Genomic DNA, 144,179 nt, shown 5'->3' on the forward strand with positions numbered 1-144,179 from the left:
CTGCAATTTAAAGGAGTTGAAAAAAAAGTTTTTGAAAAAAAAACCAAGGTTAACCCCTTACGTTTTTTCCAAAAATCGACACCTGAAAAAAAATTTCTTTTTTTGCATTTATGGGTCCTTCTGGGACCCCTGATGAGCGTGTGGGAGGTTTCCACTTCATTCCACATCAGAAAACTGCAATTTAAAGGAGTTGAAAAAAATTTTTTTGAAAAAAAAACCAAGGTTAACCCCTTACGTTTTTTCCAAAAAACGACACCTGAAAAAAATGTTCTTTTTTTGCATTTATGGGTCCTTCCGGGACCCCCGATGAGCGTGTGGGAGGTTTCCACTTCATTCCACATCAGAAAACTGCAATTTAAAGGAGTTGAAAAATTTTTTTTTGAAAAAAAAACCAAGGTTAACCCCTTACGTTTTTTACAAAAATCGACACCTGAAAAAAATGTTCTTTTTTTGCATTTATGGATCCTTCCGGGACCCCCGATGAGCGTGTGGGAGGTTTCCACTTCATTCCACATCAGAAAACTGCAATTTAAAGGAGTTGAAAAAAAAATTTTTGAAAAAAAAACCAAGGTTAACCCCTTACGTTTTTTCCAAAAATCGACACCTGAAAAAAATGGTCTTTTTTTGCATTTATGGATCCTTCCGGGACCCCCGATGAGCGTGTGGGAGGTTTCCACTTCATTCCACATCAGAAAACTGCAATTTAAAGGAGTTTCAAAAAAAATCTTTGAAAAAAAAAAACCAAGGTTAACCCCTTACGTTTTTTCCAAAAATCGACACCTGAAAATATTTGTCTTTTTTTGCATTTATGGGTCCTTCCGGGACCCCCGATGAGCGTGTGGAAGGTTTCCACTTCATTCCACATCAGAAAACTGCAATTTAAAGAAGTTTAAAAAAAAATCTTTGAAAAAAAAAAACTAAGGTTAACCCCTTACGTTTTTTCCAAAAATCGACACCTGAAAAAAATGTTCTTTTTTTGCATTTATGGGTCCTTCCGGGACCCCCGACGCGCGTGTGGAAGGTTTCCACTTCATTCCACATCAGAAAACTGCAATTTAAAGGAGTTGAAAAAAATTTTTTTGAAAAAAAAACCAAGGTTAACCCCTTACGTTTTTTCCAAAAATCGACACCTGAAAAAATTTGTCTTTTTTTGCATTTATGGGTCCTTCCGGGACCCCCGATGAGCGTGTGGGAGGTTTCCACTTCATTCCACATCAGAAAACTGCAATTTAAAGGAGTTGAAAAAATTTTTTTTGAAAAAAAAACCAAGGCTAACCCCTTACGTTTTTTCCAAAAATCGACACCTGAAAAAAATGGTCTTTTTTTGCATTTATGGATCCTTCCGGGACCCCCGATGAGCGTGTGGAAGGTTTCCACTTCATTCCACATCAGAAAACTGCAATTTAAAGGAGTTGAAAAAAAAAGTTGGAAAAAAAAACCAAGGTTAACCCCTTACGTTTTTTCCAAAAATCGACACCTGAAAAAAATGTTCTTTTTTTGCATTTATGGATCCTTCCGGGACCCCCGATGAGCGTGTGGGAGGTTTCCACTTCATTCCACATCAGAAAACTGCAATTTAAAGGAGTTGAAAAAAAAATTTTTGAAAAAAAAACCAAGGTTAACCCCTTACGTTTTTTCCAAAAATCGACACCTGAAAATAAAATGGTCTTTTTTTGCATTTATGGGTCCTTCCGGGACCCCCGATGAGCGTGTGGGAGGTTTCCACTTCATTCCACATCAGAAAACTGCAATTTAAAGGAGTTGAAAAAAAAAGTTTTGAAAAAAAAACCAAGGTTAACCCCTTACGTTTTTTCCAAAAATCGACACCTGAAAAAATTTGTCTTTATTTGCATTTATGGGTCCTTCCGGGACCCCCGATGAGCGTGTGGGAGGTTTCCACTTCATTCTACATCAGAAAACTGCAATTTAAAGGAGTTGAAAAAAAAATTTTGAAAAAAAAAAACCAAGGTTAACCCCTTACGTTTTTTCCAAAAATCGACACCTGAAAAAATGTGTCTTTTTTTGCATTTATGGGTCCTTCCGGGACCCCCGATGAGCGTGTGGACGGTTTCCACTTCATTCCACATCAGAAAACTGCAATTTAAAGGAGTTGAAAAAAAAAGTTTTGAAAAAAAAACCAAGGTTAACCCCTTACGTTTTTTCCAAAAATCGACACCTGAAAAAAATGTTATTTTTTTGCATTTATGGGTCCTTCCGGGACCCCCGATGAGCGTGTGGAAGGTTTCCACTTCAGTCCACATCAGAAAACTGCAATTTAAAGGAGTTGAAAAAAATTTTTTTTGAAAAAAAAAACCAAGGTTAACCCCTTACGTTTTTTCCAAAAATCGACACCTGAAAAAAATGGTCTTTTTTTGCATTTATGGGTCCTTCCGGGACCCCCGATGAGCGTGTGGGAGGTTTCCACTTCATTCCACATCAGAAAACTGCAATTTAAAGGAGTTGAAAAAAAAAATTGAAAAAAAAAAACAAGGTTATCCCCTTACGTTTTTTCCAAAAATCGACACCTGAAAAAAATGGTCTTTTTTTGCATTTATGGGTCCTTCCGGGACCCCCGATGAGCGTGTGGGAGGTTTCCACTTCATTCCACATCAGAAAACTGCAATTTAAAGGAGTTGAAAAAAAAAGTTTTGAAAAAAAAACCAAGGTTAACCCCTTACGTTTTTTCCAAAAATCGACACCTGAAAAAAATGTTCTTTTTTTGCATTTATGGGTCCTTCCGGGACCCCCGACTCGCGTGTGGGAGGTTTCCACTTCATTCCACATCAGAAAACTGCAATTTAAAGGAGTTGAAAAAAATTTTTTTGAAAAAAAAACCAAGGTTAACCCCTTACGTTTTTTCCAAAAATCGACACCTGAAAAAATTTGTCTTTTTTTGCATTTATGGGTCCTTCCGGGACCCCCGATGAGCGTGTGGGAGGTTTCCACTTCATTCCACATCAGAAAACTGCAATTTAAAGGAGTTGAAAAAAAATTTTTTGAAAAAAAAAAAACAAGGTTAACCCCTTACGTTTTTTCCAAAAATCGACACCTGAAAAAATGTGTCTTTTTTTGCATTTATGGGTCCTTCCGGGACCCCCGATGAGCGTGTGGACGGTTTCCACTTCATTCCACATCAGAAAACTGCAATTTAAAGGAGTTGAAAAAAAAAGTTTTGAAAAAAAAAACCAAGGTTAACCCCTTACGTTTTTTCCAAAAATCGACACCTGAAAAAAATGTTCTTTTTTTGCATTTATGGGTCCTTCCGGGACCCCCGACGCGCGTGTGGAAGGTTTCCACTTCATTCCACATCAGAAAACTGCAATTTAAAGGAGTTGAAAAAAAAATTTTTGAAAAAAAAAAACCAAGGTTAACCCCTTACGTTTTTTCCAAAAATCGACACCTGAAAAAATGTGTCTTTTTTTGCATTTATGGGTCCTTCCGGGACCCCCGATGAGCGTGTGGACGGTTTCCACTTCATTCCACATCAGAAAACTGCAAATTAAAGGAGTTGAAAAAAAAAGTTTTGAAAAAAAAACCAAGGTTAACCCCTTACGTTTTTTCCAAAAATCGACACCTGAAAAAAATGTTCTTTTTTTGCATTTATGGGTCCTTCCGGGACCCCCGACGCGCGTGTGGAAGGTTTCCACTTCATTCCACATCAGAAAACTGCAATTTAAAGGAGTTGAAAAAAAATTTTTTGAAAAAAAAACCAAGGTTAACCCCTTACGTTTTTTCCAAAAATCGACACCTGAAAAAATTTGTCTTTTTTTGCATTTATGGGTCCTTCTGGGACCCCCGATGAGCGTGTGGGAGGTTTCCACTTCATTCCACATCAGAAAACTGCAATTTAAAGGAGTTGAAAAAAATTTTTTTGAAAAAAAAACCAAGGCTAACCCCTTACGTTTTTTCCGAAAATCGACACCTGAAAAAAATGGTCTTTTTTTGCATTTATGGGTCCTTCCGGGACCCCCGATGAGCGTGTGGGAGGTTTCCACTTCATTCCACATCAGAAAACTGCAATTTAAAGGAGTTGAAAAAAAATTTTTTGAAAAAAAACCCAAGGTTAACCCCTTACGTTTTTTCCAAAAATCGACACCTGAAAAAATTTGTCTTTTTTTGCATTTATGGGTCCTTCCGGGACCCCCGATGAGCGTGTGGGAGGTTTCCACTTCATTCCACATCAGAAAACTGCAATTTAAAGGAGTTGAAAAATTTTTTTTTGAAAAAAAAAAACCAAGGTTAACCCCTTACGTTTTTTTCAAAAATCGACACCGGAAAAAAATGTTCTTTTTTTGCATTTATGGGTCCTTCCGGGACCCCCGATGAGCGTGTGGGAGGTTTCCACTTCATTCCACATCAGAAAACTGCAATTTAAAGGAGTTGAAAAAAATTTTTTTGAAAAAAAAAAAACCAAGGTTAACCCCTTACGTTTTTTTCAAAAATCGACACCTGAAAAAAATGTTCTTTTTTTGCATTTATGGGTCCTTCCGGGACCCCCGATGAGCGTGTGGGAGGTTTCCACTTCATTCCACATCAGAAAACTGCAATTTAAAGGAGTTGAAAAAAATTTTTTTTGAAAAAAAAAACCAAGGTTAACCCCTTACGTTTTTTCCAAAAATCGACACCTGAAAAAATTTGTCTTTTTTTGCATTTATGGGTCCTTCCGGGACCCCCGATGAGCGTGTGGGAGGTTTCCACTTCATTCCACATCAGAAAACTGCAATTTAAAGGAGTTGAAAAAAAATTTTTTGAAAAAAAAAAACCAAGGTTAACCCCTTACGTTTTTTTCAAAAATCGACACCTGAAAAAAATGTTCTTTTTTTGCATTTATGGGTCCTTCCGGGACCCCCGATGAGCGTGTGGGAGGTTTCCACTTCATTCCACATCAGAAAACTGCAATTTAAAGGAGTTGAAAAAAATTTTTTTGAAAAAAAAAACCAAGGTTAACCCCTTACGTTTTTTTCAAAAATCGACACCTGAAAAAAATGTTCTTTTTTTGCATTTATGGGTCCTTCCGGGACCCCCGATGAGCGTGTGGGAGGTTTCCACTTCATTCCACATCAGAAAACTGCAATTTAAAGGAGTTGAAAAAAAAAAGTTGGAAAAAAAAAACCAAGGCTAACCCCTTACGTTTTTTCCAAAAATCGACACCTGAAAAAATTTGTGTTTTTTTGCATTTATGGGTCCTTCCGGGACCCCCGATGAGCGTGTGGGAGGTTTCCACTTCATTCCACATCAGAAAACTGCAATTTAAAGGAGTTGAAAAAAATTTTTTTGAAAAAAAAACCAAGGTTAACCCCTTACGTTTTTTCCAAAAATCGACACCTGAAATAAATTGTCGTTTTTTGCATTTGTGGGTCCTTCCGGGACCCCCGATGAGCGTGTGGGAGGTTTCCACTTCATTCCACATCAGAAAACTGCAATTTAAAGGAGTTGAAAAAAAAAAGTTGGAAAAAAAAAACCAAGGTTAACCCCTTACGTTTTTTTCAAAAATCGACACCTGAAAAAAATGTTCTTTTTTTGCATTTATGGGTCCTTCCGGGTCCCCTGATGAGCGTGTGGAAGGTTTCCACTTCATTCCACATCAGAAAACTGCAATTTAAGGGAGTTGAAAAAAATTTTTTTGAAAAAAAAACCAAGGTTAACCCCTTACGTTTTTTCCAAAAATCGACACCTGAAAAAATTTGTCTTTTTTTGCATTTATGGGTCCTTCCGGGACCCCCGATGAGCGTGTGGGAGGTTTCCACTTCATTCCGCATCAGAAAGCTGCAATTTAAAGGAGTTGAAAAAAAAAAGTTGGAAAAAAAAAACCAAGGTTAACCCCTTACGTTTTTTTCAAAAATCGACACCTGAAAAAAATGTTCTTTTTTTGCATTTATGGGTCCTTCCGGGTCCCCTGATGAGCGTGTGGAAGGTTTCCACTTCATTCCACATCAGAAAACTGCAATTTAAGGGAGTTGAAAAAAATTTTTTTGAAAAAAAAACCAAGGTTAACCCCTTACGTTTTTTCCAAAAATCGACACCTGAAAAAATTTGTCTTTTTTTGCATTTATGGGTCCTTCCGGGACCCCCGATGAGCGTGTGGGAGGTTTCCACTTCATTCCACATCAGAAAACTGCAATTTAAAGGAGTTGAAAAAAATTTTTTTGAAAAAAAAAAACCAAGGTTAACCCCTTACGTTTTTTTCAAAAATCGACACCTGAAAAAAATGTTCTTTTTTTGCATTTATGGGTCCTTCCGGGACCCCCGATGAGCGTGTGGGAGGTTTCCACTTCATTCCACATCAGAAAACTGCAATTTAAAGGAGTTGAAAAAAAAATTTTTGAAAAAAAAAACCAAGGTTAACCCCTTACGTTTTTTCCAAAAATCGACACCTGAAAAAATTTGTCTTTTTTTGCATTTATGGGTCCTTCCGGGACCCCCGATGAGCGTGTGGGAGGTTTCCACTTCATTCCACATCAGAAAACTGCAATTTAAAGGAGTTGAAAAAATTTTTTTTTGAAAAAAAAAACCAAGGTTAACCCCTTACGTTTTTTCCAAAAATCGACACCTGAAAAAAATGTTCTTTTTTTGCATTTATGGGTCCTTCCGGGACCCCCGATGAGCGTGTGGGAGGTTTCCACTTCATTCCACATCAGAAAACTGCAATTTAAAGGAGTTGGAAAAAAAAAGTTGGGAAAAAAAAACCAAGGCTAACCCCTTACGTTTTTTCCAAAAATCGACACCTGAAAAAATTTGTGTTTTTTTGCATTTATGGGTCCTTCCGGGACCCCCGATGAGCGTGTGGGAGGTTTCCACTTCATTCCACATCAGAAAACTGCAATTTAAAGGAGTTGAAAAAAATTTTTTTGAAAAAAAAACCAAGGTTAACCCCTTACGTTTTTTCCAAAAATCGACACCTGAAATAAATTGTCGTTTTTTGCATTTGTGGGTCCTTCCGGGACCCCCGATGAGCGTGTGGGAGGTTTTCACTTCATTCCACATCAGAAAACTGCAATTTCAAGGAGTTGAAAAAATTTATTTTGAAAAAAAAAAACAAGGTTAACCCCTTACGTTTTTTTCAAAAATCGACACCTGAAAAAAATGTTCTTTTTTTGCATTTATGGGTCCTTCCGGGACCCCCAATGAGCGTGTGGGAGGTTTCCACTTCATTCCGCATCAGAAAACTGCAATTTAAAGGAGTTGAAAAAAAAAAGTTGGAAAAAAAAAACCAAGGTTAACCCCTTACGTTTTTTTCAAAAATCGACACCTGAAAAAAATGTTTTTTTTGCATTTATGGGTCCTTCCGGGTCCCCTGATGAGCGTGTGGAAGGTTTCCACTTCATTCCACATCAGAAAACTGCAATTTAAAGGAGTTGAAAAAAAATTTTTTGAAAAAAAAAACCAAGGTTAACCCCTTACGTTTTTTCCAAAAATCAACACCTGAAAAAATTTGTCTTTTTTTGCATTTATGGGTCCTTCCGGGACCCCCGATGAGCGTGTGGGAGGTTTCCACTTCATTCCGCATCAGAAAACTGCAATTTAAAGGAGTTGAAAAAAAAAAGTTGGAAAAAAAAAACCAAGGTTAACCCCTTACGTTTTTTTCAAAAATCGACACCTGAAAAAAATGTTCTTTTTTTGCATTTATGGGTCCTTCCGGGTCCCCTGATGAGCGTGTGGAAGGTTTCCACTTCATTCCACATCAGAAAACTGCAATTTAAGGGAGTTGAAAAAAAAATTTTTGAAAAAAAAACCAAGGTTAACCCCTTACGTTTTTTCCAAAAATCGACACCTGAAAAAAATTGTCTTTTTTTGCATTTATGGGTCCTTCCGGGACCCCCGATGAGCGTGTGGGAGGTTTCCACTTCATTCCACATCAGAAAACTGCAATTTAAAGGAGTTGAAAAAAATTTTTTTGAAAAAAAAAAACCAAGGTTAACCCCTTACGTTTTTTCCAAAAATCGACACCTGAAAAAATTTGTCTTTTTTTGCATTTATGGGTCCTTCCGGGACCCCCGATGAGCGTGTGGGAGGTTTCCACTTCATTCCACATCAGAAAACTGCAATTTAAAGGAGTTGAAAAATTTTTTTTTGAAAAAAAAAACCAAGGTTAACCCCTTACGTTTTTTCCAAAAATCGACACCTGAAAAAAATGTTCTTTTTTTGCATTTATGGGTCCTTCCGGGACCCCCGATGAGCGTGTGGGAGGTTTCCACTTCATTCCACATCAGAAAACTGCAATTTCAAGGAGTTGAAAAAAATTTTTTTGAAAAAAAAAACCAAGGTTAACCCCTTACGTTTTTTTCAAAAATCGACACCTGAAAAAAATGTTCTTTTTTTGCATTTATGGGTCCTTCCGGGACCCCCGATCAGCGTGTGGGAGGTTTCCACTTCATTCCGCATCAGAAAACTGCAATTTAAAGGAGTTGGAAAAAAAAAAGTTGGAAAAAAAAAACCAAGGTTAACCCCTTACGTTTTTTCCAAAAATCGACACCTGAAAAAATGTGTCTTTTTTTGCATTTATGGGTCCTTTTGGGACCCCCGATGAGCGTGTGGAAGGTTTCCACTTCATTCCACATCAGAAAACTGCAATTTAAAGGAGTTGAAAAAATTTTTTTTTGAAAAAAAAAACCAAGGTTAACCCCTTACGTTTTTTCCAAAAATCGACACCTGAAATAAATTGTCGTTTTTTGCATTTGTGGGTCCTTCCGGGACCCCCGATGAGCGTGTGGGAGGTTTCCACTTCATTCCACATCAGAAAACTGCAATTTCAAGGAGTTGAAAAAAATTTTTTTGAAAAAAAAAAACAAGGTTAACCCCTTACGTTTTTTTCCAAAATCGACACCTGAAAAAAATGTTCTTTTTTTGCATTTATGGGTCCTTCCGGGACCCCCGATGAGCGTGTGGGAGGTTTCCACTTCATTCCGCATCAGAAAACTGCAATTTAAAGGAGTTGAAAAAAAAAAGTTGGAAAAAAAAACCCAAGGTTAACCCCTTACGTTTTTTCCAAAAATCGACACCTGAAAAATTTTGTCTTTTTTTGCATTTATGGGTCCTTTTGGGACCCCCGATGAGCGTGTGGAAGGTTTCCACTTCATTCCACATCAGAAAACTGCAATTTAAAGGAGTTGAAAAAAATTTTTTTGAAAAAAAAAACCAAGGTTAACCCCTTAGGTTTTTTCCAAAAATCGACACCTGAAAAAAATGTTCTTTTTTTGCATTTATGGGTCCTTCCGGGACCCCCGATGAGCGTGTGGGAGGTTTCCACTTCATTCCACATCAGAAAACTGCAATTTAAAGGAGTTGAAAAAAAAATTTTTGAAAAAAAAACCAAGGTTAACCCCTTACGTTTTTTCCAAAAATCGACACCTGAAAAAATTTGTCTTTTTTTGCATTTATGGGTCCTTCCGGGACCCCCGATGAGCGTGTGGGAGGTTTCCACTTCATTCCACATCAGAAAACTGCAATTTAAAGGAGTTGAAAAAATTTTTTTTGAAAAAAAAAAACCAAGGTTAACCCCTTACGTTTTTTTCAAAAATCGACACCTGAAAAAAATGTTCTTTTTCTGCATTTATGGGTCCTTCCGGGACCCCCGATGAGCGTGTGGGAGGTTTCCACTTCATTCCACATCAGAAAACTGCAATTTAAAGGAGTTGAAAAAAAAATTTTTGAAAAAAAAACCAAGGTTAACCCCTTACGTTTTTTCCAAAAATCGACACCTGAAAAAATTTGTCTTTTTTTGCATTTATGGGTCCTTCCGGGACCCCCGATGAGCGTGTGGGAGGTTTCCACTTCATTCCGCATCAGAAAACTGCAATTTAAAGGAGTTGAAAAAAAAAAGTTGGAAAAAAAAACCAAGGTTAACCCCTTACGTTTTTTTCAAAAATCGACACCTGAAAAAAATGTTCTTTTTTTGCATTTATGGGTCCTTCCGGGACCCCCGATCAGCGTGTGGGAGGTTTCCACTTCATTCCGCATCAGAAAACTGCAATTTAAAGGAGTTGGAAAAAAAAAAGTTGGAAAAAAAAAACCAAGGTTAACCCCTTACGTTTTTTCCAAAAATCGACACCTGAAAAAATGTGTCTTTTTTTGCATTTATGGGTCCTTTTGGGACCCCCGATGAGCGTGTGGAAGGTTTCCACTTCATTCCACATCAGAAAACTGCAATTTAAAGGAGTTGAAAAAATTTTTTTTTGAAAAAAAAAACCAAGGTTAACCCCTTACGTTTTTTCCAAAAATCGACACCTGTAATAAATTGTCGTTTTTTGCATTTGTGGGTCCTTCCGGGACCCCCGATGAGCGTGTGGGAGGTTTCCACTTCATTCCACATCAGAAAACTGCAATTTCAAGGAGTTGAAAAAAATTTTTTTGAAAAAAAAAAACAAGGTTAACCCCTTACGTTTTTTTCCAAAATCGACACCTGAAAAAAATGTTCTTTTTTTGCATTTATGGGTCCTTCCGGGACCCCCGATGAGCGTGTGGGAGGTTTCCACTTCATTCCGCATCAGAAAACTGCAATTTAAAGGAGTTGAAAAAAAAAAGTTGGAAAAAAAAAACCAAGGTTAACCCCTTAGGTTTTTTCCAAAAATCGACACCTGAAAAAAATGTTCTTTTTTTGCATTTATGGGTCCTTCCGGGACCCCCGATGAGCGTGTGGGAGGTTTCCACTTCATTCCACATCAGAAAACTGCAATTTAAAGGAGTTGAAAAAAAAAATTTTGAAAAAAAAACCAAGGTTAACCCCTTACGTTTTTTCCAAAAATCGACACCTGAAAAAATTTGTCTTTTTTTGCATTTATGGGTCCTTCCGGGACCCCCGATGAGCGTGTGGGAGGTTTCCACTTCATTCCACATCAGAAAACTGCAATTTAAAGGAGTTGAAAAAATTTTTTTTGAAAAAAAAAAACCAAGGTTAACCCCTTACGTTTTTTCCAAAAATCGACACCTGAAAAAAATGTTCTTTTTCTGCATTTATGGGTCCTTCCGGGACCCCCGATGAGCGTGTGGGAGGTTTCCACTTCATTCCACATCAGAAAACTGCAATTTAAAGGAGTTGAAAAAAAAATTTTTGAAAAAAAAACCAAGGTTAACCCCTTACGTTTTTTCCAAAAATCGACACCTGAAAAAATTTGTCTTTTTTTGCATTTATGGGTCCTTCCGGGACCCCCGATGAGCGTGTGGGAGGTTTCCACTTCATTCCGCATCAGAAAACTGCAATTTAAAGGAGTTGAAAAAAAAAAGTTGGAAAAAAAAACCAAGGTTAACCCCTTACGTTTTTTCCAAAAATCGAAACCTGAAATAAATTGTCGTTTTTTGCATTTATGGGTCCTTCCGGGACCCCTGATGAGCGTGTGGGTGGTTTCCACTTCATTCCTCATCAGAAAACTGCAATTTAAAGGAGTTGAAAAATTTTTTTTTGAAAAAAAAAAACAAGGTTAACCCCTTACGTTTTTTCCAAAAATCGACACCTGAAAAAATTTGTCTTTTTTTGCATTTATGGGTCCTTCCGGGACCCCCGATGAGCGTGTGGGAGGTTTCCACTTCATTCCACATCAGAAAACTGCAATTTAAAGGAGTTGAAAAAAAAAAGTTGGAAAAAAAAACCAAGGTTAACCCCTTACGTTTTTTCCAAAAATCGACACCTGAAAAAATTTGTGTTTTTTTGCATTTATGGGTCCTTCCGGGACCCCCGATGAGCGTGTGGGAGGTTTCCACTTCATTCCACATCAGAAAACTGCAATTTAAAGGAGTTGAAAAAATTTTTTTTGAAAAAAAAAACCAAGGTTAACCCCTTACGTTTTTTTCAAAAATCGACACCTGAAAAAAATGTTCTTTTTTTGCATTTATGGGTCCTTCCGGGACCCCCGATGAGCGTGTGGAAGGTTTCCACTTCATTCCACATCAGAAAACTGCAATTTAAAGGAGTTGAAAAAAATTTTTTTGAAAAAAAAAACCAAGGTTAACCCCTTACGTTTTTTCCAAAAATCGACACCTGAAAAAATTTGTCTTTTTTTGCATTTATGGGTCCTTCCGGGACCCCCGATGAGCGTGTGGAAGGTTTCCACTTCATTCCACATCAGAAAACTGCAATTTAAAGGAGTTGAAAAAAAATTTTTTGAAAAAAAAACCAAGGTTAACCCCTTACGTTTTTTCCAAAAATCGAAACCTGAAATAAATTGTCGTTTTTTGCATTTATGGGTCCTTCCGGGACCCCTGATGAGCGTGTGGGTGGTTTCCACTTCATTCCTCATCAGAAAACTGCAATTTAAAGGAGTTGAAAAATTTTTTTTTGAAAAAAAAAAACAAGGTTAACCCCTTACGTTTTTTCCAAAAATCGACACCTGAAAAAATTTGTCTTTTTTTGCATTTATGGGTCCTTCCGGGACCCCCGATGAGCGTGTGGGAGGTTTCCACTTCATTCCACATCAGAAAACTGCAATTTAAAGGAGTTGAAAAAAAAATTTTTGAAAAAAAAACCAAGGTTAACCCCTTACGTTTTTTCAAAAAATTGACACCTGAAAAAATTTGTCTTTTTTTGCATTTATGGGTCCTTCCGGGACCCCCGATGAGCGTGTGGGAGGTTTCCACTTCATTCCACATCAGAAAACTGCAATTTAAAGGAGTTGAAAAAATTTGTTTTGAAAAAAAACAACCAAGGTTAACCCCTTACGTTTTTTTCAAAAATCGACACCTGAAAAAAATGTTCTTTTTTTGCATTTATGGGTCCTTCCGGGACCCCCGATGAGCGTGTGGAAGGTTTCCACTTCATTCCACATCAGAAAACTGCAATTTAAAGGAGTTGAAAAAAAATTTTTTGAAAAAAAAAACCAAGGTTAACCCCTTACGTTTTTTCCAAAAATCGACACCTGAAAAAATGTGTCTTTTTTTGCATTTATGGGTCCTTCCGGGACCCCCGATGAGCGTGTGGGAGGTTTCCACTTCATTCCACATCAGAAAACTGCAATTTAAAGGAGTTGAAAAAAATTTTTTTGAAAAAAAAACCAAGGTTAACCCCTTACGTTTTTTCCAAAAATCGACACCTGAAATAAATTGTCGTTTTTTGCATTTGTGGGTCCTTCCGGGACCCCCGATGAGCGTGTGGGAGGTTTCCACTTCATTCCACATCAGAAAACTGCAATTTCAAGGAGTTGAAAAAAATTTTTTTGAAAAAAAAAAACAAGGTTAACCCCTTACGTTTTTTTCCAAAATCGACACCTGAAAAAAATGTTCTTTTTTTGCATTTATGGGTCCTTCCGGGACCCCCGATGAGCGTGTGGGAGGTTTCCACTTCATTCCGCATCAGAAAACTGCAATTTAAAGGAGTTGAAAAAAAAAAGTTGGAAAAAAAAAACCAAGGTTAACCCCTTAGGTTTTTTCCAAAAATCGACACCTGAAAAAAATGTTCTTTTTTTGCATTTATGGGTCCTTCCGGGACCCCCGATGAGCGTGTGGGAGGTTTCCACTTCATTCCACATCAGAAAACTGCAATTTAAAGGAGTTGAAAAAAAAAATTTTGAAAAAAAAACCAAGGTTAACCCCTTACGTTTTTTCCAAAAATCGACACCTGAAAAAATTTGTCTTTTTTTGCATTTATGGGTCCTTCCGGGACCCCCGATGAGCGTGTGGGAGGTTTCCACTTCATTCCACATCAGAAAACTGCAATTTAAAGGAGTTGAAAAAAAAATTTTTGAAAAAAAAAACAAGGTTAACCCCTTACGTTTTTTCCAAAAATCGACACCTGAAAAAATTTGTCTTTTTTTGCATTTATGGGTCCTTCCGGGACCCCCGATGAGCGTGTGGGAGGTTTCCACTTCATTCCGCATCAGAAAACTGCAATTTAAAGGAGTTGAAAAAAAAAAGTTGGAAAAAAAAACCAAGGTTAACCCCTTACGTTTTTTCCAAAAATCGACACCTGAAAAAATTTGTGTTTTTTTGCATTTATGGGTCCTTCCGGGACCCCCGATGAGCGTGTGGGAGGTTTCCACTTCATTCCACATCAGAAAACTGCAATTTAAAGGAGTTGAAAAAATTTTTTTTGAAAAAAAAAACCAAGGTTAACCCCTTACGTTTTTTTCAAAAATCGACACCTGAAAAAAATGTTCTTTTTTTGCATTTATGGGTCCTTCCGGGACCCCCGATGAGCGTGTGGAAGGTTTCCACTTCATTCCACATCAGAAAACTGCAATTTAAAGGAGTTGAAAAAAATTTTTTTGAAAAAAAAAACCAAGGTTAACCCCTTACGTTTTTTCCAAAAATCAACACCTGAAAAAATTTGTCTTTTTTTGCATTTATGGGTCCTTCCGGGACCCCCGATGAGCGTGTGGAAGGTTTCCACTTCATTCCACATCAGAAAACTGCAATTTAAAGGAGTTGAAAAAAAATTTTTTGAAAAAAAAACCAAGGTTAACCCCTTACGTTTTTTCCAAAAATCGAAACCTGAAATAAATTGTCGTTTTTTGCATTTATGGGTCCTTCCGGGACCCCTGATGAGCGTGTGGGTGGTTTCCACTTCATTCCTCATCAGAAAACTGCAATTTAAAGGAGTTGAAAAATTTTTTTTTGAAAAAAAAAAACAAGGTTAACCCCTTACGTTTTTTCCAAAAATCGACACCTGAAAAAATTTGTCTTTTTTTGCATTTATGGGTCCTTCCGGGACCCCCGATGAGCGTGTGGGAGGTTTCCACTTCATTCCACATCAGAAAACTGCAATTTAAAGGAGTTGAAAAAAAAATTTTTGAAAAAAAAACCAAGGTTAACCCCTTACGTTTTTTCCAAAAATCGACACCTGAAAAAATTTGTCTTTTTTTGCATTTATGGGTCCTTCCGGGACCCCCGATGAGCGTGTGGGAGGTTTCCACTTCATTCCGCATCAGAAAACTGCAATTTAAAGGAGTTGAAAAAAAAAAGTTGGAAAAAAAAACCAAGGTTAACCCCTTACGTTTTTTCCAAAAATCGACACCTGAAAAAATTTGTGTTTTTTTGCATTTATGGGTCCTTCCGGGACCCCCGATGAGCGTGTGGGAGGTTTCCACTTCATTCCACATCAGAAAACTGCAATTTAAAGGAGTTGAAAAAATTTTTTTTGAAAAAAAAAACCAAGGTTAACCCCTTACGTTTTTTTCAAAAATCGACACCTGAAAAAAATGTTCTTTTTTTGCATTTATGGGTCCTTCCGGGACCCCCGATGAGCGTGTGGAAGGTTTCCACTTCATTCCACATCAGAAAACTGCAATTTAAAGGAGTTGAAAAAAACTTTTTTTGAAAAAAAAAACCAAGGTTAACCCCTTACGTTTTTTCCAAAAATCGACACCTGAAAAAATTTGTCTTTTTTTGCATTTATGGGTCCTTCCGGGACCCCCGATGAGCGTGTGGAAGGTTTCCACTTCATTCCACATCAGAAAACTGCAATTTAAAGGAGTTGAAAAAAAATTTTTTGAAAAAAAAACCAAGGTTAACCCCTTACGTTTTTTCCAAAAATCGAAACCTGAAATAAATTGTCGTTTTTTGCATTTATGGGTCCTTCCGGGACCCCTGATGAGCGTGTGGGTGGTTTCCACTTCATTCCTCATCAGAAAACTGCAATTTAAAGGAGTTGAAAAATTTTTTTTTGAAAAAAAAAACCAAGGTTAACCCCTTACGTTTTTTCCAAAAATCGACACCTGAAAAAATTTGTCTTTTTTTGCATTTATGGGTCCTTCCGGGACCCCCGATGAGCGTGTGGGAGGTTTCCACTTCATTCCACATCAGAAAACTGCAATTTAAAGGAGTTGAAAAAAAAATTTTTGAAAAAAAAACCAAGGTTAACCCCTTACGTTTTTTCAAAAAATTGACACCTGAAAAAATTTGTCTTTTTTTGCATTTATGGGTCCTTCCGGGACCCCCGATGAGCGTGTGGGAGGTTTCCACTTCATTCCACATCAGAAAACTGCAATTTAAAGGAGTTGAAAAAATTTGTTTTGAAAAAAAAAAACCAAGGTTAACCCCTTACGTTTTTTTCAAAAATCGACACCTGAAAAAAATGTTCTTTTTTTGCATTTATGGGTCCTTCCGGGACCCCCGATGAGCGTGTGGAAGGTTTCCACTTCATTCCACATCAGAAAACTGCAATTTAAAGGAGTTGAAAAAAAATTTTTTGAAAAAAAAAACCAAGGTTAACCCCTTACGTTTTTTCCAAAAATCGACACCTGAAAAAATGTGTCTTTTTTTGCATTTATGGGTCCTTCCGGGACCCCCGATGAGCGTGTGGGAGGTTTCCACTTCATTCCACATCAGAAAACTGCAATTTAAAGGAGTTGAAAAAAAATTTTTTGAAAAAAAAACCAAGGTTAACCCCTTACGTTTTTTCCAAAAATCGACACCTGAAATAAATTGTCGTTTTTTGCATTTATGGGTCCTTCCGGGACCCCTGATGAGCGTGTGGGTGGTTTCCACTTCATTCCTCATCAGAAAACTGCAATTTAAAGGAGTTGAAAAAATTTTTTTTGAAAAAAAAAAACAAGGTTAACCCCTTACGTTTTTTCCAAAAATCGACACCTGAAAAAATTTGTCTTTTTTTGCATTTATGGGTCCTTCCGGGACCCCCGATGAGCGTGTGGGAGGTTTCCACTTCATTCCACATCAGAAAACTGCAATTTAAAGGAGTTGAAAAAAAAATTTTTGAAAAAAAAAACAAGGTTAACCCCTTACGTTTTTTCCAAAAATCGACACCTGAAAAAATTTGTCTTTTTTTGCAATTATGGGTCCTTCCGGGACCCCCGATGAGCGTGTGGGAGGTTTCCACTTCATTCCACATCAGAAAACTGCAATTTAAAGGAGTTGAAAAAAAAAAGTTGGAAAAAAAAAACCAAGGTTAACCCCTTACGTTTTTTCCAAAAATCGACACCTGAAAAAATTTGTGTTTTTTTGCATTTATGGGTCCTTCCGGGACCCCCGATGAGTGTGTGGGAGGTTTCCACTTCATTCCACATCAGAAAACTGCAATTTAAAGGAGTTGAAAAAAATTTTTTTGAAAAAAAAAACCAAGGTTAACCCCTTAGGTTTTTTCCAAAAATCGACACCAGAAAAATATGTTCTTTTTTTGCATTTATGGGTCCTTCCGGGACCCCCGATGAGCGTGTGGGAGGTTTCCACTTCATTCCACATCAGAAAACTGCAATTTAAAGGAGTTGAAAAAAAAAATTTTGAAAAAAAAAACCAAGGTTAACCCCTTACGTTTTTTCCAAAAATCGACACCTGAAAAAATTTGTCTTTTTTTGCATTTATGGGTCCTTCCGGGACCCCCGATGAGCGTGTGGGAGGTTTCCACTTCATTCCACATCAGAAAACTGCAATTTAAAGGAGTTGAAAAAATTTTTTTTGAAAAAAAAACCCAAGGTTAACCCCTTACGTTTTTTCCAAAAATCGACACCTGAAAAAATGTGTGTTTTTTTGCATTTATGGGTCCTTCCGGGACCCCCGATGAGCGTGTGGGAGGTTTCCACTTCATTCCACATCAGAAAACTGCAATTTAAAGGAGTTGAAAAAAAATTTTTTGAAAAAAAAACCAAGGTTAACCCCTTACGTTTTTTCCAAAAATCGACACCTGAAATAAATTGTCGTTTTTTGCATTTATGGGTCCTTCCGGGACCCCTGATGAGCGTGTGGGTGGTTTCCACTTCATTCCTCATCAGAAAACTGCAATTTAAAGGAGTTGAAAAAATTTTTTTTGAAAAAAAAAAACAAGGTTAACCCCTTACGTTTTTTCCAAAAATCGACACCTGAAAAAATTTGTCTTTTTTTGCATTTATGGGTCCTTCCGGGACCCCCGATGAGCGTGTGGGAGGTTTCCACTTCATTCCACATCAGAAAACTGCAATTTAAAGGAGTTGAAAAAAAAAATTTTGAAAAAAAAAACAAGGTTAACCCCTTACGTTTTTTCCAAAAATCGACACCTGAAAAAATTTGTCTTTTTTTGCATTTATGGGTCCTTCCGGGACCCCCGATGAGCGTGTGGGAGGTTTCCACTTCATTCCGCATCAGAAAACTTCAATTTAAAGGAGTTGAAAAAAAAAAGTTGGAAAAAAAAAACCAAGGTTAACCCCTTACGTATTTTCCAAAAATCGACACCTGAAAAAAATGTTCTTTTTTTGCATTTATGGGTCCTTCCGGGACCCCCGATGAGCGTGTGGGAGGTTTCCACTTCATTCCACATCAGAAAACTGCAATTTAAAGGAGTTGAAAAAAAAATTTTTGAAAAAAAAAACCAAGGTTAACCCCTTACGTTTTTTCCAAAAATCGACACCTGAAAAAATTTGTCTTTTTTTGCATTTATGGGTCCTTCCGGGACCCCCGATGAGCGTGTGGGAGGTTTCCACTTCATTCCACATCAGAAAACTGCAATTTAAAGGAGTTGAAAAAAATTTTTTTGAAAAAAAAACCAAGGTTAACCCCTTACGTTTTTTCCAAAAATCGACACCTGAAATAAATTGTCGTTTTTTGCATTTATGGGTCCTTCCGGGACCCCTGATGAGCGTGTGGGTGGTTTCCACTTCATTCCTCATCAGAAAACTGCAATTTAAAGGAGTTGAAAATTTTTTTTTTGAAAAAAAAAAACAAGGTTAACCCCTTACGTTTTTTCCAAAAATCGACACCTGAAAAAATTTGTCTTTTTTTGCATTTATGGGTCCTTCCGGGACCCCCGATGAGCGTGTGGAAGGTTTCCACTTCATTCCACATCTGAAAACTGCAATTTAAAGGAGTTGAAAAAAATTTTTTTGAAAAAAAAACCAAGGTTAACCCCTTACGTTTTTTCCAAAAATCGACACCTAAAAAAAATGTTCTTTTTTTGCATTTATGGGTCCTTCCGGGACCCCAGATGAGCGTGTGGGAGGTTTCCACTTCATTCCACATCAGAAAACTGCAATTTAAAGGATTTGAAAAAAAAGTTTGAAAAAAAACAAAGGCTAACCCCTTTCGTTTTTTTTTTGTTTTTTTTTTTTCAAAAAATCAACACCTGAAAAAAATGGTCTTTTTTCTGCATTTCTGTTTATTTTGTTCCGTCTGGGACAGCTTATGAAGGTGTGGGAAGTTTTCATCATATTTTGGAGCAGAAATTTTATTTTTTTTCTTACTCCAATTAACACCAAAACACAGTAAATGTAGTGCAGTATTTCATGTATTACATAATGTATTTTTCTTTTGCAGGAAAGGGAGGATTCAGTTGCATTTCTAAATCTGACCACTAGATGACGCCAAACATACAGTTGGAAACATAGGCATTAACATTGGAATACACTTGTCACCCTTTTAAGCTTCCATAAAATGTTAGGTAAGAAGACTGCATCACAAAAGGTTATACTTCCTTATGATTTATTCATAACAACATGCTGCTGCTGCATAGCTTTTACTGTATGCTTGGAAAAGTACAGTGTACGCTTTCATATTGGAGTTGATTGGTTAGGACACACAAGTATGCATGGTGGTAGCAGCAAACAAGCAAAGAAAAGGTGTTAAAACTCCATGTACAGCAACAATAACAAATGAGCTCCACGCGTTTTTGGTCCACGTTTGTCTCCTCTTCGTTTGCGGCACGCAGCTTGAAGACCAACACTTCCAAAGCTGGACTACTACTGCTGTATCGTGCGAGGTCTCAAAAGGAGCGTTCTCATAGTCCGAGCAGGAACCGTGTACACGGTTATTCATATCTGGCTGAGGGGGAGGAACTTCTGGTAGTAGCTCTTCGTCACGTCAATCATCAGGTCCTGCGTGCATTCTGGGAGCTCCCCGGAAAAGAGCCCTGAAGAAGCCAAGTGAGCTTTTAAGGAACGTGCGTGAGGAAAGAAGCGGAGTGAACGTTGAGGTGGACTAAACGTGTTGAGACCTGGGCATCCTGAGAAGACCGTAAAAGGAGGCACCACCGTCTCAGGAGGAAGAACGGTGTTGTCTAAGATCTTGCAGCAGTCCTTCAGCACACAGCGACGACCCTGTGTCAACAAAGAACACATGATTATTACAGTATGAAATATTTTATATATATATTTTTTTTAAATGACAGAAAATTCCATTTCAATCCAACAAGCCATCAAATGATTGTTAAATCACTCAATCCCAGACTTTTTTCAAAAGACAACCTCTTCAGGAACAAACTATGTAAGTTTCAGGAAAATATCAGTTCCCAACTATAAAGAGGAGAAATCCAGCTTTTCTCCAAAGACGAAATGCTGCGTTCTCAGAGCACTTAATAGTAATAATAATAATAAATAATCATCATAATAATAAATAATCATAATAATGTTAATATAATAATGTTATTATTATTATTTTATTATAATAAATATTATAATATACAATAATAATAAAAATAACATTATGATTATATTTATATAATATTATATTTAATTTTATTATATTTAATTTTATTAATAATTATTATGTTATGTTATTATCATAATAATATTATTATTATCCTATATACATAGACAAAATGCTGCATTATCAGAACACTTAATAATGTTAATAATATTGTTAGAATATAATAACAATAATAATATATTATTATTATATATATATTATAATATACTATAATGACAATAACTTTATTATTATTATATTTATATATTTATTTTATATTATATCTAATATTTATTAATAATTATCATTCTTATTCTTATTCTTGTTATTATTAAGATTCAGGATTGAAATAAAAGCAGGGAGATCAAGGAAGCCCAAACTTTTAATCTAATTAATTCTCATACTTTTCATAACTGCATTCAAGACTGGTATGATGACCAGAGAGCTACGTTCCAATCATAAAAACTGTATAAGGTTCCTAAAATATTGTGACAGTAATAACACTAAAAAGGTTATTACTTAGGACTATAAATATTTTACAATAAAAAATAATTGTAATTTTAGATGAATGTAGTAGAACAGCATCTTCTGTGCTTCTTTGTGTCGTTCTGCATTAAACTGGAAACTAGAAGCTCTGGTCTGGACGTGACTACCATGTGACTCACCACAATGTGTGTATATGTGTGTGTGTGTGTGTGTGTGTGTGTGTGTGTGTATGTGTACTCACTATAACACAGTTCTTGCCAATGTGGACGTAGGAGCCGATCTGGGCTGCGTTCACCACGCAGTCCTCCTCGATGAAGACGTGGTCGCCGATGTGCAACGGGAAGAACGCCACTCTGGAGGGGAGGAAGAGGGGTTTACATTTGGTGTGTTTTTCATTCAAAAGCCCATTTTGTAAGGCGGCACGGTGGACGAGTGGTTAGCATGCAGACCTCACAGCTAGGAGACCAGGGTTCAATTCCACCCTCGGCCATGTGTTTGGTTTTCTCCAGCTATTCCGGTTTCCTCCCACATTCCAAAAACATGCTAGGTTAATTAGCGACTCCAAATTGTCCATAGGTATGAATGTGAGTGTGAATGGTTGTTTGTCTATATGTGCCCTGTGATTGGCTGGCCACCAGTCCAGGGTGTACCCTGCCTCTCGCCCCAAGACAGCTGGGATAGGCTCCAGCACCCTGCGACCCTCGTGAGGAAAAAGCGGTAGAAAATGAATGAATGAAGACCATTTTGTAAACAGCGATGCCCTGGGGGGCGCATAGTGCTTATCTACCATCATTTCTCCATTGCAGGGGTGTCCAAAGTGTTTCCACTTATTTTAAACCAATACATAAAGATACATATACAGTATATATAAACATTATACATCAAGGTAAAAACTGAATTTCAGTTTTCTGAATTTTGTATGAAAAAAATGCAGATTTTTACGTTTTTTTGTTGATGTTTTTTTGTTAAATTATATTGTTGTTGTGCCACAGGCAAATAAAACAAACTGCCACAAACCCCCAGTCCACATTTTGGACACCCCTGGTCTATTGGATGAATAAATGGACAAAAAAAAGTGTTACCCTTTGCTGAATTTTTTAAAAGGTGGTCGAATGACACTCCTGCTTTTCACCACGCAATGTCTGCCCACCCTGACATTAGCCAGATCCCCCCGGATGATGCAGTCATTCATGACAATAGTCTGCAGGAGAAACCACATAAACACAAAAACAATAGTCACAACCCGGTGTTGCTTTTACACATAATAACACATTTAACTTACTTTGCCATTAAGTACGATATTCTGACTCCCACATAGCACCGACTGCCGACTAACTTTGTTGCCGGAAGCCTAAAATGAAGCAAATATCGAGTTAGAATGTTGATTTGAAAAACATATAGCCTAGCTTAAATTGCCACAGTGATTCCATTCAACGCCCCGTTTTGCTAGTTAGCCACATTAGCAAGCTACAAGCTAACAAACTAACAAGCGAACAATAAGCTAACAGCGGCAAGAAACGACAAACTTTACCGTCTCTATATACTCCGCTTTGTTGTACAGTATCTCTGACAACTCCATTGCTGCGAATTCGATAAACTTGTTACGATAACGACGAGAAAAACACAATAAGAAGCATCTGTTTGCCGCAGCTGGTCTTCGACTGACAGATTAATGCACGGCAGACAGTACGAGCTGAGTTCAGTTTTATCGATTGGTTTAATCGGAAACTCTGGATGACGTTTCCGTTGGAATTTGTTCAAGTATATTTGTTATTGTTAAATTAATTTCGCTTTTGTTTGTTTTGAGCGGGTAATTATAAAACAGCGTGCATAAGTCTGTGATGTAATTTAAGGATCGATTGCTTTTGTCTGAATTTTACCGGACCTCACAATTTCCGGATTTTTTTCCTTGATCACAAATGTTCTTTCATATTATCATTATTGTATCATTATTATATCGCATTTTTTGGTGAGAAAATTAATACATATTGTGAAATAACATATAAGAAATCAAATAAATGCGACTATTGGGTTACGCATGCGCACTGCTAAGCCCTTGACCCCGCTTCTTCCTCTCGCGGTGCATGCTGGGTCACAGCAGCTGCAAGTTCTCCCCCGTCATGGCGTCCCGTGTCCTGCACCAGTGCGTCCGCTCTCTCGCCCGGCCCTCGCTGAGGCTTCTCACCGCTAACCCGACGGTGAGAGCCGCCCCGGCCCCTTTAGCGGCAGCCGTCCGACCTCTCTCCTTCGCCGCAGGCAGCCGGAGGACGCGGTGGCTCGGGCAGAGCCGGGTGAGTGGCCGCTATCATTGAGCTGTTATGGCCTAGCTTGCCAATGACCTACCGACGCCTTTCAAAAAGTGTTACGGTAACGCAGCCTGTTAAAAGTGTGTGGTAACACGGCAGGTTGTTTATTCTTTTTCACAATTAAATACATTTTTTTTTAGAAAAAAATGAGAATTTATTATGTATAATTACAAAGCTTATTGGCTAGCTTGCTAGCAATGTTGTGCATCATCTCGAGGCTGTTATTGACTATTTCCTGTGCGGCTTAAAATGTAAATAAATACATTAGTTGTCATTGGCGGCCATATATTTAAATGTATTTTGTCAAGTATTTTGATATAATTCACAATGACCTTTAAAAGTGAACTTAATTTGAACGTTTGAATGCATACTTTTGTTTTGCACAACTGACTGACTGTCCTCTTAACTGTGATTGGCACCCCCCCCCCTCCCCTCCAGATCTCATCAGGTGTGTTGTGCCGACAATATGGAGACCTGCCCCCCTTAACTCTAGAGACCATCAAAGATCGTGTCATGTACGTGCTCAAGCTCTACGACAAGATCAACCCCGAGAGTGTGAGTGGATTTTACTGAAGATGACCTTCATTTATTCAGCATCGCTTTATTATATTATTATTATTATTATTATTATTATTTCTTACACAGCTGCAAGCATCCTCCCACTTTATGAAAGATCTGGGTCTGGACAGCTTGGACCAGGTGGAGATCATTATGGCCATGGAGGATGAGTTTGGTGAGAGTCTGAATGTCCCTTCCGGGTTTCCTTGTTTGCTGGCTTGTTGACGTTTGTTTTCCATGCCAGGCTTTGAGATTCCCGACGGGGAAGCGGAGAAGTTGATGACGCCGGCGGAGATCGTACAGTACATCGCAGACAAGAAGGACGTTTATGAATAATCTGTTGGATAAGAGGTAAGTCTCTCATATGTTTGGACCCCCCCGCCTATATTTTGACAATTGTGTTGTTTTTCACACAGCGTGACCAACGGGACACCAAATTTCTTGACTTCAATGTTCTTCAATGTTCTATCTATATGTCACCCCCCCCTCCCTGCAATGTATCATTTCTTCAGAGTTGATCAATAAAAGACATAACATACATTTGTCATGTTGCCTTTTATTAGGGCCAGTTTTTTTCCACAAATGCTTAACATAAATATTAGTGTAACATGCATAGTAAAAACATTTTAATTCTAGTTTAAAGAAAATACAGTAGAACCTTGGTTAGCGTGTTTTTGGGTCAACATAAACTGGCACCAAAATTTTACAATATTGGCGTACAATATTTAATGAGTGTCATTGTTAGCGGTTTGCCAATACAATGGAAAAAACAGAAGTCATTAGTGGTTGACGCTTGTTCTTCCTCCACAGTAAGGACACAAGTCTCAAATGTCAACAAAACACATTTGTAATAGTTAGTCATGTAAAAACAAACATTTAAGGTTACTTTTACCTTCACTGAAGATGTTGCCAAAGGCGATTTGGCAGTAAGATCAACATAGACACCGCCTTCCTGTTTTGCCATGAGTTATTTCCTAAACTAGCGACCTAAACGGTAGCCTTCAAGTTATTTCCTTTAAACTTAAATAGCAAAAAACTTACCACTTCCACACGGATAGGGAGGATAACTATTAACAGTTATTTAACCTTTAACATGAACATTAATCAAACTTAATATTTTTTTCTGGGTACATGATACCATACAGCATCCATATCAAACCCAAAAACTTACCACTTCCACACGGATAGGGAGGATAACTATTAAAAGTTATTTAACCTTGAACATGAACATTAATCAAACGCAATTATTTTTTTCTGGGTACATGATACCATACAGCATCCATATCAAACCCAAAAACTTACCACTTCCACACGGATAGGGAGGATAACTATTAACAGTTATTTAACCTTTAACATGAATATTAATCAAACTTAATATTTTTTTTCTGGGTACATGATACCATACAGCATCCATATCAAACCCAAAAACTACCACTTCCACACGGATAGGGAGGATAACTATTAACAGTTATTTAACCTTTAACATGAACAGTAATCAAACAATTTTTTTTCTGGGTACATGATACCATACAGCATCCATATCAAACTTGCACTAACATTAAACTTTCATATCAAGGCGGGGGCCTCAAACTAGTGTCCTGTGGGCCATATTTGGCCCGCGGGCCGCGTGTTTGAGACCCCTGCCTTAATACAAGGAGTAAAAAAAAAAAAATAGTCAGTAAGGTGATTGTTAGTCTTTTATTGAGGGTTGTACCCAAGTTATACAGCTTTGTATGCTGGCTGAAAAGGGCCAGAGGTTACAAACAGTAATCAGTATTACGAGTACAGCCAACAGAAGACCTACTACCTACAAACTCTACACCTTTAGTACAGATTCTCTTAAGAGCACTAAAAATTCAGAAAAATAAGGAGGAAAAAAAAAAATACTGAACAAACCCAAGCAACAAAAAAAAAAAAAGTAAAAATCTTAAATGAAACCAAAACAAGACAGCATCAGAGGAGACATTCATATTAGAGCACACTGGAGTTGGTTTTTACACCTTGTAATAAATCAGGCGACTTCGTTTATTTTGTTTGTTTTTTTTTTAATTTTTTTATACATACCCAAATAAAGATTGTCCTTCAAAAAGTGCAGTTCCCACCCCGCCCCATAAACCCCCACCCAAAAAAAAAAATTCAGATAAAATCCTTTGATGACCCGAGGAAGACGTTTGAAAATAAAGTTACTTCCTGTTGTATCGAGGAGAGGAAGACACCCCCCCCCCCGGTTTGATTATAGACGCTGTCAGTATAGATTCTTATATATATATTTTTTTCTATAATAGATTCAACAGTCTCCCAACGCAATGTGCATAATAGGTGATCCAACTAGACACGGTGGATTGATAGAATCTCTATAAAAAAGTCGTGTAAAATTTGCACTTTCAGCAGTCTTGTCGCGGGACTGAAAAACAAAGACCCCCCGCCCCCCCATACACGTTCTGCTACAACTGGCCCGGCTGTTGCTAGGTTTTTTTTTTTTTTTTTAATTACTAGTAGCAGTACGATTCAATGATGGCACAAGTTTGAGGAATATTATTAGGAATCCCATTCATTTTTTTTTGTTTTTTCTTGATTTTTTGGGGATTTAAAAATTAAAAAAAATAAAATAAAATAAAAAACCCAAGTTGGACATGGAAGCTTGGGTTCGACACTCCACTGCATAGTCTCTCTGAGCGACACACCCACCCTCATCTTTGTGCTGGTTAGACTAAAGCTTTTTCAGGGTTTTTGCGCATATTCATACTAAAAAAAGACAGCAGAATCATCACAGTTTTTATGTTTGCTTTTTTTTTCTTGTGTTTTTGTGTGTAAGATTTAAAAAAAAAAAAAAAAAAAGCAACTAGCATTTTTTTTGATCAAGATAGATGCCACTGGGTGTTACAATATTTGCTCACAGAAGAGTTCAGTCAAGAGGAAACCAAAAAAAAAGACTCACATTATTTTTTTTTTAAATAGTAAAAAGTAGTATCACCTGCCAGCCCCCCCCCACGTTTTCATCTTCCAGCCCCGCCCCTCCCCGCCTGCATGGGAAGCTGCTTGGCAGCCCTGGAGATTGTACAGTGCTCAAAGGTGGTTCTCGCTCACTTGAAAAGATTTTTTTTTCCTTACATCGTCCCTTTTTTTTTGTGTTTTGTTTTTTTTGTTGCAAAAAAAAAAAAAATAAAATACTCGCTCATCTTCAAGCATTCGCCACATTATCCGGATTCTTAAATACGCACACCGCCGTAATCCCTTTCCTCGCCCCCCAAATTTGGCATAATGGTGTTCCCAAACACACTACATACGTTAAAATGGAGATAAAGTGAGTAACATGCAAGTCTGCTAGCTAGCCTGCGAGGGGGGTTGGGGGTGTCCAACCTGCGGCACGGGGGACAACAACAAACTCATAGTGGCCCACATTAAAATGTTAAACAAGGATTAGGAAAGTAAAACAGTACCCCGCCCCGAATATAAGAAGCCCGTTTGTTCCCTTCCGACTAGAGCTGCAGCAATTAATCGATGATACATTAATCAACGATTATTTTGGTATTCAAGTAATGCTTTTCATTTAAAAAAAAAAAAATGTAAACGTGCTCATTTTCGGCCTTCCTTTCCTTTGTGTTTTTACGGAAAAAAAAATTTCACACACACAGCCTAACCGATGCCTTGATTAATTGAAGCTTCAGATTAATTAATCACTTATACTTTGCGGAAATAAGATTTTAATTACTGTTATTTCCCCGACTATAAACTGCGACACGCTTTGAAGCCTGTGGTTTAAACGATGATTACGGCTTATTGACGGTGTAAAGAACTACAGTTCCCATGATGCTTAGAGTGCCGGAACGGAAAAGTAGCGCACTTGAGCAATAGAAGCTAATATCACATGTTTTGATCTGACAAATCTTAAGTTTATTACTGCAGCGGCGCTTGAACTTCAATGTAAAAAAAAAAAAAAAAAAAAAGCATCGGCGGCAACGAGTGAAACAGGAAGTGTTGAGTATATCTTGGTCTAAAAATTTAATAATAAAAATTAAAATAACGCCCCCATTCTTCCAAGTTTGGACACCCCCGATCTTAAGTGTCGACACAGACAGAGACATCGAGGAGGACAAAATCCGACATACATACGTAGACGCGGCCTTTGAGCCATGAATCCTTCTGTGGCCGCCATATTGGATGTGGCAGTACACCTTCCACAGGTTAAGACAACAACGTGCTTTTGATTGCATTTGGCCGGGAAACGTGTCACAATCACAACTGAACACCGACGTCCTGCAGCGAAACCCAAACCACAATGTTTTGCTAGCTTAGGCTAGCTAACTAGCATAGTTACATTTCATAATCTGGGCGTCAACTTATTTTCACTTCTAATCCGACATACTTTGGACTTATTTCCTAGCGTGGAATGTTAAGAACAGTGGTATTACTTCAAACGGGGAATAATTAGCAACAGTGGGTATCTTGGGGTACATAAATAAACAGTAGCAAGGCTGACGGTGTTTACAGAAGCGTTTGAACGCATCTTTACTCACCAGCGGACGGGCTGGTCGGTCATCTTGGTTATCGTAGAATACACGTCCCGCGGGGGGTTTTCCTGCGTGACACAGTTTTAAAACTTCCCAGGATCGGTCGCGCCACGGGGAAGTTACCACTTCCACACAAAATAGGAGAACTCATTCATTCATTCATTCATTTTTTACCGCTTATCCTCATGAGGGTCGCGGGGGGTGCTGGAGCCTATCCCAGCTGTCTTTGGGGCGAGAGGCGGGGTACACCCTGGACTGGTCGCCAGCCAATCACAGGGCACATATAGACAAACAACCATTCACACTCACATTCATACCTATGGACAATTTGGAGTCGCTAATTAACCTAGCATGTTTTTGGAATGTGGGAGGAAACCGGAGTACCCGGAGAAAACCCACGCATGCACGGGGAGAACATGCAAACTCCATACTGAAATGATCGAGGGTGGGGAAAGACAAAATAAGAAGCCAAAAAGTTACCACTTCCACACAAAATAGGAGAACTCATTCATTCATTTTTTACCGCTTATCCTCATGAGGGTCGCGGGGGGTGCTGGAGCCTATCCCAGCTGTCTTTGGGGCGAGAGGCGGGGTACACCCTGGACTGGTTCGCCAGCCAATCACAGGGCACAATATAGACAAACAACCATTCACACTCACATTCATACCTATGGACAATTTGGAGTCGCTAATTAACCTAGCATGTTTTTGGAATGTGGGAGGAAACCGGAGTAAACCCACGCATGCACGGGGAGAACGTGCAAACTCTACACAGAGATGCCCAAGGGTGGAATTGAACCCTGGGTTAATAATACTTCTATACAAAAAAGTGTTTTTTAATGCTGAAATATATTAAAGAGCATGAATAAAAAGGTATTGGGTCAATTTCCTTGCTTTTAGTTTATAGGACAGATTTGCCACATCCAACATGGCCACTCAGTAGGGGCGTCTACGTATGTATGTACGTCTTATTTGTCAAACCGATGCGGGATCAGTGCTAAAAAAACAAGCCAACAGACAAGCGAGCTGATCCAGGATCAGGCACAGGAGGCAAGCTGCTTATCAATGACGAGCCAATCAACCAATCAAAAGCCGATTCTCTTTTTCACCGTGTGGTGTGGAAAACATGCATCTCCTTTTTTTTTTTTTTTTTTTTACTTTTCTCCACATCATACAAATATTTTGGCGTTTTTTTCTGATGTATTATGAGAGAAAAAAAATAAACATAAAAAAAGAGATGCATATTTTTTAGTGACCAAAAAGAAGCGGTTGACTCAAACTTGATACACTGAAGCGTCATCACACTAACACTTCTCCACTTTACACACACACACAAACAAACGCACGCCGCCTCCTCAACCGATGGTTCAATCCAATCGGCTTTTTGCTCTGCGCTCTTTAAAAATCCACCCAAGTGCAAAAATCCAAGGCTCCTCAGTTCAACACGTCAGTTAAGTTCACAAAAAAAAATAATAATAATAATAATAAAGGTTCAGATGTTCCTCTTGTTAAAATAAGCAAAAAAAAAAAAAAAAAGAAGAAGTGGAATTAAGTAAACTAATTGAATTATTTGGTAGAGCGCAGGTGAAATACTGGCACACTCACACACACACACACACACACACACACACGTGTCAAGTCTGGCTAATACTCAAGGTTCTGTGTCACTACGTACGCTTTGTTAAATAGTCACTGCTCAGCTTAAAAAGTACGAGAGTCGTACTTGTGAAATTAAAAATCTACAGCGGCTGAGATGGGGAAGAAAGGAAGGGGGCGTGGGGGGGTAAATAATACACACGTAATGAATCGTTTAAGGTCCATGGCTTCGCTAATGCTCACGTGCACTGAAGCTTTTTTTTTTGTCGTTTTTTAAAGTTAAATTGTGCATGAAAGGAGCCAAGCCATCACAGCTAAAGATCTATTGACTTACATTCACACATTATTGAGGGGTAAGATGGGGGGGCCCCCCCATCACCCACAAAAAAAAAAAAAAAAAAAAAAAAAAGGAGGTGGGGGGGCGCAACACGGCACAACAATACAATCATATTCCTTTTGTAAACAGGTAGAAGCCACTTGACTTGTTGCATCTGCGGACACAATTGGGATCAAGGCAATGAAATGTGGACGACTTTTGCACGGTTTAAAACATCAAAAAAAATTCAACAAAAAAAAAAAAAATTTTTTTTTAAATTAAAAAAAAAAATGACATGTCGCTTTCTTCTCCCCCCCCCAAAAAAAACACTGTGGCAATGAGAGCGAAATATATTTTAAAAAGCAAGTATTTCGCATGTCGCGGTACTGACTGAAACATTTAAAATATTTTCTAGGACGCGGACCAAAATATATATTTATATATATATATATATATATATATATAATAATAATAATAAAGAAAACAAAAATGCCTCTCAGTAGGCTATGAGAAGCTACAGTATGCATAGATTCGCCTTTCTCTTGGTTTGTAGAACATGAGCACTCACACAGCACACTCCCTCCCCACAATACTGTTGATTCGAACATCATGGAGGAGACACACACACACAAACACACACACACACACACACTTGGACCCCCCCAACCCTCAAAAGACAGCATACTGAAAGCAGTGTGTTGAGCTTCTCCAGCTTAAAGCAGTTATTTGGCAGAGAAAAGAAACTTACAGACCTATACATAGTTTTCAGTGCTAGAAGTTGGATTTTCCTTTCCTACAAGGAGTAGTAGTTTTTTTTTTTTTTGTATGTGTTTTTTTTTTTTTTTCCGTCAACTATAAGGTGGGGAAAACTGGCTTGATTTCCTGAGAACCATTGCTGGTTATTTTAGCAGACAAAAAAAAAAAAAAGAGGAATAATTCAAATAACCAACACCATGGCCAAAAAAAAAAACACTGATCCGAATTCCCAGAGTTACAAAGCATCGTCTTCATACATGATAATTTTTTTTTTTTTTTTTTAAATTTTTATGACTTTTTTTCAAAGTTTTTTTTTCACTTTTTTAAATCTTTTTTCTTTGCATTTTTCTGTTTTACTCCGTCTTCTCGTTAAAATGAAGAATGAACACACGTTCCGCCTCCTAAGTCTTGTAAACAAGAGGTTGCAGTGTGGCACCTCCAAAACATTGAAAGCCTATTCTGAAAGTGCTGTTCCCACCCCCCCCCCCCTTTTGCCCTTTGCTAGAGGGCGTGAAGGGAGGGCTTGCTAGATAGGCCCCGCCCTCCTACATTATTAGGGAAGGCGGGGCTTGCTAGTCCCAGCTGCGGCTACAGTCCTTTGCACTGCAGAGCTCGACGTTCTTTAGTTTTTAAACAAAAAAATTGGTGCAATACTTATTTTTTTTTTTAAATGTCACTTACTATCACCAGATAATTCTCCTAAGTCAGCTCTTTTTTTTTTTTTTCTTCAACTTATCTGTTGATCTTGAACTCCACGTAAGGTAGGCGTGCCAAGGCAAGAGAGGAGCGCACACAGTCGCACACACACACACACACACACACACATTCGGTACATCCATGCATACACGGTAAGGACCTCAATGAGTAAACAGCTACACTGGAAAAACTGGCTGCTCCCTCTATATTGCAGATTATATATACTGTATATACTGAAGAAAAAAAAAAACACATTCAGTGCAAAGTTAAAAAAAGCTCATACTCCAACATTGTCAGCAAATAAATGCAAAAAAAAAAAAATTGGAATTCAAATAAACATGACGAATGAAACAAAAAAATATATAATAATAATAATAATAATGAGCTCGATTGAAGCTTTTTTTTCGGTCTGAAAGAGCACTACCTGGAAGCAAGTATCCATCCGTTCACATTATAGAATTGGCCTGCAGGATTCAAGTATTTCGACTGATATGTTTTTGGGCTAAAACAAAGTGGACATATGTGCAGATAGAGATAGATAGAGAGAGAAACGTAACTTGTTTTCCACAGGGGGTGACCCCGTTTTTTTTGTTTGTTGAATATTACGAGTAGCGCCGTAAGCGTTTACAACGACTACTTTTGCTTTTCATTCTTGCTGATTATTGAGAACGCTCCACTGACCCCCTTTTTGCCGTTGATGGGGAGCCCCCCCGGGGTCACATGGAGTCGCCGCTGCCCGTCAGGTGATCCACCGGAAGGAAGGAAGTGATTGGAGAAGGGCTGCCGATTCTCGCCGCCTCGGTGCCGCCGGGGTTCCCCCACAGGCTACTGGAATAGTTGGGACCGCCCCACAGGGAGGAGGCGTGGAGGTCGCTGCTGTTCCACTGGCTGGGTTCGGCAGCGCGGCTGGGGAAAGGGTGGGACTGATCCATCCTGCTCTGGGAGGAGCCAATGGCCTGCCAGGCCGAGGAGGGAGTGGCCAGTGACTGCCCTTGTGCAAAGAAACGGTTTATTTCCTCCTCGCTGGCAAACTTGGCCAGGATAGTAGTGTTCCCCAAAACACACCTGCACACAGGAACAGGAAATAACATGCATTAAACCAGGGGTGCTCATTAAGTCGATCGCGGAGGTGGTACTGGTCGATCGCTGGTCGATCGCTGCGTGACATTAAAAAAATATCCCAGTATCAATGCCGTCACTTGATTGATATACAGGGCATCCATTCAGATGACAACTGAATGTTGCCCTTCGGGCGACCAATCAAATCAAACGACGTCTCTAAGTGCAGCAGAACTTACGATGTCAGCCTATCATCCATCCCCGTTACTTGATTGACATACAGGACAACCAATCAGATGACAACTGAATTTTGACCTTTAGGTCACCGCTCATGCGTAAACAACGATGCAAAGTGCTAAGCTAGTCGGCGAATTGCGTCAGATTTTAAAGCCCTCGCTAAAGTTTATGGTCACTAAAATGAGTGAAGGAGCTGGACCAAGTAAAAAGGCAAAAACTGGACCAAGTAAAAAGGCAAAAAACATATCACTTCCATACGGATATGGAATATTATACGGATATTATGATACGGATATTATCCATGACTGATAAACATTTGGAAGTGTGCTTGAGGCTGGCTATCAGCAGCTACTGTCCGGACTATGCATCCCTGGCTGGTTCAATTCAGTGCAAGTCATCAAAGTAAACTCAGGTAATTACAAAAAATGTTAATAGTTAATTATGTGTGTTTTGCAATATTGGCTCATTTGGTTATGTAAGGTACATCAACATACATTGTACGTACAAATAATCCTCAATACATTTGAAAATAAATAGATGTTTTGCATTTTTGTAGTGGGTAGATCATTTTGACTCGGTCATTTTAAAAGTAGCTCGCATGCTGAAAAAGTGTGAGCACCCCTGCATTAAACAGAATCAGAATTAACTCCAGTCAACTGCACATATTCAATTAGAAACTACCTATAATTGTCATAATTATGTAATCATATACAATGTAATGCTCCTTACATGTGCAGGCTCTTTTGGGCCTTGGCAGCCTCATCCTTGGAGTTGTAGCACACCACAGCGCTACCATGCGGGGTGAGGTGGAATGTGGTCAGAGGGCCGTGCTGCATACACAGAGTCCTCAGAGTAGAGCCGTCGATCTAAGGGGATGGAACCATCGGGTCAGTTAAGTCACACATGAAGAAGAAATGACGCAGCAATTCATTAAAAGGGGGGGGGAGGGGTGCATATACCTGAGGTGTGAGGTTTTTCAGAACTAGCCATTGCGTTCTCCCTGAGCTGCTGCTGCTGCCGCCACTGCTGCTGCTGTCGCCCCAACTGGAACCTGGGAATGGATGGAGATTTTAACACCCAAAAAAACATTTCACGACATCATCTTCTCAAAGGACAATTTGCAGTGGATGTTACATCTATACTGCGCTACAAAAGCTGTACACTGACTTCTTTAAAAAAAAGTATATCCAAATTTCATTTTTGCAATTTGTGCGGTTTCACTCTAAAAAAAAAAAAAAAAATCAAAACATCATGCTGTTTTGTTGTACAGTAAACCTCGGATATATCGGATTCAATTGTTCCCACTGGTTTTGTCCGATATAAGCGAAATCCGTTATATGCGTATACCGGAAAATGTCCGTTTTACGCATATATCGGATTTATATCCGGTATATGCGTAAATCGGATTTTATCTGTTATAAAAAGGCACTTCCTTGACTATGTTTCCAATGTACCTGGACGCGCAGGCAACGCTGCAAACGCTGCAAATGACGTCGTATAGCGGCCTGTCACGATTCGGCGAATCGGAGCGCCACGATGCGGCCATGCGATATATGCGAGGGAAATTTAATGGAAATGCATTGGAACGGGACTGGAGATTTTTGTCCGAAATAGGCGAAATCCATTATAAAAAATCCGATATATGCAATGATTTTTTATTGGAAATGCATTACAGAAAAATTGGTTCTTTTTTATCTGTCCGTTGTGAGCGAATTTCCGATATATCCGAGTCCGATATATCCGAGGTTTACTGTATCAGTAAAAAAAGGAAATTTTTATTTAAAAGGAAATTTTAAGTATTTAAGAAAACATGGCTAATAAACTAAACTACAAATAAAGCATTCATAAGTAATATTCTGGGCGTTAGTAATGTTACTTTAATATTCAGCGAGACACAAGACACACCAGACCTGATTGCCCTTACTGTCCCTTTAAAAAAAGAACAAAACTGATATCTAAAAATGCATTTTGTGATCAATTGTAAACACTGAAATATTTTTGATTTGCCAGCAGGGCTGCACGGTGGTCTAGTGGTTAGCGCGCAGACCTCACAGCTAGGAGACCAGAGTTCAATTCCACCCTCGGCCATCTCTGTGTGGGTTTTCTCCGGGTACTCCGGTTTCCTCCCACATTCCAAAAACATGCTAGGTTAATTAGCGACTCCAAATTGTACATAGGTATGAATGTGAGTGTGAATGGTTGTTTGTCTATATGTGCCCTGTGATTGGCTGGCCACCAGTCCAGGGTGTACCCCGCCTCTCGCCTGAAGACAGCTGGGATAGGTTCCAGCACCCCCCGCGACCCTCGTGAAGATAAGCGGTAGAAAATGAATGAATGAATGAGTTCCCCTCCTATTTTGTGTGGAAGTGGTAACTTTTTGGCTTTTTATTTTGTCTTTCCCCACACTCGGTCATCTTCTGTGTGGAGTTTACATGTTCTCCCCGTGCATGCGTTTGGTTTTCTCCGGGTACTCCGGTTTCCTCCCACATTCCAAAAACATGCTAGGTTAATTAGCGACTCCAAATTGTCCATAGGTATGAATGTGAGTGTGAATGGTTGTTTGTCTATATGTGCCCTGTGATTGGCTGGCCACCAGTCCAGGGTGTACCCCGCCTCTCGCCTGAAGACAGCTGGGATAGGTTCCAGCACCCCCCGCGACCCTCGTGAGGATAAGCGGTAGAAAATGAATGAATGATGTTGGGAGTGTGTTTTGCGACATCTCACCAGGTGTGTAGGTGGAGTCACTGGAACCCCACCCACCCAGCCTCAGGGCGGAGCCATCCCAGCCGGAGGAGGCGGCGCTGGGCTTTTGACTGGTGAGGCCAGGCGGAGGTCTGGAGGGGGCCGCCACAGACAGCGGCTTGGGAGGCAGGGGGACCTTCCACAGCTCGTGGGCCAGAGAGGAGTTAGACACAGAACCACCGCCGGGAGACCACTTTGACTCACTGGGTCTGGCTGCAGGGGGGGGGAGGGGGGGGGGGGGGACACGGACAAGGAAACGCAAACAATTTTTACCTGGTGGGGGGAAAAGGAACGCTGGAGAAATGCGGAATATGCATTTTTGAATTCCACACCTGAAGTGCTTTGTGCTGTACTGGTGAGGGAACCGCTGTGGCTGGAGGCACGAATGGATGACCAGGCACTGTTAGAAGGCATCGTGGTGTTTAGTGATGAGGATGGCCCTGGGACACAGAGAGGGGGGGCGTTAGGCACAAAATTTAATAAAATTATTATTAAAATAATATTTTGGCTTACTGACTCACCATTGTTCCTGTCCCTGAGGTGGTCTGTGTCACGGACGGTGTTGATGGAGAGGTTATTGATGACACTACCAGGAGTCACATAAGGGTCGGTCTCGGGGTCAATGTCGGGGTAACCTTTCCAAGGTTCACCGGGTCGGAACTCTGCACACGCGTAGACACAGCCGTGAGCTCATGTTTTGTGTGTGTGTGTTCGAATATTGACGGGCGTGTACCTGGGGGCCAGGTGACGGTGTTTCCATGGGGCGGGGGGGAGTTGGCACGAGACGGCCAGCCATCACCCACTGAGCCCATTGATTGGCCGGCGGGACTCAAGGGAGATGGGCCAGGGGACAGGAAGTCATAAAAGGAGTCCTCCAGACGCATCCCTGACGAAATAGCACCTGTAGGAGAAACAAATGAAGCTCAAAATGCTTGATGTTGGTTGGAAGTGACAAATTTAGGGCCCTATAATTTCCGCGTTCGCGGAATCGCGGACGGAATCACGGAATTAGACAATAAAAACGGAAATTATTTTGAATGCGGAATATCGCGGAAATGCTGTTTTCATGAGAAAGAGGAACATAAACCTGGGGAATCGTTCCCGGAGGTCGGTAATCAATGTGACACAATACCTGCCTACCGCCCTTTTTCAAACATGGCACTCCCCCCGTCTGCGAAGAAGTTGCGCAATACCACGCTAACGCCGAAATACAGAGCCGAGCAGTACCCAGGTGACATGTTATTTTGTACTTTCTGTCAACACTCAGTTGACTGGAAGCGAAAAAACACATGTGATGACCACTTGTTATCCAAAAGTCATCTAAAAAAAAAAAAAAAAAGAAACGCATAGCACTAACGCTAGCAGGCAGCCCCGACAGACATGCGTTACTGCCTCGTTCAAGTCAGCGGACTTAAGAAAAGACTTTGTCGAGGATTTTGTGCGCATGTGTGCTGAGGCCGACATCCCCTTGGAGAAGTTGGGAAAAATACGTCCTTTTCTCGTGAAGCACTGCCTGAAAATGCCAGCAGCCTCCGACAACTTCACCTCCCCCGAGTGTACCGAGTGCAATGTTGTGTTACATGATGCAGTAGTAAAGTATTGAGGAAAAGTGCAATATTGTGTCGCCTCAATGAATGTAAGTTCATTTCTAATTAATTAGTGTGCACTTTATTCATAAACATTATTAAAACGCACTCTTTTGTGGTAAAATGAGTAAAAGGTAAAACAAAAATGGAATTCCAAAAAATTAAAACGGAAAAAACAAAATTTGGGAAAAAATTAAAACGGAATTTATAGGGCCCTACAAATTGTACTCATAGGATGGATCAATTTATCACAATCTCCCAAAGTATATTATCAATTGCATACCAGATTTGCTGTTCTGCTCCAGAGGATCAGCAACCCACAGTTTCTTCAGTCTAGACTGGGGTGGCTCTTTGTAGCCTAAAGCTCCGCCAGCATTAGTACCAACACCCATGTCCAAGGATACATTCAGGTTAGAGTTCAAGCCTGATAAGAAGAACAGAGGGATCGTTTATTGAAATGAACGATACATATTAATAGTCGATATGTTATAGAAGAACCTACTTAAAGGGAAGTTGCTGAAGGATCCAAGGGTAGAGGCGTCCTTCTGCATGTCAGGGCTGTTGTGGGGCAAGTAGTTATCCAGGTATGGTTTCAGGGCTGGGGACTGTTTCAGCAAAGAAGGGTCGAGATGACGCGGTGGCTGCATCATTGATGGAGATGAACCGATGGGACGCGTCTGAAAGGTAGGGGGCAAACTGTTTAAAAAAAAAATAAAAAAATAGCGACAGAATATGCAGCAATGAACCAATGGGACTCGTCTGAAAGGTAGGGGGGCAAAATTCATTCATTCATTTTCTACCGCTTTTTCCTCACGAGGGTCACGGGGGGTGCTGGAGCCTATCCCAGCTGTCTTGGGGCGAGAGGCGGGGTACACATTGGACTGGTGGCCAGCCAATCACAGGGCACATATAGACAAACAACCATTCACACTCACATTCATACCTATGGACAATTTGGAGTCGCTAATTAACCTAGCATGTTTTTTTTGGAATGTGGGAGGAAACCGGAGTACCCGGAGAAAACCCACGCATGCACAGGGAGAACATGCAAACTCCACACAGAGATGGCCGAGGGTGGAATTGAACCCTGGTCTCCTAGCTGTGAGGTCTGCACGCTAACCACTCGACTGCTGTGACTGCTGGGTACTCCGGTTTCCTCCCACATTCCAAAAACATGCTAGGTTAATTGGCGACTCCAAATTGTCCATAGGTATGAATGTGAGTGTGAATGGTTGTTTGTCTATATGTGCCCTGTGATTGGCTGGCGACCAGTCCAGGGTGTACCCTGCCTCTCGCCCGAAGACAGCTGGGATAGGCTCCAGCACCCCCGGCGACCCTCGTGAGGATAAGCGGTAGAAAATGAATGAATGAGTTCTCCTATTTTGTGTGGAAGTGGTAACTTTTTGGCTTCTTATTTTGTCTTTCCCCACCCTCGGCCATCTCTAAGTGGAGTTTGCATGTTCTCCCTGTGCATGAGTGGGTTTTTTCCGGGTACTCCGGTTTCCTCCCACATTCCAAAAACATGCTAGGTTAATTAGCGACTCCAAATTGTCCATAGGTATGAATGTGAGTGTGAATGGTTGTTTGTCTATATGTGCCCTGTGATTGGCACAGCCAGTCCAGGGTGTACCCCGCCTCTCGCCCCAAGAAAACAGCTGGGATAGGCTCCAGCACCCCCCGCGACCCTCGTGAGGATAAGCGGTAGAAAATGAATGAATGAGTTCTCCTATTTTGTGTGGAAGTGGTAACTTTTTGGCTTCTTATTTTGTCTTTCCCCACCCTCGGCCATCTCTGTGTGGAGTTTGCATGTTCTCCCCGTGCATGCGTGGGTTTTCTCCGGGTACTTTGGTTTCCTCCCACATTCCAAAAAACATGCTAGGTTAATTGGCGACTCCAAACTGTCCATAGGTATGAATGTGAGTGTGAATGGTTGTTTGTCTATATGTGCCCTGTGATTGGCTGGCGACCAGTCTAGGGTGTACCCCGCCTCTCGCCCGAAGACAGCTGGGATAGGCTCCAGCACCCCCCGCGACCCTCGTGAGGAAAAAGCGGTAGAAAATGAATGAATGAATGAATGAATCTCCTCTTGACTCGTTTCACGTGGACCCAGTCTCGTCGTCTGACACCCCTTCATGTTAAATAATGCTATACCTGCTCGGGTTGTCGTCCCACAGGCATGACTCTCTGGCTCTGAGCCTTCTGTTGTTGTTGTTGCTGCTGGAGGAGAAGACGCTGTAAAGAGAAAACGTAAATGCAAAACACGAAAAAGACAAAACATCTAAGGTGTTTTTTTTTTTTCTTTCATGAATTCAGCACTCTACCTGCAGCTGATTGAGCTGAGACAGCTGGTTGAGCTGTGACAACTGGTTGAGTTGAGAGAGCTGGTTGAGCACAGCGACCTGCTGAGGGCCCAGCAGAGGGTTGAGGGCTCCATTGCCTCCTGGGTATTTCAACAGGGATGGAGGAACCTGGAAACAGACACAAGAGAGTCTAAGTCTGTAATTTCATCATTGGATGTCTATTCATCATCCAGGAACAGTCAAAGAGGTTATATATGGGGGGGGGTACCTGAGGGGGTAGGATGGGAGGAGGCACTTGGTTACGGTAGTTAGGATGAGGGAGCTGAGAGTGCAGTCCACCACGGCCTTGTGCCAACATTGGGTTTACATTCTAGACGCACAAAACAAGGAGAGGAGGAGGGGGGGGGGACATTGTCATAACAGCCAAACAAATTCGGTACAACTCCAGTGAACTAATACATCACATCATCATCGATATACAATATAATAAAATGAGTTCATGCACATTAGAGAACAACAAGCATGTACAGTAAACCTCGGATATATCGGACTCTGATATATCGGAAATTCGCTCACAACGGACAGATAAAAAAGAACCAATTTTTCTGTAATGCATTTCCAATAAAAATTCATTGCATATATCGGATTTTTTATAACGGATTTCGCCTATTTCGGACAAAATCTCCAGTCCCGTTCCAATGCATTTCCATTCAATTTCCCTCACATATATCGGATGGCCGCATCGTGGCGCTCCGATTCGCCGAATCGTGACAGGCCGCTATACGACGTCATTTGCAGCGTTTGCAGCGTTGCCTGCGCGTCCAGGTACATTGGAAACATAGTCAAGGAAGTGCCTATTTATAACGGATAAAATCCGATTTACGCATATACCGGATATAAATCCGATATATGCGTAAAACGGACATTTTCCGGTATACGCATATAACGGATTTCGCTTATATCGGACAAAACCAGTGGGAACAATTGAATCCGATATATCCGAGGTTTACTGTTTAGTTTGTGGCGGAATAATGTGAATTGCATTTCTAAAAATGGTGTTATTGCGACGGGGAAGAAGGCTCACCTGCCGAGAAACACCAGGACTAGAGTGGGCAAGAGAGGGCCCGGAGTCGGGACATGGGATAGGCGGAGCGGAATTGGAAGGGGAAATGGTCATGCTTTGACTGGAGCAGTGCTCATCAGAAGCGGAGAGGGTGACAGACAGCTGCGGAAGCAAAGGCCAGGCGCACGGCAAGCACAGCGCGGGGGGGACACAGAGGCAGCGGACAGAAAGCGGGAGAGGGGGCGAGAGGAGAGGGAGAGAGCCGTTAATTTTGGCGAGGAATGAGTCGGAGGAGAGGGGTGGAGCCATTCGAACAAATATCTTGTTGGGCGGGGTGCAAAGCGTAAAGGAAGCAGCAATAAGTGGAAGAGCAGCAAAGCAAAGACGCCATGATAGCAAATACCAGAAGCTTGAAGAGAAAACATGCCAATAAAGTTTTTTTTTGTTTGTTTTTTTTACAGCCTTGTCAATTCCTGTGTAGTCATCTCTCGTTTGTGTTTAATTACCTCCAGACCCAACCATGATATGTGAATTTCCATAAAGTAAGGATTAAAGTAAGGGGGGGGGGGGGGGGGGGGGGGGGCAGACTTTATATTGTACACGTAACAGTCCACCTGGTATTATTGTATCTGTAAAATTGTCATGCAATCTGCTATTATTATTTATTATTTTATATTTATATTTAAATATTTTAAAAATAATAAAATTTTATAATTAAAATAAAATTAAAATAATCATTATTATATTATAATTATGTAAAATATGCAACTATAACAATATTATTATATATAATTAATATAATAATTAGAATTAATATAATAAATATAATAATCATAATAGTTATAATAATAATATAATAATTATTATTTTATTTTTTATTATTATTATTATGTGCTTGTGTCTCTTTTTTCAGGAGCACTTTGTAAACAACAGACCATGTCAAACAACGAAATTGATACAACCATCAAAAGGTTGGCTCAGGCCATGATGCCAGGCTGTATGTTGAGTTTAAATTAAATACTTTGGAAAGATTGGGCGGGCCGTATTCAAACACTTGGCGGGCCGGATGTGGCCCCCGGGCCGTAGTTTGCCCACCCCTGATATAGACCAAAACTCATATCTCGATATATTTATATTAGATTAGATTAAACGTTATTGTTATTTGCAAAATGCGGTTAGCATCCAACCAGAAGCGCAATTTTATAAGTGCCTTAGTAGTAAGTAAATGTAGAAAAAAAATGGACAGATCTATGTAAAAAAAAAACTATAACAGGCTATGACTATAATAGTGAGGATATGTACAGGGATATAAATGACTATAATATAGAATATCAATGATATTCTGATATTTTTTAACAAACTGAAGTTACAAAAAACATGTTATAGTAAGAGATACATACATCATTTTCCAACATAGTGCTGCACAACTGCAGTGTGTTAGATTAGCCACTGTGGGGCGCAGTAGGACAGACAGCGCATGTCTTACCTGATGCAAATAGCTGCAACCAGTCAACATGTCCAACAACACTCCTTTCATATTTAATGGATACTCGCTTGGTGTCGGTGATGTAACCCCCGCTTGTTACATGCCCCCCCCCCCCCCCATCCCGTGACCCACAATTCCTCACAAGTGCGTTACCTTGTCATAATAAGAGCTGCGATCCATGGTGGACTCTTTGGGGAGCTGGTGTTGAGACCCAGGGTTCTTCCCCATTACTCCGTTAAAATCTCCCATGCTGTCCATGCGCTTGTCCTGCACCATTCCCACACCAGTTTTCATGCAATCGTCAGGAGAATCTCGCTGCAAATGGAAGAAAAAAAAAAAGGAATTGCATTGCTTAATTGTTGAAAACAAAACAAGCCAAGAATGGTTGGATTACATATAAAAAGATGAAAATGTTCATAGCCAATTATGTGAGTTAAAGCCGCCACTCCCGTGCAGCACGTTCCCATGGCATTTCTGACTGACCCGGAAAAACCAGGTGAGGATCGACTCGGTTTGAATAGATTTACAAATGTCGGCATCGAATTCACTAACAGCTTACAATGCAAAACAGCAACGTTTGGAAAAAGAGGAAGGTCTTTAAATACGACATCGTTTGCTGGTGACATGACAAAAAAAATAACTTACAGAAAAGTTCATGTTGTTGAACTGATTCATGAAGTGTTTCATCCACGGCTCGTCTGGTTTGTTGATTGGTTTATTCATCTGAAGCACAAGAAGGGGGAAAAAAAGCACAATAAGATGGAATTGATCACAGCATAAAAAGTGTCAGCATCACAGTGCTGGGGTTAATCCGTAATCAGGAAAAAAAAAGTCGAAAAACACAAACAAAATTTGGTCCATACCCGATCACAGTATGTGAATTTTCCACATATATATTTTGTATTAGAGCGCTGCAGACTTTAAATAGCACCCCTATAGTCACCTTTACACACATAATACTCAATATAGGAGACATAAGAGCAAAATAAGCCATTTAAGATTTAAAATGTGTTCTGGTGCAATTCAAACCTGTAATAAAAGCCTAAAAATAAAAAGCCTGAAAATATTTAATTTCGGCAAAAATACATACTGTAAAATTTGCTTACATATAGTTTTTTTTTTTTAACTAGTAGGCTGTATTATATGGAGGACCAAAACTGCCAAAATAATAAATAAATAAATAAATAAAAGTGAAAATAAAAACAAAAATGAAAAAAAAATCAAATATATACATAAATAAATAAATAAGCAAAAATAAAAAACAAGATTCAAAAATTTAATATTTATTTTTATATATATATTTTTTTATATTTATTTTTGTATTTATTTCTACATTTATTTTTGTATTTATTTTTAATTTTTGAATCTTGTTTTGTATTTTTGTATTTATTTTTGCTTTTATTTATTTATGTATATATTTTTTGATTTTTGTTTTTATTTCCATTTATATTTATTTTTGTGTATTTAATTTTTTTTTTCATTTTTGTTTTTATTTTCACTTATTTATTTATTTATTTATTATTTTGGCAGTTTTGGTCCTCCATAGTATTAAACCACAAAACAGTATTAATAAATATAAACAAACCTTGTTGGATCCTCTATGCTTGTAGTTCCAGGTGTTGTGGTCATGTGACCTGTTGTCCTGCGGGTTGTTGGTCCACATGCCAATCTCGACTTCCTCTTCCTGGTCCCAACTGTTACTCATGGACACATCCTCGCCGCACCAGGTCTCCATCGGCTTGGAACCGAGACCTGCTGAGGAGTGAAAGCAAAAAGCTAAAATATAAAAAGATTCAACTCGGCAAGTTCAAGTTCATCATCCTGTGCAGACCTACCGGACTTATGGCGCCCTCCCCATCCAGATGCTGGTTCTCGGTTATCCCGGGTGGGTTCCTCCCAGCCGGAGTTAGTGTCCACCGGCTTCCCCCAGGCAGATGTTCCGTTGTCGACTGTAACAGGCGCCGCAGAAGAGGGTTCGCCCCATGTTGAGGACTCCTTCTGCGGGGGGTAAGGATCACCCCAACCTGAAGGATACACACAAACATATTTTTATTTTTCATATTTCACACAACATTCAGACAGTTCAGCAATTCACATTAACACCCTTAAAAACACAGGGGTCTCAAACTCAATTTACTTGGGGGCCACTGGAGCTAGGGTCTGGGTGAGACTGGGCCGCATCAGTTTTTCCAAAGAAAAACACATTTATTAAAAACAGAAAAATGAATAAACTTTGCTTTGGTTTCGATTTTCTACAAGAAAAGCTCTGATAAAACATTCCACTGTTCTCAAATATGTTATTTTTTATTTTTCTACACAAAATAAGATGAAAAATAAATAAACAAATCAAGAAAAGTAGCCTCCAAGTTATTTCCTTTAAACTTAAAAAGCCAAAAACTTACCACTTCCACACGGATAGGGAGGATAACTATTAACAGTTATTTAACCTTTAACATGAACATTAATCAAACGTAATAATATTTTTTTCTGGGTACATGATACCATACAGCATCCATATCAAACCCAAAAACGTACCACTTCCACACGGATAGGGAGGATAACTATTAACAGTTATTTAACCTTTAACATGAACAATAATCAAACGTAATAATTTTTTTCTGGGTACATGATACCATACAGCATCCATATCAAACCCAAAAACATACCACTTCCACACGGATAGGGAGGATAACTATTAACAGTTATTTAACCTTTAACATGAACATTAATCAAACGTAATAATTTTTTCTGGGTACATGATACCATACAGCATCCATATCAAAACCAAAAACTTACCACTTCCACACGGATAGGGAGGATAACTATTAACAGTTATTTAACCTTTAACATGAACATTAATCAAATGCAATATTTTTTTCTGGGTACATGATACCATACAGCATCCATATCAAACCCAAAAACGTACCACTTCCACACGGATAGGGAGGATAACTATTAACAGTTATTTAACCTTTAACATGAACATTAATCAAAGGTAATAATTTTTTCTGGGTACATGATACCATACAGCATCCATATCAAACTTGCGCGGGCCGCACTAACATTAAACTTTTATATCAAGGCGGGGGCCTCAAACTAGTGTCCTGCGGGCCACATGTGTTTGAGACCCCTGCTCAAAAGCAAATAGTATCCCTGCAGCTAACCAACGCTGTCATTTGCGATGCTAACGCTCGTCATACGAGTGTATGGATGAGGTCGGGTGTGTGTGTTACAGTTGAGCGATGAGCCCTGCTGCTTTCTCCCACCGCCGGACATGTTTGGGGACAAATGATAGGGCGGCCCGAGGTTCCCCGAGTCCCACACAAAATGTCAGCTTATAGAAATGCATGAAAGACGAGGCCGACGTATTGGCCTGCTCGTGCGTGTTTTTATTTATTTGCACAAAAAGATGGAAATATCCAGAAGATGCATTAACCATCAAATGAAAGCTGCACAACTTGGCCAATTTACTATTTTTTTTTCATCTGCAAACTAGTCACAGAAACAGTGACATGTTAAATTTAACAACAAAAACAAACAACAAAAAGCTGTCCATAGTAATCAATGTATTTCCATTCCCATGGATTCATAACACAGTATATTTCCCCCATCATAGTAGCTGCCTAGTTGGCTCACAAACTTCCTCATTATCCACTTTGCTGCTCCAGTTAGCTCACTAGACAGAGTCCCCGTATAACCCCAACAGCCCCCCCACCCCCAACCCCCCCGCCGCCTCTAGTCTCCTTCACTTTCTCCAGCTTTTTCCACAGAAACCGTTCCCCATTTGCAAATAACACGACCTCCTTCTCCACTACTCTTTCCTGTCTGTCTCACAGCCCGAACAAAAGTCTGGCTTTCTATTGCCAGCCCAATTGGCAAGTCATAGAAAGAAAAAGGCAAAAGAGGCTAATAAAAAGGAGAAGAAGCAGTGGGGGGGGGGGAGCGGGGGATTCATTTATGCTATTAGCATTCTTGAGGGATGACTCAACCAGATTGGCAAAAAGCTCCCAACATTGCAGGAAGAACAATAGTTGTGTGTGTGTGCACATCTTAGATCTTAGTCTGTGCTTCTGAGCAAACTATGGTTTTCTATAGAACTCCTCATGTCGCAATAGTCCTTAAAGTGAATCCTTGAAGATCATATTTCTCAGACATATCTTTGTACTATTACAAGAAGACAGACAAAGGCTTGCACGGACACGTCCATATCAGCCCCATTTCACTATTTCAATATTAGTTCTACGTTTATTGGAGGTTATGTTTGTCTATAAGATTACCCGGCTTGCAATTGTGAGACTCCACACTTGTTATAATGAAAGTGATTTTGATGCATAACGCAAAATAAGATGTTACAGCAGGGGTCTCAAACTCAATTTACTTGGGGCGCCACTGGAGCTCGGGTCTGGGTGAGACTGGGCCGCATCAGGTTTTCCCAAAAAAAAAAAAAAACAATTTTTGGTTCCAATTTTCTACAAGAAAAGCTCTGATAGAACATTCCACTGTTCACAAATATCTTACTCTTTATTTTTCTACACAAAATAAAATGAAAAATAAATTAAGAATAAAGAAAATCAATAAATCAGTAATAAATAAATATAATAATAATAATAAAACAGCAAATAATAAAAACTTAAGAAACCACATATAGTTGGTGGGTAGACAAATAATTTTTTTTCAGATTAAAATGAACAAAGCATTATTAGAGCCCTGTAGACATGACAAAACACGACTATAGTCACATTTATACTTTTTTTTTTATTTACAACATATTGCGCAACTGCAGGGTCTTGACACACGTGCTAACTCGCAAACTAGAGAGCTAGCGACCTAAACGGTAGCCTTCGAGTTATTTCCTTTAAAGTTAAATATCCAAAAACTTACCACTTCCACACGGATAGGGAGGATAACTATTAACAGTTATTTAACCTTTAACATGAACATTAATCAAACGTAATAATAATTTTTTCTGGGTACATGATACAATACAGCATCCATATCAAACCCAAAAACTTACCACTTCCACACGGATAGGGAGGATAACTATTAACAGTTATTTAACCTTTAACATGAACATTAATCAAACGTAATAATAATTTTTTCTGGGTACATGATACCATACAGCATCCATATCAAACCCAAAAACTTACCACTTCCACACGGATAGGGAGGATAACTATTAACAGTTATTTAACCTTTAACATGAACATTAATCAAACGTAATAATTTTTTTCTGGGTACATGATACCATACAGCATCCATATCAAACCCAAAAACTTACCACTTCCACACGGATAGGGAGGATAACTATTAACAGTTATTTAACCTTTAACATGAACATTAATCAAACGTAATATTTTTTTCTGGGTACATGATACCATACAGCATCCATATCAAACCCAAAAACTTACCACTTCCACACGGATAGGGAGGATAACTATTAACAGTTATTTAACCTTTAACATGAACATTAATCAAACGTAATCATTTTTTCTGGGTACATGGTACCATACAGCATCCATATCAAACCCAAAAACTTACCACTTCCACACGGATAGGGAGGATAACTATTAACAGTTATTTAACCTTTAACATGAACATTAATCAAACGTAATAATTTTTTCTGGGTACATGATACCATACAGCATCCATATCAAACCCAAAAACTTACCACTTCCACACAGATAGGGAGGATAACTATTAACAGTTATTTAACCTTTAACATGAACATTAATCAAACGTAATAATTTTTTTCTGGGTACATGATACCATACAGCATCCATATCAAACCCAAAAACTTACCACTTCCACACGGATAGGGAGGATAACTATTAACAGTTATTTAACCTTTAACATGAACATTAATCAAACGTAATATTTTTTTCTGGGTACATGATACCATACAGCATCCATATCAAACTTGCGCGGGCCGCACTAACATTAAACTTTCATAAAAAGGCGGGGGCCTCAAACTAGTGTCCTGCGGGCCCCGCGGGTTTGAGACCCCTGTGTTACAATCACCCATGCGACAAATTGGTCAACACAAATAAACAGCTGGAACATCATTTTCAGCTTTTTGCATTGCATAAAAAAAGTGCAATGCGACAAAGAATTTAACCCGACTTACCAGAACTGCCACTTTTGTCTTGGCCGTGAGGCTGCATCGGCTGAGAAGAATGTGTCGAGCTATGCGACGGGTGTTGAGACGACGGGCTCGTGCCGTCCTGGTCCGACTGGCTCGTTCTGTTCCACATGTTCACAGATCCGCCATTGTATTTACCTGGCAAGATGGTGAATTTGAGATAGTGAGCACCGTGCGTCGACTGCAGTGTTTACAACGGGCGTCCTCACCAGGATCTCCCCAAGCTGCTGTTCCATCATCAATCTCCATCCTTCGACGGATGGACTCTGGGGAAGGCTCCTCCCAGCCAGTTGCTGCTTCGTCCTTCGGGCCCACTGTGGGGATCGGACCACCCAACCAGCCTGATGACAGAATCACACCAATTTATCTATCGTAGTTCATTACATCTCCAAAAATGAAAAACCAGGATGAAGACTTGAAACAGCGGTGCTAGTTAGTACAGTTGCTGGAGAGATGACAACATTCCCTTGAGCAAGGAAAGTCACATGACTAGTATGCACAGGATATTCACTGACCTGTAGGCTTGTTGTTGCCCCGTGACATGTTTGAGTCCGGACCTTTCCCCCACTCGCTGGAAGCATGAGAGGACTTCGAAGTGGACTCGCCCCAGTTCTGGGCACCCTGCTGATTCTTCGCCGGCTCCCCCCAGCTCTGGCTCTTATTTTGAAGGTTAGATTTGTGGACAGGGTCGCCCCAATTGGAGCCAGGGTTCGGAGTGCTCTGGTCTGGAGTATTGGATCCTCCGCTTCCCCCCCAGGTGTTGCTGCTGCTGGTGGTGTTGGTGTTGGTGCGACCCGGCTCGCTCCAGCATCCAGAACCGGAGCGGTCGCTGTCGCTATCCCAGCCTACTGAACCAGCCCCTTTGTGGGAGTCGCCCCAGTGGTTGTTAGAACCCGCTCTGGGACCGTCGCCGCCATTGCCCCAGCTTTCGTCTCCGTTTCCACTGTTGGAGGCCCAGCTCTGCTGCGGTTTGGGCGCATTAGTCCAAGTATTGGATCTGGAAGATAATAAATAATATAATAATTATTTATAATAATAAAATAATAATAAAGCTATTATAAAACATTAATTACCTTTCATCTTTGCTGATGTTGCCGCCTTTGTAAGCGGATCCATCATCCCAGCCACCTCCACTCGCTGGGCCCTTGTTATCCCACCCGGAATTTGATCTCTGATCCCCCCAACCGGTGCTTCCTGTGTCCGAGCCTGCGCAACCTGGGCCGCTTCCCCAGCCTGAACCTCCAGAGGTCTGGCTGGGAGCTGCCTGCCCTGTTCCCCAGCCGGAGCTATGCTTTCTTTCATCTGATCTGGGAGCCGGGGGCTGATTGTTAGAAGGGGGATTGACATCCCAGGCGGTGTTCTGCCGTATGGGCGTTTGTCCCCATCCAGTGTTCGACAGGACCCTCGGATCCACGTCGGTTCGACTCGGAACGGGTGCGAACGGTGCGCTGTTGGCTTTTCTTCGGTTCCCTCCCTTGGAGAGGCTGCCCTCTCTGTCTGAGCTGGACTGGCCTCCGGAGCTCTCGCCGCTTCCCTCGCTTCCTCCAGAGCGACCCCAGCCTCCTGTCACACCTGCCAGGCTTGCACTTCCGGGTCCTCCGGCGCCCATGCCCATGGCGTCGTCCTCGAGGCTTTTCCAGCCGTTGTTCGCGGCGCTTCCTTTGTGACTTTCAGCATCCGAGGGGTTGCCGCCGTGGCTTGTTCCCCACTCGGCGGCGGACATCTTTGTGGATGTCGACGAGGACGAGGAGGAAGAAGATGCGCTGCTTCCCCAAGGGCGTGGTACCCCTAAGCTGGAGCCCATTGCAGTTTGGTTTACAGTTCCTGTGGATCCCGGGATTTGATTTGAACCGACGCCTCCACCCCACTGATTCGGGTTACCGGCCGGCCCTTGATCCCAGCGCGGTGCGCCAGCGCCGTGGTGGTTATTATTACTCTTAAAAGCAGCAGTAGAGGACATTTGGGGGTTCCCGCTTTGTGGGTTCACAGTGTCTAAATTCGGGGGGCCCTTATCTCCGAAGCAGGTAGACGCATCCCAAGGTGTGCCGAAAGTTCCGGGGCGCCCCGTTTCTCCTTGGGGATGCTGGGGTGCTGATGAAGTGTTTCCATTGGGCAGCAGACCACCGCTCCCGCCTCCAATGGAACCCCAGGAACATTCGCCGCTCATCTGGGGTGAGGCGATGGAGTTTGGTGGGCTCGAGGTCATTGTTGCGTTAGTAGTAGTAGTAGTAGAAGAAGAAGTAGTATTCATCGTTATAGTGTTATTTGGTCCGTTTGATTCAGTGTTAAGGTTGGCGGGCTGCAGGCCACCGTTTCCGCCGTTGCCGCTTCCTAACACGTTGCCGCTTGATGTACCGTGATTCACCTCCATGTCTTCCATCATAGCGCCGTTATCTGGAGCTGCCATGCCGCCCCAGCCCAGCAAGGGGCCCTGTTGGGGCGCAAGAGCCAGTTTTGAATTCATCCCCTGAGGCTGTGGAGGCCGTTGGCCCTGGGACAACGGGCTCGGGCTTGGATTCTGCGACCAGGCACCGTGGTTGGCATTTGGGTGTATGGTGTTTGGAGTGGAGTCTCCATTCATGTAGGTGGTGCTTCCGCTGGAAGTCGTGATGGTGTTGCCTGGCTGGGTGCCCCAAACGCTGCTGTTATTAACGAGCTTGTTATGGTTACCCATGTTATTGCTGTCAATACCGCCGGACCCAGCCGCAGACAAGTGCGGCGGTCCGGTCATGTTGCTATTTCCGTTATTTGCACCACAGATTGTTCCGAGTCCTCCGTTGACCTGACGACTATTGCCGTTGCTGTCTCCGTTCAGCGAGACACCAACCATCATGGCAGAGGAGGGAGAAGACGCCGAGGACGACGCATTTGCCGACATCATCCCAGTTGTCGCAGCGATCGCCCCGAAGTTTTTCTCTGAGCCAGTCGAGGGGCTAGAGTCCGCGTCCATGCATTCTGACGCCAACTCGGGGTCTGATCCGGATCCGCAGCCGGAGGAAGAAGAGGAACAAGAGAAGGACGAAGAGGAAGGGGGCCAGACAGAAGAATTAGTCGAGGAGGGGTTGTTGGCTTTGTCCGTGCTTCCGTCCACTAGCACTTTTCCCCAGTTGCTGTTGCCGTCGCTACTGCAGGGAGAACCAGAAGACCAGGGAGACGGCTCATACTGAGAGTCCAAGCCAGGGTGTTCCAGACCTTGAAGCAAACACAAGAGATATATAGTGTTACAAAGTATCCAGGGCTCTACATTAAAAACAAAAAATTACTTGCCCGTGAGGAATCCTTAAGGTGAGAACTACTTGCCCCATGTAAAATGAAAAGACCGCCATAATGATATCATCTCATTTTTGTGGCATCACATGAGAATCTCAAATAAAGATTAAATGATTATCATTTCTTGCGGTTGTTTTTACTACATAGGTCATGATTAAATAGATCAAATTGTGGATCAAATTGTGGAAGACACATTTGTGTACTACAGTAAACCTCGGATATATCGGATTCAATTGTTCCCACTGGTTTTGTCCGATATAAGCAAAATCCGTTATATGCGTATACCGGAAAATGTCACAGTTCCACATGTCCAAAAGGAGTAGGAAGAAGCAAAGCTTATTAAATCCTACCCCTCCATCTGGTACTTTTTCAATCGGTAACTGTTACATTTGTTCACTTCCTGCTTTCCTAATATAGTTAGAGGGTTTTTTTTTTTGTTTTATTTTATTTTATTTTTGTCACATACCGAAGTACGAGGTGATATAAGCTGATTTTATCGACGGAGTGGATATTCGTGACGTTGATATTTATCTGATTATATCTTGTACAGTAAACCTCGGATATATCGGATTCAATTGTTCCCACTGGTTTTGTCCGATATAAGCGAAATCCGTTATATGCGTATACCGGAAAATGTCCGTTTTACGCATATATCGGATTTATATCCGGTATATGCGTAAATCGGATTTTATCCGTTATAAAAAGGCACTTCCTTGACTATGTTTCCAATGTACGTGGACGCGCAGGCAACGCTGCAAACGCTGCAAATGACGTCGTATAGCAGCCTGTCACGATTCGGCGAATCGGAGCGCCACGATGCGGCCATGCGATATATGCGAGGGAAATTTAATGGAAATGCATTGGAACGGGACTGGAGATTTTGTACGAAATAGGCGAAATCCGTTATAAAAAATCCGATATATGCAATGAATTTTTATTGGAAATGCATTACAAAAAAATCGGTTCTTTTTTATCTGTCCGTTGTGAGTGAATTTTCGATATATCCGAGGTTTACTGTAGTAAAGCGTTTTTAATCCAGAAAAAAAAATGCTCAATCGTCAAACAATAATTTGTGAAACAAAAGGTGAGAAAAATACACAGAGAAATGGAAGCGCTAGATTTTGTAGCTTGTGCAAAAATCAGCACTTTGGTATTGGATCTAAAATCGGTGGCGTTTCATTGTGACCGCTTCAAATTGTCACAGCAATGGGATTCACTCACCTGTGCCATCATTTGATTTAATAAAATACTCGTTTAGGAGGCACTGTTTCATCACTTTTTGGTGTTTTCCTTCAGAAGTTGTTGAAGAATTAGACCATGTTGGCAGGGACGCCATGATAGATGTTTTCGTAGTCAAACGATCGCTGATTGGTTTAAATAAACGGTCTAAATAAACGATTCAGTCTGTGTTTTACCAACACCCAACAAGAACCGCTTTAAAAAAAAAAAAAACTCTTCGCAGTATGGCATGCTAAAGTGCACTTGCCCAACGGGAATATCACTGATTGGATTTACTTGACCGAATTTTGTTTGAACTTGCCCCGGGCCATCGGTACATCGTTATTGTCGAGCCCTGGTATCCACTTTTGTAACACCTTCTGTCCATCGTACAAACATGGGTGTGGTTGAAAGTACCGATTAATTAACCATTATTTCCAATTGGACACGGCCGTCGCCATTTTGTTGCCACAGCAACAGCAAAAAGCACAAACAAGCTAGAAACTATGAATTCACTTAAGCAAAGCCAGGGTCGGCGATAGTGACTTCGGGATTAAGTCTGAAAATCAGTATTTTTTTCACAAATATTTACAAAAACACCTTAGGGATATTTATTGGATGAGAATGTCCATAATCTAAAACTTGAATGACTCACAGAGAACATTTACAGACCGTTTTTTGATTCTATGATACCAGCGTTCAGTTGTCCAAAACAAGCCATTTGCAGCGAACTGGCTCGTTTTATGTTACGAGGCTGCCAAGTCCGTCTTCAATCTTGAGTCACATACAGTCTTCGGCTACATTTACTATCGCTTTATTTTTTATTTTTTTCGAAGCGTAACTCCCACCAACTGGCAGTCATCACATACATCTCACTTTCTCATAGATGACTGCCAAAGGCTCACTCGCTCGCTTGCTTGCTTGCTTATTGTGTTCTGTTGCCAAGTCTCTTTTTTTGTGCCGTTTCAATCCAACTTCCCTTCATTCATCCTTGACAATCTCTCTGATACGCCATGAGAGAAATGTATCATTCGAGGTCAGGAGAGAGAGACCGAGTGCCAAGCAAAAAAAGGCCGAAACGCTTAAAAAAAAAAAAAAAAGGAGGAAATACAGAGAAATATAGAAGACGAAAGGCAATGTGTAGTCACCTGTTTGATTAGGAGAATGGCTGACGGAATCCCGAATGGGAGCCATGCCTGGAAAAAGAGAGAGAGAGAGAGAGAGAGAGAGGAAAGGCTGTCAAACAGAGTTAAGATAGAACTTTGGCTGAGGACGACAAAAAAAAAAAAAAGGGAGATGAAGCTTGAAAAGAGGAGACAGAATTAAATTAAAGAAACGAGCAAACAAGAGTCGGAGGAGCTGAAAGGAGTGTTAATAGGCGGATCCAGCCAGATGTGCGGCCTTAATTACCGGTTGCAGATGTGTACTAAAAAATGACACCGCATAGTGTTAACAATTAGCGTCTTAGCTTGGCTGCAGAACTAATAAAAACAATTCTGGTCGTAATTGTCAAGAATCCTTTTGGGCAATGGCTTAGGTGTAGGGTTGTACTAATTAATTGTATTAAATGAATCCATCATTACTCAATTATCCAATGCACTGAAAACTAGCGTAAATTCCGGACTATAAGCCGCTAATTTTTTCCCCAAACTTTCAACCCTGCGGCTTATTCAGTGATGCGGCCAATTTATGTAATTTTTCTAACCGCCGCCAGGGGGCTCTCGAGTAGAAAAGGTAAGATTAACACAGGTGGAATAAATGCATAAATTAAATTAGCGTGAACATACCCTCATCAGCTTTCAAGCTAAAAGCAATCGAGCTGTCCGATAAAGAAGGAAACAGAGCTTCTGCACGTAAACTTAATAGCATAAACGAAATCGATGGTGAGACGCTGGAAATGGCAGCGGGAAGAACTGGAGCAATGTAAAAAATAAAAGACGAAGAAAGCTTTCAAAAGGTAATAAAAGCAGGTGGCTGTGCTGCTAGCGTGTTGCTATTGTGCCGCTAGCGTGTTGCTATTGTGCCGCTAGCGTGTTGCTATTGTGCCGCTAGCGTGTTGCTATTGTGCCGCTAGCGTGTTGCTATTGTGCGGCTAGCGTGTTGCTATTGTGCTGCTAGCGTGTTGCTATTGTGCTGCTAGCGTGTTGCTATTGTGCTGCTAGCGTGTTGCTATTGTGCGGCTAGCGTGCGGCTAGCGGGTGGCTAGCGGGTGGCTACTGTTTTACTGCCGGCGTCACAGGCACCGTTTGTGAAGAAAGTTATATTATTATTATAGTATTTATATTATTAAAACTTTGAAAACTCTGTGTACCGTCTTTTTTTGTAAATATGTTAACATGTTTTAATGTGGGCACATGCGGCTTATATAGAGGTGCGGCTTGTGTATGTACAAAATGGGTTTTCCTCTAAAAATATAGTGGGTGCGCTCTATAGTCCGGAAATTACGGTACTCTATTATTTGATTATTGAACTATTCTAATTTTAGTCTCAAATGTGAACAGTTTTTAACATTCATTTGTTAAGACTTTGATAAACAGCGATGGACGTTTGTGCCCGTTTTCTGTTATGCCGCCGACCAAACCACTGCACTGATTACTCGATTAATCAAAACCTCAAGCTTCAGATTAATCGAGTAAAAATAATTGTTAGTTGCAGCACACAGCTTTTTATAGAACCATACACCATTTCGTCATCGTAATATGTGCAAAGAAGATTAATCAAGAATGAGTCAAGAATGCTTGGACGGTCGGATTGAAGTTTTTACAAAGCCTACCTGCGAGGCTAGCACGAGGCTGCAGCTCCTGAATGGGCTTGAGTGCCTCCCCGGGCTGAATGGAGAACTGGTTTCCTCTGGTTCCCAGGTTGACGAGGGAGTAGCGGACTTCTTAGCGGGTACGGCCTCACCTCAAGGGTCTGGGGTGAAGAGGCCGGGTTGTTCAGAGCGGGCAGCTGGCTGATCAGGCCCCCTTGGCATCGCTGACGACTTGCGGAACACTTAATGTGTGTTTTTGGGTGTATTTGGGAAGGGCAATGCAGTGTGGATTTAGGACTTTTTTTTCCTGGACTTTGCTTCTTACCGGTCCTGAGTAAAAAAAATAAATAAAAGAACGGTATATCAGATATTGGATAATAACTAGGAACATTGATAGTACAGCTTAGAACAACAACAATGGACATCCTCATTTTATATTGCAGAAAAAAAAAATATTCTGGTAATCCAGCGCAGTATATGTAAATTTGTGGTGAATAAAATACACAGTAAATCCCTTTTTTTGGTCAAGTCATACTGTCAAACTGTCATATGATACTACAGTCTCTTATGAGGCCCATCGAACAGAGAATCAATAACGAGTGTGACACAGGCAGCCTTCGGTCAAAGTGGACCAGTGTATTTGACAGCTAGTGTGCGCGGACCACTCTCCTGACCTTTTCTAAAGGAGGTTAGAATGTTGTGTCTTCCTGCCTGCTGCAGCAGGACACGGGTCTATTTATAAACTTATAAAGCGTTCACTTTGCTGGTCAATGCAATACGCAAACAAAAACAAACAAAGTATTCACATGTCGTACTTCGGTCAGTAAGGATAATTCATAATGTCATAACAACGTCATACACTTTAACAGTACTGTCCTTTAAAGATACTCCGCCAGAGATGCATACTAACTCCTTATTTCTAGAATATTAAAAGACAACTCAGCAGTCATTTTAATCATCATATTATGAAAAAATAACGCACCACAAAGTTGAAATATTAAAGAACAAATATGTAATGTTTTTTCTGAAATGGGAATTCTTTGAGAAAAAAACAACAAAGAAATTTAGGCTGTGAAAATGTCAAAATATTATGCAAATAAAGTCATAAAAAGTTGAAATAGTTACTAGTTATTAAAAAAAAAGAAAATGAAAAAAGCTGCTGTAATTTTTTGAAAATAAAGTCAAAATATTCAGAGAAAAAAAAAAATATTTTAATGAGAAACATTGCAAGAATAAACTCAAAAGTACTTGAAAAAATAATATTTAAAGAAATACGTTAAATCTGTAATTTATTTGATAAATATTTTTTACAAATATTCTTTAGGAAGTTTAAAGTTAGTAAAGATAATTCACAATGCCGCCTACAGAGAACATACTAAAATCACAAATACTTGCTGATATAGTTCATCTTCAAACAGCTAAAATAATGCATAAGGCTAAAAACAACCAATTAGCTAAAAATGTCATCCAGTACTTCTCTACAAGAGTGGAGAAATATGATCTCAGGGAAGAAGTACATTTGAAACACTTATATGCTAGGACTACGTTAAAAAGCCATAGCATTTCAGTATGTGGAATCAAACTATGGAATGGATTGAGTAAGGAAATCAAACAATGCACAACGATGAGCCAATTCAAGCAGTTGATGTTTGCTAAATACAAGGATGAAGAGTCTTGAACCAGTCATGATGTGCTATATATATCACTATATTGATACTTACTATGGTACACATTGTCACAGTATGGTCATATCACCTCGTACTTCGGTGCGAGGTACATTATTTATATAAAAAAAAAAAAACAACTTAAAACTGTATTATGGAAAGCAGGAGGTAAACAAATGTAACAGTTACTGATTGTAAAAGTAAACTGTATTATGGAAAGCAGGAAGTGAACAAATGAAACATGTAAAAGTAAACTGTATTATGGAAAGCAGGAAGTATGGTCATATCACCTCGTACTTTGGTAAGTGACAAAAAAATAAAATAAATAAATAAAAATTAATAAAATTAAATAAAGAAATTTATTAAATAAAATTAAAATAAATTAAAATTATATTGGGAAAGCAGGAAGTGAACAAAAAATACATTAAAAAAGTAAAAATTAATAAAATTAAGTAAAAAAATTATTAATTAAATAAAATTAAAATAAATTAAAATTATATTACGAAAGCAGGAAGTGAACAAATGTAACAGTTACTGATTGTAAAAGTAAACTGTATTATGGAAAGCAGGAAGTGAACAAATGAAACATGTAAAAGTAAACTGTATTATGGAAAGCAGGAAGTATGGTCATATCACCTCGTACTTTGGAAAGTGACAAAAAAATAAAATAAATAAATAAAAATTTATAAAATTAAATAAAGAAATTTATTAAATAAAAATAAAATAAATTAAAATTATATTGGGAAAGCAGGAAGTGAACAAAAATACATTAAAAAAGTAAAAATTAATAAAATTAAGTAAAAAATTATTAATTAAATAAAATTAAAAAATTAAAATTATATTAGGAAAGCAGGAAGTGAACAAATGTAACAGTTACTGATTGTAAAAGTACCAGATGGAGGGGTAGGACTCCTTTTTGGACACGGGGAACTGTGAACTGATTATGGGATGCATTCAATTGTAATCTGATGCATGTTCAAATGAAATTAAACCATTACCATGTTGTTTGGAACTTATCTTACTGTCATTTTCTGTACCAACTAATATGCTTTGGTCGTTATTAAAACTGCGCTATAGCTTTGCTGAAGCAGATCCGAGTCATCCTATAGGTACTATGGATTTTCGACAGAAAGAGACACAGGGCATGTTGACATGGCATACTGACGTCTGCACCGTCTTTGGTTACTCCCTGCTCACCGAACCTCTCTCGGCATACGGCCAGCATCTACTATTTAGACTCCTGCATGCTGCTCGGCCATACTCCACAATTAATCCAAAAACAGAACTGTAAAAAAAAAAATACATATCAAAAGAATAACAGTCTCCAGAAACTATCCACAGCATAAAAACAACTGCTCCCTTCCAGGGAATCAAGTTGTTTACATATCCAGGTCCTGACTCAGCTTCACTGCACCTCTTCTCCCAACCTCCAACAATCAGCCTATAAAGTGCATGTAGACAACAAGACACCTCATGGGGAGCAGCTTTCCCCCGTGACGCATACGACCGATGTCTTTGATATGCATTCGTTCAAATTACATAGAGTACGATTTGTTCTTCCCCCCCCTCCCCTCGGCTTTCATCTGAGCGCAGCTTTTCACATGGGCCCCAAAAGCTGGCAGCAACACGACGGCTGCGATCATCTTACAGGCAAGAGAAGAAGGTTGGGAAGGGGGACTCACATAAAGATACGCAGACACTGAGTGCAGAGGAGAAAGAAATGGTAACAAAAGAACAGAAACAATTAAAAAAAAAACCAGAGTGTGTGTGTGTGTGTGTGTGTGCCGTATATGGAGGTGGGGGGGCAGGAAATGGAATGTAGAAAGGAGCGACAAAGAGCCCATCTTTGAGGTTGATGTGAGTGGAATGCAGCTGCAGCTTCGAACATGTATGAAAAAAGCAACAAGGTCAGCCAGGATAAGTCAGTGGTGTGTGAATCCAGTACAACTTGTACTCCGTGCACGTCTTAGCCACGAGTCCACATAGCTGGCTCAGTCCTGTTGGACAAGGATACTGTATGGTCGTACCGAAGCTAAAACAATACACGGTGGAACCTCCGAGTACGAGCGGGTTCTCGTTTTTTTCGTATTTAAAAGAACATTTTGCCCATTTTTTTTGCAGTTAATGTACAATATCAAGTCTTGTTGTGTTAATAATACACGGTGCAACCGTGTTGTTAATGTTTTCTTTTTTTGTCACAAAACGTCCTTGTTAGCAGCTTGCTAATACATGGAAACCGGAACCGGACGTCAACTCTCGTCTCCAATCTATGGCGCCATCAAACTAACAGTTACGTCGCAAGTCTCAGAGATGTTAACACAACACATTTTCATAATTTCATATGCATAAATCAATTCCAAATGCATATAGTTAAAACTTTGACTTTCACTGAAGACGTGACAATGTGGCAGCGAGATCAACACAGAACCACCTGCCTGTTTTGCCATGAGTTAATGCATTTCTTGAATTCAATAGCGTTTGGCACCTTGTTAAACTGTTGGCATTTGCCTCCATTTTGGGTTCTTTTGCAGCCACGATCGATAAGAAAGACAGACGCTATTGGATGCGAGAAACAGCTCATGGCAAAACACACAGGTGGTGTTCATGTTGCTCTCGCTGCCACATTGGGGTCAACAATCTGTTCTTCAATTAAGCTAAAAGTATCCTTAAATAAAAATAAAAATCCTTAAAAGTATACTTAAATACAATCTCCAAGGGTTCTAAATGCAATATACTAAGTTCTATGTGAAGTACTCCATGACGCCTCATATTAACTCACGTAACTCAAAATCTCAGTGTATAGACCGAGTCATATATCTCATCTCGTTTCGTATTATCTGCATACTGTATTTGTATATAACTGTGCAATATCAATCTCCAAGGGTTCTAAATGCAATATACTAAGTTCTATGTGAAGTACTCCATGACGCCTCATATTAACTCACGTAACTCAAAATCTCAGTGTATAGACGGAGTCATATATTTCATCTCGTTTCGTATTATCTGCATACTGTATTTGTATATAACTATGCAATATCAATCTCCAAGGGTTCTAAATGCAATATACTAAGTTCTATGTGAAGTACTCCATGGCGCCTCATATTAACTCACGTAACTCAAAATCTCAGTGTATAGACTGAGTCATATATCTCATCTCGTTTCGTATTATCTGCATACTGTATTTGTATATAACTGTGCAATATCAATCTCCAAGGGTTCTAAATGCAATATACTAAGTTCTATGTGAAGTACTCCATGGCGCCTCATATTAACTCACGTAACTCAAAATCTCAGTGTATAGACTGAGTCATATATCTCATCTCGTTTCGTATTATCTGCATACTGTATTTGTATATAACTGTGCAATATCAATCTCCAAGGGTTCTAAATGCAATATACTAAATCGTATGTGAAGTACTCCATGACGCCTCATATTAACTCACGTAACTCAAAATCTCAGTGTATAGACTGAGTCATATATCTCATCTCGTTTTGTATTATCTGCATACTGTATTTGTATATAACTGTGCAATATCAATCTCCAAGGGTTCTAAATGCAATATACTAAGTTCTATGTGAAGTACTCCATGACGCCTCATATTAACTCACGTAACTCAAAATCTCAGTGTATAGACGGAGTCATATATTTCATCTCGTTTCGTATTATCTGCATACTGTATTTGTATATAACTGTGCAATATCAATCTCCAAGGGTTCTAAATGCAATATACTAAGTTCTATGTGAAGTACTCCATGGCGCCTCATATTAACTCACGTAACTCAAAATCTCAGTGTATAGACTGAGTCATATATCTCATCTCGTTTCGTATTATCTGCATACTGTATTTGTATATAACTGTGCAATATCAATCTCCAAGGGTTCTAAATGCAATATACTAAGTTCTATGTGAAGTACTCCATGGCGCCTCATATTAACTCACGTAACTCAAAATCTCAGTGTATAGACTGAGTCATATATCTCATCTCGTTTCGTATTATCTGCATACTGTATTTGTATATAACTGTGCAATATCAATCTCCAAGGGTTCTAAATGCAATATACTAAATCGTATGTGAAGTACTCCATGACGCCTCATATTAACTCACGTAACTCAAAATCTCAGTGTATAGACTGAGTCATATATCTCATCTCGTTTTGTATTATCTGCATACTGTATTTGTATATAACTGTGCAATATCAATCTCCAAGGGTTCTAAATGCAATATACTAAGTTCTATGTGAAGTACTCCATGACGCCTCATATTAACTCACGTAACTCAAAATCTCAGTGTATAGACTGAGTCATATATCTCATCTCGTTTCGTATTATCTGCATACTGTATTTGTATATAACTGTGCAATATCAATCTCCAAGGGTTCTAAATGCAATATACTAAGTTCTATGTGAAGTACTCCATGACGCCTCATATTAACTCACGTAACTCAAAATCTCAGTGTATAGACTGAGTCATATATCTCATCTTGTTTTGTATTATCTGCATACTGTATTTGTATATAACTCAGGGAAAAACTGTTGATTTTGTTAGTACTTGGGGTGTTTATATTGTTTGTTTTTCTATATTGTGTATTTTGTACTGCTTAACTGATTCTGTACTCTTGCTGCTGTGCAATGCAAATTTCCCCACTGAGGGACGAGTAAAGGCATATCTTAATCTTTAATATATTTGTCCCTTTTATTCATTATAAATTCACATTTACAATTGTTTTCTACGTGTAAAACTGTAATTGTAAAACTACCAAAACATGCAGTTTTATGGAAATTCTGTCTCAGGTAGCGTCAGACTTCACTGGTAAAGTTAATCAAACATGAGTAAAATTAGTAATCGCAACAAATTGGGTATTTAATGCAATAATAGATTGCTAGCAAACGAACTGTTATGACAACATCTCCGAGCGCTCGCCCACCAAGTCCACGAGCACCTTTTACGATCCATTAGAACGGGGACATGTCTTTTCTGCACCAACTATCTCATTTTCAGTAGTTGAAACACTGCCAAGTGTTAAAAAAAAACGTCACAAGTGCATGCGTGTGGTTTGAGGAAGATAAGATTTCTAAGGCCGCCACACTATGGGAGGGGTTTTTAAAAGGTTTGGAGTAGCTCGGTGGTACTTGATATGTCAATGTTACAGCAACAAATACACACTTTAAATGCATTTATTTAAAGATGTTGCAATTGTTTTTCCTACTGAAACCCTGGTACGGAATGAAGTTGAACGTGAAAGTCAGAGATATAGATAGAGGCTATCACGCTTTCTACCTGAAGACACAGTGTTAGTAGTTTTAACAGTAGTAGGCTCATAAGCAGTGGAAACCGGAACAGGAATTAAAAAACGGACAACCAGTACGTAGTCACAAGGCAAAGTACACCACCATTACATCCTACTGCAAGATAGGAACCAAACTATACAATGGTTTGAAACTTTATTCTTTGTGGTTCTTTTCTATAGAAACAGGAAGCTTTTTTTGCCCCTTCAAAAATACTGCAGAGTTTAGTCATATAAAAAAAAAAAAGTGACTGGCAAGACTGTCGGTTCAATAAATCAAACGTTTTAAAAGATGGTCTCTACCTTCTGTCCAGTGCTGTGTATTATCCTCCTTCCTTGTCACACTCTCCGTTTCTCGCTCTCTTCCATCCACAGTCAGTCCCTCTGTGGGTGGATTCCTTGTGGAGAACAACAACAACAAAAAAAGGCTTAATTGCAGTGCTCCATTGCAATGAGTTTGACTTGAGCATATCAGAAAATGTCAAACCGAGTAAATGAATGACTGGTTTGATAACAGAGCGCGTCTACTTGACCAAAAGTATAAAAACAACAATTGAATAGTGGGATGGCTTTGGACTTGTATGCAACTAGTGAACTGATTGGTTGCTAGCAAGTTACTGGTGCAACTGATACATTCTCACCAACGGCTACTATCGTCAACAAGACGTTTTTTGTAGTATCTGTGGTTGCACCATTGGGCCTGCAGGAGAGGCTGCCATTTAATCCATTAATGGGATTTCAACAGCACTAAAAACAGACATAAAAGACACCGACGCTGCAAAAGACATGTTACATGCGGTAACATCTCGTAACAGCGGGGGGGGACAGCGGTCTTCTGTGTGCAGCTATTCAAACAGAACAGATTTTTATCACAATAGCTCGGTCATCAAGTCCGATGGGATCATTCATGTGATCCGACGTGGAATTCTGTTGATTCTGTTTGCAAACATGCAATTTTATGGAGCCATTACGAACGGCCGGAACAACAATAATGACTCCGGAGAAGAGTATAAACAGAAGCAAAGTGCCTCATGGAGGCAGGCCACTGATTTGGAACAGGTCGTGGTCACCTCGAATATCCTGTGACCTGTGGACTCACTTGCTCTCTCGATCTACTTTGTATGCAAAGTGTGTGGTTGGTGCAACCACACACACACACACACACACACGTCGCTAGCAACGATTATTGGACATCATTACCATCATGATGTGAAAGTACAGCAGAAGCTTGGTTAGCATCATTAATTTGTTCCAGAAACGGATGCTAACAAAAATCTATTTTATCCATAAGAAATCATGGAAATCCAATTAATGCATTCCGTAAAACCGAAAGTTTCACATGCTTACAAAGAATTTTCTTTGCTGATTAATCAAAACAAGTTTCAGATTAATCATCAAAAAAATTGGCAGTTGCAGCCCGAATAGAAAGTTACCCCAGGATTCCCTCACAGCCAGTGGATGGATGCTAACCAACGTTCCATTGCGCTATTCAAATTAAGGCTTCAGCCAACAATTCTTTTTATTTGCTGATTAATCGAAACAACAAGTTTCAGATTAATGATCTAAAAAAAAATTGGCAGTTGCAGCCCAAATAGAAAGTTACCGCTACGATTCCCTCACAGCCAGTGGATGGATGCTAACCAACATTCCACTGCGCTATCCAAATTAAGGGTTCAGCCAACAATTATTTTTCTTTGCTGATTAATCGAAACAACAAGTTTCAGATTAATCATCTAAAAAAAAATTGGCAGTTGCAGCCCGAATAGAAAGTTACCCCACGATTCCCTCACAGCCAGTGGATGGACGCTAACCAACGTTCCAAATTAAGGGTTCAGCCAACAATTATTTTTCTTTGCTGATTAATCAAAACAACAAGTTTCAGATTAATCATCTAAGAAAATTGGCAGTTGCAGCCCGAATAGAAAGTTACCCCACGATTCCCTCACAGCCAGTGGATGGATGCTAACCAACGTTCCACTGCGCTATCCAAATTAAGGGTTCAGCCAACAATTATTTTTCTTTGCTGATTAATCGAAACAACAAGTTTCAGATTAATCATCTAAGAAAATTGGCAGTTGCAGCCTGAATAGAAAGTTACCCCACGATTCCCTCACAGCCAGTGGATCTATGCTAACCAACGTTCCACTGCGCTATCCAAATTAAGGGTTCAGCCAACTATTATTTTTCCTTTGCTGATTAATGAAAACAACAAGTTTCAGATTAATCATCTAAGAAAATTGGCAGTTGCAGCCCGAATAGAAAGTTACCCCACGATTCCCTCACAGCCAGTGGATCTATGCTAACCAACGTTCCACTGCGCTATCCAAATTAAGGGTTCAGCCAACAATTATTTTTTTATTTGCCGATTAATCGAAACAATAAGTTTCAGATTAACATTTTAAGTTATCTGAAAGTCTTCACACTCCATCTGCATTTCAATCAGGGCCCTACGCCGCCCTTCAATGCCATCAAAATGTAAATTCTTCTCCAACTTTTTAGCTGTCGCCGCCGCCGCCACCCCCCTCCCCGTGGTTCCCACACCTCCCCCCGCCCATCTCCTCGTCGGCTTCACTCCTTTCCGACCATCAAGTACTTCAGCAGATGGTTGTAGGTTCAACAACAAGAGCGGAGCATGGTGGGGGCCTCCTGGAGAGCACACACACACCACAGACGGCATCTGTTTATGAATGGGCCGACAATCCATCCCATCCCCCCCAAGAGATACAGCTGACGGAGGAAAGGAGGCACCAAGAGTCGTGAAAAATCAAGGCGGAATAAAACAATCAGGCAATTGGGGGCGTAAGGAGAGAAACGGGAATAGGCGATAATATGAAGTATGTCTTATGGCGCCACAATGCTATGGCGTTTAGAAGGTATATTGAGGATTAATGTATTTATTGATTATGTTTGCCAGTCAGTAAAGTTAAAGAAAAATAAATTCATCCAAAGTGTTACATCGAAATAAATTCCGAAATATACAGTTTTATTAACAATGCATCCATTGAGGACACATCTAACAAGAACCCCCCATCCTCAACCCGCCCCCAGCCATAGCCGCGCACAAACCGGCCACCAGACTGATCAACGGGATTTGCGTTCCAAAAATATCTTGTAAATATGGTCCTTTGTTTTTCCGTTTTAAATGCTTGAAACAATCTGGACAAGTTTACGCCACGATTCAGCACGCGCTGTGCTTTTCCATTGTGGGAGACAAGTCGGGCTGTGTGACGGCACCGAGGCGCGGCAGAAAGATGAAAGGACAACATTGTAGTAAAAAAAGGTCAAAAGCAAAGTTATGTATATTCAGAGTGATCGATCAAAAACAGCACCCAAAGAAAGCAAGCTTTTGTGTGTAGAAATGCAATCAAGCAAGCGGTTAGCCGTACATGTTCGACCGCAGCGCATTGAATCGTTTGCTGGGTTTCTTCAAAATGTCAGATAGTTAACATCGTGTTTTTAATCGCCGGATAATAATTTCCATCGCTCTGCTGATCACAATGACACGAAACAGCAGCACAACGTGTCCTCTTTGTGAAGCCTTGTCTAATATTCTGTCATTAACATGCACAAGACATATTAGCATTAGCACAATGCTATATAGCTATTGATGGAAGTAATTAAATGATTGATATTATCATTACAAGTTATTTTGATCGTTGTATCAGGCATTAAAATGGATCAATAAACCGAAGAAATATGTCTAATAACGTTTTCCATGACTGTAGGTGAAAACGTGTATTATCAATATGAATTTTGACCCTCAACCCCATATTATTTATTCAAAATTTTTTAAATTATTTGTGAAATTCACACATATTTGATGTCATCTATTTATTATCCACGTTATTATTATTGTACGGGAGCCAGGCAACGACATTTTGTGTTATTGTGCAATGACAATAAAGGAAGTCTATATTTATCTATATTTGCAGTTTTTTCTTAATTTTTCAAATATTTAAATATTCTGAAAATCTCTATAAATGTTCCTTATATTATAAACAATTTCCATATTATAACTCCCTCCACCCATAATAAAAAAAAATTACAACTTTACGTTACTAAAATGTCATTTGTCCCTCATACGAGTTTAATCTTGGTATTCGTTAGTATTTTTTGCCATTTCTGTTTTTTTATTTAATCTTCATAACTTGTAATAATTTTCCAAAAAATACACCTTTGTTGTTTATTATATTACCGCTTTTAAAAGAAAGTCCAGAAAGTGCAGTAAAAAAAAAAAAAAAAAAAAAACATGGGCCTCTGGTTTTGGGTTTTAGTTAAAATTAAGTAGTGGACTCAAACGTGTACAGCAGATGAAATACTGATTTTAAAAAAGCCCTAATATTGACATTGAATTTGCTCCCGTAGCTGCAGCTGGCTAGCATTGCACTAATCTGCATACACAGGAAGAGGAGATCACTTGGTATAAAATTTACTGACTTGTAACAATGAAGTGAAAGGAACCCTTTTTCCACATGTGAGCGAGTCTGCTTTTGACTTGGGGGGGGGGGGGTTACATATTTGATGAATGGCACCCAAGGCAGACTATAAACAAGGGGGGTCACCATGGCCGCCACAGCAAAAACACAATCCACGCAACAACACCTCCACCAACCCGGGAATAAGTTCCTGCATTTGTAATGAATGGATCGGTTCAAGATAGGCGGTATGAATATACACAAAACATGTGACTTCTGACAAAATAACGCTATAAACTACAGCATGAAAAGTCAAAAACTATTTTAGGTTTATGACACGGTAGCAAACAAGACATCTGATGCTTTAAAACGACTCAGTCATAAGAAACCGTAGGCGTGTGTGTTTTCACGCCCAGTATTGAGTCATGAGCAATGAAGCCAAATTTACAAGGAGCTCCCAAGTATTGATTCTATTTATAGCCTCGAGGAAGTGTTTATCTTTACATAAAAACAACATGTGCATCCAAACACGGCAATTGGACATCGATGCCTGCATGTAAACACACTCCGGGCTCTCCCGCTGCTGGAAGAACAAAAGCCGGGGCTGGTCGCGTGGCTAATTTGCATGCCGAGCACTATATCATTTGCATCAATTTGCATTAGCATGTTCTCATAGATGCTCCACACTGGGAACCCCCCCCCACCCCCCTTCTTTCAATGCAAAGCCGTCACTCAATTAAAGGGGATGAAAAAAGTTATGGCTACACGAGCAAGGCGGATGGGGGACACTGAACTTTGTTTAGCGGTACAGATGATTAATCGGAAACTTGTTTCGATTAATTAATCTGAAATTAAGCTGAGCCGTGTTTCGATTAATTAATCTGAAATTAATTTGTCCTTTGGTTCGATTAATTAATCTGAAATTAATCTGAGGCTTGTTTTGATTAATCAGCAAAGAAAAATTGTACACATAACACAGAATATTTTGATAGTTGAAGCATAGAAAACTTTTTCATGCCTTTCTAAATAGGATTTTATTATTAGAGTCCTGTAGACATGAAATAACACCCCTATAGTCACTTTTACACTCCTATTATTCAGTGTTTACATTGCAACGCTTACTTGAGACGGCTGCTAGCGAGCAAGCTAGGTACTCAAATGTATTTCTTCTCAACCTATGGCTAAAACCTACCACACTGAATGGTAGAAGAGACTTTTTCCACTCGGTCATGTCGGACAATGCCATGATTGCCTTCATGCAGTGTTAAGGTAATGCAATGCTAACTCGCAAACTAGAGAGCTAGCGACCTTAATCGGTAGCCTTCAAGTTATTTCCTTTAAACTTAAATAGCCAAAAACGCACCACTTCCACACGGATAGGGAGGATAACTATTAACAGTTATTTAACCTTTAACATGAACATTAATCAAACGTAATAATTTTTTCTGGGTACATGATACCATACAGCATCCATATCAAACTTGCGCGGGCCGCATGTTTGAGACCCCTGTCCTATATTATGACCAGTCACAGGAGCGTTGTGCATTTCGGACACCCCATGTCCGTACAGTTCACGGCCAAGTGAGCTTCTGTAAGAAAAGCGGCTCGATTCTAGTTGGAACTTGCACAGGTCAACGGCATCCAAATGCTCTTCTCATCCCTCTAGGTGTGGTTTTACTGCCTGGAGGGGCCAATGGTCAACCTGCCCACCGTTGCAGCTCTGTTGCAACAGCACAGGAATTTATAACTGTGCAGTATTTCGCTTGAAAAATACACGCTTCTAAGTTAAAAACTGCAGATATAGATTACAAACAAATACATTCAGGAGAGCAACAGGCCTGACAACTTTGGCTAATCAAAAGCGAAAGTAAATCCAACAATGGGTGCATTATGCAAGCATTGTTATAGCCGAACGTGGAAAACAAAAGCTACTTTCATAAAGAATGACGAGCTCATTGCTTGGTAGGCCATTATGGACGTTGCCTAAATATCATTAGCATAATGTATAGAAAAATCTTTGGAAGTTATTGGCCTTAACACTTTATTATTATTTATCTTCTCTTAAAGGGGTAGGAGCAGACAACCCTTACGATAAAGGATATACATGTAGAAAACATGTTTATAGTTGGACAAAAGTCGAGACATTTACGACAATTATGCCCAACACTTATAAGCTAATAATTAGTAATAATAATAATAATAATAATAATAATTAATAGCAGCTGATTGCCAAAAAAACAAAACATGTAGTCAGCATATGCCGACAAAGCCGATCACAAAAACGATTGTCGTCCGGTGGCAAGTACATGTACGCTCCTGTCACGTAGGCAAAATGACGCGTCTCGAATTGAGCTCGCCACGGGCTACGCCAAAATCGATGCCAGCGTGTTTGATGACTCCCTGATCAAACCTCTTTTTGTTTGACTAGTCTTGCGTTTTTTGGTTACACCCTTTGACTGGCTGTACTTTGCATTTTTGCAGCACCTAGCTAGCTAGCTAGCATTACCTGTGTAGTCTTTGGACTAAAAATTTGACTTTTTTTTTTTACCAGAGTGACATGTTTTTGAGGTATGTACTAAGTTTCACTGAACAACTTTACTCTCTTGTTATTGAACCAAATGTGTCTGGTGCTCAAAACACGGTGTGTGGTGTTATTTAATGAACATAACACGTAATCTGACGAGCCTTACGATGGTGATACAATCAGAGGGGCCCTGTAGTAGCTCACAAAGGCTAAAATATTTATTTCAACTCTTGGTAGTTTTTTATATTATTATTATTATTATTAGGTGGTGAATTCAGATGTTTCAAAAAAATTAGCCTGAATGCTCGTTTTTTTTAATAATTACCAATTTGGCAGGGGCCCTTTCGAATTGTCTAACTGACCATCAACACTAATAATAAATAAAGTGGGAAAATGTACAATTAATTCACTATCGGTATTTGAATCGCCAGAATAAAAGCCTACTACTAATATGTTAAATGTACAATATTCAGCAGTTGTATATTGTATTAACACCAATAAAACAAAGCCATGTTAGGAAGTATCTTACTAAATAGAGTGGAAATAAAAAGGCTAATGTTGACATTCGTATGCAATTGGCTTGGTGTTACTTTATTACTTGACCAAAACCTCAGTAAACGTTACAAGAACTGAGTTCAGACAGCTGCAAAGAATTAACTTAGCTTTTTGTGACAACTCTAAACATACAGGCCTCAAAATAATCAACAATACCAATATGAGTTAACTTCTTTTTACACTTGTGGCACTGTTGCTAGGGTAAAAATGTGACGTAAACAATGCCTGTGAAGTCCATTTAGATTGTTAAGCTTCCACTGTAGCGTTTATCCCAACGTTAGCAACAACAAATACGTGCCTCCGTCTAGCAGGTTGAGGCACATTCACAATAAAAACATCCATTTTCGGGAACTTGCACGTGCAGGTGAGGGACGGAGCAGCGCCTTTGTGTAAGCCGCATGTGGACAAACTGTATAGACACAATGAGCTCAACACAAACAACCCCCCCCCATCAGGACCCCGGGCATGTCACTGCGCCATTTAAAACAGCAAAGCTGGCTCAGCACAATGTGGCCGAGACCAAACCCCGACCCCTCCGATTCAATTCAAACGGAACTGCATGTGCTTGCATAAGCGTCAGATGCCCGTGCAGCGTCCACAAACAACACACAAATTCAAGGAGGTGCTCGGTTTTACGAAAAACGGCCATCCCGACGACACGTTCAAAGTCAATTTCATAGCCTTGAGACGCGTTCAGGGATACGATCTTTATCCTTAGTGTAGCTACGCATGACTACATATTCTTCCACATGTTCCAGACCCCCGATCTTAATGTTAGCAAATGGCCTCCGTGTCGCACTTTGGACACCCCTGCTTTTATAGCTCTTCCTCAGGAAGGGGCGGGTCAACTCAGCAAGCAACCACGACTCGTCTGCTACTTCTTAGCTTCTTCCCTTTGTCACAATGGCAATTAAAGAGAAAAGGGGAATGTTATTGAAGCTGGAACTATTGCAAATGTTGATCTGAAAGCGTGTCGTATACACTAAAAGGAGTTGTATAGAGACACACAGGAAAAACCAATCACAACGCAAAATTTGTTCTCAATCAGAAATCACTCCACACTCTTTATTGTGTGGAAATATGGGGTAATAACTACAAAAGCAATCTTCACTGGCTAAATGTACTGCAAAAAAGGCCAGTAAGGATAATTCATAATGCCGCCTACAGAGAACATACTAACTCCTTATTTCTAAAATAAAAAAAATAAAAATAAATAAAATTAAGTAAAACATTTTTTTTAATAAAATTAAAATAAATTAAAATCATATTGGGAAAGCAGGAAGTGAACAAAAAATAAATTAAAAAAGTAAAAAATAATAAAATTAAGTAAAAAAATATTAATTAAATAAAACTAAAATAAATTAAAATTACATTAGGAAAGCAGGAAGTGAACAAAAAATAAATTAAAAAAGTAAAAATTAATGAAATTAAGTAAAAAAATATTAATTAAATAAAACTAAAATAAATTAAAATTACATTAGGAAAGCAGGAAGTGAACAAAAAATAAATTAAAAAGTAAGTTAAAAATTATTAATTAAATAAAATTAAAATACATTAAAATTATATTAAGAAAGCAGGAAGTGAACAAATGTAACAGTTACTGATTGTAAAAGTACCAGATGGAGGGGCAGGATTTAATAAGCTTTGCTTCTACCTACTCCTTTTTGGACATGTGGAACTGTGAACTGATTATGGGATGGCACTCAATTGTAATCTGATGCATGTTCAAATGAAATTAAACCATTACCATTCACAGTCGTTAAGGTTGCCGTAGTGGGAGGAGCAAGCGTATGTACACTGGTTCGTCAACACAGGAACATAATCATGTGACGTATACAAGCATGTTCAAGGGTCAAAACGTGTCCCCGGTTGGCGGATGCGTACTTCTCGAGTATCGTATTTACAATCCATTTGAATGCAACTTTCACGATAATTTATACGAATTTATCGTAAAACAAAAGACTTCCTGTACTTTCAAAATGAGCTTAGTGTTTATTATGTTTCTCACACACCTGTTAAGATGCTTCAGTTTCTTTGGTGGCAAGGCTTCCAATTCCAAATCTATAAAAAGAGACACAGATAAGGTTAATCATCTCACATACTAAAGTCCACTAATCCACCGTACAAATGCCAATAACCCATTGGATTTTATTGTCTTTACAATGGATGTTCACAGATGGTAATAAACAACAAACTGTTACAGCGTACAGCAATTATTAGCAATTATGCGGTGTGGACTATTTGGAATATGTAGGAAAGCAAGTTGCTCTGCTTGGCAGGGTGTCTAAGTGACGCGGATGGAGAGAGAGAAAAAAAAGGGCGAGAAAGTGCGTTTAGGTCAGAGTTGCAGCTCAGGTCCTGATCGGCCATTATCTCCTCAGCTGTTGGCCGACTCTCAGCTTAACCAACATGGCTCCTCGGCAGTCTGGTATTTTTCCAGCGCAACGAGAACTAGACTACAATAGCGTTTGTTAAGAGTCTCTGCGCAACATTTATCACGTATCTTGTCCTCCATTTAAACACGGCATGTTTGCATAGCACAAAAGCAAGGATGGACTTGAACTAACCAGCTGATGATGACCGTCCTTTTACCAAACAGAGGGTGTTAATAATCGCTGTATCGTTTAAAATGAAACATAAAATAACATTTAGACTGCAATTATTCCTAAAAGAGAACTACAAAACATGTTAACGACGGGGAAGCCGATATAAAAGCTCAGCAGACGGCTTGCCTGACCGCGGAACAATCTGCGTCGTTAAATTAGCATAGCGGCTAATGCTAACACTTGCTAACATGCTAATGGTGCGAAGCGGCTAATTAAATTGCTGTCGCGTTTTAAAAATGAAAAACACCAAATGCAAAGTATTGCTAGTTTTTACTCACCGAATACCACAATTTAAATAACAGAGTACATACATATGTCGGAAATGTAGCTTTATAATGCTAACAAATAAGGCTGTATCAAGCTAGCATTCGCTCCAATTCATTTAAATATTACCTGCCGCGCAATGCTTAGGGTTAGGAGTCGTCTGTCAGTCTTAGGAGTAAATGCATTAGCTATTTTAGTTGCAATTGCAAACACAACAGTTGACTAGTTGAGTTAGCTTAGCGCAGCCAACTAAACAACAACTTATCTCCAGCAGTCAGTCCCCCAGTGTAGATGATATCCCGACGACCGCTAAGGTTACATGAGCTCTGCATCGAGCGCAAAAGAGGGTGGGGGGGAGCCGTAAAAAAAAAGAAAAAAACTCACCTCATTGAAGTATAAAGTGCAACAGAGTGGAAGAGGAAAGCCGACTGGTAAGGCTAAAAAAAAAATAATAAATCGAACGCTTTTGCATCATCTAATAGGAGAGGCATTCGTCCTGCGTGATCGCCATTTTCTTCTTGAAGTCGCTGCTAGCTAACCTTTAGCTCGGGATCTGCTCGAGCCTCTGTGCGCGTGCACCTCAGCGCGGTCACGCGAGAGGGAGGGGTGGAGCGGGTAGGTGACTGAGGGGGGGGCTGGGTTTAGGGGCGGAGCGTCTGTGTGTGTGTGGGGGGGGCAGGAAACACTCTCCACTTCCTGTGACTGAAACAACCACACGCCATAAGAAACACATTACAGTATTCAAAATGACACACCGCTAATGTTTATTGACAGTTCATATTTCACTCAACTTTATTTAGACAACTCAGAATTACAAAAAAATTCTTTTGTTATGGGGGGTTGTTGCACAAAAAACACTCTCAAAACCCCCCAAAATGAATGCAATATAAGTGATTTGATTTGATAATTATCTGCCCGATATCAGTAAAAATAAATAATATAATAAAAATAAATAAAATAATAATAATAATAAATACAAATAATAAATGAATAATAAAATAAATAATAAAAATTAGTTGGACAATATCGGCATATACTTTTTCTGAAAAAAAATATATATAAGTGATTTATATTTTCAGGTAATGTATAATATTAAGGATGTTTGATATTCATCAGCCCGATATCAGTAAAAATAAATAATAAAATAAAAATAAATACATAAATAATAGAATAAAAATAAATAAACAATAAAATAACAATAATAATAAATACAAATAATAAATGAATAATAAAATAAAATAAATAAAAATGAGTTGGACAATATCGGCATATCGGTTTTCTGCAAAAATATATATATATAAGTGATTTGTATTTTCAGGTAATGTATAATATTAAGGATGTTTGATAATTATCAGCCCGATATCAGCAAAAATAATATAATAATATAATAAAATAATATATAGTAATATAATAAAATAATAATAATAAAAATAAATAAATAAAGAACAAAAAGAAAATACAAATAATAAATGAATAATAAAATAAATAATAAAAATGAGATGGACAATATCGACATATTGGTCTTCTGCAAAAAAAAAAAAAAGCTGATACCGGACATTACTATATAATATATATATTATATTTAAATATATTTATTTATTTTTTATATATTTATATTTAAATGTGACACTACAGAGCAAATAATGCATGAAAATGAGCTAGGCTGCCAATCATTAACCCATCTCCTGGCCTTATATTAAACATTTTATGGATCAATTAAAAGTGGTGTTATGTAAGCATAGTAAAAAAAAAAAAAAATTCCAAAATATAATCCAGACTGAAATAATTGTATTATTTAGTTAATAAGTTTTGTGTCATGAAGCCAAACGTGTGAGTGAATTTTCGAGTTTAACCCAAAGGAAAGATGAAAATGGAGAAAGGAATCAGCAAATCGTTCCAAAGCTGTGACCGGTGTGCGTCGTGGGCGGGAGCATCGATGTGTGTGTGTGTGTGGGTGTTTTGAACATTAACCTGCCACAGGCAACAGCGGTCAATTATCCTGCTCATGTACCAAACCACCAGGGATTGTTGATGAAATCAGCTGTAACCTCCTATATATATATATATATACATACGTCATACGCTGATGCTTTATCATATGTCATCTGCAGCCATCACAACTTTTATATATAAAATGTAGTACTTCATATAAAATGTAGTACTTCACTGCACGGTGGACAAGTGGTTAGCACGCAGGCCTCACAGCTAGGAGACCCGAGTTCAATTCCCCCATCTCTGTGTGGAGTTTGCATGTTCTCCCCGTGCATGCGTGGGTTGTCTCCGGGTACTCCGGTTTCATGCTAGGTTAATTAGCGACTCCAAATTGTCCATAGGTATGAATGTGAGTGTGAATGGTTGTTTCTCTATATGTGCCCTGTGATTGGCTGGCCACCAGTCCAATACGGTACCGATATGTGTCACATGACATAACCTCTGTGGTGGAATAATTATCGGCACCAATAATTATCATTAACATCACAATTTTTTTAGCTTGTTTTAAGGCAAACCGAAGAGTTTTTTTATTTTTTGTTTTCCAGGGAGCTAAAGACCTACCTCATGGTCACTGTTCCTCTGCTCTTGCATATATAATTAAAAATAAGTCAAAATATTATAGGAAGAAAGTTGAAATAAAAATAAATAAATTTTACAAGAATGAAGTCAAAATATTAATAATATAATATCAATAATAACATTCTCATATGAAAAACAAAACATGTAGTAGCAATTTTGGGAAAATTAGGGTGTAGAAAAAGTTTGAATAATATGTAATATATATAATAATTAGTTGTCAATTAGGGATATGCTGATATAATATTACGAGGAATATTAATATTAATATAAAGAGGAAAGTTGAAATAATTAAGTTGAAATAGCTTGAAATTTTAGAAATTTTACTAGAAACTACACATTTTAAGAAAAATAAAAATGGAAAAAAGTCAAAATTTCACAGAAAAAAAGTGAGTATTAATAAAGGTATTAATAACAAGTATTAATAAGGGGAAGAAAATCATTTTAGTTGTATATATTTGATATATTAAATTAAAAAAACACATTCAAAAAATATTCTGAGAATAAAAACAAAGAACTAAGTTGTAATTTTTGGAAAATAAGGGTGTGGGAAAAAAGGTAGAATATGAAAAATAAAGTCCTAATATTACAAGAAAAAAGTTGAAATATTTGTACATTTTTTATAGCAAAAATAGCAGAAATTAAACAATAAAGTGTAAATATTAAGAGGAAATAAAAGTCACAAAATTGTCACAATATTACGAGAATAAAGTCATAATATTATATCCTATTAGTAGCATAGTAGTATTGGAATAATAAAAAAAAGATGTAGGTAGAATAATATGAAAAATAAAGTCCTAATATTATGAGAAAAAAGTTAAAATATTTGTAATTTTTTTATAGCAAAAATAGCAGAAATTAAACAATAAAGTGTAAATATTAAGAGGAAATAAAAGTCACAAAATTTTCACAATATTACAAGAATAAAGTCATAATATTATATCCTATTATTAGCATAGTAGTATTGGAATATTCAAGAAAAAAAATATATTACAAGCCAAACTTTTTTTTTTTGGTGTCATATTCCTTTCATAAATGTTACGCAATCAAATGTCATTATTGTTGATTGTTGTCATAACTTCTTGTTATCACCCCCCCCCCCACGGTAGTAATACTCCTTTGAAGGAACTGCTTTGTCATACTGTATAATAATAATAATAATGTACACATCATATTTGTTATTACAGTCGATATCGCAGTTCATTTGTCAAAAGCAAAGGAGTGAGTGACATGACAGCAGATGGGGGGGGGGGGGGGGGGGGCACTTTGACACTTTGTGCAAACAAACCTCCGAGCTGCTAGTTGAATCCCCAGCCATGCCGGGAGATGAACGTCTGCGTCTTATATTCTATTTGACGTGGGAAGTGCAAGCGTGATGAGAAACGAGCTTTTTACGGCAACCTGAACGCATCCCAAGGCTCGGATTTTCTTGCATGTTTGTGAGTGGAAGTGGGCGCCAGATAGCCGCACGGCCACGGCCAAGTCCCAGAGATTAGGCGGGTAACCTTGACAGCTCGACTCGTATCCCCATCGGACCTGGTTTAATCATTCACGTTCCTGTTTACACGCGCTGGCGTTCATTTCCTGAAGACACGCACACTCAAACTCGTCGGCACCACTTGGACTTCCACGGCTGCACTTTGCCATGTCATAATTCCATATTCTAATATTGTAGGAATTCATTTTTCCTTTTTTTTTGTACAGTAATTCCTAATTTTCTTAAAAGGGGATTTCCACAAAGTAGGATTCCTTATTAATAAATGGACATTAAATTAACATTGTAACTTTGTGGCACGGTGGTCGAGTGGTTAGCGCGCAGACCTCACAGCTAGGAGACCAGGGTTCAATTCCACACTCGGCCATCTCTGTGTGGAGTTTGCATGGTTTTCTCCGGGTACTCCGGTTTCCTCCCACATTCAAAAAAAAAAAAAATGCTAGGTTAATTAGCGACTCCAAATTGTCCATAGGTATGAATGTGAGTGTGAATGGTTGTTTGTCTAGATGTGCCCTGTGATTGGCTGGCCACCAGTCCAGGGTATACGCCGCCTCTCGCCCGAAGAAGACAGCTGGGATAGGCTCCAGCACCCCCGCGAGGATAAGCGGTAGAAAATGAATGAGTTCTCCTATTTTGTGTGGAAGTGGTAACTTTATTCTTCTTATTTTCTAGGTTAATTAGCGAGTCCAAATTGTCCATAGGTATGAATGTGAGTGTGAATGGTTGTTTGTCTATATCTGCCCTGTGATTGGCTGGCCACCAGTCCAGGGTGTACCCCGCCTCTCGCCCCAAAGACAGCTGGGATAGGCTCCAGCACCTTCTGTGACCCTCGTGAGGAAAAAGCGGTAGAAAATGAATGAATGAATGAACGAACATTATAAGAGTCCTCTAGGCATGAAATAACACCCCTATAGTTTTGAGTTGGACAGGAAGTGAGGACGCGGGGGGTTCAGAGTTGAGTTTTACAGTTAAAGTAGCCCTCAAATGTTTTAAAACGTGACTGCAATCGGCAGCGTGCGCTCTGACAAGAACATCACCTAAAATTGAACACAGAAACAGCAGCTGAATAAAAAAAAGAAAAAGAAAAAAAAGAAGTCCATTGTTGCAGAGGCCAGTGAAGGGGGCATATATAATCACCTACCTCGGGAGAAAGTTGGGGAGGGCAGAAAGAAAGAGAGAAAGAGATTATGTGCAAAAAAAAAAAAGAAGAGACAGACCAAGGAGGGTCAGAAAGGAGATTTGCATGTCAAGTAGGAAGAGGCGGGGACTGCTGCACGCATGCACATACTCATGTCCTCCCAGGACTCATAACTAACCAGCCAAATGTTGTCATTGACTGGGAAGGTATTCCATACAAACCAATGGAGACGTCTTAGATAGAAAATACATAATAATCAATAAAGTAAGGGCATTTAGATCAACAATACTATCTGCCCCAATGGCTGGATGGGACAAAAAAATAAAAAATTAAATTAAAAAAATAATAATAAAAAAAAATTCCCAAATGAAAAATGTATGAAAAAAAATATTAAGTCTAATAGTCCAAATAAAAAAATCAAGTCATAATAAAAATGTCATAATCACAAAAGAATACAATTATAATTTTAATTTTTAAGTCAGAATTTTTAAAAATGCGAAAATCTGAAACTCGATAATTTAATCAAGTATTAATTCTACAAAATCCACCAGTCATGTTAAAAAAAAGATCATTGTTATCGCACTTAAGTTCGAATTTTGAGAATAATATAACATAATATTTTGAGAATAAATGTGATGTTTTTAATAGAATAATTTTGGCTAAAAGCAGTCATTTTATTCTAATATAGTGGGATGATTGTGTGAAAAAAAAGGTTGAAATATTATGAGAATAAAGTGGCAATTCTACAAAATAGAAGGTGAATGAATATATATCTATATTTTTATTTTTTTTTTATTTATTTTGATATATCTATATTTTTTAAGTCTATTCTATGTAGGAATAATGTTGTAATTTTATTTTTAAAAAGTGAAATACTATGAGAATTAAGCTATGATAATAATAATAAGATTTAACAATTAAAAAAATATTTGTATAAAAACGTAAACACTGAAATTGTGTCCAAATATTACAAAACTAAATTCCTACTTTAAAAAAAAAAAGTAATCAAAATAAAGCGACGAGGATGCCATCTGCATCTGATACGACATGATGTCCGTGACGGCGGCCATGATGCAGATCATCATAGTCGTCTCATCAACATGCAGATGACCTTGCCTTGCACGTCTATTAACGCAGGAAGTCATGCAGAACACACACACACACAGCAGTGTGACAGTATTGGAATGAAGGAGGGGAAATGCCTCTTCAGGCCCTTGAAGGCAACATTTAAAGGTCAGTTTTTTTTTTGTTTTTTTTTTCTCATTTGAGTGGAACCAAACACAGCCTGGATTCCTGTGTGGTTTATTAAAAACACGTCACTCTCGACGTGACTCGCGGGCCGCATTGATATAACAAAATTTCCAGGGGGGGGGGGGGCAGACTATATATTTTACACGTAACAGTCCACCTGGTATTATTGTATCTGTAAAATTGCCATGCAATCTGCTATTATTATTTATTATTTTATATTTATATTTAAATATTTTAAAAATAATAAAATACTATAAAAATTACAATACAATTAAAATAATAATTATTATATTATTATTATGTAAAATATGCAAATATAACAATATTATTATATATAATTAATATAATAATTAGCATTAATATAATAAATATAATAATCATAATAGTTATAATAATAATATAATAATTATTATTTTAATTTTTATTATTATTATGTGCTTGTGTCTCTCTTTTCAGGAGCACTTTGTAAACAACAGACCATGTCAAACAACGAAATTGATACAACCATCAAAAGGTTGGCTCAGGCCATGATGCCAGGTTGTATGTTGAGTTTAAATGAAATACTTTTGAAAGATTGGGTGGGCCGTATTCAAACACTTGGCGGGCCGGATGTGGCCCCCGGGCCGTAGTTTGCCCACCCCTGTACTAAACAGTCGCCCCAAAACGCTGTTATCCGTCGTTCTCGGTATTCGTTTTTTAAGAAGACGACCACCCTTCATTCTTGTTCTTGCAAATAAATAAGTTGACATTTCAAATACTATAAAACAGGAGCGAAGAGTCCATGCGGTAGAAATATTATGAAAGACGAGAGCGTCTGGGCCTTGATTACAAAGTGCGGCTGGCTGGCTGACTGACCCCCGCGGCCATTGTCAGCCAGCGGAGCGCCGCTGGTCTTTTGTTTTGGCCCGTGGACGGCCAGTAGACCCCATGCAGAGCAAGAGACAGAATGAAAGAGAATGACAAAAGAGCGGGATGATGTGACAGGAAGAGAGAAAGTGCTAGCAGATCGAAGCCGCAGAGAGAGAAAGAGAGAGAGAGAGAGAGAACATAATATGGAAAAAAAAAACAAAACAAAAATAATCACGTCAGACCCATAATATTCACATCAGACCCATAATATTCAAATGAAGCGCACGTGCAATGTGTTAGTCTGCCGTCTCTCATTACCACATTTGAGTGCACGGCTACCCTGTGTGATGGCCGTTGCCATGGCAACTTCAGAGCCCATTCCAGAACCAGTGCATCACATTTCTCCACAGCGGAGCATACATGGCATAAAGACACAAATCCAAAACAATTGTCAGCTTGGCCTGCTTAACTTATGAGCCTTCATATCTGCTGTCGATAAAAAAAAACACTCAAATATCTTTTATAACTTTGCCGAAAAAAATATTAAACTGCTCCAAAGTTGTGGAATTCATCTTTTGATGAAGTATTTCGCCACTTTAATAGCAAAAATGGCTAAATAAGAACGTAAACAAACGGATATCTAAACGGAGAACTGTAGTTGACCGCATGGCTGCAGTAACGTGTAACCTGCATTACCACATCTTGCCGCTGGAGGCCGCCAAAGCCTTTTTTACACTGTGCTTGGAGGTTGCCAGCTTCCTGTTAGACACTACAGACATTTTGAAGTCCATTAAAAACCTAAAAGGAGCACTCCCCCTCTTTACATTTAAATATTATACATAATATACATATTAAATCATATAGTTTTATGCATATTAAATGTTAAAAGAAACCTCAATCTGCACTATATAAACAATAAATTTTTTTTAAAATATTATTTGGACATGTGATGGCTGTCAGATTTTAATAAATTAAAAAAATAAAATAAAAATTAAAAAAACATAAAAATAACACAAAATAACACAAAAATAACACAAAAATAAAAAACTACGGTAAAAAAAATAATTTATATTTTTTCCCACATTAAACCTGTCAATATTTTGAAACTACTTCTCAAGCATTTTTTTCTACATCAGATAAAAAAAAAATAAAATCACTCAAGAGGTCCTGTAATGACAACAATTCAACTTCCGGAAGTCCTCCGGAGCTCGGGAATGTGTGACGAAAAGCTCATACACAGGCAATGATAAGAAAGCAGCACAGGAATAAAGAAAGAAAAAAAAAACAAAAACATACCATAGATATGATCCGCTCAAGATGCATTCAAGGACAGTAGATCTTGTTGCTGGTCTACCGCTAGATACCGTCTTGGGTCTTCTGCAGGGGAGACAAAAGGGGCAGGATCTCGACCTGAAACGACCCACAACAAAAACAAGTAAAAATGAAAGTGAAAGCAAGAAAAGTAGCAACTGAAAGAGTACTGTACCTTATGGATGTTGATATTAACTTCCGGTATCTGAACATCACGTTCATAAAAACACACCCATTCATAGACAAGTATTCTTTATTTCCTTCAAAACAGGAAGAAAAAGAAAAAAAATCCTCTGGTAACTCATTAGCAGCATGTAATTAGCCTTTTTTTAAACGAAATATACAAATAAGGAAAACCCAACAAAGGTGGAATTAATAAATAATCACGTATTTCTTTCCTACTGGTTTGCATACAGTGTTAGCTAAATTAAATCGTCCTATGTAACATTTTCTCTTCCGGGTTTAGAAGAAAACGGCCACCAGGTGGCGGTGTTGCGCAAGGTTGGGGATGTGCATTGTATTTCTCAGCAGGCACTTTAAGCAGAACAGAAGATAACTAGAAGCGGTCTTGGTGTCTTTTCTTGGACTTTTTGTGTTTCTTCTCCGGTTCTTCTATGTGGTGACGTTTCTCCTTCTTGTGCTTCTTTGGTCTGACGTCATCTTCGCTGTGCTTCACATTTGATGATGATGAGGAGGAGCTCGGCTTGTTGCTGTTGTCACTGACAGGCCTCGGGGTGTCATTTGGGCCGTGACGTCCACCTGGGTCTCCGTCGTTTGAGCTCTCCTGCTGGTGTTCCTTCAACATTTTTTCCAACTTGTACCTCTTCCATTGCTCCTCTCTGCTCACAGGTCTGGGTCCAGGTTTGTCTGAGTGTCTGCTTCGGATTCCTTGGTGCTTGGGCTCCTCGGAAGGATTTAGAAGCTGACCAGATGTGCTAGTCCTGGACAAGCTCGGCTCTGGGGTTCCTGAGGTTCCCGAGGTTTGAAAGCGGAGTGTTGAAGCAGCTTCATTTTGGTTGTGGTTTGTACCCTCGGGGTCTCCATGATCAAAATGATGGAGGAGGTGGTGGCCCCGGTCCTCCTTTGTGGTTTTACATTCCACATCCATAACAAGACCAAGCTGCTTCATGGGTTCACTTAGATGGGCCTCTGGGACATCTGTGGGAGCTTCTTTGCTCTCTTCTGGGTTGACTTCCTGTTCTGTGTCGCTCTTTTTGTCCTCCGTGATTTCATTATTCCCATTCTCGGCTTTGTCATGATCTCCCAAGGTGTTGGTTGCAGTCTCGTGCTCCATTGTGTCCTTGCTGCCACTCCCGTCTGGACCACTAGAGGGAGCCAAACAACACTCAACACTGTCGGTGAGGCCTCCTATTGCTTCATCACTCTGCACCTCCTCTTCTCTGGGGGTTTCCAGCTTTGCCTCCTTCTGGTCTGCTATCGCTGATGGGGGGAGAACATCAGCGTCTTCTTTCTCATCACATTCGAGGAGGGGAACCTGAGATAAAGACAAGTCACAGCTCAGATGGTCGTCAAGGAAACAACATGCAACAAATCCTACATTCTTCCCACATTCCAAAAACATGCTAGGTTAATTAGCGACTCCAAATTGTCCATAGGTATGAATGTGAGTGTGAATGGTTGTTTGTCTATATGTGCCCTGTGATTGGCTGGCGACCAGTCCAGGGTGTACCCCGCCTCTCGTCCAAAGAAGACAGCTGGGATAGGCTCCAGCACCCCTCCGCGACCCTCGTGAGGATAAGCGGTAGAAAATGAATGAATGAGTGAGTTCTCCTCCTGTGTGGAAGTGGTACCTTTTTGGCTTCTTATTTTGTCTTTCCCCACCCTCGGCCATTAGCGACTCCAAATTGTCCATAGGTATGAATGTGAGTGTGAATGGTTGTTTGTCTATATGTGCCCTGCGATTGGCTGGCGACCAGTCCAGGGTGTACCCCGCCTCTCGCCCGAAGAAGACAGCTGGGATAGGCTCCAGCACCCCTCCGCGACCCTCGTGAGGAAAAGCGGTAGAAAATGAATGAATGAATGGTGACTATAGGGGTGTTATTTCATATCTAGAGGGCTCTAATAATGCTAGAGAGTGTATTTAAAAGGTTTCTATGATATTCTATATTACACGTTTTGGAACGAAACTGACACGGTCACACACCTGTATGAGTTCCGGTCTGCCCAGGTCTTCGTGATGAGGGTGGTGGTGGTGCTGTGGGGGTGTCGTCACGTCAACCCCTCCCTCCGGACACGCCTCACGTGCTGGGCAGTGCATCATGGGAGGGCTGCTGTTTCAGCAAAGTTCAAGATCAGCATGCGAGTGAGACATTTAAAGTGACGGTACGTATTTTAAATTGCACGGTGCCGGTCCTACAGTACTTGGTAGTACGTAGTACTGATACTGTGGGTTACAGATATTACACTGTATAGCTAGTAGGGATGCAACTGGCAATTATTTTCTTAGTTTGGGATTGGGAAGATTATTGTTTTGATGAATAGAGTAACCAGTTTGGCCTCATACTGAAAAATGAAAGGATATATGGAGCATAGTTCAAGAAAAAAACGACATCTCAGCTTTGTGATACTATATGTGAAAAAGTAGATTATTAGTAGGAACGTACTTCCTTAATATTGGAATACCAAAATTGCCCGTTTATTAAAGTAAAGTTCAACATGAAATGAGAATAAAAGATGCTAACCTGTTAGCCTCCTCGCTCTTCCAGTCGGCCATATTCTCCATCGTCACTTCCTCCATCGGTTCTTCGTCGGGTTTCCACTCTGCTGTCGGGTTTTCACAGTTTTGTTCAGTGGATTCCTTTTCGGTCGTCGCAATAAACGCATCGTGTTCCATTATTTCCCTGTTTTCCTCATCATGTCTCCCGTCTCCGTCATCCGCTACTGGAAAATCCTGACCTGTAAACGCCTCGTCTTCTCTGCAATTGCCCCCGTCTGCGGTTACCTTCTCCCCTGTGAGACCGACATCTTCTTGGTGGAGTTGAGTTCCTTGCTGCTGTTCCCTGTTGGGAATTTCGCCACTCGCCTCCGTGACTTCCTGTGCCTTTTCCACACCACTCTCCACTTCCTGTATTCCGGTTGTTTCTTCAGGTTGTTTCTTCCTGTCCAGGTTGATGTTGATGCTGATTTTCTTCTGTGGTTTCACCTTCACCCCCCCCTCCCAGATGTCCGTCACTCGGCTGGGCGGGGATTTCTTTCCCGCGTTTTTATCCCTTTTGCCACTCCTGGGGGGTTCCAGGTCGGCTTCCGTGCTCCTGCGGCTGCTCCCGGATGTTCCGGTATGACTTGGCTCTTTATGGTTTTCGTTCTCAGTCGCTCTCTCTTTCTTTCTGTGGGGTTTAGAAGCTTTGCTGCCTTCAGGGTGGGTGTCTTCACCCGTTCTGTGAGCATCTCTCCTGGGCTTGACATGACGGCGTTTCTCCTCATCCCGTCCAGGATGGGAATCTTTGCGTCTTTTACCGTTTTGGTCACTTTTCCGGTGATGTGTTTCTTTCTCTCTGTCTTTTTTCTTAGATTTCTGTGGAATTTTGTCATCGGTTGCGGTCGATTCCATACGTCGCCGCTTGTCCGTGGAGTGGGCGGCATCGGGTGAATGAGTGTCGTTTCCTGGGACGCTCTTTCTGATCCTCTTCAGCTCACGTTCCAAGTGGGAACTAGTCGCCTCCTTTTCGGAGTCTCCGGAAGGCAGCGAGCACGGGTCTCTAGGGGAGACGGAGGGAGGGGAGCTGCAGTCACTGGAAGATGCGGACCGGGGCGAACGACCCTCGCTGGATGACTGCGAGCGACTCTCCGTGGACAACTGAGACGGAGGGGAACGGCGGTCCGTTAATGTGGTGTGCATATGCTGGGTCGGGTTCAACGGGTCCGACGTGTGGCTGGGTTGGTTCTCCGCTCGATCCGCCCACAAGGGGTTTGGGGGAGGAGGGAGGGAGATGAGGGGCGGCGGCAGCTGGTGGAAGTGGCTGACGTAACTGCTGAAATACTTCTCATACCATTCTTTGTATTGTATTTTCCACTGCTGGTAGTAATCGGTCTGACCCGGGTCGCCCTCGGGCCTCCCCGATGGCGGTGAGCGGTCTGATCGTCTGCTGGATTTGTGGCTGCCGTGAGAAGATCTTTTGCCGTGATGGCGGTTTCGCCGCTGATCTGAGTGGGACTTGGAATGGGGACCCCGACGGGGTGACGACGAGGAGGAGGGTGTGGGCGAGCGGGACCTCTTGTAACCGTAGCTGTAGGAGCGTGGCGGATGAGAGCGACCGTGGGGGACTCTGTGATGGGAGTAGGGAGACCTGGGCCTGAAAAAAACCCAAACAGTCTTAGTCCGCCAACGTTAATATTTCAGACAGACAAACGGTGATTAATCATGATTTTTTATTTATCACTAAAGTAGTTTCAGAATCAACAATTTTACTATATAATAATAAATATAAATATATAAATAATTTAATAAAAATGTAAATAAATAATTATTAATTTTAATGAATATGTATGCAAAATATTATATTATAATAATATTAAAACTAATATAATAAGAATTATATATAATATTATGCATAAATTATAAATATTTACTAAGAGATCTAATAAGAGATAATTATTAATATTAATATGTATATAAAATATAGTATAATAATATTAAAACTATAATAATTATAATTATATAAATATATATTATATATATATAAAAAATCAATAATATATGTATATAAATATAATAGTATAAATAAATTATAAATATTTACTCGTAAGAGATAAGAGATCTCGTAAGAGATAATTATTAATATTAATTAATATGTATATAAAATATTATATTATAATATTAATATTAAAACTATAGTATAACAATAATTATATAAATATATTATATATAATTAATAATATATGTATATAAATATATATTATATATGTATATATATGTATAGAAATAATCAATAATATATGTATATAAATATAATAGTATAAATAAATTATAAATATTTACTAAGAGATCTAATAAGAGATAATTATTAATATTCATTAATATGTATATAAAATATGATATTATAATATTAATATTAAAACTATAATATAACAATAATTATATAAATATATATTATATATAATTAATAATATATGTATATAAATACAATATTATAAATACATTTATTATAAATATTTACTAAGAGATCTAAGCTCCATCAGGATTCTGCATTAAGCCCAAATACCTTGATCTGCCATTGGATCTGGACCGGGACCGACTAGATCTGCTTGAAGAGCGAGATGACTTGGACCTGGACCGAGACCGAGAAGAGCGCCTTCGGGTGGACCGCGTGCGTGGAGACCTGAGGGACCCAGGCAGACAGGATTGAAGAAACGAACATGAAGACGCGTTTTTTTTTTTTTTTTTTTTTACCTTTCCTTGCTGTGTGGATGATGGTTGAACCATTCCCTCTGGATGAGCGAAGGGATGGAGGAGGAGGAGGAGGAGGGGACGAGGGGAGGGATGGGGGCGCCCTGAGGGGTCGGGTGAGTCCAACTGGGCGGTGCCCCTGGGTGTCCGGGTGGGGGACCAGAGTGGAACGAGTGGAAGTGGTGGCTGGGGAAAAGGGGTGGCGGGGCGGGTGGATTTGAGGACGGGGCGGGAGGGAGCTGCTGGGGTTCAGCTGTCCCTCCAGGGGGACAAACGGAGGATGAGGTGGAGCTGTTGGGAAGATACAGGATGATTTATGGTTTGAGTCCAGTTTGGTATCTAAACACTCGGACGGCGGCTGTACCGACCTGTAAACGATGGCTGACGTTTGACCTTGAGAGTTGCGGAGAAAAAAAAGCGTTATGTCACATACTCAATGAATGTGTACGTTTCCAAAAGTACGTTTATCTCACCTAAAGACGATGGTTGCTTTGCCTCGGTGTGGACCTGATGAGACACAAACGCCACATGAACGACACTTCAATATAGCGTAAACAAAGAGAATGTGTGTGTCCTTACTAGCGTCACTGCTTGGGATGGCGCATTGGTGGGGGGTTTGATTGACGGCAGCAGGGAAGGGACGTCGGGGGCTGAATAAGCTCCGGTCTCAGTTTCTGTCTCACTGTGTAAAAAAAACAGAAACCAGTAGCATCAAACAGATGAACTTATCTAAACAGGACAGCCTTTGAAGGCATCACAACGTTCCAATAATCTTTATTTCTATTGGATACGTACGTGGAAGGTTGTATTGGCACGCTGAATGCAGGATGAGCGCCGGGATGCGGAACCTCCGCCTGTAGGGATCAGAGGGCGACGTTTAAGAGAGATTGTTATGGTTTAAGGAAAACTACGGCCCGGGGGCCACATGCGTTTGTTGCAGGGAGTGCTGGAGCCTATCCCAGCTGTCTTTGGGGCGAGAGGTGGGGAACACCCTGGACTGGTGGCCAGCCAATCACAGGGCACATATAGACAAACAACCATTCACACTCACATTCATACCTATGGACAATTTGGAGTCGCTAATTAACCTAGCATGTTTTTTTGGGAATGTGTGAGGAAACCGAAGTACCCGGAGAAAACCCACACATGCACGGGGAAGAGAACATGCAAACTCCACACAGAGATGACCGAGGGTGGGGAAAGACAAAATAAGAAGCCAAAAAGTTACCACTTCCACACAAAATAGGAGAACTCATTCATTCATTCATGAATTTTCTTATCCTCGCGGAGGGGTGCTGGAGCCTATCCCAGCTGTCTTCTTCGGGGCGAGAGGCGGGGTACACCCTGGACTGGTGGCCAGCCAATCACAGGGCACATATAGACAAACAACCATTCACACTCACATTCATACCTATGGACAATTTGGAGTCGCCAATTAACCTAGCATGTTTTTTTTTGGAATGTGGGAGGAAACCGGAGTACCCGGAGAAAACCCACGCATGCACGGGGGAGAGAACATGCAAACTCCACACAGAGATGACCAAGGGTGGGGAAAGACAAAATAAGACGCCAAAAAGTTACCACTTCCACACAAAATAGGAGAACTCATTCATTCATTCATGAATTTTCTACCGCTTATCCTCGCAGGGGGTGCTGGAGCCTATCCCAGCTGTCTTCTTCGGGGCGAGAGGCGGGGTACACCCTGGACTGGTGGCCAGCCAATCACAGGGCACATATAGACAAACAACCATTCACACTCACATTCATACCTATGGACAATTTGGAGTCGCCGATTAACCTAGCATGTTTTTTTTGGAATGTGGGAGGAAACCGGAGTACCGGTTGTGGTACTCATCATGAAGAGGTTGACCTGCTGTCTGGGGTTCATGTGTTGGATCTTCTGCTGTTGGTTGGTCCCTAGTGGAGGAGCAGAAGGCACGGTGCTTGGTGTTGGCACTGCAGGGAGGGACTGGGGGGGGGCACACTTCCTTCCTAGACTTTTGGTGTAGCCTTTCTCTTTCTTGTAATTATTCACAGCCTGTATGACATAAATATATATTGTCAAGGAAGTAATGGTATACGTATGTACAGGTGAGGTTAAATTTCGAACAATGGACACCGACCTGTCGGAGGAATTTATTGGCGATGAGTGTGTCGGGGGAGACATCGGATTGGTTACAGGTGGGACAGATGTGTCCCTCCGACTCCAGCAAGGCGTTGCGAATACCTGAAAAAGACGCCGACATGTCAGATGTAAAAAAAAGTACGCTCCGACGGTTCTGCAGGACTCACAATCGTCGCAGTAACTGTTCCCACAGCACGGAATGACCACCGAGTCCACGAGGAGGTCATGACAGATCAGACACTGGAGTTCTTCGGGAACGGGGTCTCGTTCCTCTTCTTTCTCGGGCTCCTGATGGAGAAACGGGTACTTCTCCTTCTTCCCGAGGGCGTACGCTTCACTGTGGGGGTATGATGAAACACACACATAATGCGTCCATAATGCATCCATCCCTGGGGGGGCCACTCACGCATCAATGGCGGGAACCGCATAACGTCCACAGCTAGTCAGCATGGCTCCTTTCGTGTTGGGGTCGTCCACCTCCACCATGAAGGAACGAGGGATGCCTGTGCTCTTCTTCATCTTCGGGGGGGCTTCGAAGGATTTATCCTGCAATAAAACATAAGTCATACCTGGTAGAGCGGTTGCTGATTCGATCCTCGATCCCATTGTCATCACTGAACTTATTTATACATTTCGATATTCAGCGCAATTTTTACTTTTCAAAATTTCAAATTCTGCTGTTTTTTAGTCTGCTGATAAACAGACAAATTAAATATATTTTATATTTGTGGCTCAGGTGGTAGATAGGTTGGTTGCTGGTTCGATCCGCCGTCCTCTCGTAGTCGTTAAACATATTTTAAAATTTTGACATTCAGCGAACTTTTTTACTTTTCAAAATTTCAAATTCTGCCCTTTTTAGTCTGCTTATAAACAGACAAATTGGTGGTAGGTAGGTTGGTTGCTGGTTCACTCCTCAATCCCACTGTAATCATTGAATTTATTTCAAAATTTTGACGAACTTTTTTACTGTTCAAAATATCAAATTCTTTTTTTAGTCTGCTGATAAACAGACAAATTAAATAAATTTTATATTTGTGGCTCAGGTAGTAGATAGGTTGGTTGCTGGTTCGATCCTCAATCCCACTGTAATCATTGAATTTATTTAAAAATTTTGACATTCAGCGTACGTTTTTACTTTTCAAAATTTCTAATTCTGTCCCTTTTAGTCTGCTGATGAACAGACAAATTAAATACATTTTATATTTGTGGCTCAGGTGGTAAACAGGTTGGTTGCTGATTCAATCCTCTGTCCTCTTGTAGTCAAACATATTTAAAAATTTTGACATTCAGCGTACGTTTTTACTTTTCAAAATTTCAAAATCTGCCATTTTTTAGTCTGCTGATAAACAGACAAACTAAAAAAATATATATTTGTGGCTCAAGTGGTAGATAGGTTGGTTGCTGGTTCAATCCTCACTGACCTATTTTATATTTTTATTGGCTAAACTAAATTACACGTGGTATTGACCGCATTGAAATATGTGGTTTTTTTCATGAATATGAACAACATCCTGCGCTTACCCCACTGGTTGGACAGCTCCTGATGTGGTGCCCGGTATTCCCACAGCGGTAACAGGTGTAGTTCGAAGGTAGCGGTGCAGCAAAATGTTTGTTGTAACTGCAGAGACGAGGTAATATGAGCGAATATTAGAAAAAAAAAACATTTTATAAAAAGGAGCCAACGGGAATGTCACTCACTTCATGGGATCGTATGAGGACTGATTCATCACCACTTTGATTTTATCATCCTCCGATACGTCGGCGGCAGCCAGGTTCACCATCTGCATGACACAGTGAATGTACTGTATGTGCTCTGTAAGACTATTGCCTTACAGAGGTAAAAAGGTAAAGTACAGAGAGCATACCTTGGAGAACAAAGGCAGGGCTTTGGTGGCACTGTGGTCATCCATCTGTTAGAATTGAACACAAATCCATTTCACTGAATGACCCCTGGTGAGACCATCTTAGGAGGAAAAACTAGCCGCTTCCTCACTGATAATCATGGAAAATGACTCTTAAATCACTTTACTTTCATGTTAAATATGTTACCACAGCCTTTTTAGTCCAGGACGTCTGCAGCTTCTTGTTGGCCTGAAAACCTAAAATCCCAACTTGTATTACTTTAGCCAACATTTACTCTCCATGATGTGATTATATAGTGGATTTACTCTTCTAATAGATGCGCTAACACTATGCTGACACAGCCCAAATCTAATAAAAGTCTAATAAATATATTTTTCACATCAGAAATAATACAAAACCAATTAAATCGCAAATAATTACAGAGTCAACCGCTGATGACATCATAGACAGGCAATGGAGTCGACTACTGGTTCCTGTTTCCATGTATTAGCCGGCTAATTGCATGCTAACAGGGACACTTTGGGCTAAAACACATTAAAAACACATTAAAAGTCGGAGTCACAAGGTGTATTAATAAGGTGACAATACGGCCACCATTTTGTATGTTGAAAGGAAACTTTACACAAACAGAGGCAACATTTTGCTGTACATTTCTGATGCTACATGCTAACCGGGGAATAAGCTAGCCAGGGTTTCGCTATTCAGTCAAATACAGGTTTTTGTTCTGCGCCTAAAAAGTTGTCTTTGCCCTGTACTGTCACTTTTCACAAAATCAATGTCATTTCTTACCTGCCAGAAAGTAAGCAATTTGATAAAAAAAAAAAAGTTTAGAAACAGAAATAATACAAAACCAATTAAATCGCAAAGAACTACAGAGTCAACCGCCGCAATGGAGCCGACTACTGGTTCCTGTTTCCATGTATTAGCCGGCTAATTACATGCTAACATGGACACTTTGGGCTAAAAACACATTAAGAACACATTAAAAGTCGGACTCACACGGCGTATTAATAAGGTGACAATACGGCCACCATTTTGTATGTTGAATGGAAACTTTACACAAACAGAGGCAACATTTTGCTGTACATTTCTGATGCTACATGCTAACCGGGGAATAAGCTAGCCAGGGTTTCGCTATTCAGTCAAATACAGGTTTGTGTTCTGCGTCTAAAAAGTTGTCTTTGCCCTGTACTGTCACTTTTCACAAAATCAATGTCATTTCTTACCTGCCAGAAAGTAAGCAATTTGATATAAAAAAAAGTTTAGAAACAGAAATAATACAAAACCAATTAAATCGCAAAGAACTACAGAGTCAACCGCCGCAATGGAGCCGACTACTGGTTCCTGTTTCCATGTATTAGCCGGCTAATTGCATGCTAACAGGGACACTTTGGGATAAAAACACATTAGAACACATTAAAAGTCAGACTCACACGGCGTATTAATAAGGTGACAATACGGCCACCATTTTGTATGTTGAATGGAAACTTTACACAAACAGAGGCGATATTTTGCTGTACATTTCTGATGCTACATGCTAACCGGGGAATAAGCTAGCCAGGGTTTCGCTTTTCAGTCAAATACAGGTTTTTGTTCTGCGCCTAAAAAGTTGTCTTTGCCCTGTACTGTCACTTTTCACAAAATCAATGTCATTTCTTACCTGCCAGAAAGTAAGCAATTTGATAAAAAAAAGTTTAGAAACAGAAATAATACAAAACCAATTAAATCGCAAAGAACTACAGAGTCAACCGCCGCAATGGAGCCGACTTCCTGTTTCCATGTATTAGCCGGCTAATTACATGCTAACAGGGACACTTTGGGATAAAAACACATTAAGAACACATTAAAAGTCGGACTCACACGGCGTATTAATAAGGTGACAATACGGCCACCATTTTGTATGTTGAATGGAAACTTTACACAAACAGAGGCGATATTTTGCTGTACATTTCTGATGCTACATGCTAACCGGGGAATAAGCTAGCCGGGGTTTCGCTATTCAGTCAAATACAGGTTTTTGTTCTGCGCCTAAAAAGTTATCTTTGCCCTGTACTGTCACTTTTCACAAAATCAATGTCATTTCTTACCTGCCAGAAAGTAAGCAATTTGATATAAAAAAAAGTTTAGAAACAGAAATAATACAAAACCAATTAAATCGCAAAGAACTACAGAGTCAACCGCCGCAATGGAGCCGACTTCCTGTTTCCATGTATTAGCCGGCTAATTACATGCTAACAGGGACACTTTGGGATAAAAACACATTAAGAACACATTAAAAGTCGGACTCACACGGCGTATTAATAAGGTGACAATACGGCCACCATTTTGTATGTTGAATGGAAACTTTACACAAACAGAGGCGATATTTTGCTGTACATTTCTGATGCTACATGCTAACCGGGGAATAAGCTAGCCGGGGTTTCGCTATTCAGTCAAATACAGGTTTTTGTTCTGCGCCTAAAAAGTTATCTTTGCCCTGTACTGTCACTTTTCACAAAATCAATGTCATTTCTTACCTGCCAGAAAGTAAGCAATTTGATAAAAAAAAGTTTAGAAACAGAAATAATACAAAACCAATTAAATCGCAAAGAACTACAGAGTCAACCGCCGCAATGGAGCCGACTTCCTGTTTCCATGTATTAGCCGGCTAATTACATGCTAACATGGACACTTTGGGCTAAAAACACATTAAGAACACATTAAAAGTCGGACTCACACGGCATATTAATAAGGTGACAATACGGCCACCATTTTGTATGTTGAATGGAAACTTGACACAAACAGAGGCAACATTTTGCTGTACATTTCTGATGCTACATGCTAACCGGGGAATAAGCTAGCCAGGGTTCCGCCTAAAAAGTTGTCTTTGCTCTGTACTGTCACATTTCACAAAATTAAGTCATTTCTTACCTGCCAAGAAAGTATAAAATAAGCAAATTGATAAAAAAAAAAGTTTAGAAACACTATTACGCCATGTTATTTTGTTTTGTTTTCTACATGTAAACATATTTTTGGGTGTCTGGAAGAGACTTATTGGATCTGTATTATTTCTTATCGTAATTTATCGTACATTTGTAGAAGAAAACCCGAGGTACAACTGCCCAAGTCTAATAAATACATTTTTCACATCAGAAATAATACAAAACCAATTAAATCGCAAAGAACTACAGAGTCAACTACTGATGACATCATAGACAGGCAATGGAGCCGACTACCTGTTCCTGTTTCCATGTATTAGCCAGCTAATTGCATTGACAATTGTCATTGGAGTACATTGGAGTCATACATAATGCATTCGTTGCTCGGTGTGAAAGTGTAACAGGAAGTGCTTCTCGGAACACGTGAATGTGTACCGTTGCATCCGTTTCATTGAAATCGTCATGCATGAAGCTGAATATTCAATGACTTTGTTTGGGGGCCTTTATACGCCAGTACAATACACATGGAAGTGCTGACTTTCAGTTTTACGGTCCGAGCGTTCGCATGCTGGCTGACAGGGGTGCTAGTTTGCCTGCTAAACTAGCGGAACAGGACAATGGCACCCAATGGTGTCGCTTTTATAAAAATGTTCAATATCCTTGATTGGGAAAAGTCAGTCACATGATCGGAGCTAGTTTCTTACAAAAACAATAGAATGGGATGACTATTGAAAGCCAACATGGATGACATGAAGCGACTCCGTAGAAATCAAACACGTAATGCATTAGGCAGCTTCATCAGAACACCTTTATTTGAAGACAAACAGAAGGAGGTTTGTATAGTCCAAATGGAAGTATGTGCTAAGGAGAGAGGCGGACACTTCTCCTACTGAGAAATCAGAGAGAAAATCAAGTCAGGTCAGTTAGCAAGTTTAAAAAAAAATAAATAAAAAAAATTTAAAAAAAGCTTTTTGAGTGGCGTTTATTGTTATTTTACACAATACAGCGGAATCTGGTTTAGCACGGCCTCGATTTGCATACATGTTTTGGTTAGCGCGCGTCTTGTCATGTTATTAATACACTGTGTAAATCCAACTGCGTTCTTAATGTATTTTCACAAAAAAATGTCCTTGTTAGCATCCGACTAGCTTACTACGACATGGAAACATAATGGCAAAGTAACCTTAAATGTTTATTTGTCTCTTTAATTCATCATTTGTATGTATTTAAATTGGTTTTATCCATGGAAAAGTATAAAAACATGTTTTATGTTAAGATTTTTGGCTTTCTAGAACGTATTAATTGGATTTCCTGTGTGAAAAATAAATTAAATTTACAGTATGTTTGAGTTATGGATCTTCCGGAATGGATTCATGACGCTAACCAAGGTTCCACTGTAATTTAAAAATGAGACGCTTACTTAATAGCTAACTAGTTATTTCACAATAAGGAAGTATTGGTCTTGTGTGTGTTTGTTTTTAAATAAAGTTTTTTTTTTTAGATAATGACGAGATCACGACACCAACAAACTGGTTTTCTGTGTTGTCGGTAGCACCATTTAGAGCAAAATGTCACCCGAGTATTTGTATTCATGACTAAAATAAAACAACCCACGGTTGGCTTTTTATCTGCCGTACGTGACTGCGCCGTCCGATAAGGTTCGACCCCGCCTAGGCTGAGCCCAGATCAGTCACGCTACAAAGACACACCCCTTTATTGCAATGCAACAGTTATAAAAAATAAAATAAAAGAATTTGAATGTGCGATAAAGTGAAGTATATCAGTTATCTAATATGGACCCTGATCCTTATCTGTCACAAACAGAATTTATTTGTGTATGTCAAAATATTTGGAAATATTTGCTTGAATGGCGGCCAGAGACATTATTTACTCAAGTGCTGTTTATTTGAAGTAAGGCATTTATATTTGAGGACGCCTTTGTGTGTGGGTGGAGTTGAGACTATCATTGCTCGATGGAGAATGGATATTTGTGTATTATAATAGGAAAGGAATCGAACTTGCCTGTTTGACACAAAGATCCCGCAAAAAAAATGACAGGCCTGGCAGTTATCCACCTTTTTGTTTTGTTTGGTTTCACTTTTGTTTCACTTTAAAGGGGAACTACACTTGTTTTGCCCCTTTTTCCCTTTTTTGTGCATTATAACACTGGAAAATTAATAAATTTCAGCTAGCTTACAATGCTGTCATTGTGATACACCTATTTCGACTATTAAAAAAATAATTTTATATACTGTATATACTGTGATCATACATTAACACGTACAGTGATAACATTTAATAGTTGCAGTATCTTGCTGTGTTTTCATGATTTAAAACACTACTGAAACTTCTTTTTCCATAAACACACTTATGCTACTCGGTGGCACGGCGGTCGAGTGGTTAGCGCGCAGACCTCACAGCTAGGAGACCAGGGTTCAATTCCACCCTGGGCCATCTCTGTGTGGAGTTTGCATGTTCTCCCTGTGCATGCGTGGGTTTTCTCCGGGTACTCCGGTTTCCTCCCACATTCCAAAAACATGCTAGGTTAATTAGCGACTCCAAATTGTCCATAGGTATGAATGTGAGTGTGAATGGTTGTTTGTCTATATGTGCCCTGTGATTGGCTGGGCACCAGTCCAGGGTGTACCCCGCCTCTCGCCCAAAGACCCCCCCCCCCGCGACCCTTGTGAGGAAAAGCGGTAGAAAATGAATAAATGAACGAATGAATGAATGAGTTATCCCCTCCTATTTTGTGTGGAAGTGGTAACTTTTTGGCTTCTTATTTTGTCTTTCCCCACCCTCGGCCATCTCTGTGTGGAGTTTGCATGTTCTCCCCGTGCATGCGTGGGTTTTCTCCGGGTACTCCGGTTTCCTCCCACATTCCAAAAAAAAACATGCTAGGTTAATTAGCGACTTCAAATTGTCCATAGGTATGAATGCGAGTGTGAATGGTTGTTTGTCTATATGTGCCCTGTGATTGGCTGGCCACTAGACCAGGGTGTACCCCGCCTCTCGCCCCAAGACAGCTGGGATAGGCTCCAGCACCCCCACGAGGATAAGCGGTAGAAAATGAATGAGTTCTCCTATTTTGTGTGGAAGTGGTAACTTTTTGGCTTCTTATTTTGTCTTTCCCCACCCTCGGTCATCTCTGTGTGGAGTTTGCATGTTCTCCCCGTGCATGCGTGGGTTTTCTCCGGGTACTCCGGTTTCCTCCCACATTCCAAAAACATGCTAGGTTAATTAGCGACTCCAAATTGTCCATAGGTATGAATGTGAGTGTGAATGGTTGTTTGTCTATATGTGCCCTGTGATTGGCTGGCCACCAGTCCAGGGTGTACCCCGCCTCTCGCTTCACCCGAAGACAGCTGGGATAGGCTCCAGCATCCCAAAACTACCCAAAAGTGTTTTAAATCATCACAATACTGCGAGTATTACATCTTCTCACTGTACGTGTTAACGCATGATCACAGCGTGTGTATCAAATGATGCAACATTGTATTCCATCGTAGCGTGCTACAGAAGGACAAGGAAACGTCAACAAAGAAAGCCGCTTGCCGGTTTTCGCTCTTTTGTACACAAAATTGTACTTGTGTTCAGTTTTAGTGCTGCTGTGTGTGCTTTGGTTACGTACTGCTCTGCCGGCTCCAGGGGCGAGGTGGCTGTGGACATCTAATCGCTCGCTACAACATAAAAAAATACATACATGCTCACCAAACAATCAAAAATACACACATTTAACATTATTAATGCAAAACAGTACTACACTTGTCATTTGAATTATCATTTTATGCAAAAATCAAGCATGTTGTGGACACTTACATGTTGTGAGTCTTTTTGACTGGACCACTACGGACTCCGGGGACCCTCCTGACGATCACGGAGGAGCCTTTGGGGATGACGCCTCCCTCGTCCGTATATTCTGAAAAGCAAATTAGGAGTTACTTTTGTACTTAATGATACATTATGATTAGTATCATTCTATCCATTCTTATATATTGTGTTAGGGGGCCTATTTTTAATAGTACAAGCGATTACTGTGTTTCGACTCGGAATGCAACAGTACACAATAAAAATACTAGGAGTGCCTCCTCTCGCTTTAATGTCCAATTTCTTCATATTTCAAGTATGAGACAGTCTGCTTATAAGCCGACAAAAACGAAAAGGGATTCGGTGACGTCACCAGTCTGTGTCGGTAGTGTGCAAAGGTGATTCAGACCCAGATCTCTGACTGCTAGGTGCCGGTCAAGGTGCGGTGCACCTGTTTTTAAATACTTTACTTTATGAGTTTTATAAGATCAAAAGTAGCGTGCTGCCATTGTTCAGTCGAAATGAGAGTAGAAGAAAATATAGGGGTGTTATTTCATGTTTCATTGTTTAATTCTCGTCTTTGTTTAATTACGGTAACGAATGGTTTCAGTCGCACGTGAGCCAAATTGTCCCTCAATCTAACTTGAGCACGGATCCGCCCACACGCGCATCGACAAACGTGGACGTTTGGGGGGAGAATTGTCGATAAAAAAAACGTGAGTTTTCGTCCCCGGTTTTCGAACTGTCGCAACCCACTGGCAAGTTAATGGTTAACTGAAAATTGATTTGCATACAGCGCTGACTCAATAGGCAAGGAAACGGGAACAGTTGAGTGAATTAGTCAAGAGTAGCCACAAACCATAAGATAAACCGAATTTACCACCATTATTATGTACCTCCATTATTATTATTATTATATGTACAAGTTTATGAATGAGTTTGCGTCGTCATACAAAGGCGAACGTCATGACAAACTGACCGTTGTGTTATATTTTACACCCGGTGACGCAACCTAACCTCGACCACGTGTTTGGTGCCCACACTCGAAGCTGTCAATCAGCCATTTAAACACAAAGAATACACTTCCCCGAGTCCGTTACCTTCTTTTGTTTGCGCGTTGGTGATCTGCAGGTCGCACCCGGCTCTCAGCCTCTCTCTGCCCATAATCTGCTCCTTCAGGTCCGTCAGCGTGATGTGCGGCCCGTCGAACACCACCGTGTCGTAGCTGAGTTTGGAGGAGAATTTGTAATGTATATGAGTCATGATTGACAGCCCGGCAACAAGCTAGCAAACAGGAAACCGCTGGAGTGCTAAGTTAGCCTAGCTAGCGTTAGCAGCCGCCGCTCGAGCGTCAACTTCGCTGGCTAACAAGTGTCTCACAAAGTCGATTTCAAGGCATGGCATCTCTTGAGGTCCAGCGGAACACCACCAGGGAAACAAGCCGTGTAAAATGAAGTGTCCTCAGAGTCTAAATTGTACCCCCCATAGCGCTAAATGTGGCTTTTCGGAGCAAGCAAGGTGTTTCGCTGACAGAAACCACCAGCTGTTTCGACGAGCAACGGCTAGTAGTCAGCAGCAATGAGCCGGTTGATGCTGCGTTCAGGTGATCCCCGAACACGTAGCTATCCTAAACGTAACCTCCCTTATTTAAGACTTTAAAGACATAATCGCTTTAATCCTATTATTATTTAAAAGCCCAAACCGAATCGTAAGTATATTTTACATTACCTTTTAGAGGGGAAAATACTACATGTCGGTTCGATGAAAGTTATGAGTCAAAACAGATCGGCATTAAACAATATAGTTTGTTTGTAAAACCAAAACTAAATTCAGATTATTTTAGCTGTTTACTGTTTGTAAATACACACTTGACTTGACTTTTAAAGTCCCGTGTATTTACAAACTTAATCGATTTCTATATATTCTGTTTAAAAAGCGATGCAGCGACACATTCCCCTAATTTTCGCGTGACAGTGAAGGCATCACCGTGGAGTTGCCATCAATGAAATTCCCCTTTTTGCTCCACGACAAAACATGAGGAAAATAACGTTCGATTTCAGACAAAGTTAAATCAATTAAAAAATTTTTTTAGTTAAAATTAAATATTAGACATTTTGTAATTATTAATGTAGTGAAAATTGTATAAATTCCATTCAAAATATATGGTTGCTTAGGTGAATTAATGACGTAGGTTTGTTTTCATAACGTCATTGAACGCATAAATATACATTAATACTTTCCATGAGTTTAGTGACGTATTTTGCTGCTTCTTAAATCATCCTCTAGAGGGAGACAAAGCTCTACTTATCATGTGCCAATGGTACTGCAGTGAGTGGAAGCTGGGGGCCATTTGTGGGCCCTTAGCCAAGATACAACATTACTTCCTTGATATTTTTCTATCGTTCTAAAGCCTTGAACTTATATCAATTTTAAACATGAATATTAAACACCCCTGGGTTGAATAAAGGGGTTATGTCAATCAAAGACACTTCAACCCAATACAAACCCCCCAAAAAAGTGCTTGCACAAATAGTTAAGACACAGTGGCGCGCATTTGAAGGTCGTGATGCTCAAATATGAGTATGCGATGTTAAGAATGACCGAGAATATCAATACAGGATGTGATCACGATGAAGACTGTCAGCATGAAGACGGCACTGACCATTTAATAGAGAGGGACGTTGCAGTTGAGAAAGTCCTTGTTATGAATAGCAATGACTGGTGGCTGACACCGTGCATAAAGAGAAAGGTCTGCATGGTTGCTTGCGTTTTGTTGCTATGATCTCATTACACTCCTGCAGATTGGGGTGGGGGTGGGTGGGGGGGCGGGTGCGTCATTTAGTGGTGATTTGGTGGTGTTGTGCTGGCCGGGATGTTTTTGGTGCTTGAAAACAACGGCAGCGGATCCACAGTGTTGTAGCATATGTTGTACGTCAAATTGAAGGGGATTGAAAGAATAATTTTGGAAAGAAAATATATAAAAAAACAACCAAAATTGACATTTCTGTAGTGATGCTACATGTATTACAGTAATTCCTTATTCATAAATCAAATATTTGGTAGTTAAGATAATGGAAAACGGGTTTATTACCTTCTAAATGTGTTTTTTTGACATTATTAGAGCCCTCTAAACATGAAATAACAACCCTATAGTCACATTTACACTCCTAGTACCCAATACTTTAAACATTATTAGAGCCCTCTAAACATGAAATAACACCCCTATAGTCACCTTTACACTCCTATTACCCAATACTTTAATTAGAGCCCTCTAAACATTAAATAACACCCCTATAGTCACCTGTACACTCCTATTACCCAATACTTTAAACATTATTAGAGCCCTATAGACATGAAATAACACCCCTATAGTCACCTGGACACTCCATTTACCCAATACTTTAAACATTATTAGAGCCCTCTAGACATAACACCCCTATAGTCACCTTTACACTCATATTATCCAATACTCTAAACATTATTAGAGCCCTCTAAACATTAAATAACACCCCTATAACCCAATACTTTAAACATTATTAGAGTCCTCTAGACATGAAATAATACCCCTATAGTCACCTTTACACTCATATTATCCAATACTTTAAACATTATTAGAGCCCTCTAAACATTAAATAACACCCCTATAACCCAATACTTTAAACATTATTAGAGCCCTTTAGACATGAAATAACACCCCTATAGTCACCTTTACACTCCTATTACCCAATACTTTAAACATTATTAGAGCCCTCTTGATATGAAATAACACCCCTATAGTCACCTTTACACTCCTATTACCCAATACTTTAAACATTATTAGAGCCCTCTTGATATGAAATAACACCCCTATAGTCACCTGTACACTCCTATTACCCAATAGTTTAATTAGAGCCCTCTCTATATGAAATAGCACCCCTATAGTGACCTGTGCACTCCGATTACCCAATACTTTAAACATTATTAGAGCCCTCTAGACGTTAAATAACACCCCTATAGTCACCTTTACACTCATATTATCCAATACTTTAAACATTATTAGAGGCCTCTAAACATTAAATAACACCCCTATAACCCAATACTTTAAACATTATTAGAGCCCTCTAAACATGACATAACACCCCTATAAGTCACATTTAAACTCGTATTACCCAATACAGTAGACAAAATAAGAAAAATTAAGACATTACAGGCATAAATAAGACTCATGCTGGTGTGTGTTGCTGTAAATGTGGGGAGCCGAATGGGGGGGCGGACAGGAAGTGTTCTATTTTTCTAGAATCTGCTTTTTGTATCATTGTATCATAAAGCTGAAATGTATAAAACATGTATAATGTAAATATAAATGACTAAATATCAACAAGGCCCTCACTGGAAAAAGTTCCTGACCCCGTTTTCTTTCCCCCCCACAGGAATGATGTCAGGCCGGACAAGCCTATCCAAAACTAACCAGGGAATACCTTTCGGAATGATGGCGCGGTGATCCATTGAGCGATGCCCACACGCTCCAAGGCGGAGGAGATCTTCCAGCTGCTTGGTCACACTCGGCTCCAAACGGAGAAGGAAGAGGATCAATCGGAAAGGAGAGAGCGAGGTTAGGATTTAGCACACAACTCTCTCTCTCTTTCTCTCTCTTTCTCTCTCTTTCTCTCTCTCTATCTGTTCCTTTCTCTCCTGGCCTGCTCTGCTCCGAGGAGGGATTTGCCCTATCTTGGCTGGCTTAGCACGTCATTGTGAAAGCAGTGGGAGGATGGAGAGATGCAGCGGGAGAAGGAGGAGAAGGAGGAGTAGGAGGAGAGGATGAAGGGGAAACAGCTGCTGCTTTTAAACTGATGTTCTTATCGTCATGTGATACACCACATGACTCAGCCATCAAAAGACACACAGTGTGTGTGTGTGTGTGTGTGTGTATGTGTGTATGCATATATCTTATCACATTCTTTGGACACATGTTGGATTTAGCATAGATGCTACAGCTACACAATCAAATATGGCCGTTTTTAAAAGGAAAGTGACATAAAATACACCATCCATCCATTTTCTATGCCGCTTATCCTCACTAGGGTCGCATATATGCTGGAGCCTATCCCAGCTGTCGCCATAAAACACACTAAGCAAATCCTGACGCATTCAAAGACACTTTGAGTTTATATTGTTTTATTTTTCCTTATTATTTGTACTATATTTGGTAATATAGGCACACATAGGGGTGTTATTTCATGTCTGGAGGGCTCTAACAATGTTAAAAAAAGTGTATTTCAAAAGTCATTGACATGTTTTGTATGCTCTAACTTGCCAAATATTTGTTTTACGAGTGAGGAATCCTACTTCGCAGAAATTCACTTATCACTGTTGGTTATGGAACCAATGAACTGTGATAAACAAGGGATTACTGTACAAGCGCATTCAAAGATGTTGAGTCTATATTATGTCTTATTTTCTCTTACTGTGTCAAATATAGTGGACAATATGAGAGTAAAGGCAGATATAGGGGTGTTACTTCATGTCTGTAGGGCTCTAACAATGTTTAAAAAAAGTGTATTTAGAAAGTCATTGACTTTCTATGTCATTAAGCAAATCCCGATGCATTCAAAGACACTTTCAGTTTATATTGTTTTATTTTTCCTTATTATTTGTACTACATTTGGTAATATAGGCAAATATAGGGGTGTTATTTCATGTCTGGAGGGCTCTAACAATGTTAAAAAAGTGTATTTCAAAAGTCATTGATAAGTTTTGTATGCTCTAACTCGCCAAATATTTGTTTTACGAGTGAGGAATCCTACTTCACAGAAATTCACTCATCACTGTTGGTTATGGAACCAATGAACTGTGATAAACAAGGGATTACTGTACAAGCGCATTCAAAGATGTTGAGTCTATATTATGTCTTATTTTCTCTTACTGTGTCAAATATAGTGGACAATATGAGAGTAAAGGCAAATATAGGGGTGTTACTTCATGTCTGTAGGGCTCTAACAATGTTTAAAAAAAGTGTATTTCAAAAGTCATTGACTTTCTGTGTCATTAAGGAAATCCTGATGCATTCAAAGACACTTTGAGTTTATATTGTTTTATTTTACCTTATTATTTGTACTATATTTGGTAATATAGGCAAATATAGGGGTGTTATTTCATGTCTGGAGGGCTCTAACAATGTTAAAAAAGTGTATTTCAAAAGTCATTGACAAATTTTGTATGCTCTAACTTGCCAAATATTTAATTTATGAGTGAGGAATCCTACTTCACAGAAATTCACTTATCACTGTTGGTTATGGAACCAATTAACTGTGATAAACAAGGGATTACTGTACAAAGCGTTCAGAAAGATGCATTCAAAGATGTTGAGTCTATATTATGTCTTATTTTCAATTATTATGTCGACTATATTGGAAAATATGAGAGTAAAGGCAAATATAGGGGTGTTATATCATGTCTGGAGGGCTCTAACAATGTAAAAAAAAGTGTATTTAGAAAGTCATTGACTTTCTATGTCATTAAGGAAATCCTGATGCATTCAAAGACACTTTGAGTTTATATTGTTTTATTTTACCTGATTATTTGTACTATATTTGGTAAAATAGGCAACTATAGGGGTGCTATTTCATGTCTGGAGGGCTCTAACAATGTTTAAAAAAGTGTATTTAGAAAGTAATTGACAGGTTTTGTATGCTCTAACTTGCCAAATATTTGTTTTATGAGTGAGGAATCCTACTTCGCAGAAATTCACTTATCACTGTTGGTTATGGAACCAATTAACTGTGATAAACAAGGGATTACTGTACAAAGCGTTCAGAAAGACGCATTCAAATATGTTGAGTCTATATTATGTCTTATTTTCAATTATTATGTCGACTATATTGGAAAATATGAGAGTAAAGGCAAATATAGGGGTGTTATATCATGTCTGGAGAGCTCTAACAATACTTAAAAAACTGTATTTCGAAAGTCATTGACAGGTTTTGTATGCTCTAACCCCCCAAATATTGGTTTTGTGAGTGAGGAATCCTACACAAAACCTGTCAATGACTTTCTAAATATTTTTTTAACATTGTTAGAGCCCTCCAAACATGAAATAACACCCCTATATTTGCTGTTAGTCTCATATTGTCCAATATAGTAGACATAAGAGAAGATAATACATAATTTAGACTCAAAATCTTTGAATGCGTCTTTCTGAACGCACAAAACCTGTCGATGAATTTCTAAGTACACTTTTTAAAACACATTGTTAGAGCCCTCTAAACATGAAATAACACCCCTATAGTTGCCTATATCATGAAACACCCCTATATTTTCTGTTGTGGAACCAATTCATCATGATGAACGAGGGATTACTGTAAATGTTGACATTGTTTGAAATTGAAATTGGGATGACTAATAAATAAAAATAAAATAATAAAATACATATAGCTTATTTACAGGATCTTTGTTTTGGTTATTCATTAGCCATGTAAACCGGGTGACACAAATAGTAAGAACAATATAATTTAATTTATTTTGCAATTGCATGTAAACGGATGATTGTGTGTGTGTGGGGGGGGTAGTATTCCATATGAAATATTGCCCCGGATGTCACTTTGTTGGGAAGGGAGTTTATTTATTATTGTGCTTGTAGATTACATTGGTGCAAAATCATATTGAAGTGTTTGTAATGTAAATGCATTACTGTACATACTGTAAGTGTATATACATGTTCAATGACTCGAAAAAAATACTCTTTGGTATATTAGTAAAAAAAAAAAAAATGAAGTGATGTGGGATCCATGCTGGGAAACGCTGTGTGTGTTTTATGGGCTATTTGCATAAAAGGCCATTTTCTCTTATTGTGCCAACAGAGCTGAAGAAAGCAATTACTACCAGCGCCATGCTGCTCAATGGGAGCCTTCCAAATGTGGGGAACGCAAAAATAAACAAATGAAGGAAAAGTGAAAAGTGACATCAGCTCAGCAGAAAAAGGTGAGAAACACTCTCATACTCACATTTAAGGAAGTCAAAGGTAACAACAACAGTCGCAAAAAAAAAAAAATGGCAGTAGTCCACCCCCGAGTCTCCCCCATAATCCTGTCATCCACTCTAATCTCTATGACGACGACACGGTAGCTCCATATGAATGATGAATGATGATGAATATTCATCAGGTGTATCTGAGCGCCTCATTCAAAATCCTTCCTACTCACGGCTCGGCTTGCTAGAAAATTGGGATAAGAAAAGCGCAGCAATGAAGTGCAAAAAAAAACACCCACAAAAATACATAAAAAAATATATATGAAAAAGATTCACCAATATCGCAAAATACCTGTGTTGGAGTTGCTACTGTATGTATGTATATAATTCAAAGGGGCCGTATAGAAGCTTAATCGGACGCTTTAATGCTAAAATAACTTGGCGGACATTTTGGAGTCGGAGCATACACAGGCAGTAAAGTAAGCGTTTAATTGCATTGGTTTATTTCTGCATAAGCCTCGTTAGGCGGCTAAATATTCATGCACGCTTTTTGCCCTTAGAAGAAGAAGCAAGGTGTGCTTCATCATCAACGGGTGCTGACTTCAGATCTGTTGGAGCAAACTTACAGAAACTGTAATTTCATACCTACAGGGTTCCAATCATTCATTCATTCATTTGGGTTGCTGGAGCCTATCCCAGGTGTCTTCGGTACAGCCTGGACTGGTGGCCAGCCAATCACAGGGCACATATAGACAAACAACCATTCACACTCACATTCATACCTATGGACAATTTGGAGTCGCCAATTATTGTTGTTGTTATTATTATTATTATTAAAATTCAGGATTGAAATGAAAGCAGGGAGATACAGGAAGCCCAAACTTTTAATCTAATTAATTCTTATACTTTTCATAACTGCATTAAAGATTTTTTTAAATCATGCAATTAATATTTTACAATAAAATAATTAAACATAAAATTTACAACAATGAATCATATTTTTAATTTGAGGTCATTAAAAATATTACTCATTTTTGCAAATATTATTATTTAATATTATTTAAAAAAATGTAACATTTAAAAATATTTGCAAGTCATTAAATATATGATTCATTTTTGCATGCAAAAACCACGCAATAAATATTTTACAATAAAATGATTAAAAAAATAATATTTGCAAAAATGAATCATATTTTTTTGACTTGAGGTCATAAATAATATGATCCATTTTTGCAAATATTATTTTTGTAAAACAAATTAATATTTAAAAATAATATTTGCAAAAATGAATCATATTTTTAATGAGAAGTCATTAAATATATGATTCATTTTTGCATGCAAAAATTATGCAATAAATATTTACAATAAAATGATTTAAAAAATAATATTTGCAAAAATGAATCATATTTTTTATTTGAGTCATTAAAAATATGATTCATTTTTGCAAATATTATTTTTTAATATTTTTAAAAAATGTAATATTATTTAAAAATAATATTTGCAAAAATCTGCATTTTTTAATATTATTTAAAATATGTAATATTATTTAAAAATAATATTTGCAAAAATGAATCATTTTTAATTAGAGGTCATTAAAAATATGATTCATTTTTGCAAATATTATTTTTTTAATTATTGGCCCACACTTTGGGAATCACTGGTCTAGAGGGCTGGAATAATACCCAAACTCGGGTCTCCTAGCTGTGAGGTCTGCGCGCTAACCACTTGTCTACCGTGCAACCCCTACAGAGTTCTAATCATGGTAAAAATATATATATATTTTCTATGCTCTAACTACTCATATTCAGTGTATTGATATTAAATGCTACTTTATGAAAACAGGAAACAACAGCATCCAAAACACAGAATGAACCCACACCAGTTGCATTGAAAAGGTGTCTTGTTTATTTTCTATTCATCATACTGTATACAATATTCTTTCTCTCTAGATATAGGTCATCATATCTATATAATGTAAGTAAAAGTGTGCTTTTTATTCACAGCATTTGTCCGTGTCAGACGGCTGCTAGTTGGAGGTTTCCGTTATATAAAGTGTACAGAGTCAGGCCCACAGCCGTGTGTGTGTGTGTGTGTGTTTATGTGTGTGTCCATGCCGCCTGTCCTCAACCAAATTTAGTAGGGAAGTGTACCAATTGTCGTTATGTCACTTTCGGAACTGGTTATTGTGTTGACGTTTTTTTTATATTTTTTTTAAACACAATCTGGCTTTAAAGCGTATTATTTTTGATATCGTAAAAATACGAAAAAATTTTTTTTGTACAAATCCTACTCATTTCTGTTGAGAACAGGCTCGTCTGTGTATTCAAGCTGTGAAGGGAATACAGTCTGTTTGCCTGTGATTTCAACGACACGTGTGTGTGTGTGTGTGTGTGTGTGTGTGAGAATGCACATGTGTTTGTGTGTAGTGTAGCTCATGATGGGGCTCAGAGGTATAAGCAGGGGCGAAAAAAAACAAGTCATCACAGCACAAATTTGCATCACCGACACATTTTCTTCCCTCATACATCCTTGCTTAAACAATAAGTTCGTATCAATATAATAATGCATATAAAATAATGACTGTATTGTTTGCATTGCAACCGGATGACGGTATTGTCAATGTAGCCTTAACAAAAGATGGCTTTTTTTTGTGTGTTACATAACAGTCTGAAGGAATCGTTCAAATTTGACTGAAAAAATCTGATAGTTCCCCGTAAACGCCTCGGTCAGGACGGATAAACTATTACCGTGGAAGTTTGGTTCTTGTTGATTTGGAGTCGTTCATCCGTGGTGGATCGAATGTTTAGAACCGGAGAAATGGTCTGCATGTAAACAGGGAGCACAGGGCTTGAGAAAGAGACAATTTCAAAATAAAACACAATCGCTCTCAAATTAAAATTCATGCATGTAGGATGTAAGAAAAAGCACCAAAAAAACCAAACAAAAAAAAAACAAAAAATTTTTTTCCCAGCAGATATCTGCAGCTGTGTGTCGGACGTCAGTTTATCCCAATATTAACAATGGAGATTTAATCTGAATTAGAAGTACTGAATTTGTTCCAAAGTCGCAACAAAAAAACAAAAAACAAAAACATTTTCAATGAAATCCGAATCAGATGAAAATCGGGGCAAAAAAAAAAATTAATCGTACTAAAAATGGCGATACAAAAACCAACCGTCATTATTCTCGACTCGACAGGGAGCACAGGGCTTGAGGGAGAAACTATTTCAAAATAAAACACAATCGCTGTCAAATTAATATTCATGCTTGTAGGATGTAAGAAAAAGCACAAAAAAAAACAAAAATTTTTTTCCCAGCAGATATCTGCAGCTGTGTGTCGGACGTCAGTGTATTCCGATATTAACAACGGAGATTTAATCTGAATTAGAAGTACTGAATTTGTTCCAAAGTCGCAAACAAAAACCCAAACTTTGTACAAACACACACAAAAATTTTTTCAACAAAATCCGAATCTGACAAAAATTGGGGCAAAAAAATGAATCATACTAAAAATGGGGCTTACAAAAACCAACCGTAATTATTCTAGACTGTGACGGAAAAATGAAACCTCCTCATCATCTGAATTAGAAGGACTGAATTTGTTCCGAAGTCGCAACAAAAACCCAAACTCTGTACAAACACACATAAAATTTTTTAAATAAAGTCCGAATCCGATGAAAATTGGGGCAAAAAAATGAATCGTACTAAAAATGGGGCTTACAAAAACCAACCGTAATTATTCTAGACTGTGACGGAAAAAGGAAACCTCGTGATCATCTGAATTAGAAGTACTGAATTTGTTCCAAAGTCGCAACAAAAACCCAAACTCTGTACAAACACACAAAAACATTTTCAATAAAATCCGAATCTGATGAAAATTGGGACAAAAATTTGAATCATACTAAAAATGGGGCTTACAAAAACCAACCGTAATTATTCTAGACTGTGACGGAAAAAGGAAACCTCGTGATCATCTGAATTAGAAGTACTGAATTTGTTCCAAAGTCGGAACAAAAACCCAAACTCTGTACAAAAACATTTTCAATAAAATCCGAATCTGATGAAAATTGGGGCAAAAAAATGAATCGTACTAAAAATGGGGCTTACAAAAACGAACCGTCATTATTCTAGACTGTGAAACCTTCAGATCATCAGGAGCATTCAAAGTCTGAATGGGGATCCAACCAGCTGATGGCCATATTACATCATGAGCCACACACACACACACATACACACACATTCATGCACACGCATAATTAACCACACACACTCACTCTTGGGCAAGATTGGAAAGAAATGAGCAACAACAGTCTACAAGAGTGTGTGTGTCAGTGTGTGTGTGTGTGTGTTGATTCGAGACCGGCGGTCATTAGGGTACCCATAGATTATTTTCCGCCCCCCCCGCCCCGGTCCCCCTCTGCCAGTCCCCAAATCAATGACAGCGTCAAACATAAAAGACAAACACATCATCAGTCAGACATCCCAACACAAATCTCACCGCCTGTCAACGTTGTTAGTAGGAAATACGAGAAAAGAACCTGTTGTGTTAGCCGTGTAAAACTGACCCCCGTTCAAGTCCGACCCGTTTAAGGTCACGGGGGGGGGGGGGGGGACGTAGAGGATGTTACACTGAAAAAAACAAAAACAAAAAGCCCCTTGGCTGATCTGGGAGCTGTCTGAAGGCAGGACAAGGCAGGCACTCTGTGTACAGGTGAGGAGAGGCGAGCTGCACACACACACACAAACACACACAAACACACACACACGAGTGGATATGAACACACACACAAACATGCAGGCACATAACTTGACCCACAATTCCTCCCTTACGCCTCTTTAAATGTGCGACATTAGAGCCATCCAGACAGGAAATAACACCCCTATAGTCACCTTAACGATGGTATTACCCAATATAGTCGACATAGTAACAAAAAATAAGATATAATATCAACTCATACACTTGGTAGGAGTTCCTTGTTGTTTTTTTTTTTTTTTACTTCCTGTAGTGGCTACTGTAGCATCAATGTAGCATTACCGGCACCTAGTGGCCAGTGTAGAATACTACATACACATGAATGTGTCTTCTGAATGCAATCTATTTACCGTATTTTTTGGACTATAAGTCGCTCCGGATATAAGTCGCTAAGGCTAAAAATGCATCAAAAACATACATAAGTCGCACTGGAGTATAAGTCGCATTTTTTTTTTTTGCGGGTAATTTATTTTATGACCAAAACAGACATTACGTCGTCTTGGAAGGGAAGTTCTAATAATAATAAAAAAATAGAGAACATGCTAATAGGTGTAAGCTATGCTAACACAATGGTTATTCAGCTACACAAAAAATAAACATAAAAACAAAAGGCTAATGTCTAATGTTTATGTAACATAATTTTTTTTTTCATTTATTATTTATAAATAATATTTATATTATTTATTATATTTATATGATTTATTTATTATTTATAAGTCGCAGGAACAGCCAACCTATAAAAAAAAGCGACTTAAAAATACGGTATATTTTACTTCAATTTTACATTTTTTTGCTTAATTTTGTCAAAAAAAAAACCCAAAAAATTGCAAGGTGACGAAGGATTACTGTATTGTTTTTGTAGCATGTCGACTGTCCCGCTAAGTGTATTTTTTTTTGTAGTTTTTTTCATTTATAAGTCGCAGGAACAGCCAACTTATAAAAAAAAAATGCGACTTATAGTCCAAAAAATACGGTATATTTTACGTCAATTTGACATTTTTTTGCTTAATTTTGTCAAAAAAAAAAAAAAAAAATTGCTAGGTGACGAGCGATTACTGTATTGTTTTTGTAGCATGTCGACCTTCCCGCTAAGTGGATTTTTTTAGTAGTTTTTTTCATTTATAAGTTGCAGGAACAGCCAACCTATGAAAAAAAATGCGACTTATAGTCCAAAAAATACGGTATATTTTACTTCAATTTGACATTTTTTTGCTTAATTTTGTAAAAAAAAAAAAAAAACAATTGCAAGGTGACGAGGGATTACTGTATTTTTTTTGTAGCATGTCGACCATCCCGCTAAGTGTATTTTTTTTTAGTAGTTTTTTTCATTTATAAGTTGCAGGAACATCCAACCTATGAAAAATGAAAAAAAATGCGACTTATAGTCCAAAAAATACGGTATATTTTACTTCAATTTGACATTTTTTTGCTTAATTTTGTCAAAAAAAAAAACCAAAAAAAAATTGCAAGGTGACTAAGGATTACTGTATTTTTTTTGTAGCATGTCGACTGTCCCGCTAAGTGGATTAATACTCCCCTTCCTATCACAGAGGCTGCACATGGGAATCAAACAACAACCCCCCGACAAAGTAGAAAAGGAAAGTAGATTAATATACACACACGACTCCCAAAATCCGCCCCCCCCCTCCCTTTGTCCCCGCCCCTAACTGTCTATAGATGAATAAATATGCGACAGAGGTCATCCTCGGCATAGTGGCACCTTTAGAATAGAATATATAGAATTACTAATAACACAGTTATTTGTTTATATCCAGTCCAATGCTGTGTAATGGATGAGTGGAAGATGTGTTGCGTTCAGGGTGCTGATTCACACCGAGTAAAAAAAGGAAGCGCAGGAAATTAAGCAGACATTGAATACGTATGATTGGAGACACGGGTTAATAAATGACACCCCACTTTACGGACCCCCCAATGTGGGCCCTAATGACCAGCTAGCTAAATTGCTATACCAAGTCAAAGCAGACTGGAGGAATATTTTGAGTTATTTGGCACCGAACGAGATAAACATACGTGAGTAAGACTCGATCTATTCGGAAAAAATCTATTTTCAAGTCGGAGAAAAAGGCTAACAGGGGGGGCGAGTGTTGTTAGCTCGTTAGCTATTCAAAAAAAACGCTTGTTCCCGTGCAAAATGTACTTTTCCTTGTCTTCCCGCCTTCACGCATCCCTCCCCTATCCACTTAACACCCTTTGAACAATGTCGGTGCAACACCGAGCATAGAAAGCCCTTGTGTGCTCCGCTTCTTGAAAAATTAAAAGCCCTTTGCTTGAGAGAAAAGCACATTTTTTTTTTTTTTGTTCCCTTTCACAGCCCGTGACAACGGACAACTGCTGATGTTGTAAAAATTAATATTTACAATATGAAGGACAGGCCGGTTTGAGTCCATATCGAAGCGAGCTGGTCCATTGAAGCTTCAATAATAATCATATTCATCGTGTCTTTTATTATGAAAGGTAAAAAGACGGTTCTTTACTTTCATGGCTCTGTTGTCGTCTCTCTTGTGTGATGCGTTCAAGTGCCGCCTGGAGTTTTTCCATCCCTTTTTTTTTTTTTAAAACTGACTTAGACTTAGTCAACGCTTAGATGACGGGCGGGTAAGTTAGGCCTTATATTGCGCTTTTGTTCAACCACTACTGTCCGTCGTTTAGAGTAATTTACAGTAATCCCTCGTTTACCGCTGTTTAAGTGTGATAAGTGAATTTTAAGTAGGATTCCCGATTTATAAATGGAATATTTCTGTGGTTAGAGCAGAGAAAACCTGTTTCCGATCCTGTAATCACGATTTTTAAACATAATTAGAGCCCTCTAGACATGAAATAACAACCCTATAGTCATCCTTTACACTCATATTATCCAATATCGTCGCTTATTTAGCCATTTTATGCTTCATTTCGGCAAAAATATGTGAAATATACCTTCTTTGGTCTACTAAAAGCCTGTATTAGCTTTCTTTTTGACATTATTAGAGCCCTCTGGACATGAAATAACACCCCTATAGTCACCTTTACACTGATATTATCCAATATTGTAGACATGTTCACAGAAAATAAGACATAAATAAGAGTTCTTCCAGTGTCTTATCAACAAAACATTACTGACACCTAGCGGCCAGTGTAGAATACTACATATTATCATGTCTTTGAATTTAACTCTATTATTTATTGTAGTTCATTTAGCCATTTTTATGCTTGAAATGCTTCATTTTGGCAAAAAATATATGAAATATGCTTTCTTTGGACTACTAAAAGGCTGTATTATCTTTCTTTTTGGCATTATTAGAGACCTCTAGACATGAAATAACACCCCTATAGTCACCTTTACACTCATTATCCAATATTGTAGACATAATCATGGAAAATAAGGCATAATATAGACCTACACATTGCCTTGTGTTTTTTTTTAACTTCCTGTGTCTCATCTACAAAACATTACTGACACCTAGTGGCCAGTGTAGAATACTACATATCATAATGTCTTTGAATTTGATTGTATTATTTATTGTAGTTCATTTAGCCATTTTTATGCTAGAAATGCTTTGTTTCGGCAAAAGTATGTGAAATATGCTTGTAAACCATGTTTTTTTTACATTATTAGAGCCCTCTAGACATGAAATAACACCCCTATAGTCACCTTTACACTCATATTATCCAGTATTTTAGACATAATCACAGAAAATAAGACATAAATAAGAATTCTTCCTGTGTCTTATCAACAAAACATTACTGACACCTAGTGGCCAATGTAGAATACTACATATTATCATTCATTTAGCCATTTTTGTGCTAGAAATGCTTCATTTCGGCAGAAAGTATATGAAATATGCTTTCTAAAATATGTTTTTTGACATTATTAGAGCCCCCTAGACATGAAATAACACCCCTATAGTCACCTTTACACTCATATTATCCGGTATTGTAGACATAATCACAGAAAATAAGACATAAATAAGGCTTTATATAGACCTACGCATTGCCTTGTGTTTTTTTTTTACTTCCTGTGTCTCATCAACAAAACATTACTGACACCTAGTGGCCAGTGTAGAATACTACATAGTATCATGTCTTTGAATTTAATGCTATTCTATTCTATTCTTTAATTCTATTATTTATAAACCTGTTTCCAATCCTGTAATCACAATTTTTAAACATAATTAGAGCCCTCTGGACATGAAATAACACCCCTATAGTCACGTTTACGCTCATATTATTCAATATTGTAGACATAATCACGGAAAATAAGACATAAATAAGGCATAATATAGACCTACACATTGCCTTGTGTTTTTTTTAACTTGATTACAGTAACATTACTGACACCTGGTGGCCAGTGTGGAATAACAACATCTTTAAATGCGTCTTATGAATGCCTTCAATTTGTATTTTACGTCTTATCTATTTTTATGCATAAAAATGCTAAATTTAGGTAACAATATTGGACTCATAAGAGGCCGTATCGGACTATGAGACGGCGATGATTTATGAATTGATATTTCCGGCGAGGGATTACTGTATTAGAATAAACGTCTGCATTGCCGATAGATTCCCGACTGTGGCGAGTCTGCGCTAGCATTTTTTTTTTTTTTCCCCCGCAATGAATCACGTCAAATCGTGCTTGGCAATCTGTGATGCGGTTAAATTGAAAGGCTTAGCCGCTAACACTTGCGTGTTAATGCAGACGTCGTCGGCGACTTCCTGTGATGGCGTGACAGCAACAAGGCGTATCTTTATATGTACGTGAGGAAAACAGACGTACGGCGACGCGTTCTCGACGAGGTCACAGATAGAAAGCGCGTATGAGTACGGTTTGTGCACATGTATGCTCGATAAGAAGAAGCGAACGGCGGGGTGGGGGGGGTTGGGGGGGGGGGCGGTGAGTGACAGTTCAATAGACGGAGCGCAAACCTCTGAATAATGTATGGGACTCTCCTCTAGTCTGCTTTACATGGCGTGCCACATTCCGATTTGCACAAGAGAGACTTAAGACGCACAACTTTTTTTTCCCGACTAATCGGAACAACATTCCACGGGAGGTAGCGGGGGGCAAGCGTTTTCCGTTTTTTTTGGGTTTGAATGTCGTTTATGGCTCCTCCGAGAAACCCATATTTCACAGCTAAGTGGTCTTCTTCTCTTCGCACGTTCCTCAAGCCCAACGCGGCGAGATGACACGGATGGAAGACAAAAGAGAGCGTGGAAAGTGGTGGCGTGCGGAGGGCGGAAGTGACGGGGAGTGAGTTCGTGAAGGCAGACGAACGTGAAGAAAATAAATCGAGAAAAGAAGAGGAAGTAGAAGGAAGCACCAATGAGCTACGTACAAAAAAACGACCATCTCGAGGAGATGGAACCTCTGGCAACACAAACAACTGACCAGAGATCAGCTACACAACGGGGTCCGACGCTGAGGATGCTTTCACTTTCAGTTCAGTGTGTCGTGACGAAGAAAGTAATGAAACATGAAGCATACAATATACAGTATATATAGTAAGGATCAACCCGGGCGATATTTGCGTTCTTTACTTGAATCGGTATCGGCCGATACGCCCTGGACTGGTGGCCAGCCAATCACAGGGCACATATAGACAAACAACCATTCACACTCACATTCATACCTATGGACAATTTGGAGTCGCTAATTAACCTAGCATGTTTTTTTTTGGAATGTGGGAGGAAACCGGAGTACCCGGAGAAAACCCACCACGCATGCACGGGTAGAACATGCAAACTCCACACAGAGATAACCGAGGGTGGAATCGAACTCGGGTCTCCTAATTGTGAGGCCTACACGTTAACGTTTATGACCTTCTAAATAGACTTTTTAACATTAGAGCCCTCTAGATGTGAAATAGCATCCCTATAGTCACCTTTGCACGACCATGACCAAATATAGTAACATTGTCGAGAAAACCCGAAAATAAAAAAATCGGTCTACTTAAAAAAAAAAAAAAAAATCAGTCGATCGGTCTACTTAAAAAAAAAAAGTCGATCCCTTACATATATATATATATATATATATATATATATATATATAGCATATATATATATATAGCATATATATATATATAGCATATATATATATACAATACAGTACATACAGTAAAAAAAAAATCGGTATCGGCCCGAAAAAAAATCGGTTTACTTAAAAAAAAAAAAAAAAATCAGTCGATCGGTCTACTTAAAAAAAAAAATCGGTTGATCCCTTATATATTATATATATAGTATATATAGTATATATATACACAGTACATACATACAGTAAACGTGCCACAAAAAATCGGTATCGGCCCGAAAAAAAAAATCAAAAACAAAAATCAGTCGATTGGTCTACTTTAAAAAAAAAAAAATTGGTCGATCCCTAATACTATATATATATATATATTATATATATATATAGTATATATACAGAGTACATACATACAGTAGACGTGCCACAAAAAATCGGTATCGGCCCGAAAAAAAAAAAATCGGCCTACTTAAAAAAAAAAAATCAGTCGATTGGTCTACTTAAAAAAAAAAAAATTGGTCGATCCCTAATATATATATATATTATGTATATATAGTATATATACACAGTACATACATACAGTAGACGTGCCACAAAAAAAATCTGTATCGAACCGGGAAAAAAAATCGGTCTACTTAAAAAAAAAATCGGTCAATCCCTAATATATATTATTATATATATAGTATTATATACTATACTATTATATTATATTATATATTATACAGTACATACATACAGTAGACATGCCACACAACCTGAACTGAAAATGATCAGCATCCCCGCCATTCCCGACCTTGCCGCTACCCAGGAAGGACGCAGCAGAGGTCCGAAAGGTTATCTATCTCCGCCCCTCCCGCTCGCTTCCTTCGGTTCAACGTCCATTAACCTTCTAGGCCAATCTGCCCCGAAGAGCAAACCACCAAAGAAGTCACTTTGGGTCAGTCCCATTAAAAAAAAAAAGAAAAGAAAAGAAAAGGCAAAAGGCCAATTTAAGAAAAGAGTCGTGAATCGTAATGAGAAGAATCGAATGTGCCGACTGGAGAAACATGAGCTTCGGTGGAGATGTGAACGAGTTCTCCATCCAAACGGCTCGTGCTACACACATTGAAATGCTCACCGGGGCTCAGGATTCACAGTTCAAAAGGCTAAAAGTTCACAGTTCACAGTCAAGGTATTTCGGAACACCCACCCACCCCCGCCCCCACCACCCACCCCCCCCGGCCCCGATTTACACCCCGATTTGCACTCCCTCTTAACCCTGTGTCCCCTTACTTTAGCTTGCACTACTTGTCTTTGCTACTCTGATTAGGTGATATCTGCAGGCGGGCACCTCTCAGACGGGCGTGGTCCTGCGGTTGGGGTCCTTGCTGTAGTCTTTAGTGAGCGTGCTGCTCTGGAGGAACTCCCTCTCAGAGTTGAGCAGCCCGCCAAGGCCGGATTTGGTGGCGGCGTTGCCCGCCTCGCGGGGGTTCAGCGTGTACATGGGCATCTCCGAGGCGCCGGGCCCTGTGTAGCCGACCTTGCCCAGCGGTGAGGTGTCGCGGCTGGGGACCTCCGACGAACGAACGCTGGAGCGGCGCCGGAAGCGGTAACGGTAGGAGGGGATGCGACTGAAGGCCGACTTCTTGATGAGCTCCGTGCGGGACTTGGCCCGCTGCTTGCGGTGCTTCTCGATGAACATGTGCACGGCCAGCACGCCCACCATTTCCGCCATGATGAAGGACAGGGCGCCGAAGTAGAAGGACCAGCCGTAGGAGTAGGACTTCTTGCTGTCGCTCTGACCCGGGTCGCCTGAATTGGCCGAAATGTACACGATAATTCCGATGATGTTACTGAGACCTGCGGGGAAAGAGGGAATAACAGTTAGACGAGAAGACGTCACATGCTAATTCAGTGATTGATTATCTTTAGCTAGAAGGAGGTCGAGTTGGAACCAGATTGTTGGCGTGAATAAAAGTAGTAGTACTCTATGATAACATACTGTCCCAATGCTAACATGTGTTTTCTCCGCTTATGGCCACTCTAATAGGTAATACAAGTGACATAGGGGTGCTATTTAATGTCTAGAGGGCTCTAATAATGCCAAAAACATACTATTTAGTAGGTGGAAAAACACTTTTTATGCTCTAACTTTAGAATATTCATTCATTCATTATAATTAATTATTATTATTTATTATTAATATCTAATTATTATTATTTAATTATTTAGTTATGAATTATAATCATACAATAATTAATTGATTAATCAATAATAATATTATTATTATTATTAGGATTCAGGATTGAAATGAAAGCAGGGAGATAAAAGAAGCCCAAACTTTTAATCTAATTAATTCTCATACTTTTCATAACTGATAATAACTAATAATATTCATTCATTATAATAATAATTATTATTATTTTGTTATTAATTAATTATAATTAATTAATTATATTTAAATAATTATAATCATAATTATAATTAATTAATAATATTTATTATCATTATTGTTATTATTATTAAGATTCAGGATTGAAATGAAAGCAGGGAGATAAAGGAAGCCCAAACTTTTAATCTAATTAATTCTCATACTTTTCATAACTGATAACTAATAATATTCATTCATTATAATAATTATTATTATTATTTAGTTATTAATTAATTATAATTAATTAATTATATTTAAATAATTATAATCATAATTTTAATTAATTAATTAATTAATTAATTAATAATATTTATTATCATTATTGTTATTATTATTAAGATTCAGGATTGAAATGAAAGCAGGGAGATAAAGGAAGCCCAAACTTTTAATCTAATTAATTCTCATACTTTTCATAACTGATAACTAATAATATTCATTCATTATAATAATAATTATTATTATTTAGTTATTAATTAATTATAATTAATTAATTATATTTAAATAATTATAATCATAATTTTAATTAATTAATAATATTTATTATCATTATTGTTATTATTATTAAGATTCAGGATTGAAATGAAAGCAGGGAGATAAAGGAAGCCCAAACTTTAAATCTAATTAATCCTCATACTTTTCATAACTGCATTCAAGATAGTTTTTTAATCATGCAATAAATATTTTACAATAAAATAATTTTTAAAAGTAATATTTGCAAAAATTATTCATATTTTTAATGAGCTCTCATGGCCTACCTACAGTACCACCATGACCCACCAAAGGACTGCGGCCCACACTTTGGGGATCACTGGTCTAGAGGGCTGTAATAATGCCCCAAAAACATATTTAGTAGGTGAAAAAAACACTTATTATACTTTTTATAACTTTAAAAAAATTGTATAAGCAGAAATTCACTTATCACTATCGGGACTGGAACAAATCAGGTGTGATAAACGAGGGATGATTTCACTAAGAAGCTTGGTTTACAACTTAACACAGCATACGCTTTTTGAGACCAAAGATAAGGTCATCTGTATTAATCTACAAGATATATAAGTTATATATATACAAGTTATATACAAGTTATATATATATATATACACAAGGAAGGGCGAAACATAGGGTGCAAATACGAAAGGTCAGGGGAGTCCAAACGGGCAATTTAATGAATTAAAGATGACAAGCGCGCTATACTGTATGCTCAGAAATCTTAGCTTAGTGTTATAGTTGACAGAGAAAAATGCTGTAATATATAATACTCATAATATTTTATTAATAACATTTGATTTATTATTAAAATACGTCAAGGGCCAATAAAATCAATTCAACGAAAATGGTCTCCGAGCTACGCTTTGGACAAAAGTAAACATGGAAGTGTGATGGATAGGCAAGTCCACAGACGCTTGGAGTGGGAGAACTGGAACCTCGTCAACACACAAACACACAAACACACACACGCGTTCTACACACAGCCGGTCTCTCCTATTCCATATCATTAGTCCAGAATCCAGCGCTCATGCAGTGTGGTGGAACGTACAGAATGGGGACAATTATCCGTCTGTAATTAACCACAATCAGCCTCACACTTTTGTGGTAAATAATTACCAATTTGGCCTCAAGAATTTACTACAAAACCCCAGTGGGGCCCTCCACATCCCACTGAACAGCAATTACAGGCCTTTGTGTGTGTCGGGGGGCAAGAGCAGATGTGTGTGTGTGTGTGTGTTTATGAGATATCCTATGTGTCTACAGCCAGAGGCGGATGATGTGTGACTTCCACGGACCTTCTCCTCTGTGAGCTTTCAATGCCTAATGTGATCCTTCAACACAAATAAAGTAAATGATAAGCACTGGACCTAAGCTAAGTGGCGGCACAGTGACACACACACACACACACACACACAATGTTGGAGCGTGAAAGGAAATATTAAAAAAAGAGGACATGCTCCTCCTATTCAGGATGTGGAGATCAGAAGGGGGTTGTGTTGTTATGGAGACGAGTACCGGTCAATATTCGCTGTTCCGTGGTTATGGTAATGGTTTAATTTCATTTGAACATGCATCAGATTACAATTGAGTGCCATCCCATAATCAGTTCACAGTTCCACATGTCCAAAAGGAGTAGGAAGAAGCAAAGCTTATTAAATCCTACCCCTCCATCTGGTACTTTTATAATCAGTAACTGTTACATTTGTTCACTTCCTGCTCTCCTAACATAATTGTAATTTATTTTAATGTTATTAAATTTTAATTTTTAAATAATATAATACAATATAATAAATAAAATAAATAATATAATATATTATATATAATTTGATAAATTAGTATTAATTTATTTTTACATTTTTTTTTATTTTTATTTTTTGTGACATACCAAAGTACAAGGTGATATGACCATACAATGACATAATGGGTACCATGGTAAGTGTCAATATAGTGATATATATAGCACATCATGACTGGGGGGGGGGGGTGCTGGAGCCTATCCCAGCTTTCTTCGGGCGAGAGGTGACAGGGTACACCCTGTATTGGTGGCCAGCCAATCACAGGGCACATATAGACAAACAACCATTCACACTCACATTCATACCTATGGACAATTTGGAGTCGCTAATTAACCTAGCATGTTTTTTTTTGGAATGTGGGAGGAAACCGGAGTACCCGGAGAAAACCCATGCATGCACAGGGACAACATGCAAACTCCACACAGAGATGGCCGAGGGTGGGGAAAGACAAAATAAGAAGCCAAAAAGTTACCACTTCCACACAAAATAGGAGAACTCATTCATTCATTCATTCATTTTTCTACCGCTTATCCTCAAGAGGTTCGCGGGGGGGGGGGGGGGGGGATGCTGGAGCCTATCCCAGCTGTCTTCTTCGGGCAAGAGGCGGGGTACACCCTGGACTGGTGGCCAGCCAATCACAGGGCACATATAGACAAACAACCATTCACACTCACATTCATACCTATGGACAATTTGGAGTTGCTAATTAACCTAGCATGTTTTTTTTGGAATGTGGGAGGAAACCGGAGTACCCGGAGAAAACCCACGCATGCACGGGGAGAACATGCAAACTCCACACAGAGATGGCCGAGGGTGGGGAAAGAAGCCAAAAATAAGAAGCCAAAAAGTTACCACTTCCACACAAAATAGGAGGAGAACTCATTCATTCATTCATTCATTTTCTACCGCTTATCCTCTTTTTGGAATGTGGGAGGAAACCGGAGTACCCGGAGAAAACCCACGCATTCACGGGGAGAACATACAGAGATGGCCGAGGGTGGAATTGAACCCTGGTCTTACATTACATTATTTAAATAAAAAGTTTAGGTAAAAGAAAAGGTGTATTGATTTAGGAAATCTGGAAGTGTGTGGCCCCTAGTCGAGATCTACTTCCTGCCCCCTTTTACGGACCCCATACACGGTGTAGACTGACCTGCCGAGACGAAGAAGATTCCTGCGCTGAGGATGACGTTGTGTCTGCTGCGGTAAAACTCACTGGCGGCTACACAGAGTCCTCCCAAGAACAGCAGACCCACACTCATGATGGGGAAGATACTGGAGGCACGCACCGCACCTGATGAGGTAAAAAAAAAACACAAAACAAAACAACATATTTCATTACTTTATGAAATATGGCAGTCATACAACACATGCAAACCATCATAGCTGCAGTGTCAAATTCCTTCAGTCTTCAATGAAATCCTTAGTCCCGTATGAGCAGGTGGACCGCATGGTTGGTTGACTCGGAATCCACGACACGTTAAAGCAATCGAAAGGGACGTGGACGAAAACCAAAACAGATGGAGAGTCTTGTCGTCACATATGCAAGCTAAATAGCGACGATGCAGCACGAGAGAACATTTGTCAGGACCCCCCATATGTGCACTCGGCGTGACGGCATATTGAAGGTTCTCTGTAAACAGCCACAAAATGTGTCCAAAAAATAAACATAATATCATAAAAAATATTTTTAGTCAGCTTCTAGAAAGACGACCGGCCAACGGTGTATAGCGACTAAACATTACAGGGTCCGCGCCCCCGTGGCCCACACCCCCTGGGCTGAATGAAATACCTAGGTCACTAGGTCCTGGCTCCCCATTGGCCGGCTGGCTCTGGGCTTGTGTTCTAATTGGCCGCCTCTAGGAATGTTGCTTTGTGTTCAGTGGAGCAAAGAAAAAGAGGCTCCCATTTTTTTCCTTGTTGCTGTTACTGTCATTTTTCTGCATCCATCTTTCCTCTGTGTTTACAATTGAGGGGGGGGGGATACTACATTTATATTTGCTGTTCTAATACTTTTATGGATGTATGTGGGAATAACAGGGTAGTTTCTCATTGATAAAACGACACTCCCTGTTTAAAACACCTGCTCTCCCAAAAACTTGAGAAGACGATATTCATTCAGAAGAGACGTTTTCCTCTTGCCTTCAATTCACTTATGCTACTTATGCAATGCTAGCTGTTCACCCTCTCTCTCTCATCAACACATTATGACGGGACTCTGTCATTGTAACAACGCTTCTAAAGACACCTCATATGAAGGTGATCTGCCGGAGAATAAAAACACGTAGCAGGAGGGCTCAGCGTTGGCAACTGAGGGCTGTTCACCCTCTCTCTCATCAACACATTATGACTGGACTCTGTGAACAGTAGGTGGCGGTATGCATTGTAACGACGCTGCTAAAGACACCTCATATGCAGGTGGTCTGCCGGAGAATAAGAACACGTAGCAGGAGGGATCAGCATTGGCAACTGAGGGCTGTTCACCCTCTCTCTCATCAACATGACTGGACTCTGAACAGTAGGTGGCGGTATGCATTGTAACGACGCTTCTAAAGACCCCCTCATATGCAGGTGATCTGCCGGAGAATAAGAACACGTAGCAGGAGGGATCAGCATTGGCAACTGAGGGCTGTTCACCCTCTCTCTCATCAACACATTATGACTGGACTCTGTGAACAGTACGTGGCGGTATGCATTGTAACGACGCTTCTAAAGACACCCTCATATGCAGGTGGTCTGCCGGAGAATAAGAAGATGTAGCAGGAGGGATCGGCATTGGAAACTGAGCGACTTGGTTGCCATATTTAGTTTGTATTTTTCCCGGTTTTCTGTACAGTACAGAAATGAATAACAAATAAATTAATAAAAATCAAAACATTATAAAAAATAATTATAATAATAATTAATAAAAATATAAATAATTAAAAAATATACATATATTTTATAGAAAAAATATAAAAAATATGAATAAACAATATAAATAAAATATAATAAATATAAGTAATAAATAAATAAATAATAATAATAATAAATAGTTATAAATTATTATCATAGTTAAAAAAAAATCTGTCCCTGCATTGCACTAAGCCGTCACGTCGGGGTCACCAAATATGGACGTCTCATTCAGAACGAGACAGGAGTGAGTGGAATCAACGGTTTACTCTCCACTGACCCAAACGACAACAATCAGGCAACGGCTCCCTTGCTACAACAACCACATGACTCGGAAACGAGAGTGAAACCCCACCCACCCTTGGGTAGCAATCGTCATTACGTGTCGGACTTCCTTCCACATCCCCAAAACAAAACTAAATCATCCATACGGTCGATATCAACATGAGTGGTTGTGGTGTGTGCATTCATAAACGTACGCAGGAGGTATTCAGCAGCATCCGCCTCGTAGTCAGCATCCTCCGGAAAGTGATCGATCTTCTTACACACACCTCGGAATGTTCCTGCGGAAGGGAAGAACAGGAGCGTCGGTTGAAATAGCATTTGTTTAACTCGCCCATTAAAATGTATGTAAAACACAGCCATTGATTTGCACGGGTAAACATCGTGTTCAGCATCGCTATTCCTCTAGCCAATTACATACCCGCTAGTGCTGAAAATTCATGAATATTAAGACATCGCCGATAAAGGATATGTAAAGAGAAAACATTTTATTACTGTGGGGTAGAAACATAAGTACGGGAAGCGGTATTCTGTTTATCAATTATCTGTCACACACATAAACACACATAAACACATATACACACATACACACACACACCTGAACAAGCATCAGAGGTAGAAGATAAAAGAAGTAAGCTTCTTCAAAGCTTATTAAATCCTACCCCTCCATCTGGTACTTTTACAATCAGTAACTGTTACATTTGTTCACTTCCTGCTTTCCTAATATAATTTTGATTTATTTTAATTTTATTTAATTTAAAAAAAAAACTAAATTTAATGGTTGAATTTCATTTGAACATCAGATTACAATTGAGTGCCATCCCATAATCAGTTCCCAGTTCTACATGTCCAAAAAGGAGTAGGAAGAAGCAAAGCTTATTAAATCCTACCCCTCCATCTGGTACTTTTACAATCAGTAACTGTTACATTTGTTCACTTCCTGCTTTCCTAACATAATTGTAATTTATTTTAATTTTATTAAATTTAAAATTTTTAATAATATAATATATAATGTTATTAATTTTTATTAATTTATAAAAAAAAATGAATTTTTTATTTTTTGTCACGTCAATATAGTGATATATATAGCACATCATGACTGGGGGGTGCTGGAGCCTATCCCAGCTGTCTTCAGGCGAGAGATGACAGGGTACACCCTGTATTGGTGGCCAGCCAATCACAGGGCATATATAGACAAACAAGCATTCACACTCACATTCATACCTATGAACAATTTGGAGTCGCTAATTAACCTAGCATGTTTTTTTTTTGGAATGTGGGAGGAAACCGGAGTACCCGGAGAAAACCCACGCATGCACGAGGAGAACATGCAAACTCCACACAGAGATGACCGTGGGTGGGGAAAGACAAAATAAGAAGCCAAAAAGTTACCACTTCCACACAAAATAGGAGGAGAACTCATTCATTCATTCATTTTCTACCGCTTATCCTCAAGAGGGTCGTGGGTCCTATTTTTTTAAATAACATAATATATATAATTTTATTAATTAAAAAAAAATATATATATATTTTTTGTCACGTACCGAAGTACGAGGTGGTATGACCATACAATGACATAATGGGTACCATAGTAAGTGTCAATATAGTGATATATGTAGCACATCATGACTGGGGGGGGGGGGGGGGGGGGTGCTTCACACACACACACACACACACACACACACACACCTGAACAAGCATCAGAGGTAGAAGATAAAAGAAATAAGGAAGAAAGGAAAGAGATGACAGATGATGCAGGACAGGTAACCTTCAGGCTATTTGTGGGAAACACTAATGAAAAGTCTTATCACACACACACACACGCACCACACACACACACATGCGCCCATACATGCACAATTTCACCGGCAATCCAAACACACACAAACACACACAGACACACACAGACACACATGGCGTCCATGTTAAGGGACTCCGACCAAGCTCATTAGACTGATACATGAACACTATCAATCATGCATGTAAGTGAAAGCCTCTGGATTATTTATAGTGTGTGTGTATGCGTGTTTGTGTTTGTGTGTGTGTGTGTGTGGGGGGGGGGGGGGGGGGGGATGTGTGTTTGCGTTCTATCGACTAGGCTGCGGCTCCAACGAGCACACCGTGTGTCAGCCAGAGAGTGACTCATCCTCCTTTGTGGAAGTCCTCCAGCGGTCCGCGTGCACACGCATCCCATCGGCCAGCCAGCCTCGCCGCCGCCACCGTTGTCGTACAGGTGGGGGGATGTGTGTGCACGCGCGCACGCCGCATGTGGCTTAATTCCTTCCCATCATCCTGTCCCATTCACACATGGTCAACGCCACAGGGGGATAAAATGGGGGGGAGGTGATGGTTTGGGGGTGAGATGAAGGAGGATGGAGAACGAGAGCGAGGAAGTGCTTGTGAAAGAGGTTTGGCGATAAAACGGCAGTCGAAATGGCAGGAAATGTGCTGCCGATGTGCTGATTTGCATATGAAGAGTTCCTCGCTCCAACTTCACTTCCTCCGCAAACTGATCATTCCAGAACACTCCTGACACGTGGCGCCGCATTTCAGCTCTTTCATGTTTGGAAATCGATAAATACGGATCTTTTAAATGAATGCAAGGCTATTTTATCATACGTGTGAGTGCAACTGCAACAATTCATCAACGATTAATCCATTATCCAATTAATCGACAGATTCTGATTAGATTCTGATACGTTGCGGACCAAAGCAGTTCATCGAAACAACAAGCTACAGACTAAACAGCAAAGAAAATATCGTTAGTCGGAGACCTAATCACAATACAACAATGAGAAGAAAATTAACTTTCATTAGAACTGCAGCAAATGAATTGATTAATCGATTAACTGACCAATATTTTGGTATTTGATTCATCTAAACAAGCTATGAATTGGCTATGAAAATAATCATTAGTTGCAGTCCTAATCACGTTACAATGATGATTAAATGTATGGGATGGAAATTAACTTTGCAACAATTAATCGACTATCCAATTAATCAACAACTATAACAATTACCCTTAGATTCTAATACATTGCGGACCAAACCAGTTCACCGAGACCTAATCACGATACAACAATGGGAAGAAAATTAACTTTCATTAGAACTGCAGCAAATGAATTGATTCATCGATTAATTAACAAATATTTTGGTATTGGATCCATCTTAAACAAGCTCCAGATTAATTGGCTATGAAAATAATCATTATTTGCAGTCCTAATCACATTACAACTATGATTAAATGCATGGGATGGAAATTAACTTTGCAACAATTAATCGATTATCCAATTAATCAACAAAAATAACAATTACCCTTAGATTCTAATACATTGAGGACCAAACCAGTTCACAGAGAACTACTCACAATACAACAATGGGAAGAAAATTAACTTTCATTACAACTGCAGCAAATGAATTGATTAATCGATTAACTGACCAATATTTTGATATTTGATCCATCTTAAACAATCTCCAGATTAATTGGCTATGAAAATAATCATTAGTTGCAGTCCTAAATCACGTTACAAGGATGATTAAATGTATGGGATGGAAATTAACATTGCAACAATTAATCGATTATGCAATTAATCAACAACTACAACAATTACCCTGATACATTGCGGACCAAACCAGTTCATCGAGACCTAATCACGATACAACAATGGGAAGAAAATTAACTTTCATTGCAACTGCAGGAAATTAATTAATTGACAAATATTTTGGTATTTGATCCATCTTAAACAAGCTCCAGATTAATTGCCTATGAAAATAATCATTAGTTGCAGTCCTAATCAAGTTACAACAATGACTAAATGTAAGGGACGGAAATGAACTTTGCAACAATTAATAGATTATCCAATGAATTAACAACCATTTTGGTATCCGATTAATCAAAACAAACACGCTTGATATTAACGGATAGCTAATTTCAACACAGGAAAGTTCAAAACAAATAAAAAATAAACACTTTTCCCAGTAAAAATCGGATGAAAGAATGTCCAAATAATCTGCGCCGTGCATGTCTCAGTTTTCGTTTTCTATGGCGTCAAGTTGTGTTCCATTTTGAGCACAATACGTTATTGTTGCCTGGCAGCAAAAATATAAAAAAAAGTCTAAGGATTTTTCTTTATTCTTTTGGCAGTCGTCCCAGACTTGAACCAAACAGCCAGTTTTAAAACAGCTCCCAACCACGGCGTAATGTCTTTTAAATTAGCCGAGACATTTCCAAACGCGGTCTTATTTTATTTTGCATAGGTTCTTGTTTGGGAGCATTTGTCAGAGCAAATGTCAAATATTTAACTCGCACATTAATAGCTTCACAGCCGAGATAATGCCGTCTAATTCTTTCTCCGAGCCAAGCAAGGTAGAATTCCCCTTGCAGGAAGTACAGAATGTGCCGATCTGCACGACCACGGTAATTGGTCAAGTGCAGCTAGGAGAAAACACGCTAAAGTGCAAACCCTATGAAGCTAATTACTTGCAGTTGAGTTTGCTCATTAAACGGGGGACTGAACATTTGATGTAGCACGCCGTCGATCTGACAGACTGCACAACGTTTGATGTCTTGCACTCTCCTGTTGCTGCTGCTGACAGCTGCTACGCATCGTTGCAAGTCTCCAATCACTTTTGGGTCAATGAATACATTTTGACATCCAACCTGGTGCTGCGAGTACATCATTAATAAGCCTCTTTTTGGAATGGGGGTGTGATTTAACTGGAAAAAATGCCTCTTCTACTCAGTGTGTGGAAGTTAGTTGATCACATCACACATAAAAGAAAAACGATAGTCATATGCGGCGTGTTCTTTCAAGACGTGGAAGTGGAACAGGAAAGAGATCGCAGCTGAAATACTACAACTCAAGTTGTAACGGAACAAACCACTAACTGTGTGTGTTTGGTTCATATTGATTTGGTCTGTCCAGGGCCTAACCTACTTGATTAATCTAAACAACAAGCTTCAGATTAATCGGCAAATAAATAATTGTTAGTTGCAGCTTTAATCACAACATGGGAAGGAAATTAACTTAGATGAGAATTGCAACAATTAATCATTTGTCCAATTATTTTGGTATTTGATTAATAAAAAAAAAATTGCTTTAGATTAATCGACTAAGAAAATAATCCTTGGTTGCAGCCATAATCATGATACGATTATCCAATGAAATTGACTTGGATTAGAACCGCAACAATCGATTAACCAATTAATCAACAATCATTTAGAAATTAGACAACAAGCTTTAGATTAATCAACAAAGAAAATAATCCTCGGTTGCAGCCATAATCATGATACAACGATTATCTGATGAAATATATGGGAAGGAAATTTACTTGGATTAGAACTGCAACAATAAATTAACCAATTAATCAACAATAATTTAGAAATTTGACAACAAACTTCGATTAATCAACAAAGAAAATAATCCTTGGTTGGAGCCATAATCACAATACAACGATTATCCGATGAAATACATGGGAGGGAAATTTACTTGGACTAGAACCGCAACAATCGATTAACCAATTAATCAACAATCATTTAGAAATTTGACAACAACGTTCGATTAATCAAAGAAAATAATCCTTGGTTGCAGCCATCATCACGATACAACCATTAGCCGATTAAATATATGTGAGGGAAATTTACTTGGATTAGAACTGCAACAATCGATTAACCAATTAATCAATAATAATTTAGAAATTAGACAACAATCTTTAGATTAATCAACAAAGAAAGTAATCCTCAGTTGCAGCCATAATCACGATACAACAATTAGCCGATGAAATATATGAGAAGGAAATTTACTTGGATTAGAATGGCAACAATCGATTAACCAATTAATCAACAATCATTTAGAAATTAGACAACAAGCTTTAGATTAATCAAGAAAATAATCCTTGGTTGCAGCCCTACTCATGAACGATTTTGTGATTAAATAACATCAAATACATCGAATGTAGTACGTAAATTCAGAAGGCAAATTTCAACATGTGAAGCAAATTAATCTGAAAGAATAAAAAAAAAAAAAAGTTTTTCCCAGTAAAAATCGGATAAAACCATCGACATAATTTCCAGTTATGAAGAAATGATTCAGTCACAAACGACATCCAACAACCGGATGCGTTTCTTTCAGGCCTGTTGCACGCCGCCATCCGATTGGACGACAAGAGTTGCAGTAACGTTACGGAAGGCAGCTGAGGTCTTAGCGGTTCCTGTTGGGTGCATCAAGGTATAAGGAATCATCAATCACAGCTTTGGCGGTCTGGAAATTCATTACACCTCCTGACTTGTAAGTGGACGGATTGGTATTGAACTCCACACACACACACACACACACACACACACACACACACACACAATTACAGAGATTCATTAAGACCAGTGTGCTGGGGATGCAAGATCTGATCGTCCACTCAAAGTCCACAAAGAAGTCCGTGTAAGCGACTGCAAAGATTCTTTCTTACGAAGGAACACACAGGGACAGTCCAAGTCCAGTACATCCCATACATACACAGTACATGCAGTTGGTACACATGTGCCTACCAAAGGTCAGCGTGACCCGAGGGCGGCGCTATGGCATTATGGGACACTAGAGAACGGGGACGAGGGTTCAGCGTGTTTTATCTCATGTGTCATGCTGGTACACTTTGTTCTGCTGGCTGCACGACACAACAACATGTACATTCCCCTCAGGTGGGACGTTCTTTTCTTAGTAAGACACAAATGTATGATGTCGTCATCAACGGGCTCGGAACGAAAGGATGCTGGAAATGTGAGTGCGTTTTACGAGAATTTAGAAAGCGAACAGACTGAAAGCAGACTGATCATTCCTGACACGTGGCGCCACATTTCAGCTCATGTTTGAAATCAGTAAAAACTGATCTTTTAAATGAATACAAGGCATAACTTACGCATACGTGTGTGTGCAACTGCAACAATTCATCAACGATTAATCGATTATCCAATTAATCAACAGATTCTGATTAGATTCTGATACGTTGAGGACTAAAGCAGTTCATCGAAACAACAAGTTACAGACTAAACGGCAAAGAAAATATTGTTAGTCGGAGACCTAATCACGATACAACAATTTCACTAGAACTGCAACAAATGAATTGATTAATCGATTAATTAACAAATATTTTGGTATTTGATCCATCTTAAACAAGCTCCAGATTAATTGGCTATGAAAGTAATAATTAGTTGCAGTCCTAATCACGTTACAACGATGATTAAATGCATGGGACGGAAATTAACTTTGCAACAATTCATCAACGATTAATCGATTATCCAATTAATCAACAGATTCTGATACATTGCGGACCAAAGCAGTTCATCGAAACAACAAGCTACAGACTAAACGGCAAAGAAAATATCGTTAGTCGGAGACCTAATCACGATACAACAATGGGAAGAAAATTTACTTTCATTAGAACTGCAGCAAATGAATTGATTAATCGATTAACTGACCAATATTTTGGTATTTGATTCATCTTAAACAAGCTCCAGATTAATTGGCTATGAAAATAATCATTAGTTGCAGTCCTAATCACGTTGCAACGATGATTAAATGTATGGGACGGAAATTAACTTTGCAACAATTAATCGATTATCCAATTAACAACCATTTTGGTTTCCGATTAATCAAAACAAACAAGCTTGAGATTAACGGATAGCTAATTTCAACACAGGAAAATTTAAAACAAATAAAAAAAACATCACTTTTCCCTGTAAAAATCGGATGAAAGAATGTCCAAATAATCTGCTACGTGCAACTTTCACTAGAACTGCAGCAAATGAATTGATTAATCGATTAATTAACAAATATTTTGGTATTTGATCCATCTTAAACAAGCTCCAGATTAATTGGCTATGAAAATAATCATTAGTTGCAGTCCTAATCAAGTTACAACACTGACTAAAATGTATGGGACGGAAATGAACTTTGCAACAATTAATCGATTATCCAATTAATTAACAACCATTTTGGTATCCGATTAATCAAAACAAACAAGCTTGAGACATGAGATAAAAAACACTGATAGCACAACTACGACCACATCTACCAACAGTTTAGACGAGGATCTGGCCTTCCAGATTGGTTAACGCCCCTCCGTTATGATCGCAAAGAAAGGTCAGCACGCGTCGTGTGCGCCGGCGTTGTGAAACGACTGGAGAGTAGCGGTGGCGTGCATGCAGAGCAGTAACAGTACGCCACTGGAAGCAAAGAAAAAACACAAACACAGTGCCTTCAAACAAGGTTAAACACGGGAGACAAACACAAACAACCGTGTGCGCCCAAATGTTCCGACATTTGTGACGAGTTGGGTATGAGGTGCCAGCTGTGTGCCCTTGAGCCGCACACATACACGCGTGCACGCGTACACACGCATGCACAACGAATCATGCGAGCAAACGGCAACATGAATATTTAAAAAGACATCGTACTTCCTCATGTTGTGGCCAGAAGTGTTTATTTACTTAACTATAGAAAGTACCAGGCATGCATGGGATGGGGTCTTTTTCTATGCCGCTGATCCTCACTAGGGTGGCGGGGGTAGCCACTCCCAGGGTACATATCGACAATCAATCATTCACACTTATTAGGAGGTTTGTGCCACATAGAAAAGTGCAGCTTTCTAAACTGTACACTTGCCATTCATTCGTTTTCTACCACAGGGGGTGCTGGAGCCTATCCCAGCTGTCTTCTGACAACAGGCGGGGTACACCCTGGACTGGTCACCAGGGTACATAGACAACCATTCATATTTATTAGGAGGTTTGTGCCACATAGAAAAGTGCAGCTTTCTAAACTGTACACTTGCCATTCATTCGTTTTCTACCACAGGGGGTGCTGGAGCCTATCCCAGCTGTCTTCTGACAACAGGCGGGGTACACCCTGGACTGGTCACCAGGGTACATATCGACAATCATTCATACTTATTAGAATGTTTGTGCCACATAGAAAAGTGCAGCTTTCTAAACTGTACACTTGCCATTCATTCATTTTCTACCACTTATCCTCACGAGAGTCGCTGGAGCCTATCCCAGGTGTCTTCGGATGACAGGCGGGGTACACTCTGGACTGGTCGCCAGGGTACATATCGACAATCAATCATTCACACTTATTAGGAGGTTTGTGACACATAGAAAAGTGCAGCTTTCTAAACTGTACACTTGCCATTCATTCATTTTCTACCACTTTTCCTCATGACAGTTGTGGGGGGTGCTGGAGCCTATCCCAGCTGTCTTCGGGCAACGTGCGGACTGGTCGCCAGCCAATCACAGGGCACATATAGACAATGACTTGTTAGGACGTTTGTGCAACATAGAAAAGTGCAGCTTTCTAAACTGTACACTTGCCATTCATTCATTCATTTTCTACTACTTATCCTCACGAGAGTTGCGGGGGGTGCTGGAGCCTATCCCAGCTGTCTTCGGGCAACAGGCGGGGGTACACCCTGGACTGGTCGCCAGCCAATCACAGGGCACATATAGACAATGACTTATTAGGACGTTTGTGCCACATAGAAAAGTGCAGCTTTCTAAACTGTACACTTGCCATTCATTCATTCATTTTCTACTACTTATCCTCACAAGAGTTTAGGGGGGTGCTGGCGGGGTACACCCTGGACTGTTTGCCAGCCAATCACAGGGCACATATAGACAATGACTTATTAGGACGTTTGTGCAACATAGAAAAGTGCATTAATGAATTGAATGTCGTACTTGTTGATAGTAGGAAGACATCTTATTTTCATCGATTTAGTTGATGAATGATGAATTTTTTTTTTTAAACCCCGCGAGTCAAATTTTGCCCACAGTGCTTTATATGATACATTTCAGCTTTACAGATGCCATTGGCGCGGCGGTAAAGAAGTCCCCCTCATGATACACGCTCCTATTAGTCGTAACGGAGGTAATTACAGACACTTTGCGGCACCTCTTGAAGAGGTGCAACATTTATTTATTCAAGTGGAAGACATAATTGGGGCACGGCGTCCATTAGCGGAGGCCACCATTAAAGGAAATACAGCATATCGTTATATGAAATCGGACACAAGTTAAAGTCGGTGAAAATAATTACTTTCACTCGGCGTGCTTAGGGGACCGGAAGATGGCAAACAACATCTGTTCTAAAAAATCCAGCAAGGGACCTTTTTTTTTTTTTTTTTTTTTTTTGCGGCATCTCTTCCCCTCTCCGCTGATAACACTCGCTAATGAAGGCATAACATGCCTCAAAGCTGTCCCTAATCAGATGGTGTGTGTGCTCCAAAAGCAGAGTGTGACCCCCCCCCCCCCCCAAAAAAAAACAGCCAGATGCAGGCGCAAACACATGCATGACAGGCAACGACGACAAGGATGGAGTGAGCGAGGGTGAAGGAAAGAAAGTTGAAAAGCAGAGCAAATTGGGCCGCTTGTTTCTTCCCGAGCGCCTCTGACAGCTCAGCGTGGGTGACGGAGCCACTTCCTCTTCTCGTTCTTTTTTCGTGCGTCTATACCTCGCTCGCTCTCTCTGATTACCTCTTTCAGGCGGAGGAGAGAGAAAGAGAGAGAGAGGCAAGACGAGAGAAATGCGGGAAAGAAGCTGGTTTCCACGGTGATGGCGAATGAAAGGGGAACGAGGTACGTTGTGCTTGGATGCACATCTCGTGTTTTTTACCGTTACTTTTTTTTACCCCCCCCCCCCACCACCGCCATTTTTCTGCGTGTTCATCCTCATACCCCCCCCCGGTGTCTCTCTCTCCTGCCAAATGTTCTCATCACATCCCCTTAGGTTGACTCCCTCCGTTCCAAAATAGACACTTCAACTGAGGTTACGGCTCTTTAGGAAGACTTTAAGAGTGCTTTTCAAGGAACCAAAATATGAATAATGACTTCCAAAACACGCAAAAAAAAACATAAAGAGCGGATGTACAGTATGTACAGACTAGCGGTAGGCTAGGCTCTAATATGCACCACACATACCAGGAACGACTTTGAACGCTAAACCGTCTTCACCCCCCCAGTCAGCGTCTTGAAACTAGCCTTTTTCTAGTGCATATTAATGGTTCAATCATTAATATTTCACTTGCTTGAGAACACGTGTTGACTCTATCAGGGTCATACGTGTAACATGACATACTTCCTGTAGTGGAATAAACGCGTATGCATTTTTTTTTCATGATCAGAAAAAAAGCTGCACAGTGGATGAGTGGTTAGCAAGCAGGCCTCACAGCTAGGAGACCCGAGTTCAATTCCACCCTCGGCCATCTCTGTGTGAATAATTTCGACTGAAGACAGCTGGGATAGGCTCCAGCACCCCCGCGACGATAAGTGGTAGAATATAAAGGAATTATCTGAAAAAGGCTGTAGGGTGGTCAAGTGGTTCGCTTGCAGGCCTCACAGCGAGAAAACCCGAGTTCAATTCCACCCTCGGCAATGTGAATAATCTTGCCCGAAGACAGCTCGGATAGACGGTAGAAAAAGAATGAATGATCAGAAAAAGGCTGCACGGTGGAGAGTGGTAAGCACGCGGGCCACACAGCGAGGAGACCCGAGTTCAATTCCACCCTCGGCCATCTCTGTGTGAATAATCTCGCCCGAAGACAGCTGGGATAGGCGGTAGAAAAAGAATGAATGATCAGAAAAAGGCTGCATGGTGGACAAGTGGTTGGCATGCAGGCCACACAGTGAGGGAACCCGAGTTCAATTCCACCCTAGGCCATCTCTGTGTGAATAATCTCGCCCAAAAACAACTTGGATATGCGGTAGAAAAAGAATGAATGATCAGAAAAAGGCTGCACGGTGGTTAGCACACAGGCCTCACAGCTAGGAGACCTGAGTTCAATTCCACCCTCGGCCATTTATGTGTGAATAATCTCGCTCAAAGACAGCTCGGATAGACGGTAGAAAAAGAATGAATGATCAGAAAAAGGCTGCACGGTGGACGAGTGGTTAGCACACAGGCCTCAAAGTGAGAAAACCCGAGTTCAATTCCACCCTCGGCCATCTCTGTGTGAATAATCTCGCCCGAAGACAGCTCGGATAGGCGGTAGAAAAAGAATGAATGATCAGAAAACGGCTGTACGGTGATAAAGTGGTTAGCACGCGGGCTTCACAGCTAGGAGACCCGAGTTCAATTCCACCCTCGGCCATCTCTGTGTGAATAATCTCGCCCGAAGACAGCTGGGATAGGCGGTAGAAAAAGAATGAATGATCAGAAAAAGGCTGCACGTTGGGCAAGTGGTTGGCATGCAGGTCTCACAGCTAGGAGACCCGAGTTCAATTCCACCCTCGGCCATCTCTGTGTGAATAAGCTCGCTCAAAGACAGCCCGGATAGGTGGTAGAAAAAGAATGAATGATCAGAAAACGGCTGTACGGTGGACGAGTGGTTAGCATGCGGGCCTCACAGTTAGGAGACCCGAGTTCAATTCCACCTTCGGCCATCTCTGTGTGAATAATCTCGCCCGAAGACAGCTGGGATAAGCTCCAGCACCCCCGCAACCCTTGTGAGGACAAGCGGTAGAAAATGAATGAATGATCAGAAAAAGGCTGCACGGTGGACGAGTGGTTAGCACGCAGGCCTCACAGCTAGGAGACCCGAGTTCAATTCCAATTTCTCCACACATTCCAAAAACATGCTAGGTTAATTAGCGACTCCAAATTGTCCATAGGTATGAATGTGAGTGTGAATGGTTGTTTGTCTATATGTGCCCTGTGATTGGCTGGCCACCAGTCCAGGGTGTACCCCGCCTCTCGCCCCTAAGAAGACAGCTGGGATAGGCTCCCAAAAAAGCGGCTTTCATCTTTTTCCTCATTCCAGCCATTCAGTTTGTCCGTTTCCCCCCCAATCATGTGACTCTCAGGGCTCAGTCAAAGAAGATTTACCCCCCCCCCCCCATCATTCCCACCTGTGATAGTTCCCGTTTTAAGACTCCCTAGACTAAGACTCTTGGAAAAGACTTCATTTATTTGGCATAGCTTTACAGGCTACGTTTTCGGAAACAATCTGGTACATCATTTTGCCCTCACACAATATTCCCATAACAATGAACACATCACAATATTTCAAAATATTGCATGAGAAGAAAAAAAAAGACGACCACCAACGCCGAACGGAGTCTGACAGCAAATTCTCTTCTCTTCCAATCCCCGCCCTTATGAAAAGAAAATATATTATAATATAATATATTATTTTTCCATTATATTTCCAAATACATTATATATTATAAATACATGGAATAATATATTTTTGTACATATATTATACAATATATTCATGTAATATATGGCAACATATTGCAGAATATACAAATGATTGCCGCTTTCAATATATTGAAATATATTAAATCCAAATATATAATATACGAGTTTATATATCCCAAATTATATGCAATTTTATATATGTAAAAATATAGTTCTTTTTTGGATATTTTTTGTATGTATCAATATATACACATATATGATCTATGCATATATTGCAATATATTGGAAAATATAAACATAAGATGCCATATATGGAAATATATTTCCTAATACATTGCATTATATTTGGAATATACTGCAATATTTTTTTTTCCATAAGGGCGGGCATGTGATGATGATGATGATGATGATGATGATGATGCTCGTGTCTCCATTTTGATCCTCTTTTCTCACCACGTTGCAACACTTATTTAACGCCATCGTTTAGACAAGCCGTCTCAATCTTTACCCGACTCTTCGCCGTCAGTTAGTTGATTTTTTTTTTTATCCCCCCCCCCCACGGTGACTGATTGCCTATTTCCATCTCCTCCTCGATTCCTTCTTTTGGTGCTTCTTTCTGCCCCCCCCGGGCGATCGTTTTGTTCCCTCCAGGTGATATCTCCGGCGTGGTCAAACACTCCTAGGGGGATTCATCACAAACCGAGGCCCCCGTATGGCTCATCCATCATTTGGCAGCTACAGCACCCCCCCCCCGACCCCCCAACACACACCACCCACCCGTTCATTCACATTTGGCTCAGCTCATTCCAACCCCTCCCCATCCATCCCTGCTCATTTCCAGGCTGGCTGTACGCTCATGCATCACCTCAGCACACCTGCACAAATAACAACATTCAGCGGGAAAAGAAAGCAAGAAACCGCCCACCGACATTGTTTTGAGGTGTGTGTGTACGTGTGTGTGTACTTGTGTGTGTGTACTTGTGTATGTTGATAATCATCCCAGCCCATTTACACTTGGCTTAATTTGGCCTGATTACAAATGACAATGGAGCTAATGGCACAAATGTCTGCGGTTAACTTTGAATAATCACAAATGAAACGGAGCGTCTTCCAACAAATATTCACTCCATGCAAAAATATGCTGCTTTAATGTGTTTATCGAGCGGTGTGTGTGCAAGATACACACACACACACACACACACAAGTTACCCAGCTGTGTTATGACTTATTGGGATGTTATTTTTGGATTCAGGGACAGTATGGATGCTTTTAGATCATCACAGATAAAGTTGATCAGAATTATGTCTAAAATCAATCAATTGTATATGGAAATATTAATTGCATTTTTTATTTAATTGTATTTATTTTTGTAATGTTATTTTTTTTAACATATTTTGCCTCTTTTCTTCTTTTTCTTTATAATGTGGACCAAATCAGAAGCTAGATGTGTTTGGGCCGAATCAATGACTTGATTAATCAAAACAACAAGCTTCAAATTAATCGCTTAAAAAATTAATCATTAATTGCAACCCTAATTTGCACAATTCAACATGTCCCAAAAAAAAGAGTATGAATCTTAATAATAAAAATAATAATAATAATATGGAATAATAAAGTGAATATATACCTTATTTAGTATATTATTTTTCCCTGACTTGTGTGACAGTAGAAGAAACGCAGTGTGTACACATGAGCGCTTGATACAAAGACCAGTGCATAGTACCTCATGTTACACCCCCCCCCCCCCAAGAGATGTCCATTTCCTGTCAATGTATGAAGCTTTTATGAATGATGAAAATAAGCCAACAATAACACGAGCATCATTCACTACGTTATTATATGACTGAGCTCTTCTCATCTGTATGCCGTTTTGCATGTGAGCCAGAACACGTGTGTGTGTATTGTGTGTGTGTGTGCGTGTGCACTGACATTGTGCTGACATTGTGTTAACTTGCTGTATTGCCCCCACTGCTCTGTTTATGTGATAGCTTGGGAATATCCTTGAATTTGTCTATTTACTCATCCAATTACAAGCGTGAGAGAGACTGTGTGTGTGTGTGTGTGTGTGTGTGTGTGTGTGTGTGTATGTCAGTAGATCCTCAGACCTGCACCATCTGGCCTTGTAATAGCCTCCTATGCCCCCCAGAATGAGATGGTTATGTTTGGCTGCACACAAAAGACACACACACACACACACACACGTTTCATCTGGAGGCAATGTAAAGTTGACTTGCTCCAATGCAGAAAATGATCAGAAGACACCTCAAAGTCAAATCATCTGCAGGAAATTACAATGTGCCAAGTTGAGGGTGAAGGATTACAAACTTTTTTTTTTTTTTTTTTAATGTGTAGCCTTGCCTGCGAGGAGGAAAACAGCTCAGAAAATATCATATTCCGAACAGATATCAAGGAAAAAATATTGCAGTTCAGGAAACACCCTCTAGCCTGAAATAACCTTTTATGTTCCCAAAGTGAAAACAACTGCAGGCCGGCGAAACGGCCATATTTATGAAGAGGTAGAAACATCTGTAACACTCTGTTACATGAACCCTCTATGGCAGGGGTCTCAAACACGCGGCCCGCGGGCCAAATGTGGCCCGCAGGACACTAGTTTGAGGCCCCCCGCCTTGAAAGTTTAAGTTAAATGTTAGTATAAGTTTGATATATGGATGCTGTATGGTATCATGTACCCAGAAAAAATTATTATTACGTTTGATTAATGTTCATGTTAAAAGGTTAAATAACTGTTAATAGTTATCCTCCCTATCCGTGTGGAAGTGGTAAGTTTTCGGGTTTGATATGGATGCTGTATGGTATCATGTACCCAGAAAAAATTATTATTACATTTGATTAATGTTTATGTTAAAGGTTAAATAACTGTTAATAGTTATCCTCCCTATCCGTGTGGAAGTGGTAGGTTTTTGGGTTTGATATGGATGCTGTATGGTATCATGTACCCAGAAAAAAATTATTACATTTGATTAATGTTCATATTAAAGGTTAAATAACTGTTAATAGTTATCCTCCCTATCCGTGTGGAAGTGGTAAGTTTTTGGGTTTGATATGGATGCTGTATGGTATCATGTACCCAGAAAAAATTATTATTACGTTTGATTAATGTTCATGTTAAAAGGTTAAATAACTGTTAATAGTTATCCTCCCTATCCGTGTGGAAGTGGTAAGTTTTTGGCTTATTTAAGTTTAAAGGAAATAACTTGAAGGCTACCGTTTAGGTCGCTAGCTCTCTAGTTTGCGAGTTAGCCTGTGTCTCAAGACCCCTGCAGTTGCGCAATATGTTGTAAATAAAAAAAGTATAAATGTGACTATAGTCGTGTTTTGTCATGTCTACAGGGCTTTAATAATGCTTTGTTCATTTTAATATGAAAAAAATAATTAGTCTACCCACCAACTATATGTGGTTTCTTAAGTTTTTATTTATTTTATTTAAGTTTTTTTTATTTATTTTATTTGCAGTTTTATTATTATTATTATTATATTTATTTATTACTGATTGATTGATTTTTTTTATTCTTGATTTATTTATTTTTCATCTTATTTTGTGCAGAAAAATATTTGCGATATTTGCCGTCATATCATCTGCTTTCATTGAAATAAAATCATCTCAAATGGAAGTGTACTTCTTTAAGTTGATCCATTTATCTTTCCTGTCTTCTCCGGTTATTCCGAGCCGGCCGTGATGGATTCACTTTCTGTTTAGTTCTCCTTTGATCGCTAAAGGCCATCTCATTTAAATGCTGCCGCATTTTTTTTTTTTTTTAAGAGTTTGATTATTCTTCCCCCCCCCCACCCCATCCCGTCACAAGCTAGTCCTTGTCAGGTGTGACACTGCAGGGCGACGGGTTTTTTTTGGAGGCGAGCCCCTTTTTGAGTTGCGAGTAAAAGCCTTATTAAATAGAGATGTCGCAACACAAGATTAAACACCGTGTTTGTCACGCTATACATAATACAAGGCCATCCATTTTCCATGCAACTTATTCTGTGCACAGGATCGCACACGCCGTCTGAGCTGGGGGGGGGAGTGGGGGGGGGGGGTACAGACGCTGGACCCATCGCTTGTCAATCAAAGGGCTAATGCATCAAGACACATGTTCGCACTTTCGTTTAACCTGACAACCGAGTGGGGTGTTCTAAGTTTTTCACAGGTGTAAATGACACTTGCCCCCCCCCCCCCCCAAAAAATGTGTTATGTAGAGCGCATGTGAGAAATTTCAAGTCAATCCAATTTAAGGGTTCAAACTTTAATATTAGCACTAATAGGTAGTGTCTGTTTCAGAAATACGCAATGTGTCTCATGTTGAGCTGCTGCAATTAATCCATGATTAATCGATTATCTATTTGGGTTTTTGATTTTGATTGCTCCAGCATACACATGACGCTTGTGAGGATAAGCGGTAGAAAATGAATGAATGAATGATTGTGCACTAAGGGGGGGGGGGGGGGGGGGGGCATACAACGATTAATCTCGCACACAATAAAACTAAAATAAAGTAAAATTATTCCAACAACATGCATGCTAGGTTAGATTAGCGACTCCAAATTGTCTATAGGTATGAATGTGAGTGTGAATGGTTGTTTGTCTATATGTGCCCTGTGATTGGCTGGCCACCAGTCCAGGGTGTACCCCCGCCTCTATTGCCCCGAAGAAGATAGCTGGGATAGGCTCCAGCACCCCCGCCCCGGTGACCCTCGTGAGAATAAGCGGTGTTACATCACGTGTTACAGTTTTGTTGTTTTTTTTACTAAATAAGACATCCGACTAGGTTGCACTGTGGTCTAGTGGTTAGCACACAGACCTCACAGCTAGGAGACCAGAGTTCAATTCCACCCTCGGCCATCTCTGTGTGGAGTTTGCATGTTCTCCCCGTGCATGCGTGGGTTTTCTCCGGGTACTCCGGTTTCCTCCCACGTTCCAAAAACATGCTAGGTTAATTAGCGACTCCAAATTTTTCCATAGGTATGAATGTGAGTGTGAATGGTTGTTTGTCTATGTGTGCCCTGTGATTGGCTGGCCACCAGTCCAGGGTGTACCCCTGCCTCTCTCGCTCGAAGAAGACAGCTGGGATAGACTCCAGCACCCCCTCGCAAAACTCGTGAGGATAAGCGGAAGAAAATGAATATATATGTTGCCAGTTTGTAGGGCCAGTTTCAAACGCTTAGTGGGCCGCATGTGGCACTCGGGGCTGCAGTTTGCTCACCCCTGCTGCTTTAGAGTCATAGGTGAGCCGGGGCAATAGACGGCGGGGGACGTAAACGACAAACAACGTATAGGCGATTTGGAGTCCCCGCTGATCCTAACATGCAAGTTTTGGGAATGTCGGGAGATCATGGAAACTCCATATAGTTTTCCCAACCCGGACGCCATGCCGAGTACTACTTGCGTTTTGGAATACACGGATATGCCAGCAACAGTGTGTTGGTGGTGCAGCCTTTGAGTTTCTACCTGCAGCTACAAGCTCTGTGGTTGCGGGGTTGATTCCCAGGGATTGACACATACACACACATTTGACTCGGCGTTACACAAACACAAGCAAGTCCACACACACACACACAAACACACACACAGGTCATCCAGACTGGTCACGTACCTTCCAGACAGCAGGTCCGCCAGAGGCCGGAGTGCGTCATCACCTCCTCGTTCTTGCGGCTGGTGTCGTTGTCGTTGTTGCTCTTGACACGGCAGACCCCACGCGAGTACAGCCAGTAGTCGGTCCCCACGGCGATGGTCATGAGGCTGAAGGCGGCGAACGCGCCCACCGTCGTCACAAGCATCTGGACGCCGCGGTCACACATCAGCATCTTCATATAGGCGGTTCCGGTTGGTTTTGGGGGGGGTCTTAATCTGTCTTCCACCTCCGAGATTTTTTTTTTTTTTTTTTTTTGGTCCGGGAATTCAACAGACCGCCGTCAAAGCAGACATGTCGGCTGATAGGGGGGGGAAGTGTTTTTTAGTGAGTGATGGAGCGGACGAGGTTGGATGGCAAAGGGCGGCGCATCGAAAAAAGACGCACACACACACACACACCGGAGCTTTAACGACCACCGGTTGTCGTCGACTGAAGCGCACACTCGCTCGCTTCACTCACACACCCGAAAAGACGCCACATTGTCTGCCTTTTTTACGTCATGTATCCCCGGAGTTAGCACTAGCTAACTCGGCTACTAGCCGGCTCCATTTCCTAACAAAAAAACATGTCCACCAGGAATTGGAACACTCCTTATATCCTTTTCCTGGTAATGTCCGAGCTTATACGGAGTTGGGTACCGTCAAAGTGGAGCAGGTTTCGTCGTGTTTTACACTCACTGACATGTTCCTTCGTCTAAATCCGGCGTCCACCAAAATGGAGACGTCTTCTCCGGTCAACACAGAGGGGCTGCATATGTATTTCCCGCCGGAGTACTGACAAAGAAAACGTGCCTGTTGGTATAAATGAAAGAAAGAAAGAAAAAAAAAACATTGACAGCCGTCGCCTCCTCCTTTAGTCCTCGTCCTCCCCCTCTTCTTCGTCTTCTTCTTCCTCCTCCCCTCTGCCCAACCAACACAAACTAAAACTAACCGCGCGTCTCCTCAAAGTCCGCCCGGGGCTGAGCTACTCTCTTCTCATTGGTCGACTCAGTGAAAGTGTGCGCTACTAGCCAATCCCGTGCGAGTTAGCTTCATTGTCCCGCCCATTAGAGGAAGACTATATAAACCAGGCAAGAAGGAGGGGATGGAACGGCGAGTTTGACTGAAAACAGGCCACTTGGATGTTTTTTTTGGTTATTCGGGAAGAAAAAATGGGACTTTGAGTGGGAATCGTCAACATTAATTCAAAAGCAAAAAAAAAAAAATACGCATTTAATGCTTCTCAGCCGCGCCCCTTGCCGGGGGCGCCAGATTCTGCCGCATGCGTCTGGAGAGCTGTCCGTGGTGCTGAATGTAAGGAAGGAAGAGCGTACTCTGTTCTACCCGGTACCGG

General features: G+C 39.6%; 5 protein-coding genes and 1 long non-coding RNA gene across 11 annotated transcripts; 2 read left to right on the forward strand and 4 right to left on the reverse strand.

Annotated features, from left to right (window-relative positions):
• Positions 1 to 19,098: 19,098 nt before the first annotated feature.
• dctn5 (dynactin 5) lies at positions 19,099 to 22,491 on the reverse strand. The gene is made up of 6 exons (XM_058049391.1): positions 22,325 to 22,491; positions 22,076 to 22,144; positions 21,876 to 21,994; positions 21,035 to 21,146; positions 19,838 to 19,940; positions 19,099 to 19,753 (listed from the first exon to the last, which is right to left on the reverse strand). Exons 1-6 carry the CDS (start codon positions 22,370 to 22,372, stop codon positions 19,656 to 19,658), a joined length of 549 nt encoding a protein of 182 aa, XP_057905374.1. The 5' UTR covers positions 22,373 to 22,491; the 3' UTR covers positions 19,099 to 19,655.
• Positions 22,492 to 22,859: 368 nt separating this feature from the next.
• Positions 22,860 to 24,195, forward strand: ndufab1b (NADH:ubiquinone oxidoreductase subunit AB1b). Its single transcript, XM_058048717.1, has 5 exons — positions 22,860 to 23,084; positions 23,538 to 23,654; positions 23,745 to 23,832; positions 23,902 to 24,008; positions 24,074 to 24,195. Exons 1-4 carry the CDS (start codon positions 22,878 to 22,880, stop codon positions 23,991 to 23,993), a joined length of 504 nt encoding a protein of 167 aa, XP_057904700.1. The 5' UTR covers positions 22,860 to 22,877; the 3' UTR covers positions 23,994 to 24,008; positions 24,074 to 24,195.
• A 1,146-nt stretch (positions 24,196 to 25,341) lies between these two features.
• On the reverse strand, positions 25,342 to 73,270 carry LOC131102972 (trinucleotide repeat-containing gene 6A protein-like). Of its 5 annotated transcripts, none has more exons than XM_058048714.1 (25): positions 73,084 to 73,270; positions 71,842 to 71,890; positions 62,639 to 62,733; positions 55,406 to 55,714; positions 53,781 to 53,828; positions 49,218 to 51,336; positions 48,660 to 49,141; positions 48,354 to 48,485; positions 48,130 to 48,282; positions 43,841 to 44,029; positions 43,591 to 43,757; positions 42,651 to 42,728; positions 42,159 to 42,320; positions 39,725 to 39,826; positions 39,478 to 39,624; positions 39,308 to 39,388; positions 37,659 to 37,833; positions 37,440 to 37,580; positions 36,304 to 36,471; positions 36,092 to 36,232; positions 35,903 to 36,010; positions 35,553 to 35,783; positions 33,788 to 33,879; positions 33,558 to 33,694; positions 25,342 to 32,597 (listed from the first exon to the last, which is right to left on the reverse strand). In XM_058048714.1, the coding sequence occupies exons 5-25, from the start codon at positions 53,824 to 53,826 to the stop codon at positions 32,249 to 32,251; spliced, it is 5,400 nt and encodes a 1,799-aa protein (XP_057904697.1). In that variant the 5' UTR covers positions 53,827 to 53,828; positions 55,406 to 55,714; positions 62,639 to 62,733; positions 71,842 to 71,890; positions 73,084 to 73,270; the 3' UTR covers positions 25,342 to 32,248. The 5 variants fall into 5 exon arrangements, with proteins under 5 accessions (XP_057904697.1, XP_057904695.1, XP_057904696.1 ...); XM_058048712.1 differs by having other exon boundaries at positions 43,591 to 43,760; XM_058048713.1 differs by lacking the exon at positions 73,084 to 73,270 and adding an exon at positions 72,829 to 72,998 and having other exon boundaries at positions 43,591 to 43,760.
• Positions 73,271 to 81,546: 8,276 nt separating this feature from the next.
• LOC131102803 (E3 ubiquitin-protein ligase RBBP6-like) lies at positions 81,547 to 99,049 on the reverse strand. Its single transcript, XM_058048360.1, has 19 exons — positions 98,532 to 99,049; positions 97,444 to 97,543; positions 97,256 to 97,304; positions 90,709 to 90,753; positions 90,542 to 90,624; positions 90,365 to 90,461; positions 89,250 to 89,389; positions 89,011 to 89,180; positions 88,842 to 88,945; positions 88,589 to 88,756; positions 87,514 to 87,572; positions 87,298 to 87,400; positions 87,192 to 87,225; positions 87,087 to 87,111; positions 86,722 to 87,009; positions 86,534 to 86,650; positions 84,014 to 85,624; positions 83,476 to 83,602; positions 81,547 to 82,806 (listed from the first exon to the last, which is right to left on the reverse strand). Exons 1-19 carry the CDS (start codon positions 98,692 to 98,694, stop codon positions 81,868 to 81,870), a joined length of 4,422 nt encoding a protein of 1,473 aa, XP_057904343.1. The 5' UTR covers positions 98,695 to 99,049; the 3' UTR covers positions 81,547 to 81,867.
• LOC131102805 (uncharacterized) lies at positions 98,103 to 120,526 on the forward strand. 2 transcript variants are annotated; one of them, XR_009119496.1, is made up of 4 exons: positions 98,103 to 98,147; positions 101,841 to 102,022; positions 105,267 to 105,387; positions 120,310 to 120,526. It is a non-coding gene; the product is annotated as an uncharacterized LOC131102805 (long non-coding RNA). The 2 variants fall into 2 exon arrangements; XR_009119495.1 differs by lacking the exon at positions 120,310 to 120,526 and having other exon boundaries at positions 105,267 to 106,338.
• Positions 107,022 to 144,087, reverse strand: cacng3b (calcium channel, voltage-dependent, gamma subunit 3b). The gene is made up of 4 exons (XM_058048361.1): positions 142,809 to 144,087; positions 124,214 to 124,297; positions 121,996 to 122,136; positions 107,022 to 117,986 (listed from the first exon to the last, which is right to left on the reverse strand). Exons 1-4 carry the CDS (start codon positions 143,023 to 143,025, stop codon positions 117,481 to 117,483), a joined length of 948 nt encoding a protein of 315 aa, XP_057904344.1. The 5' UTR covers positions 143,026 to 144,087; the 3' UTR covers positions 107,022 to 117,480.
• Positions 144,088 to 144,179: the final 92 nt, after the last annotated feature.

Source organism: Doryrhamphus excisus, chromosome 15 (genome assembly GCF_030265055.1).
Source record: "Doryrhamphus excisus isolate RoL2022-K1 chromosome 15, RoL_Dexc_1.0, whole genome shotgun sequence".
NCBI classification, from domain to species: domain Eukaryota; kingdom Metazoa; phylum Chordata; class Actinopteri; order Syngnathiformes; family Syngnathidae; genus Doryrhamphus; species Doryrhamphus excisus.

Coding starts and splice junctions, on each gene's coding strand:
- cacng3b (XM_058048361.1), bottom strand. CDS start 143,025: ATGAAGATGCTGATGTGTGACCGCGGCGTCCAGATGCTTGTGACGACG. Junction 122,137..124,213: donor TGCTGCTGAATACCTCCTGC/GTACGTTTATGA, acceptor TTACCTCATCAG/GTGCGGTGCGTGCCTCCAGT. Junction 117,987..121,995: donor AATCTTCTTCGTCTCGGCAG/GTCAGTCTACAC, acceptor CTTTCCCCGCAG/GTCTCAGTAACATCATCGGA.
- LOC131102803 (XM_058048360.1), bottom strand. CDS start 98,694: ATGACTCATATACATTACAAATTCTCCTCCAAACTCAGCTACGACACG. Junction 87,226..87,297: donor CATCCCAAGCAGTGACGCTA/GTAAGGACACAC, acceptor GTGTCTCATCAG/GTCCACACCGAGGCAAAGCA. Junction 83,603..84,013: donor AAGAGCGAGGAGGCTAACAG/GTTAGCATCTTT, acceptor TTGCTGAAACAG/CAGCCCTCCCATGATGCACT.
- ndufab1b (XM_058048717.1), top strand. CDS start 22,878: ATGCTGGGTCACAGCAGCTGCAAGTTCTCCCCCGTCATGGCGTCCCGT. Junction 23,085..23,537: donor GGTGGCTCGGGCAGAGCCGG/GTGAGTGGCCGC, acceptor CCTCCCCTCCAG/ATCTCATCAGGTGTGTTGTG. Junction 23,655..23,744: donor ACAAGATCAACCCCGAGAGT/GTGAGTGGATTT, acceptor TTTCTTACACAG/CTGCAAGCATCCTCCCACTT.
- LOC131102972 (XM_058048712.1), bottom strand. CDS start 53,826: ATGGCTCCCATTCGGGATTCCGTCAGCCATTCTCCTAATCAAACAG. Junction 43,761..43,840: donor GGGAGGGCGCCATAAGTCCG/GTAGGTCTGCAC, acceptor TTCACTCCTCAG/CAGGTCTCGGTTCCAAGCCG. Junction 42,729..43,590: donor AGCATAGAGGATCCAACAAG/GTTTGTTTATAT, acceptor CTTGTGCTTCAG/ATGAATAAACCAATCAACAA.
- dctn5 (XM_058049391.1), bottom strand. CDS start 22,372: ATGGAGTTGTCAGAGATACTGTACAACAAAGCGGAGTATATAGAGACG. Junction 21,147..21,875: donor TTTAAAAAATTCAGCAAAGG/GTAACACTTTTT, acceptor CCTCCCCTCCAG/AGTGGCGTTCTTCCCGTTGC. Junction 19,754..19,837: donor GGTCTTCTCAGGATGCCCAG/GTCTCAACACGT, acceptor TGGCTTCTTCAG/GGCTCTTTTCCGGGGAGCTC.